The sequence below is a fragment of the Hyla sarda genome, chromosome 7 (assembly GCF_029499605.1).
Source record: "Hyla sarda isolate aHylSar1 chromosome 7, aHylSar1.hap1, whole genome shotgun sequence".
Lineage (NCBI taxonomy): Eukaryota > Metazoa > Chordata > Amphibia > Anura > Hylidae > Hyla > Hyla sarda.
The window spans coordinates 75,194,141-75,327,200 of NC_079195.1; the positions used below are offsets into that span (position 1 = coordinate 75,194,141).

A 133,060-nucleotide genomic window follows, 5' to 3' on the forward strand; every position below is an offset into this window, starting at 1 on the left:
ACCACTTTTAAAAGTACAATAATAAAAAAAGCTATATAATTTGGGTATCACTTTAATCTACAGAATGAAAAAAAGTGTCATGTTTACCATAAAGTGCACTTTCTAAACAAACAATCCCCCCAAAAGTTTCCTTATCAATTTCCCCCCACAAATAATAATTTTTTGATTACATTATAAATGTTATGGTAAAATGAAGGGCATTATTCTATAGTAGGATTGGTCACACATAAAACAAGCCCTCATATGGGTCTGTGGATGTAAAACCAAAAGAATTATGGCTCTACGCAGGTGAGGAGAAAAAAACAAAAATGCCAAGGCCAAAATAGGCTGTGTCCTTAAGTGGTTAATGTGTACCTGTATGTTCAGCAAACTTCTGACATGTCATTGAGACCTAGAAGGCAAATTCCACAACCAATCCACAAAACAGACACAAAATCCGTAGACTTATGATGACTTAAAGTTTTATACAATTTTCATCATGAACAATGAATCCGATCATGTCTTCCGGGTGAAGTCAACAGATATTCATGTGCGGCACATTACAGATTCCTTCACTCCCCACGGAGCCTTATAGTTCCAGCCGTCTAGTTTGCAGATCACTGAGAACTGAGTGTAAACGTTCGGCAACATTTCTGGAGCCACCGCCCCATTAGTACACCCATCATGGTATTACATAGACAAACAAGTATCTCTCACTCAGAGTCTGGGGTTAATTGGAGCCTCCAGCTGACACATTGTTATCCAACACCCATGGTGAGAGACTTCTTTCTCCCGTCTCAGACAATGGCCTTCATTTACTAAGAGTAAAGTGTAGTTTTCTTTGTGTTTTTTTTCCCCAACAGACATTTTTCTACAGTATTTACTAAGGTTTCCCTACATTTTGCACTTTTCCCATTCGTGTTTTTTTTATTTTTTATTTTTTTTAACAGCTGCTTTGAGCTGTAGGGTTTTCCAGAGCTCAAATCCACCTCATTTTGGTGAAAACATTAGTAAATATGTTGGGATTTTTTTAATGGGAACACGCCCCCTTTTCGACAGCCCTTTTCCAGAGGCCACACATGTTTTTCAGGTTTTCTAAGTAAAATAGAGAGTTGGTTGCTTTTTTTTTATTTTTTTGGGTGCAAATTCTGGTGCAGAAACAATTTGTGGTGCAATGCGACACAATTTGACGCACAACCCGACAAAACAGGTCAGGTTACAATAGTAAATCAGGGCCATTGTCTTGTTTCTTAGAATTATATTTTCTCCAAGAGAAGTGGAGAGTTCAAGTAGAATTTTGACAAAAAAATATAAAATGTCCTTTGAAGCCATTTTGATAACTACAAAGTCGCAGATTTGTTTGCTTTCTCAGAGACGGTGATCGGAGCAATATTTTACAGGTGGCAGGGACGTCAGATCTGAACTTGAGCGAAACATCTAGGTGAATTGTGCAAGGAAGCCAAATAAGCTGATGAAAAAAGAGGCCAGCATAGTCCTGCACGCTTCAACTCTTATAGAATATTTAAAAGTTCAGAGGATCCCACAAGGATTGAGAAGTCAGGTCTTACCTGTTCTATTGCAGAACAACACCGATTATCTGCAAAAATGGGAGGCATTATGTAAAGGACACTCACTGGATGTGATGTATCTTACGGTAACACTGGCAAGTGGCTGTAAAGGATATAAAGAAAGAGACTGCCATACGCAATGAGGATAAAAAAAAAAAAAAAAAAACAAGAACCGCAGAGGCTGTTGAAACAACGCCCCAAGAATTGAGGGTTAACATAGAGAAACTGCACACATCCATCTTGCAGGTCAAACTTTCTAAAGGGACACTAAGGACTATCTCCTGGATGGTGTCTACTCATGGACAGATGAAAGGAGACAGATCCGTCACAAGCGGAGAGAACAATGAGTTTGATGCCTTGGAGTACGCTTCTGCTGACCCTGAAAGAAGCCGTAATGTAAAGGTGTCTGAAAGATCTAGTCAGGATTTTTTGGAGACACGTCCAAAGAATCCCAAAAAGAAAAAAGTAACAAAGTAAATCGAGAAGAGGGAGCGCAGACCAGAGCATGAGGACGTGACAAGCATCAAAAGCTGGTGAGTTGTTACTCAGTATCTCCTCTGTTGAACTCTCTGACATACATAGGAAGGTGATTGATAAAGGATTAGGTTTTGTGCCAACGTTAGAGTTTGATACATTTGACATTACAGTGGACTTTTACAAACTTTATGTTAGATTGAAAACATTTTTTTATTATATTAATTGGAGTAAAAAAGTTAATGTGAGGAGTATTCCTGCCAGATTAAGGAAGAAGAGTAATTTTGATCCTTGTGGGAACAGTGCCCTATTGGATAGCTTCCAGCAAGTGGTAATAAGGGAAGTCACTAATGAATGGGAGAATAGGAAGTACAGAATGAGATCTAAAATACATAAAACTGAAAGAGAGGCCTTAAAAGAGCTAAAGAATGATGAGAGAATCATTATAAAAAAAAAAGGCAGATAAGGGTAGGGCTACTGTTGTTCTTGGTATAGAGATGTATGTAAATGAAGCCTATAGTGAATTGGAGGATTTCAATGTATATCAAATTAAAAGGTGATCCCACACATGAAATAAAAAGGTTAATTGATTTAATGTTAGAAGAAGCTTACACAGAGGGGATTATTGAAATAGATGAGAAGATAACACTTACCAGTGACAATCCTCGGGTGCCAGTGATGTACTTTGGCAATATATGTGGATAGCTACTTACAGAAAATAGTGGCTAGTCTTCCCAATTGCCTTAGAGACACTAATGAGTTTTTAGATCCTATAGCAGACATTGAAACCACTGAGGAATCATTATTATGTACTTTGGATATCAAAAGCCTGTATACCAACATCTCCACACAAGAGGGGAGTATAAAAAAAAGGTTTAGGTTTGCTGATGAGTATGCTAGAATATGTGCTGTCCAAAAGTTATTTCAGATTTAAGGAGGAATTTTTCTTACAGACGCAGAGGACTTCCATGGGGTCCCATGTAGCCCCAAATCTTGCAAACATTTTCATGATCAATTGTAATGGTAAATTCATCCATACTGATCCATTGAGTGAAAATTGGGGCTATGGGTCTGTTATGTGGATGATGTGTGTGTCCACTGGACAGGTACACAGCCACAATTAATGGAATTTGTTAAAGGGGTACTCCAGTGGAAAATGTTAGTTTTTTTTTTCAAATCAGCTGGTTCCAGAAAGTTAAACAGATTTGTAAATTACTTCTATTAAAAAAATCGTATTACTTTCAGAACATATAAGCTGCTGTATGCTCCAGAGGAAGTTTAGTTCTTGGTTGTTGTTCTTTTCAGTCTGACCACAGTGCTCTCTGATGACACCTCTGTCCATGTCAGAACTGTCCAATGTAGTAGAGGTTTCCTATGGAGATTTGCTCCTTCTTTGGACAGTTCCTATCATTGACAGAGGAGTCAGCAGAGAGCATTGTGGTCAGACTGAAAAGAACAACTCAACTTCCTCTGGAGCATACAGCAGCTGATAAGTACTGGAAGGATCAAGATGTTTTTTTAAATAGAAGTAATTTACAAATCTGTTTAACTTTCTGGCACCAGTTGATTTGGAAAATTTTTTTTTTTTCCTCCGAAGTAACCCTTCAAGAATCTTCATGATTGTCATCCCCTAATCGAATTAACCTGCGAGTTTGATAAACAGAGTACACTTTACCTTGATGTACAGGTTCCAAAACACAAGAATGGTCACTTAGATACCACACTTTATGTCAAACAGACAGATGAATATAATATGCTGTTAAGAAGTAGTAGACATGCCCCTCAGGTGTTTAGAGGTATCCCAAAAGGGCAGCTTGTAAGAGCTAAGAGAATTTGTAATACTGATGAAGAATACCATAAAAATAAATATATGCTAGTGCAAAAATGCATGAAAAAAAGGTACGACAAAAAGATATTGAAGAAATAGCAAAGGGTGTTAATAAAATACTAAGTGAAGATCTTAGGAATAGAAAAAAGAAAAAGAAGAATAGAGAGGAGGGATTTTATTTCTTCTCGACGTATGATGCTCATTCCAGGTTGATAAGAAAGACTGTTAACAAATATTGGAATATATTAAAATCTGATGAGAAATATAGCTAACTTTTTCAGCAGCATCCAAGATATGTATACCGGAAGGGGAAATCAATTGGCAATTATTTAGTTAGGACTGACATGAAAAAGATAAATAGACAAACTTTTTAAAAGGAACGCAAGTGTGTTTCCTATAAAAGGGTGGTTCACCTGTGATAGCAAACAAATGGTTTACCTTCTAAAATGCCCCTGCAGCAAGGTATATGTGGGACAGACAGCGAGAGCCATAAAAATCAGATTAAATGAACGTAAGAGCGCTATTAGGACATATGAAAGGAGAAAATTGGAAGGAAAAATGGAGGGACTAGAGGACAGGTTTGGTGAAATTGGTCTAGTGAGGCACTTTATTGAGAATAGGTACCAGATTAATAAACTAAGGTGGATGATACTAGAGGAGATTCAAGGCAGCAATACAGCACAGTTAAAGAATAGACTCCTACAATGGAGGGTCTTTTTGTGCCTAACTCTATACACCCTCATGGCAGCATAGGGGTAACTATTACAGATGTTACTTGTCAAGGATACCAAGGAAAATTGTTTGCCAAAGGAGTATTATCAAGAAGAAATTTACTGTTATACTGGTCACAGATTGCAGCATTTGCCTGTGTTTTGTCTTACTTAGTAACACAATAAATCATCATTTGGGAAAATGTTCTTCTTGATTTTACACCCTCATGGTATAAATAAATCATGTAATTTCAATGTATTTTTATAAGACTGTACTGCTCTATAGTACTGTTAGGTTTTATACTAATTCTATACAAATTTTTATTACAGACGTGAGATCTTACGATACTTGTTTGTTTATTTAATATGGTGTTGGGTGCACTAATGCCATGCTTGACAATGGGGGCGGTGGCTCCAGAAATGTTGCCGAACACTCAGTCCACAGTGATCTGCAAACTAGACGGCTGGATCTAGGAGGCTCCGTGCAGAGTAAAGGAATCCGTGATGTGACTTCACCTGGGTCATTCTTTGTTTATGTACAAGACATGATTGGATTTATTGTTCATGATGAAAATTGAATAAAACGTTGTCATCATCAGCCTACAGATTTTGTGTCTGTTTTGTGGACGTATTACTGCCTGGGGTTAATTGGAGCATCCAGCTTACACAATGTTATCCTACACCTATACTGAGAGACTTCTTTTTCTTGTCTCACACATTGTCTTGGTTCTGAAAATTCCATTATCAGGGAATGGATGCACGGATTAAATCAGACTGACTCACTTCCAGCAGATTCAGTAGAAAAAGTGTGGTACCACGGGTGGTGTAGGGAAATATGTTATCACATCGTGTCGCCAGGACATCGTTAGCCTATATACGATCCGAGGTTGAAGACAGCTTCTCCTGGGCCTGGTGAGTGACCGGCGGCGCGTAATCTTCAGTGTTCCGGTCACCGCTCCTCCGGTCCCGGCACCTACAGCTATTGTTCATAGGCCATAGCAGTAGATTGTGACACTGGGCCAGAGGAGCGGTGACCGGAACACTGTGGGGGCAGCACACAGACATAAAGCCTCCAGCCATACACTGTATATGGCTGGAAGCTGTATGTCTGTGGGGGGGAGCTGCCTACCATTGTGGGGGAAGTATACTGCCAACTATTGTGGGGGGGAACTGCCTACCATTGTGGGGGAACTATACTGCCAACTATTGTGGGGGAACCATACTGCCAACCATTGTGTGTGTGTGTGTGTGGGGGGGGGAGCTGCCTACCATTGTGGGGGAACTATACTGCCAACTATTGTGGGGGAACTATACTGCCAACCATTGTGGGGGGGGGAGCTGCCTACCATTGTGGGGGAACTATACTGCCAACTATTGTGGGGGTGAGCTGACTACCATTGTGGGGGAACTATACTGCCAACTAATGTGGGGGAACTATACTGCCAACCATTGTGGGTGGGGGGGTGCCTACCATTGTGGGGGAACTATACTGCCAACTATTGTGGGGGAACTATACTGCCAACCATTGTGGTGGTGGGGGGGGGGAAGCTGCCTACCATTGTGGGGGAACTATACTGCCAACTATTGTGGGGGAACTACACTGCCAACCATTGTGGGGGGGGGGGAGCTGCCTACCATTGTGAGGGAACTATACTGCCAACTACTGTGGGGGAACTATACTGCCAACCATTGTGGTGGGGGGAAGCTGCCTACCATTGTGGGGGAACTATACTGCCAACTATTGTGGGGGAACTATACTGATATAAAATATTTTATTACAGTATTTGGTTCTGAATCTTTTTTTTTCTAGATTTTCCTCCTTTAAAATTGGGTGCGTCTTATATGCTGGAGCGTCTTATATGGCGAAAAATACGGTAGGTGCCCTACTGTGGTAGATGTATACAGTAACATATGACTGACCCTCAAACTGATGTTAAAATTGAGACATTAGCCAGTATATCCTTATATGAAGGACATACCTGAGTCCGCACACCAACGCCAAGGTTTCTCAAGTTGCACAGGACCTAACACTAAACCTACCTATGCCGTATGGGCAATACCAGGGGCCAGTGGGCAATTACAGCGGCATTAGGACTGACACAGCCTGTTCCCAGTTCACTCCAGTGTGGCTAAGCACACATACAATGGGAGGAGGGAGAAAGCTGATATGTTGTCGGCCTCACATGTGCACCTAAAGACTGCCTATAATAGTGATTAGAGATGAGCGAATCGAAGTTGACGAACCCGAATTCGTTACGAATTTCATGAAAAATGCCACTCTCCTCTAGTCTGCTGTGACCTCTGCCTGCGCCTGATGAATTTAGGCCTCTGTCACTCCTCTGTGCACGTCCTGGCAATTCTCTGCCTGACATACATAGTGCATATATGAGGGGAGTACAATCCGCTTCACTATGCTTAAAACAGTATTTGTCTAGAGCAGGTGTGTATTTTTGGCTGTCCTTTCACAGTATCTAGGCCAGGGATAGGCAACCTTTTGGTAGTGCTGTGCCCAAATTTTTTTCGAAGTCGCTTGTTGTGCCGGCAACATGTGTGTGACTTGTTGTGGGTGTGGCTTGTGGGGGTGTGGCTTGTCACAAGGTGGGTTTTTTTACAGAATTGTCCCTATATATTGTTCTCTCTGCAAGGACCTTACAGTGAGAACAACCATTTTAACTCAGACCTGTGTACTACAAACCCCAGAATCACCACCACCACAATACAGACCCCAGAATCACCACCCACCATAATACAGACCCCAGAATCAGACCCCACCATAATACAGACCCCAGAATCACCACCCACCATAATACAGACCCCAGAATCACCACCCACCATAATACAGACCTCAGAATCACCACCCACCATAATACAGACCCCAGAATCACCACCCACCGTAAAACAGACCCCAGAATCACCACCCACCATAATACAGACCCCAGAATCAGACCCCACCATAATTCAGACCCCAGAATCACCATCCACCATAATTCAGACCCCAGAAACACCACCCACCATAATACTGACCCCAGAATCACCACCCTCCATAATACAGACCCCAGAATCACCACCCTCCATAATACAGACCCCAGAATCACCACCCACCATAATACAGACCACAGAATCACCACCCACCATAATACAGACCCCAGAATCAGACCCCACCATAATACAGACCCCAGAATCACAACCCACTATAATACAGACCCCAGAATCACCACCCACCATAATACAGACCACAGAATCACCACCCACCATAATACAGACCCCAGAATCAGACCCCACCATAATACAGACCCCAGAATCACAACCCACTATAATACAGACCCCAGAATCACCACCCACCATAATACAGACCTCAGAATCACCACCCACCATAATACAGACCCCAGAATCACCACCCACCGTAATACAGACCCCAGAATCACCACCCACCATAATACAGACCCCAGAATCAGACCCCACCATAATTCAGACCCCAGAAACACCACCCACCATAATACAGACCTCAGAATCACCACCCACCATAATACAGACCCCAGAATCCCCATCCACCATAATGCAGACCCCAGAATCACCACCCACCATAATACAGACCCCAGAAGCAGACTCCACCATAATATAGACCCCAGAATTAGGCCCCACCACAATAAAGATCCTCCCCCCTTTACATAATAGAGACCCCAGGGTCAGACCACAGTCGTGTTGTGCAATAATATACATATAGTTACATTAACTGACTCACAATTCACATCTTTTACGGTCAGCGTCGTCCTCTTTCCTTCTGTTCTCCTTCTGGCTCAGACCACCATGACGACTTCTTAGAGCCAAAACCCATCACTGCAGCATCTGCAAGACAAACATCTTAGTTTCTACATTCTTCTAGTGTAGTCCCCAGAGGTGCCGAATTCGATGCAGTTTATTCCATTCCAAACAGCGTTATAGAACAAACTACGTTTTAGCGACCTGTCTTTGCCTTTGTCAAGCATGAAACGTAGCCTGCTCTGTAACACTGTTTGAAATGGAATAAACTACACTGAATTCTGCACTTTATACTTTGGTGAGCTACAATTTTCCTTGGATATAAGTAAGTAGGTAGCTATGCAGGTAGGTAAGTAGATATGGAGGTAAGTTCATAGGTAGGTAGCAAGGTATGTAAATGGGTAGCTATGTATGTAGGTAGGTAGGTAGGTACCTGGGTAGATTGGTAGGTAGCAAGTAGGTAGTTAGGTAATTAGGTTGCTATGTAGGTAGGTAGCCAGAGGCTAAGTAGGTGCACTCCTATCATTGTGTAAGTAGCCAGGTAGGGAAGTAGCCAGTTCTCCTTCACATTTAAATTATCATCCCCCTCACTGTCAACTGCGCCCTCCTCCCCTGCACCCCCCTCCTTGTCACCTGCACCCCCTTTCCCCCATCACTTGCACCACCCATCATCACTTGCACCCCATCATCATCACTTGCACCCCACCGTCCCATCATCACTTGCACCCCCCCATCCCATCATCACTTTCACCCCCCATCCCATCATCACTTGCACCCCCCCATCCCATCATCACTTGCCCCCCCATCCCATCATCACTTGCACCTCCCCATCCCCTCATCACTTGCACCCCCCATCCCATCATCACTTGCACCCCCCATCCCATCATCACTTGCACCCCCCATACCATCATCACTTGCACCCCATCATCATCACTTGCACCCCTGTCCCATCATCACTTGCACCCCCCATCTCATCATCACTTGCACCCCCCATCCCATCATCACTTGCGCCCCCCATCCCATCATCACTTGCGCCCCCATCCCATCATCACTTGCACCCCCCCCCATCCCATCATCACTTGCACCCCCCCATCCCATCATCACTTGCACCCCCATCCCATCATCACTTGCACCCCCCATCCCATCATCACTTGCACCCCCCAATCCCATCATCACTTGCACCCCACCATCCCATCATCATTTGCACCCCCCATTCCATCATCACTTGCACCCCACCATCCCATCATCACTTGCACCCCCAATCCCATCATCACTTGCACCCCCCATCCCATCATCACTTGCACCTCCTACCCTATCAAGAAAAAAACAGAAAATTTTACTCACTTATACGCAGGCAGGGATCTCCTCAGCAGCACAGGCTGGCTGCGTTCTTCTCCCACTACAGTGCAGGCGCCGATGAGTGACGTCATCGGCGCCTGCGCTGCGTGGGGGCAGAGGTCACAGGTCTCCTCTCAGTGAAGCCGCAGGTCCCGCAGCTCACACTGAGAGGAAGCTTTAGCTGTGTGTGCGTGTGCGCACATAGCTTAGAGCGGCGCTCGCTCACCTGGGGATCTGGGAGAAGAGTCCTGCATCCCCATTAGCGGAGTGAGCGCATCTCGAGCCCGAGCCCCGCGTGCCACCCAAAAGCACCCCGCGTGCCATGAGTGGCATGTGTGCCAGGGGTTGCTGACCCCTGATCTAGGCCCTTGACAGATTAAAAGGTACAAAATAGTACACTACTTGGATGGAAGTATGTGGTATGCACTTATGAAGGCAGAAAAATGCGCTACAGTACGCTTAAAGAAGTAGTGGAGTAAAACACCAGCTGGTGATTACTTTTGTCTGGACTTTCACAGTATCTAGGCCCTTGACAGATTAACAGGTACAAAATTGTACACTACTTAGATGTAGGTATGTGGTATGCACTTATGAGGGCAGAAAAATGCGCTACAGTACGCTTAACCCCTTAACGATGCAGGACGTATATTTACGTCCTGCGCCGGCTCCCGCCATATGAAGCGGGGTCGCGCTGCGACCCCGCATCACATGGTGTTGGTCCCGGCGCTCATCAATGGCCGGGACCCGCGGCTAATACCACACCTCGCCGATCACGGCAATGTGCAGTATTAACCCTTTAGAAGCGCCGCTTCTAAAGTGAAAGTGAAACTATCCCGGCTAGTCAGTCGGGCTGTAAGGGACCGCCGCGGTGAAATTGCGGCGTCCCGAACAGCTTACAGGACACCGGCAGGGCCCTTACCTGCCTTCTCGGTGTCCGATCGAGGAATGACTGCTCCGTGCCTGAGATCCAGGCAGGAGCAGTCAAGCGCCGATAACACTGATCACAGGCGTGTTAATACACGCCAGTGATCTGTGTAAGAGATCAGTGTGTGCAGTGTTATAGGTCTCTATGGGACCTATAACACTACAAAAATAAACGTAAAAAAAAAAGTGTTAATAAAGGTCATTTAACCCCTTCCCTAATAAAAGTTTGAATCACCCCCCTTTTTCCATAACAAAAAAATAAAACATTGTAAATAAAAATAAACATATGTGGTATCGCCGCGTGCGTAAATGTACAAACTATAAAAAATATATCGTTAATTAAACCGCATGGTCAATGGCGTACACTGAAAAAAATTCCAAATTCCAAAAAAAGCTTATTTTGGTCACTTTTTATACCATTAAAAAATTTATAAAAAGTGGTCAAAAAGTCTGATCAAAACAAAAATCATACCGATAAAAACTTCAGATCACGGCACAAAAAATGAGTCCTCATTCCGCCTTGTACGTGGAAAAATAAAAAAGTTATAGGGGTCAGAAGATTACATTTTTAAACGTATACATTTTCCTGCATGTAGTTATGATTTTTTCCAGAAGTATGACAAAATCAAACCTATATAAGTAGGGTATCATTTTAACTATATGGACCTACAGAATAATGATAAGGTGTCATTTTTACCAAAATATGCACTGCGTAGAAACGGAAGCCCCCGTTTCCGTTTCACCTTGGATTTTTGGGTAAAATGACTAATGTCACTGCAAAGTAGAATTGGTGACGCAAAAAATAAGCCATAATATGGATTTTTTGGTGGAAAATTGAAAGGGTTATGATTTTTAAAAGGTAAGGAGGAAAAAACGAAAGTGCAAAAACTGAAAAACCATGAGTCCTTAAGGGATTAAAAAAGTATCTGAGTACAACATCAGCCGGTGTGTACTTTTGCCTGGCCTTTCACTGTATCTAGGCCCTTGACAGGTTAACAGGTACAAAATAGGACACTACTTAGATGTACGTATGTGATAGGCACTTATGAGGGCAGAAAAATGCGCTACAGTACACTTAAAAAAGTATCTGAGTACAACACCAGCCGGTGAGTACTTTTGCCTGGACTTTCACAGTATCTAGGCCATTGACATATTAACAGGTACAAAATAGTACACTACTTAGATGTAGGTATGTGGTATGCACTTATGAGGGAAGAAAAATGCGCTACAGTACAGTTAAAAAAGTATCTGAGTACCAGCTGGTGATTACTTTTGGCTGTCCTTTCACAGTATGTAGGCCCTTGACAGATTAACAGGTACGAAATAGTACACTTCTTAGATGTAGGTATGTGGTATGCACTTATGAGGGCAGAAAAATGTGCTACAGTATGCTTAAAAATACGTATTTTTGCACAACACTAGCAGTACACAACAGTGCTGCAGCACACAGTCGCTGTGTACTAAACCCATAATTGCACTCTCTCACAGACTATTAGGAATGGACTGCTTAGTTTGTATTATACTGTCTACAGACTAGTATAACCAGCAGACCAGTAATACAGAAATAGCGTTCGGCACAGCACTACATAAATGTGGCTCTATGGCAAGTTCATATACACCGGTGTTGAGGATGGCAACTGCAGTGAATCCAGACTGGGGTGCTCAATTCTTGGAAGACAGTCTATATGAATGCAGAAATGAAGAAGGTAAATGGCACACACCAGTTTCGTGATGTAACAAACGAGTTTATTCCATAAAGTGCAACATAGTTAAAGGCAAGGCAAGGGAGGACTCGGACGCCGTCCACGTAGCGGTGAGAGCTATTTCGTGCGCAAAGCGCACTTCCTCAGACCACTCCCCTACTACCGCTGGAACCCAGATTAAATACCTGAGCTCCGGTGCAGGTGGGCGTATCTCTTAACTTACAACTGTGCAAAGGGACATAGAAAAAAACCAAAGTGAAACACAGACAAGTTAAAAACAATTACAACTATGCAGAGAGGCAGAAGGAGATGCAGGTATAACCTTTTAGATAAAATTTGCTAGGTCTACCTTATCATTCAATCCTAAAGTGCCTTGTGCCTTAGTGCGCAAAATCCATCTTGTCTCGCTCCATTTGTTGTGGAACAGCAGACCATTTGTTGTGGAACAAAGAGGGTAGAAAAATGCGCTACAGTAAGCTTAAAAAGACCTATTGGAGTAAAACACCAGCCGGTGATCACTTTTGCCTGTACTTTCACAGTATCTAGGCCCTTGACAGATTAACAGCTACAAAATAGTACACTACTTAGATGTAGGTATGTGGTATGCACTTATGCGGGCAGAAAAATGCGTTACAGTACGGTTAAAAAAACATATTTTTGCACAAAACCAGCAGTACACAGCAGCGCTGGAGCACACAAAAGCTGTGTTCTAAACCCAAAATTGCGCTCTGTCAAAGACTATTAAGAGTGGACTACTGGGTATAATCAGCAGATGATTTGTTGGGGAACAAAAACACAGAATTGTGCTGAAAAATTATTCCTGCCTCCTCTGCTAAGGTTTATGAAGTTGAGGCAGCTTATTGAAATGTATGAGGCAGCACATAGCTCTCTGTCTCTCTTTTAATACAATGCTGTAGAAAGTGACTCGGAAGTTGATCACTGTAGGAAACATTCTTTTGTGTGAAAAATGCACTGCTCTCTTTCCACCAGAACACTGATGAGACTATGAGGTGAAACGCTGCTGTAAAAAGCTTTTCTGTGTAACACACACCGCTGTCTTTTCTTTCTGCAGTGAAATCAAAACCGAAAGACCAGGGAGTCAGGAGTTTGTCTGGCGCAGAGAGGAACCATCAGGCAGCCAAGTAAAATCAATGGATTTATTAGATGCAACGCGTTTCGCTGCCTGATGAAGCTGCGCATGCGCAGCGAAACGCGTTGCATCTAATAAATCCATTGATTTTACTTCGCTGCCTGATGGTTCCTCTCTGCGCCAGACAAACTCCTGACTCCCTGGTCTTTCGGTTCTGATTTTACTCTTACTCAGGAGGGCTGCAGTGGACCTTCTTCTTTACTTCTTCTGCACTTTACCTTGTTGTGTGTGGGTGCACAACCAACTTTGGTAAGCGGCTTGGGAATTACCGTCCCCTACCCCCACCAACAAGATCTACTGATCCCGCACATGAGGCGCCTTCCTCCCTCCTTCTGCAGTGAAAGGATGAAGTGACTATCCGGAATATGGCTGCCGATTATATAGGGCTGTGACATCAGGGGTGACTAGCTGCTGATAGGCTGCATTCTGCATGTGATTCAGGGTCATCCCGCCTACCCTCGTTCCCGCCTTCCCAGAATTCCTTGCCCCATGTCCTCACAAGTGGATCCGCATTTTAGATGCTCTGGACCGCACTAAATGGAGTTTTATGAAGCTATTTGCGCAATAGAATTGCAGTGATATTCGCATTCATTGCAAATTGAATTTTTCATGAAATTCGTAACTAATTTGGATTTGTCAGCTTCGATTCGCTCATCTCTAATCCCGAATAATAAATGCCATAAACATTAAGAAAAAAAAACCAGAAACATCAAGAACTTTACAAAAAGTAATCAAAAAGTTCAATTTAAACAAATATGGTACCAATAAAGATATCTACAGATCATGGAACAAAAAATGAGCCCTCGAACAGCCCTGTATGCAAAAAAAAAAAAAAAAAGTTATACAGGTCAAAATAGGGCAATTTTAAGAATACTTATTTTGCTAAATGTTTTTTTTTAAAGTAGAATAATAATATAAAAGCTATGTAGATATTGTTATAGTTTTAATCCTATTGACCCAAAGAATAAAGAAAAATGTTGAGCGAGCCGAGTCCGGTGAACCTGGATTCTACCCGAACTTCAGGTTTTGCTCGGCTCGCCAAACTTTTGAACTTTTACTGATTTGGCTTGCGTGAACTGGTAAAAGCATGAAATAATCATTGAACACATGACGTTTTGACACCCAGAGGAAGCAGGAAGCGCAGGCGGCAGTGAAATGACGCCAGGGTGACCAGCTTATCACATGATAATCCAGGCTATCATATGATTTGCTGGTTTAAGTGTCAATCAGCTCAAATTCCCATAGGAGACAGCAAGAGGGGGGGGGGGGGTAAGGACATTTACACAGTTTAACCCCACCAGGACCAAGGGCGTACAGGCTAATGCTGGACACTGCCAATCCGGCCGATGCCTGGCACTAACCCTAAAATGTGGGGTTAATGGTGCCGGTAGCTCAGTGGAGCTGATCGGGACATCCGCGGTGACATTGCGGGTTCTAATCAGCTGAGTGAATGGCGGGAGTGTCCTCACTTGCCTTCTCGCTCTCTGATCGGTCATCAGGCTAGAGCAGCAGAGCGCTGATAACACTGATCAATGCTATGCTATGCAAAAATTGAGAAACTAACATTTTTAAACCTCCCGTTGTATGCTGGCTAATACTAGTCCTTCTACTTCTGCTGTACGATGGCTACCACTAAGAAGACTCCTTTTGCTATGGGGATTTGCTCCTGCTAGGGACAGTACCTAGAATAGAAAGACAAGCGCTCCATAGGGTAATATTGTTAAGCCCCAGTGTGAGGTAGAAATCGAATGACTGCTCACCCTGGGTGGTTGTGTAGCTTCATACACAACAATGATGATAATAATAATAATAATTTTATTTATATAGCGCCTACAGATTCTGCAGTGTTTACAATTATGGGGTACAAACAAAGACAAGTATCAGACATAATATTACACAATAACTATTCAAACAAGAGGTGCGGGGATATGTTGAGGATATGTTGAGGCCAATTAAAGAATGTTATAGGCCTGTCTGAAGAGATGTGTTTTCAGGCCATGTTTGAAACTATGGATGTTGTTGTTGAGTCTGAGGGATTGAGGGATAGCATTCCAGAGAATCGGTGCAGCACGAGTGAAGTCTTGGAGACGGGAGTGAGAAGTTCGTATTATAGAAGATGTTAGTGTGAGATCATTAGCAGATCGGAGAGAACGTGTAGGATGGTAGACTGAGATGAGAGAGGAGATGTAGGGAGGGGCAGCATTGTGGAGGGCTTTGTGTGTGAGACTGAGGATTTTGTACTGTATTCTGGACTGAATTGGTAACCAGTGTAGTAACTGGCACAGGGAGGAGGCGTCGGTGTAGCGGCTGGAGAGGAAGATGAGTCTGCGGCATTAAGGATGAACTGGAGAGGAGAGAGTTTGGAGAAAGGAAGGCCTATTAGTAAAGAGTTACAGTGATAGCTTACAAATAGTAGGTCGTCTGCTGCCCTCCGGTCACTGGTATATGCTATGGCCAGGGATGGCTTTGAGGAGGGACCCGGCTAAAAGAGGATTTTATTAACCAAGATGTAATGCGTTTCACTGTGCTTGCGCAGCTTCCTCAGGCATGACAAAGGAGGTACAACAGCATAATTATCAAAAACGAATTAACCATTAATCCTATGGAATTTTTAAGCTTGCTACATTGACCCACCAGGGGCTCAATGAATCAACAGAGAATGTTCCTTGATTATTGTTAACTGCACATTGCGATTTGCCACAGGATTCGCATTATGCGATTGCCCATGGCAACTCGCAATGTGGGTAATATTAGACACACAGGGGGTTAATTTCTCTTGTTGTCTTGTGTCTGGTTCCTGCCTTGTTAAAGAAGGGGTTAATTCTTACCTTTATAAATGTTACGCCGAGCGCTCTGGGTCCCCGCTCCTCCCCGGAGCGCTCGCTACACTCTCGCTCCCGCAGCGCCCCGGTCAGATCCACTGACCGGGTGCGCTGCGATACCGCCTCCAGCCGGGATGCGATTCGCGATGCGGGTGGCGCCCGCTCGCGATGCGCACCCCGGCTCCCGTACCTGACTCGCTCTCCGTCGGTCCTGTCCCGGCGCGCGCGGCCCCGCTCCCTAGGGCGCGCGCGCGCCGGGTCTCTGCGATTTAAATGGCCACTGCGCCGCTGATTGGCGCAGTGGTTCTAATCAGTGTGTTCACCTGTGCACTCCCTATGTATACCTCACTTCCCCTGCACTCCCTCGCCGGATCTTGTTGCCATTGTGCCAGTGAAAGCGTTCCCTTGTGTGTTCCTAGCCTGTGTTCCAGACCTCCTGCCGTTGCCCCTGACTACGATCCTTGCTGCCTGCCCCGACCTTCTGCTACGTCCGACCTTGCTTCTGTCTACTCCCTTGTACCGCGCCTATCTTCAGCAGTCAGAGAGGTTGAGCCGTTGCTAGTGGATACGACCTGGTCACTACCGCCGCAGCAAGACCATCCCGCTTTGCGGCGGGCTCTGGTGAATACCAGTAGTGACTTAGAACCGGTCCACTAGCACGGTCCACGCCAATCCCTCTCTGGCACAGAGGATCCACCTCCTGCCAGCCGGCATCGTGACAGTAGATCCGGCCATGGATCCCGCTGAAGTTCCTCTGCCAGTTGTCGCCGACCTCACCACGGTGGTCGCCCAGCAGTCACAACAGATAGCGCAACAAGGCCACCAGCTGTCTCAACTGACCGTGATGCTACAGCAGCTACTACCACAGCTTCAGCAATCATCTACTCCGCCAGCTCCTGCACCTCCTCCGCAGCGAGTGGCCGCCTCAGGCCTACGACTATCCTTGCCGGATAAATTTGATGGGGACTCTAAGTTTTGCCGTGGCTTTCTTTCACAATGTTCCCTGCACTTGGAGATGATGTCGGACCAGTTTCCTACTGAAAGGTCTAAGGTGGCTTTCGTAGTCAGCCTTCTGTCTGGAAAAGCTCTGTCATGGGCCACACCGCTCTGGGACCGCAATGACCCCGTCACTGCCTCTGTACACTCCTTCTTCTCGGAAATTCGAAGTGTCTTTGAGGAACCTGCCCGAGCCTCTTCTGCTGAGACTGCCCTGCTGAACCTGGTCCAGGGTAATTCTTCCGTTGGCGAGTACGCCGTGCAATTCCGTACTCTTGCTTCAGAACTTTCCTGGAATAATGAGGCCCTCTGCGCGACCTTTAAAAAAGGCCTATCCAGCAACATTAAAGATGTTCTGGCCGCACGAGAAATTCCTGCTAACCTACATGAACTCATTTATCTAGCCACTCGCATTGACATGCGTTTTTCCGAAAGGCGTCAGGAGCTCCGCCAGGATATGGACTTTGTTCGCACGAGGCGTTTTTTCTCCCCGGCTCCTCTCTCCTCTGGTCCTCTGCAATCCGTTCCTGTGCCTCCCGCCGTGGAGGCTATGCAAGTTGACCGGTCTCGCCTGACACCTCAAGAGAGGACACGACGCCGCATGGAGAATCTCTGCCTGTACTGTGCCGGTACCGAACACTTCCTGAAGGATTGTCCTATCCGTCCTCCCCGCCTGGAAAGACGTACGCTGACTCCGCACAAAGGTGAAACAGTCCTTGATGTCAACTCTGCTTCTCCACGTCTTACTGTGCCTGTGCGGATATCTGCCTCTACCTTCTCCTTCTCCACTAAGGCCTTCTTGGACTCCGGATCTGCAGGAAACTTTATTTTGGCCTCTCTCATCAACAGGTTCAACATCCCAGTGACCAGTCTCGCCAGACCTCTCTACATCAATTGCGTTAACAATGAAAGATTGGACTGTGCCGTGCGTTACCGCACGGAACCCCTCCTAATGTGCATCGGACCTCACCACGAAAAAATTGAGTTTTTGGTCCTCTCCAATTGCACTTCCGAAATTCTCCTTGGACTACCCTGGCTTCAACACCATTCCCCAACCCTGGATTGGTCCACAGGGGAGATCAAGAGTTGGGGTCCCTCTTGTTTCAAGGACTGCCTTAAACCGGTTACCAGTACTCCTTGCCGTGACCCTGTGGTTCCCCCTGTAACCGGTCTCCCTAAGGCCTATATGGACTTTGCGGATGTTTTTTGCAAAAAACAAGCTGAGACTCTACCTCCTCACAGGCCTTATGACTGTCCTATTGATCTCCTCCCGGGCACTACTCCACCCCGGGGCAGAATTTATCCTCTCTCTGCCCCAGAGACTCTTGCTATGTCTGAGTACATCCAGGAAAATTTAAAAAAGGGCTTTATCCGCAAATCCTCCTCTCCTGCCGGAGCCGGATTTTTCTTTGTGTCCAAAAAAGATGGCTCCCTACGTCCTTGCATTGACTACCGCGGTCTTAATAAAATCACGGTAAAGAACCGCTACCCTCTACCTCTCATCTCTGAACTCTTTGATCGCCTCCAAGGTGCCCACATCTTTACCAAACTGGACTTAAGAGGTGCTTATAATCTCATCCGCATCAGAGAGGGGGATGAATGGAAAACGGCATTTAACACTAGAGATGGACACTTTGAGTATCTGGTCATGCCCTTTGGCCTGTGCAACGCCCCTGCCATCTTCCAAGACTTTGTTAATGAAATTTTTCGTGATCTCTTATATTCCTGTGTTGTTGTGTATCTGGACGATATCCTGATTTTTTCTGCCAACCTAGAAGAACACCGCCAGCATGTCCGCATGGTTCTTCAGAGACTTCGTGACAATCAACTTTATGCCAAAATGGAGAAATGTCTGTTTGAATGTCAATCTCTTCCTTTCCTAGGATACTTGGTCTCTGGCCAGGGACTACAAATGGATCCAGACAAACTCTCTGCCGTCTTAGATTGGCCACGCCCCTCCGGACTCCGTGCTATCCAACGTTTTTTGGGGTTCGCCAATTATTACAGACAATTTATTCCACATTTTTCCACCATTGTGGCTCCTATCGTGGCTTTAACCAAAAAGAATGCCAATCCTAAGTCATGGCCTCCTCAAGCGGAAGACGCCTTTAAACAGCTCAAGTCTGCCTTTTCTTCAGCTCCCGTGCTCTCCAGACCTGACCCATCTAAACCCTTCCTATTGGAGGTTGATGCCTCCTCAGTAGGAGCTGGAGCGGTCCTTCTACAAAAAAATTCTTCCGGGCATGCTGTTACTTGTGGTTTTTTTTCTAAGATCTTCTCTCCGGCGGAGAGGAACTACTCCATCGGGGATCGAGAGCTACTAGCCATTAAATTAGCACTTGAGGAATGGAGACATCTGCTGGAGGGATCAAGATTTCCAGTTATTATTTACACCGATCACAAGAACCTCTCCTATCTCCAGTCTGCCCAACGGCTGAATCCTCGCCAGGCCAGGTGGTCTCTGTTCTTTGCCCGATTTAATTTTGAAATTCACTTTCGGCCTGCCGATAAGAACATTAGGGCCGATGCTCTCTCTCGTTCCTCGGATGCCTCGGAAGTAGAGCTCTCTCCGCAACACATCATTCCTCCTGACTGCCTGATCTCCACATCTCCAGCCTCCATCAGGCAAACTCCTCCAGGGAAGACCTTCGTCTCTCCACGCCAACGCCTCGGAATCCTCAAATGGGGTCACTCCTCCCATCTCGCAGGTCATGCGGGCATCAAGAAATCCGTGCAACTCATCTCTCGTTTCTATTGGTGGCCGACTCTGGAGACGGATGTTGTGGATTTTGTGCGAGCCTGCACTGTCTGTGCCCGGGATAAGACTCCTCGCCAGAAGCCCGCTGGTCTTCTTCATCCTCTGCCTCTTCCCGAACAGCCTTGGTCTCTGATTGGTATGGACTTTATTACAGACTTACCCTCATCCCGTGGCAACACTGTTGTTTGGGTGGTCGTTGATCGATTCTCCAAGATGGCACATTTCATCCCTCTTCCTGGTCTTCCTTCTGCGCCTCAGTTGGCAAAACAATTTTTTGTACACATTTTTCGTCTTCACGGGTTGCCCACGCAGATCGTCTCGGATAGAGGCGTCCAATTCGTGTCTAAATTCTGGAGGGCTCTCTGTAAACAACTCAAGATTAAATTAAACTTTTCTTCTGCTTATCATCCTCAATCCAATGGGCAAGTAGAAAGAATTAACCAGGTCCTGGGTGATTATTTACGGCATTTTGTTTCCTCCCGCCAGGATGACTGGGCAGATCTTCTACCATGGGCCGAATTCTCGTATAACTTCAGAGTTTCTGAATCTTCTTCCAAATCCCCATTTTTCGTGGTGTACGGCCGTCACCCTCTTCCCCCCTCCCTACTCCCTTGCCCTCTGGTGTACCCGCTGTGGATGAAATAACTCGTGATCTTTCCACCATATGGAAAGAGACCCAAAATTCTCTCTTACAGGCTTCATCACGCATGAAGAAGTTTGCTGATAAGAAAAGAAGAGCTCCCCCCATTTTTTCTCCCGGAGACAAGGTATGGCTCTCCGCTAAATATGTCCGCTTCCGTGTTCCCAGCTACAAATTGGGACCACGCTATCTTGGTCCTTTCAAAATTTTGTGCCAGATTAATCCTGTCTCTTATAAACTTCTTCTCCCTCCTTCTCTTCGTATTCCTAATGCCTTTCACGTTTCTCTTCTTAAACCACTCATCATCAACCGTTTCTCTCCTAAACTTATCTCTCCCACTCCTGTCTCCGGTTCTTCAGACATCTTTCCTGTAAAGGAGATACTGGCCTCCAAAAAGGTCAGAGGAAAAACCTTCTTTTTGGTTGACTGGGAGGGCTGTGGTCCTGAAGAGAGATCCTGGGAACCTGAGGACAATATCCTAGATAAAAATCTGGTCCTCAGGTTCTCAGGCTCCAAGAAGAGGGGGAGACCCAAGGGGGGGGGTACTGTTACGCCGAGCGCTCCGGGTCCCCGCTCCTCCCCGGAGCGCTCGCTACACTCTCGCTCCCGGGTGCGCTGCGATACCGCCTCCAGCCGGGATGCGATTCGCGATGCGGGTGGCGCCCGCTCGCGATGCGCACCCCGGCTCCCGTACCTGACTCGCTCTCCGTCGGTCCTGTCCCGGCGCGCGTGGCCCCGCTCCCTAGGGCGCGCACGCGCCGGATTTCTGCGATTTAAAGGGCCACTGCGCCGCTGATTGGCGCAGTGGTTCTAATCAGTGTGTTCACCTGTGCACTCCCTATGTATACCTCACTTCCCCTGCACTCCCTCGCCGGATCTTGTTGCCATTGTGCCAGTGAAAGCGTTCCCTTGTGTGTTCCTAGCCTGTGTTCCAGACCTCCTGCCGTTGCCCCTGACTACGATCCTTGCTGCCTGCCCCGACCTTCTGCTACGTCCGACCTTGCTTCTGTCTACTCCCTTGTACCGCGCCTATCTTCAGCAGTCAGAGAGGTTGAGCCGTTGCTAGTGGATACGACCTGGTCACTACCGCCGCAGCAAGACCATCCCGCTTTGCGGCGGGCTCTGGTGAATACCAGTAGTGACTTAGAACCGGTCCACTAGCACGGTCCACGCCAATCCCTCTCTGGCACAGAGGATCCACCTCCTGCCAGCCGGCATCGTGACAATAAACATGCTGTTGTACCTCCTTTGTCATGCCTGAGAAGGCTGCGCAAGCGCAGTGAAACGCGTTGCATTTTGGTCCATAAAATCCTTTTATTCTCCATAACTTGTCGTGGTCAGTCAGCGCCGTTTGGTCCCTTCTCAAAGTCATCCCTGTCCAATGGACAGTACCTGACATGGACAGAGGTGTCAGCAGAGAGCACTGTGGTCAGACAAAAAAGAAATTCAAAAAGAAAAGAGTATACTCTGTAGTATACAGCAGCTGATAAGTACTGGAAGGATTAAGACTGGAAGGATTAAGACTTTTAAATAGAAGTAATGTATAAATCTGTTTAACTTTCTGGCACCAGTTAGTTAAAAAAAAATGTTTCCCACTGAAGTACTCCTTTAATGCCACTTTATTTTAGTGCAACTAAGCCTAAAAAATCCTGTAGTGCATTGAAGGGGTACTCCACCAGCCTTATGTCACGCCCCCTCCCATAGACTTACATTGAGTGGGTGTGGCCTGACGTCAAGAGTGGGGGGTGGCCGACCCCCGCAGCGCATGCACAGCGTTCAGAAGTAAATGTTCCGAATGCAGCAGGAAGGCTGGCCAGTGGAGTACCCCTTTAACCCCTTAGGGACTCAGCCTATTTTCACCTTAAGGACAAATTTTCGTTTTTGCACTTTCACTTTTTCCTCCTTCCTTTCTAAAAATCATAATGCTTTCAATTTTGCACCTACAGATCCATATAAGGGCTTGTTCTTTGCGTCACCAATTGTACTTTCCACTTACATCATTTATTTTAGAATATAACCCGCGCAGAACCAAAAAATAAATAAATTGTGGGGTGAAATAAAAAAAACGCCATTTTGTAACTTTTGGGGGCTCCCGTTTCTACGCAGTGCAATATTTGGTAAAAATTATCTTTATTCTGTAGGTCCATATGGTTACAAGGATACCCAATTTATATAGGTTTTATTTTATTTTAATACTACATGCACCAAAATTAGAATACAGAAATTGGGGCTCAGAGTCGTGAATATTAGGATAACGTATGTTTATTTCAGTATATAATGTATAAAGTTAGTATACTTGTGAACTGTGAATCACAGGGCCCTTGTGAATCAACAGAAACACAAAATGGTTGTTCAATGGTTAATACAATAAAATTAAAATCATGGCAAATAAAAAGGGTTATTACAATAAAATATGGCTTTTAAAACACATAAAATAATCCTTTAAATAAGTGTCCACACATCTATAGGAATGAAAGCAATGGTTTGGCGATTTGTAAAAATGCTGTGATTTCTCTGATAGTCTTGGTTCGCTATTTCCACAATTATTTTGTATTCAGTTAGAATAAATAGTAAATGTCTTGAATAAAGAATGCAGCGATTTGTGCAAAGTTAGTTAGTGGCAATTGTATCAATTGACTTTAGAATGTAACAAATCTGGATCCTCTATGCAGAGGGCTCGCTGTTGGAGACACAGCCGTCTCCCAATTGTGCAGCGGCAGTGTTAAGTTCAATAAGAACAGCGCTACACAAAGTGTAGTCAGAATGGATACCTTCTATAGATTGCGCTGATCGCCAGACGAGTCCCTGTCCCTGGGCAGAGGGTGCGCTGCTAGAGACTCGGCCGCCTCAGATGTGCAGCGGCAGCAGTGGGCTCAGTCTGTGGATACTGCAGCGGTTCTCCGTTGAATTTTTGTGGAAAAGGTTGATGTGGCATGCACCAAAATTAGTATGTTTAAAATTGGCATCTTATGACCTCTATAACTTTTTTATTTTTCCGTGTACGGCGTGGTACGAGGGCTCATTTTTTGCGCCATCATCTGTAGTTTTCATAGGTACCTTTTTTGTTTTGATAGGAGTTTTTGATCACTTTTTATAAATATTTTTATGATATATGAAGTGACCAAAAATGCACAATTTTTTTTATGTGTACGCCATCAACCGCGTGGTTTAGATAACCTAATATTTTAATAGTTCGGACATTTACGCACGTGGTGGTACCACATATGATTATTTTTATTCTTTATTTCATAATTTTATTTTAAAAAATGGGAAAAGGGGGGTGATTTAAACAGGGAAGGGAAGCGGTTAATGAATTTTAATTTTAAAAAAATGTACACTTTTTTTGGCGAGGGGGGGCTACAACATGCAATCTTCTGATTGCATACACTAATCAGTACTTTGCCATTGCAAAGCACTGATCAGTGTAATCGGTGATCTACTGCTCTAGCCTGCTGAGCAGGCATGGAGCAGTAGATCGCCGATCGGACAACGGAGAGAGGCAGGTGAGGACCCCCCGTCATCCGGTAAGCTGATCGGGACATCGCAATTTTGTCGCAATAGTCCCGATCAGCACCGCTGAGCTGCCGGGATTATTTTACTTTCGTTTTAGACACCGTGCTCAACTTTAATCGCGGTGTCTAAATGGTTAATGTTGGGCATCGGCTGCCCGTAGCAACTGAGACCCACCGGGTTTAACCTGTTCTCTGCTGGTGAAAATGGTTTAAACCCGGTAAACGGGACCAGGGATTACAGGTACGCCCTGAGTCCTTAAGGATCGGGATGCAGGGCGTATGTATATGCCCTGCATCCCCAAGACATTAAAATAGTTATTTACCATAGATTACCGCATGTTGCCATAACTGAGCCATAAAAACACTTTAAAACTACTTGAATACATTCCAAGCAGGGCTTTATAGCTGTTAGGCAGTGTTATGTGTTATAAAGTGTTTAGAGGCTTATTTCATTGCTGATTCGCATCAAACAGAGCCAAACAGTTCACTCATGTCCATTTATAAGAAAATGAGGAGGAAAAAGCAAATATGCAAACTTTTTTATTCTTTGTGTCCTCCAGACAGCATTTCCCAACCAGGGTGTCTCTAGCTGTTGCAAAACTACAATTCACAGCATATTCGGACAGCCAAAGGCTGTCCATCCATGCTGGGTGTTGTGGTTTTGCAACAGCTGGAGGCACACTGGTTGGAAAACACTGTCTTAAGGGTCTAAACTCCAAAACATACCTTATTCTATGGAAAAACTGAGCTAGGCCAAGAGCGGGGCCACAATGTCCGTGAGCAAACTGTGAATGAGTGTGCAACTTGCAGATCCCAGTGTCTGCTTGTACTGGAAGATTGCTATTACGAGCACACAGCGCAGAACACATGGGAACAGCAGGAGGCACACTCTAAGGACCATCAAATGCGCTGCGAATGCGCTACATGTGACCCTACCCTAAAAGTTACCTGTTTTTAAATTCCCAGCACATCTCTACCCCAACCTCTCACCCCTTCATGTGTTTTGATGATTTACCATTTGGTGATGTTTATCTGTGTAAAATGCAGAATTCCCACTGGCTAAATTTCTCCTATAGTACAATGTACTGTACCATCCTATTTATATATGTGTATATATATCCACTTAAGGACGAAGGACCCACATGTACATCCTGCACCCACTCCAGCGATATGTCAGATGCGCCCCGGTGGGTTCCGGTTGCCATCAGTAAATTGCCACATGGGCTGATGTCTGTCATTAACCCCTAACTTTGATTGCGGCGTCTAAAACTGGAGAAATGACATGCCGGTAGCTTAGTGCAGGGCTCTTACCTGCCTCCTCGCCATCTAATCGGTGCTCCAAGAAGCCATGGAAGCCATGGCAGTCTGGAGTCATGGAGAGCCGATAACACTGCTCAATGCTGTTCAATGGAGCAGCACTGTTCAGTGTTTGAAATTTTATGAATTCTTGTAATAGTCCCCTATGGGGACTAAAAAATAGTTAAAACATTTGTTTTAAAAAGTTAAATATTAATTTACCCCTTCCCTAATAAAAGTTAAAATCACCCCCCTTTCCCCTTTTTTTAAATAAAATAATCAAAAATAAACATACGTGGCGTAAGTGTCCGTACTATTAAAATATAACATTAATTAAACTGCACGGTCAATGGTATAAAGCTAAAGAAAAATACCAGAATTGAAGTTTTTTAGTCACTTCATATATTTTATAGAAAATCCAGACTCCAACGGCACACAAAGCTTGATGAAAAAAAAAGTGGTTGTTTATTGCATCACCACATGACAGAAGCAACGTTTCCGCGGCCTCTCGCCGCCATTTTCAAGCTTTCATATATTTTATATCTATATATAGAAAAATCAGTGTGTTTATGTGTGTATGTATGTTCCAGCATCACGTCCAAACGGCTAAAGATATTAACATGAAACTTGGCACACATGTTACTTATATGTCAACAACAAACATAGGATAGGGAACTTAACCCTTACTCACCCCCATTTGCCAGGGTCAGGGTTTTTATTTAAAGTCCTATACAAGTCTATGGGAAATATGTGTTACTGTATAACTTCCAAACAGCTGAAGATATTTCGATAATACTTGGTCACATGTTACTTATATGTCCACTTAAAATATAGGATAGTTAATTTAACACTTAACTACCCCCATTTGTGAGGGTCAGGGTTTTGTTTAAAGACCCATGCAAATAAATGGGAAGTTTTCCCACATAACTTCCGTACGACTGGAGACATTTCAATAATACATGGTACACATATTACGGGTCGGGATAGGAGGTCGAGATATGAGGTCGGGATATGAGAACAGGATATGAGGACGGGATATGAGGATGGGATATGAGGACGGGATATGAGGACGGGATATGAGGATGGGATATGAGGTCGGGATATGAGGACAGGATATGAGGTCGGGATATGAGGACGGGATATAATGTCGAGATAGGAGGATGGGAAATGAGGTCAAGATAGGAGGTCGGAATATGAGGACGGGATATGAGGATAGGAGAGGAGGTCAGGTTATGGGGACTGGATAGGAGGTCTGGATAGGAGGTCGGGATTAGAGGTCAGGATATGAGGACGGGATATGAGGACAGGATATGGGGTTGAGATAGGAGGATGGGATAGGAGGTCGGAATAGGAGGACGGGATATGAGGTCGAGATAGGAGGTCGGGATATGAGTACAGGATAGAAGGATGGGATAGGAGGTTGAGATATGAGGACGGGATAGGAGGTCAGGATAGGAGGTCGAGATATGATAAAGGGTTATGAAGACGGGATATGAGGTAGGGATATGAGGACCGGATATGAGGTTGAGATATGACAACAATATATAAGGACGAGATATGAAGTCAGGTACTCAGCTAGTAAATATATATATATATATATATATATATATATATATATGTATATACAAAATAGAAAATAATTGTAGCACTCTTAAAAAAATTGCAACTGTGGTGCCAGCACCCAAACCTGATTAAAGTCCATTCAGATAGAAAAAACGCCAAGGATGCAGCACTCAAAAAAATATAAAATGGTTTATTTTCTCATCATCAGTGAAGCAACGTTTCTGCTCCTATGGAGCCATTTTCAAGCTTGAAAATGGCTCCATAGGAGCAGAAACGTTGCTTCACTGAAGATGAGAAAACAAACCACTTTATATTTTTTGGAGTGCTGCATCCTTGGCGTTTTATATATATATATATATATATATATATATATATATATATATATATATACATATAATAGTAATAATAAAAAGTGATCAAATAGTCCTATCAAAATAAAAATAGTACCAATAAAAACTACAAATCACTGTGCAAAAAAACTGAGCCCTGTATATTAAAAAGAATTGTGTTTTAGGGGTCAGATGCGGTCAATTTTAAGCACATAAAAAGTTATTGTTTTTAAAAAGTAGTCAAATAAAAAAAAAACTATAAAAGTTAGGTATCTTTTTAATTGTATGGACCTACAGAATAAAGATAATGTGTCATTTCTACTGCTGGAAGCCCCCAAAAGGTGCAAAATATATATATATATATTTTTATTAAATTTTGCCCCACAAATTATAATAATTTTTTTTTGTTTATTGTAGATTTGGTGGTAAAATAGTGATGTAATTACAAAGTACTATTGGTGCTACAAAAAACAAGCCTTATATGGGTCTGTAGGTGGAAAATTTAAAGCGTTATGATAAGGAGGAAAAAGCTAAAGTAAAAAAAAATGAAAAAATCCCTGTGTCCTCAAGAGGATATATGCACACTCATATATACATATATAAACATATACTCACACACCCACACCCACATATATAAACATATACTCGAACACACGCACACACACACATATACTTATACACTGAATTTGATAGGCTGCTGGTCTTCCTCTAAGCACAACATTCTAAACTCTTACGACATCACATGACATCACATAAAAGCTTTGTAAGGCTTCCAACTGGCATTCAGCTCTTCAAAACTGGAGTTGGATTTGGTAAGTTAAGTACATTTGTCTTCATCTCCTGTTCTGTCCTTATTATTTCCCATCTTCTACCTCCTGTATATGCTTCACCCTCCTTATTATTTCCCATCTTCCACCTCCTGTATATTCTTCACCCTCCATATTATTTCCCATCGTCTTCCTCCTGTGTATTCTTCGCCCTCCCTATTATTTCCCATCTTCCACCTCCTGTATATTCTTCACCCTCCTTATTATTTCCCATCTTCCACCTCCTGTATATTCTTCACCCTCCTTATTATTTCCCATCTTCCACCTCCTGTATATGCTTCACCCTCCTTATTATTTCCCATCTTCCACCTCCTGTATATGCTTCACCCTCCTTATTATTTCCCATCTTCCACCTCCTGTATATTCTTCACCCTCCATATTATTTCCCATCGTCTTCCTCCTGTGTATTCTTCGCCCTCCCTATTATTTCCCATCTTCCACCTCCTGTATATTCTTCACCCTCCTTATTATTTCCCATCTTCCACCTCCTGTATATGCTTCACCCTCCCTATTATTTCCCATCTTCCACCTCCTGTATATTCTTCACCCTCCTTATTATTTCCCATCTTCCACCTCCTGTATATGCTTCACCCTCCTTATTATTTCCCATCTTCCACCTCCTGTATATGCTTCACCCTCCTTATTATTTCCCATCTTCCACCTCCTGTATATTCTTCACCCTCCTTATTATTTCCCATCTTCCACCTCCTGTATATTCTTCACCCTCCTTATTATTTCCCATCTTCCACTTCCTGTATATTCTTCACCCTCCTTATTATTTCCCATATTCCACCTCCTGTATATGCTTCACCCTCCTTATTATTTCCCATCTTCCACTTCCTGTATATTCTTCACCCTCCTTATTATTTCCCATCTTCCACCTCCTGTATATGCTTCACCCTCCTTATTATTTCCCATCTTCCACCTCCTGTATATGCTTCACCCTCCTTATTATTTCCCATCTTCCACCTCCTGTATATGCTTCACCCTCCTTATTATTTCCCATCTTCCACCTCCTGTATATGCTTCACCCTCCTTATTATTTCCCATCTTCCACTTCCTGTATATTCTTCACCCTCCTTATTATTTCCCATCTTCCACCTCCTGTATATGCTTCACCCTCCTTATTATTTCCCATCTTCTACCTCCTGTATAATCTTCACCCTCCTTATTATTTCCCATCTTCCACCTCCTGTATATTCTTCACCCTCCTTATTATTTCCCATCTTCCACCTCCTGTGTATTCTTCACCCTCCTTATTATTTCCCATCTTCCACCTCCTGAATATTCTTCACCCTCCTTATTATTTCCCATCTTCCACCTCCTGTATATGCTTCACCCTCCTTATGACAAGCTCTCTGTACTCTGTATTCTGATATCCCCCATATCTGAGCCCGCCATCTTAATATGAGTTTTTGATAAAATAGAAGAGTACATAAGGCCCATTGTAAAAACGGTTTTCTATTCTTCAGTTCTACAGATTTTTCTGAAAAAAGAAAAAAAAAATGAATTCTCAAGTTTCCGAGGAGGTAAGTCAGAATTAAAGTTATGAATTACTGTATATATGCTGAATGGGGGTAAAGTAGTATAAATGCATTATAAAAACGCTATACTGTACAGTGACATAGAAACCACACTAGAGAAAACATTTCTTCCTACTTTTTTAGTGTCCTATATTCTGGGAATATTTATATACTGGGGATACTGATGTAAGGCTTCACTCACACTTGTAGTATCTGTTTGTACATTAGAATAGGAACCGCTCTGTGTTATATTTGTGCAGATTTATGAATGGGGAGAAGGTATTAGATTATATTTTATATCCAGGTTACCATAGTGATCACTCAGTTATAGAATTGTTCACGGCAGAGCTTTATCACAACATGTGCAGAGGAAAATTCAACCAGTTGCCCATAGCAACCAATCAGATCTCTTCTTTCATTTTTCATTTTTTTTTTTCAAAGAAAGAAGCAATCTGGTCAACTTTTCCTCTGCACGGGTTTTGATAAATCTCCCCCTATATGTTTAATCCTCAATACTTTATATAATAATATATTAGTAGATCACTTTGTAATCCATTATAATCCACAAGTAGATTTGTATAATAATCTTATTCTGATGGCCACAGGACAGGACAGGATACTGAAATCAATCACAATGTAAAACACTAGACTGTAGAATAACAAAAAAGCCACAATAAAGACATTTCTTGTTATTTTTTTTTTAGCTTCAAGCCTGCATAAACAAAATGAGGGAAATAATGGAGTATGCGGAGGTAAGGCCTTATTCACACTTACAATATATACTTGTGTCCATTTAAATCCATAGGTAAAAACACAAACCACATGTGTAGGCTTCAATCCATATAGTCCTCATAGATTTCTGCCTTCCCTTTGGATCAGAGTTTATAGGATTGTCTGTAGACTGTGATCGCCAGAGAAAAGCAAGATGGCTCCCCCGCCCCCCCCCCCCCCCCCCCATCCCAACAGTCCCAACTGTCTCTGTCCATTGGTTCAGTCTCTACCTCCAATAGTGGACCAATCCAATGCACAGTTTTTACCTACAATAGTGGAACGATACAATGCACAGTTTTTACAAATTTCAGTTTTGCCTTTTAAGAGTCATACACAGACACATATGAGGGCTTTTTTTTGGGGGAATTTTTTTTTTGCCACTTTTCATTTTACCATAAAAGGTATTTTAGGTTTTTGCCCAGTGCACATTTTGGTAAAACTGACAAGTAATCTTTATTATTTGGGTCAATATAAATAAAACGATTCCCGTCTCCCCGGTGCGGCGGCACAATGAGAGGACTGGTCGTGGTGCGGCCCGTTCCCAGGCTGCTGACGGAGTGAGGAGGCGGGCCCGGCGGAGCTTGACTGCGGCTGCAGCTGCCCCCGTCTCCCGGTGGGGAGGACGGCAGGACTCGGGCCTGGTGGGTGGAACACAGGCATTGTGTGGGGATGACGTCATGGCGGCTGCTGGACGTCGCAGCCGGCTAATGGAGGAGCGTTCTCAGCAGTGCGAGGGGGGGTTCCCTTAGCCCCACCTCCAGCTTTCCGGGCAATGATTTAGATGATGATGTGGTGGGGGTGGTGCTGCCCCTGGCTTCTGCTGCTGTTGCTACTGTTGAGGATGTCGTTAGGGGTTCCGGGCACTGCAAGGATGCCCCTGCTCCGGCTGCTGTGAGAGGGGGCGTCTGGCCCTGGCGAGGAGGTGCTGATCGGGAGAGGGCGGTCGGCCCTGCTTCTAGTTCTGCTGCTGCTGCTGCTACTGCTTCTGTGGGCGGGGGTGCCCCTGGTCCAGTTCCTGCTGGAGTGACGGCCGCTGGTGGAGCCATGCCAGAATGGTCCGGTGAGTCCACTCCTACTTTTGGGTCCTTGGGGGGGGGGGAGGAATTTACCTAGTCTGGTGGGTTTGCAATTGTTATGGCAGGGGATGCAGGCCCTTCTGCAGGGTGGGGGGTTGGTGGGTCCCCGGTGTCAGTATGGGGTGCGCAGGCTGTAGGGGTTCCTCTGGGTTCAGCATGCCTGGTGGTCAGGGGGTGGGGGGGACTGTGGCGGTCCATGGCACTGCGGAAGGTTTGGTAGCTGGGTCAGGTTGGTGGACGCCGTGAAAGGGGAAGTATATGTGTGCTTTGAAAGGCCGCTGGAGGCTCATTTGAAGGCAGGGGTCCATGAAAAGATTTGGAAAGGGAAATATGTAGAGATTTTTTCTTTCTTGCCCCTTGAGAAGTTTAATTTGGATTGGGAGAAGCCGGAGGATTCAAAGCGTAAGAGGAGGAGGAATGGCGGCGGTACCGATTGATACTTCTTCAGGTGTTTCAGTTTTCCAACTGGCTTCAGGCGTTTCCGATACTGGCCAGTGGGATTGGGGAAAAGGCGCCGAAGCATTGTTCCAGTCTCTTTTGTTATCTCGACTCAGTGGGGGAGGTGTATAGAGTGTACGGCCGGACGGCTGCGCTATGATGAGCAGTTTCGGCAGCGCATGGCGGTCATGCCGTTGCTGCAGTGGGATCACAAAGACATCAGTCTTTGGATGAAGCTTATTGCGGCGCCGCGGGGTGGGCAGCAGCCCTTTCGGGAGGGCGTCGAGGGTTCCGGCGCGGGATCTGGGCGATCAGCAGGGGGAGCTAAATTACTGTGTTGGAAGTTTAACGAGGGGTCCTGTAAGTTTGGAACGGAGTGCTGTATCAAACACGAGTGTTCCGGGTGCGGGGGAGCTCATGGGCTTGCCCAGTGCTTCAAAAAGGGTTGGGGAAAGGGCGAGGATTCTGACCAAAATGGGGGTGACCCTGGTCATGGTGGAAAATATGGCGCCTTTCCTCTCCAGGTACCCAAATAGGGAGGTGGCGGCGCTCTTGGGGGAAGGGTTTTCCTGGGGTTTTAGGATTCCGAGTGTTACGGCGGGGCCGGTTGAAGGGTGGGTTCGCAACTTTGTTTCAGGACAGGCTCAGCCTGGGCTGGTGCTGGAAAAGCTGGGTAAGGAGGTAGCGTTGGGGCGAATGGCAGGTCTGTTTGACTCTCCTCCTTTGCCTGGCTTGCGGGTTTCCCCTTTGGGCCTTGTGCCAAAGAAAGAGCCGAACAAATTTTGCCTGATTCATCACCTGTCCTACCCAGAAGGGGGTCGGTGAATGATGGAATTGACCCAGAGCTTTGTTCCGTGTCTTACACTTCCTTTGATCAGGCGCTGGTTTGGGTGCGGCGGTATGGCCGGGGAGCGCTGTTAACGAAAACGGACATTGAGGCCGCGTTTCGGTTGCTGCTAGTTTATCCGGACAGTTTTCCGCTGTTGGGTTGTTCTTGTGAGGGTTGTTTTTTTGTTGACCTTTGTTTGCCCATGGGGTTTTCCATTTCTTGCGCATATTTTGAACACTTCAGCACATTTTTGGAATGGGTGGTGCGCTAGGAGGCCCAGGTTCATTCTGTGCTCCACTATCTGGACGATTTTTTGTTTTAAGGTCCAGTGGGGTCGAGGGTGTGTGCAATTTTGTTGCAAGTTATGGAACGCATAGCTCGGTGGTTCGGGGTCCCCTTGGCTCCGGAAAAAACAGATGGGCTGGCAACGACGTTTAGTTTTTTGGAGATTGTTATCAACACGGTAGCCATGTGTCGGCTGCCTGCCGATAAGCTCAAGGCTTTGAAAGGTGAGGTTGACCAGGAATGGAAAGTGCACAAGCTGAGGCTACGGGAGGGCCAGTCTTTGTTGGGCCATCTTAACTTTGCTTGTCACATCATGCCTATGGGGAGGGTGTTCTGTCGACGTCTGGCGGCTGCTACTGGAGGCATGCGCAGGCCACACCAGCTGAGTTGCGGAAAAATTTGGGGGTTTGGAAGGACTTCTTGGGCAGGTTCAACGGGAGTTTGGTGGTGTTTGAACATCCGATCTCCAGTGGAGACTTGGAGCTGTACACCGATGCGGCTGGGAGCTGTGGTTTGGGGCATACTTCCGGGGGCAGTGGTGTGCGGGGGCATGGCCTGAGGAGTGGAAGGCAGCTGGCGATCCTGGAACTGTTCGCCATAGTGGTTGCTGTTGAGGTATCCCCATACCCAACTGGCGGGTGTGCTTTCAATGTGATAATTTGGGGGGGCTGCAGGCCATTAATGCACAGACAGCTAGCTCCCCTCTGGTGGTCATGTGGTTGGAGTTGAATGCTCATTTTGTGGCGCAGCATGTGCCAGGGGTTCAGAACTCTGCCGCTGATGCTATTTCTCATTTCCAGTGGGACAGGCTTCGAGAGTTGGCCCCAGAGGTGGAGGACCGATGGCTCCCTTGTCCAGAGTGGATGTGGGGGCTGGTGTGACCTTGACGATGAGTTTGGTACAGCGGTCTTTGAGTGGGGCTACTTGGGCGGCGTAGGGTCGTTGGTGGGTGGATTGGGAGGCTATGCTGCGTCAGTTGTCAGGTGTTAGGGAGGAACGGGATTGTGAGGTGGCAGTGTTATATTATGCGGGGCGGGCATTTGGTGAGAGCGTCAAGCCCTCGGGCATTAGCCGCCGGATGGTGGCTCTTGCTTTTTGGTTCAAGTTTTGGAGTTTGAGTGATGTTACAAAATCCTTTTTGTTCAGGCAGGCGTTGCAGGGTTTTCGCAAAGGGGCAGTGTTCTGGGACTCGAGGCCGGTGTTTTTTTTCCCTGCTGGTGCGGTTGGGGGTGTTCTGGGATCGGTGTGTTTTTCGGGGTATGAGGTGCAGTTGTTTCAGCTGGCTTTTGCGCTAGCCTTTTTTGGGGCTTTTTGGGTCTCTGAATTGGTGGCGCCTAGTCACTCGGTGTCAGGGGGTTTGTTACAGGCTGATATACGGCTGGAGGCGGGGGTGTTGGAATGTTGGGTGCGCAGGTCTAAGACGGATCAGCTGGGTAGGGGGGTGCTGGTGTGGCTGGCAGAGCATGGGGCTTCAGCTATGTGCCCAGTAGCGTGCTTTAAGGATTTTATGTTGGTGCGTCCTGGGGTTTAGGGTCCTATGCTGCTGCATGAGGATGGGAGTTTCCTTTCCCATTTCCAGTTTGTGGGGGTGTTTTGGAAGTGCTTGAGGGAGGTGAGTTGTGAGGCAAGTACCTTTAGCTTGCATTCCTTCTGTATTGAGGCGGCTACGGAAGCGTCATGGTGGAGTCTGATCTTGAGGCCATTAGACGTATTGGGCGGTGGAAGTCTGAACATTTTAGGCTGTATGTTCATCCGTAATTGTTGTAAACTCTTTTGTTGCTATTTTTCTGTTCTTCTTCTGTTACAGGTGCGGGATCATTTTTAAACTGTATTGTGGGCCATCCCTATGTGGTTCAGGGTGGGGTTTGTGCTGCTGTTTGGCCAAATGGGTGGCAGCTGGGGTTCTCCTGAGCTGAGGCGCAGGTACGGTGGTTAGGGAAAGGGGGGATGTTGTGGACGGGGATCTTGCCCCACATCCACTCTGCTTAGACAGGGCCCCAGATGTCCTGGTGCTTCACGTAGGGGGTAATGACCTGGGGTTGAGGAGGTACAGGGATGTTATGCGGGATGTGAAACTGGACATGTTACGGCTGTGGTCTACTTTCCCTGGCATTATTCTGATATGGCCGGACATTGTGGTCAGCCATAAGTGGTGGCAGGCTCGGTCTGTGGCGTCCTTGAATAGGGCACGGGCTAAGGTGAACTGGCATGTCAGCAAGTTCGTAGCTAGGAATGGGGTTGGTAGTGAGGCACTGGGATTTGGAAGGGGGTCGTCAGAGTTCATGGATTTAGACGAGGTTCATCTGAATGCCATGGATATGGACTATGGACTCTGGCAATTCATGAGGCAGTGGAACAGGCAGTGGTTTTGTGGCGGAGCGGCGGGGTGTAAGGGGTCACACCCGTCGTCTGTGGCGGGAGTAGGGGGAAGGCTTGGAGGCACATTTGGAGACTTATGATGGACGAAGTGATTGGTTGGGTGGGTGGCGGCACCCAGCTTGGTGATTTCCTTGCTCGCATGGGGCCCCAATGAGGGGTGCGGACTCCGAAATTGGTGCCCCTACGGCCAGGGGTAAAGTAGGAGGTCCCTTTCAAGTGGATTGAGGATGGAGAGAGTGGTTGAGGTGCCTCCAGGTCTTTCCCCTAGTTCTGGTTTAAGGATGGGTTATACCTGTTATGCTGTTATGTTATGTATGATGTTCATACGGTTATTTATGGTTATAATTTGTTAATGTTTAATAAATGTTGGTCTGCTGTGGCCGTTTTACACCAACAGTGTTATTGGGGGGGGTGGGTGAAGGGTAATAAGGGTGGTGTAAGGGTCAGCAGCATCTAGACAATCCCTGAGTCAAGAAAGCCCTGGACAGGAAAGAATTGTATGGGAGGGGCTCATGACAAGGGGTGTCTGAGCAGCAGGAAAGGGTTAATAGGAGAAGGGGTTAAGTGCAGGTCAGGAAGAGGTCAGGGAGAGGTCAGGGGAGGAGTAGACAGGGGGTTAAAAGGCTGAGGGGCAGAAGAGGAGGGGACAGTCTGCAGGACAGAGCCACAGAAGAACGTTACCACCCGTCTGCCCTGTATTTTGTTTTGTATAATTTGTCACGGCAGCGGGAGTGGGGTGGGGAAGGCTTGGAGGCACATTTGGAGACTTATGATGGATGAAGTGATTGGTTGGCTGGGTGGCGGCACCCAGCTTGGTGATTTCCTTGCGGGCATGGGGCCCCAAGGAGGGGTACAGACTCTGAAATTGGTGCCCCGGGGTCCGGCGACCTGTGGCCTGGGGTAAAGAAGGAAGAAGGAGGTCCCTTTCAGGTGGGTTGACGATGGAGAGAGTGGGCGAGGTGCCTCAAGGTCTTTCCCCTAGTTCTGGTTTAAGGATAGGTTATACCTGTTATGCTGTTATGTTATGTATGATGTTCGTACGGTTATTTATGGTTATAATTTGTTAATGTTTAATAAAAGTTGGTCTGCTGTGGCCGTTTTACACCAACAGTGTCTCAGAGTGTTGTGGGGGGGGGGGGGGGGGGTGAAGGGTGAAGGGTAATAAGGGTGTTGTAAGGGTCAGCAGCATCCAGACAATCCCTGAGTTATGTGTATACAGTTTTGAGGGCTATTTTTTTGCACCATCATCTGTAGTTTTTATCACTGTATATATGTATGGCTGATAATGTCTTATTCTATTTTTTTCTGGGGTGTGATATGACCAAAAATCAGCAATTTTGGACTTTTTGGATATTGTTACATTCATGCTTTTCACCATAAAGTGTTATTAACATTATAGTTAATAGTTCTGACTTTTCCACACGCTAGCGATACCAAAAGTGTTTTTTTATTAATTTTTTTTATTTTTTTTTACATTTTTTTGTTAGTAAAACGGGAAAAGGGGGGGTGATTCGAATTATTATTGAGGGAGGGGCTTATTTATATTTTTTTTAAGTTTTATTTTTTTACTAATTGTTTCATATTTTCTAAGTCACCACAGTGGACTGTTGAAAGCGATCTTTCTATTGCTATTACTGATCAGTGTTATGCAGTGGCATAACACTGATCAGTTATATCGGCAATGTATATGGACACCCCATGTGCTGGTAAACTATACAGGAGGATCCCCGAAGAGCTGCACTGAGAAGGGTAAGTGACCTCCGGCCACCACCTTCACTTATCGGTCCACCCGCAGCATGATTACAGAGAGTCACATGATTGAAGATGGCAACCGGAGGTCTCTTACCCTCCTCTGTGCTGCTCTCCAAAGCCCCGCAATTGCATTTGATGCCATGATGAGCACTGATCATGGCATCCAAAGGGAAGTTAACTTGCTCAGTGATGTCCTTCAATCGTGGTGAGGTCCCGTCTGCTACCCGCCATCTATGAAATGAGCGCAACATGTGCATGACGTAAATGGTGCGCTAAGTACACTTACTTCCTGTGTCCTCTAGGGGTTAAAAACCATTCATTTAAAAAGTAAAGTACAATGGAGGCCTTTAAATTATAGACAATGTACAATCTGAAATCTTTCCATTACGTTATATACTTCTCTGCTTAAACCTTTTTCTTTTCTTTACTATTACAGACTCTAGAGAAAATGATGGCTTGTAAGTACTGATATTCTATGATACATTTGTCTCATTTTGTGACTATAATACTGTGATATATCTGTATTGGAGGCTTATGGTTTTCTGCATATTCGGCAAACAAAAAATGTGCTGAGTAAAATAGATGACAGATGCCATAATGGGAACCAACAGACCCCATTATTTGTCCATGAGATTTGTCAGGTGGCGATGATGTCCAGAGTAGGGCTTACACAGCTCAAGGACTGCCCCCCCTCCCGTGCCCAACAACAAGTCTGCCCCTAGTGCCTGCCCTCTATCTCACCCATTGTCTATGAAACAAATATCTTAATAACACAGGCAGGGGCGGACTGACACCACTCAGGGCCCCCGGACCAAATAAAGCAAGTGTTACGCCGAGCGCTCCGGGTCCCCGTTCCTCCCCGGAGCGCTCGCCTCATCCCCGTTGCTGCAGCGCCCCGGTCAGATCCACTGACCGGGTGCGCTGCGGTCCCGCCTCCTGCCGGGGTGCGATTCGCGATGCGGGTGGCGCCCGCTCGCGATGCGCACCCCGGTCCCCGTACCTGACTCGCTCTCCGTCGGTCCTGTCCCGGCGCGCGCGGCCCCGCTTCCTAGGGCGCGCGCGCGCCGGGTCTCTGCAATTTAAAGGGCCAGTGCACCAATGTTGGTGCCTGGCCCAATCTTCCAATTACCTATTAGTGTGATCACCTGTGCACTTCCCTATATTACCTCACTTCCCCTGCACTCCCTTGCCGGATCTTGTTGCCTCAGTGCCTAGTGAAAGCGTTCCCTTGTCTGTTCCTAGCCCGTGTTCCTGACCTCCTGCCGTTGCCCCTGACTACGATCCTTGCTGCCTGCCTCGACCTTCTGCTACGTCCGACCTTGCTTCTGCCTACTCCCTTGTACCTCGCCTTTCTTCAGCATCATCAGCATCTTCAGCAGCCAGAGAGGTGAGCCGTTGCTAGTGGTTACGACCTGGTCACTACCGCCGCAGCAAGACCATCCCGCTTTGCGGCGGGCTCTGGTGAAAACCAGTAGTGTCTTAGAACCGGTCCACTAGCACGGTCCTCGCTATCCCTCTCTGGCACAGAGGATCCACTACCTGCCAGCCGGCATCGTGACAGTAGATCCGGCCATGGATCCCGCTGAAGTTCCTCTGCCAGTTGTCGCTGACCTCCCTACGCTGGTCGCCCAGCAAGCTCGTCAGATCGCCCAGCAGTCGCAACAGATAGCGCAACGAGATCAACAGCTGGCATACTTGACCTCCGAGGCACTGCGTATTCAGTCACAGATACAGCAGCTGCAGCCGCAGATACAGCAACAGCTACAGCTGCAACTACCTTCTCCGCCGCCGGCTCCTGCAACTCCTCCGCAGCAACCGGCCGTTCCTAACCCCTGCTTGTCCCTGCCGGACAAATTTGGCGGAAAGATCGCCCAACGAGATCAACAGCTGTCATACTTGATCTCCGAGACACAGCGTCTTCACTCACAGTTACAGCAGCTGCTGCCGCAGATACAGCAACTTCAGTCACAGCAGCTGCTGCCGCAGATACAGCAACTTCAGTCACAGCTACAGCTGCAACAACCATCTCCTCCGCCGGCTCCTGCAACTCCTCCGCAGCAACCGGCCGTTCCTAACCCCTGCTTGTCCCTGCCGGACAAGTTTGATGGGGACCGCAATGATTCTGCCACAGCCACAGTCCAGTCCTTCTTCGCTGAGGTCCGTGGTGTCTTCGAGGAGCCTGCCCGAGCTTCTTCTGCCGAGATTGCCCTACTGAACCTGGAACAGGGTGTTTCTTCCATTGGCGAGTACGCCATTCAGTTCCGTGCTCTTGCTTACGAGTTGTCCTGGAATAGTGAGGTTCTCTGCGCGACCTTTAAAAAAGGCCTATCCAGCAACATTAAAGATGTTCTGGCCGCACGAGAGACTCCTGCTGACCTACATGAACTCATTCATCTTGCCACTCGCATTGACATGCGTTCTTCCGGATGGCGTCTGGAGCTCCGCCTGGATATGGACTTTGTTCGCACGAAGCGTTTTTTCTCCCCGGCTCCTCTCTCCTCTGGTCCTCTGCAATCCGTTCCTGTGCTTCCCGCCGCGGAGGCTATGCAAGTTGACCGGTCTCGCTTGACACCTCAAGAGAGGACACGACGCCGCATGGAGAATCTTTGCCTGTACTATGCCAGTACCGAACACTTCCTGAAGGATTGTCCTATCCGTCCTCCCCGCCTGGAAAGACGTACGCTGACTCCGCACAAAGGTGACACAGTTCTTGATGTCAACTCTGCTTCTCCACGCCTTACTGTGTCTGTGCGGATATCTGCCTCTACCTTCTCCTTCTCTACTATGGTCCCCTTGGATTCCGGATCTGCAGGAAAATTTTTTTTGGCCTCTCTTATCAACAGGTTCTACGTCCCTGTGACCAGTCTCATGCGTTTCCGCACAGAACCCCTCCTAATGTGCATCGGACCTCTTCACGGAAAAATTGACTTTTTTTTCCTCAGGTTCTTTGGCCCCAAGAAGAGGGGGAGACCCAAGGGGGGGGGTACTGTTACGCCGAGCGCTCCGGGTCCCCGTTCCTCCCCGGAGCGCTCGCCTCATCCCCGTTGCTGCAGCGCCCCGGTCAGATCCACTGACCGGGTGCGCTGCGGTCCCGCCTCCTGCCGGGGTGCGATTCGCGATGCGGGTGGCGCCCGCTCGCGATGCGCACCCCGGTCCCCGTACCTGACTCGCTCTCCGTCGGTCCTGTCCCGGCGCGCGCGGCCCCGCTTCCTAGGGCGCGCGCGCGCCGGGTCTCTGCAATTTAAAGGGCCAGTGCACCAATGTTGGTGCCTGGCCCAATCTTCCAATTACCTATTAGTGTGATCACCTGTGCACTTCCCTATATTACCTCACTTCCCCTGCACTCCCTTGCCGGATCTTGTTGCCTCAGTGCCTAGTGAAAGCGTTCCCTTGTCTGTTCCTAGCCCGTGTTCCTGACCTCCTGCCGTTGCCCCTGACTACGATCCTTGCTGCCTGCCTCGACCTTCTGCTACGTCCGACCTTGCTTCTGCCTACTCCCTTGTACCTCGCCTTTCTTCAGCATCATCAGCATCTTCAGCAGCCAGAGAGGTGAGCCGTTGCTAGTGGTTACGACCTGGTCACTACCGCCGCAGCAAGACCATCCCGCTTTGCGGCGGGCTCTGGTGAAAACCAGTAGTGTCTTAGAACCGGTCCACTAGCACGGTCCTCGCTATCCCTCTCTGGCACAGAGGATCCACTACCTGCCAGCCGGCATCGTGACAGCAAGGGCCCCCAGCGAGACTCCAGCCCTGGCCCCACCTCTGCCCTGCCCCTATTTCCACCCAGTATGTCTATGAATATTTGCCATAGAATAGGGGGTGCAGTGCGCTTGAGGCTATGGTGTTCTTTGAGGGATAGCAATGCCAATCACCTTAACTACACCAAGCGCTTAAAAACACTAAACTATCCTTCTTTTTATGCCAACTTGGGATCTCTGTCTGTGATACCCAGTCCAACTTGGCTCCAGCCTCCACTCACCTTAAAGGGGTACTCTTAAGAGGTGATTTTTTTTTAATCAACTGGTGCCAAAAAGTTAAACAGATTTGTAAATTACTTCTATTAAAAAATCTTAATCCTTCCAGTACTTATTAGCGGCTGCATACTACAGAGAAAATTATTTTCTTTTTGGATTTCTTTTCTGTCACGACCAAAGTGCTCTCTGCTGACTCCTCTGTCCATTTTAGGAAATGTCCAGAGCAGCATATGTTTGCTATGGGGATTTTCTCCTGCTTTGGACAGTTCCTGACATAGACAGGGGTGTCAGTAGAGAGCACCGTGGTCGTGACAGAAGAGAAATCCAAAAAGAAAAGAATTTCCTCTGTAGTATACGGCCGCTAATAAGTACTGGAAGGTTTAAGGTTTTTAATAGTAATTTACAAAGTAATTTAACTTTCTAGCATCAGATGATTTAAAAAAAGAAAAAAAAAGTTTTTCACAGGAGTACCTGCCTTTCACTTTTCACTACATGATGGCACAGTCAGATATATAACTCATGTCTGACTGTGCCATCATATAGTAAGCGGTGAAAGGCAGGTAAAAAATAGCAACTGGTCCATTTACAAGCCACACACTTTACCTCCTGCTTTTTTGCCCCCTGCTTGGGGGAGGCTGAGGCCTCTTAGATTTATTAAAGAAATAGCACAGCAGCACAGAGTATTTCTGGAGGGAACTGTAGTGAGGCAGACTGTCTTCTTCACTACAGTTCCTGCTAGAAATACTCTGTGCTGCTGGGAAGCCTACTCCATCTTCTCCCTGCCTTTCACCGCCCCCTACAGGACGGCACATTCAGAGATATAAGTTATATTTCACATATAACTTATTAGTCCGTATAACAAAATGAAAAGATAACACCAGCACTGAATAGATACAACAGGTGGATCTCGGCTAAAACCACAAAAAAAGGAGCTGTATACAATATATATAAATATGTATCTGCGCTCTAATAATAAAAACTACAAAATAGTGATAGAAGCTCACTTACTAAAATCCTGATGGGGAGTGTACTCAGAATCTCTGCCCAGAGGGAAGTTCTTGTCTCCACTTAAAGATCCTGCAAAGCTGTAAGTCCGTGTCCTTGATAGTATGGAGCTTGTCCCGTTGTACTTGCTTTTTTGTGCTTGGAGTAGTTTTCAGAAGTGGTTCCAGTCAGCCTACTAGCCGGGAGATCTGCCCCGGCCGTTGGCGTCTCACCGGCTTGCTGTACTGTTGGTAGATTACAGAGTGCTGTGACCTAGCGTTGTGAGTGACGTCACTACTACAGTGAGAGCGCGAGGCCAAAATGCATCTATTGCATTTCGGAAAGTAACGCTTTCCTTCATCAGAAATACATACAACTATACAATTCATAAGCCACCCACCTGGCCAGGCTACCCTGTTTTGGGTCCATGCAGCTGTCGACTGAGAAGGCCGGCAGAGAGATCAGGACACTTCTTCGGGAAGGCTCTGTACACCGAGGACAAGCAGGGCTCCGAACACTGAGGACAAGCAGGGCTCTGTACACTGAGGACAAGCTGGGCTCTGTACACTGAGGACAAGCAGGGCTCTGAACACTGAGGACAAGCAGAGCTCTGTACACTGAGGACAAGCAGGACTCTGTACACTGAGGACAAGCAGGGCCCTGTACACTGAGGACAAGCAGGGCTCCGTACACAGAGGACATGCAGGGCCCTGTACACTGAGGACAAGCAGGGCTCTGTACACTGAGGACAAGCAGGGTTCTGTACCTCAGTATACAGAGCGGACAGCGGGCCCTCTTCCTGGCCAGGCCTTCGGACGATGGTCGAATGGACCGGCCGGTCAGTCCGCCCCTGAACACAGGACAAGAGTAACAAGAGCCTTTTAGTTTTAAGAGGAAGTAAGTAGGAAATATTATTATACATATTACCGCCATACTGTTACTGACCAAATCCAGTATACTGAGACCAAAATACCATATATACTCGAGTATAAGCCGAGTTTTTCAGCACGATTTTTCGTGCTGAAAACACCCCCCTCGGCTTATACTCGAGTGAACTCTCCGCCCTCAGTGGTCTTCAACCTGCGGACCTCCAGATGTTTCAAGACTACAACTCCCAGCCAGCCCGGACAGCCATCGCCTGTCCCGGCATGCTGGGAGTTGTAGTTTTGAAACATCTATAGATGATGAAGGCCCGGGCAGTGGTCTTCAACCTGCGGACCTCCAGATGTTTCAAAACTACAACTCCCAGCATGCCCAGACATGCTGGGAGTTGTAGTTTTGGAACATCTGGAGGTCCGCAGGTTGAAGACCACTGATAAATCAGACATTGACAAGCGGTGATGATGAAGGGGGTGGTGTGGGATCATGACAGGGTAATGATGAAGGGGGGATGATGAAGGGGGGGATGATGAAGGGGGGATGATGAAAGGGGGGGATGATGAGGGGGGATGATGACAAGGTAATGATGAAGGGGGGGATGATGACAGGGTAATGATGAAGGGGGGATGATGAAGGGGGATGATGACAGGGTAATGATGAAGGGGGGATGATGAAGGGGGGGATGATGAAGGGGGGATGATGAGGGGGGGATGATGACAGGATAATGATGAAGGGGGGATGATGACAGGGTAATGATGAAGGTGGGGGATGATGACAGGTGATGATGATGATGAGGGTGTTAATGACGGGGGTCTGGATGATGACAGGGGGGATGATGTATTTCCCACCCTAGGCTTATAGTCGAGTTAATAACTTCTCCTGGGTTTTTGGGGTGAAATTAGGGGCCTTGGCTATTCGGGTCGGCTTATACTCGAGTATATGCGGTACCAATAAAACCAGTACACAAGGAGGAATTTTATGACATACATATTACCATTATACTTTTACTGACCAAATCCTGTATACTGAGACAAGTAAAAAAAAAAAGTGAGAAAACTACCACCATACCATTACCATTACCACCATTATCACACAGTGATTGAAATTAAACCACTGTACATAGACCATTATCTCCCATACAAAGCCCATATAGTGATGACCCCGACTCTACACAGGCTCTGCATACCCTATGAGTGATTACAGTGCAGTTACATCTACTTACTCACGGTTGGTGTCTTCTTGGAGTCGTTCTCTTTCCTTTTCTTTTCTAGCTGTTTCAGACTGTTATCAAGTCTTCTTACTAACATAATTGGTCTTCACAGAATCTGCCAGACAACAAACATATTAGGCTCTGCACTTTTTCAGAACATTTCGCCGCCTGTTCCCTATCCTAAGTGCCCCAAAAAATGCCCCCTTTGGTGCCCTGAATAGTATAAGGAAGTAGCTAAATGTGTTTGGGGGAAAGGGTAGGGGGATAGGGTGGTGGTGGGCAGGTTATTCCCCCTCTCCTATCATGTAGTGGCCCAAGTAGGTAGGTATGTAGACCCCCCCCCCCCCCTAGAAGGTGGATAATTCCCCTAGTAGGTAATGCCCACAGTAATGCTTGAAGGTAGGTATTGTCCTAGTAGGTAGGCACTAGGTCATGCCCCCAGTAGGTATGTAATAGGTAATGCCCCCAGATAGGTTATGCCCCTAGTAGGTAGTACCATCAGTAGGTAGTGCCCCTAGTAAATAGTGCCCCCAATACATAGTGCCCCCAGGTAAGTCATGCCTCCAATAGGAAGTTCTCCCAGGTAGGTAATGCTCCCAGTAAATAGTGCCCTCCAGGTAGGTTATGCCCCTAGTAGGTAGTACAATCAGTAGGTAGTTCCCCCAGTATATAGTGTCCTCAATACATAGTGCCACCAGGTAAGTCATGCCTCCAATAGGAAGTTCTCCCACGTAGGTAATGCCCACAGGTAGGTATTGCCTCCAGTAGATAGTAGCCCCTGTGCTGATTGTAAAGGTCCCACATCCCTTCCCAGCATCAAATGAGTAGGGGCACGAAGAGGGGTGTTATGTGGGAGACCAGGGGTAAGGGGCTGGCAGCAAGATAGATAATGAGAAAGATAGATGATAGATAAATCGATAGAAAAGTGTCTCCCAAATAGGGTGCCTCCAGCTGTTGCAAAACTACAACTCCCTGCATGACCACACAGCCAAAGGCAACCTGGAAGTTGCAGTTTTGCAACAGCTGGAGCCACCCTGGTTGAGAAACAATGAGATTAAGGTAAAAAGGCACTGTCTCATTGTTTCTCAACCAGGGTGCCTCCAGCTGTTGCATGAGATAGTGCCTATTTACCTCCCACTAATCCCTAAATTGTAACCTGCCCCCCCCCCCCCCCTTCCCCCCAGAAAGGTACTTACTTTGATGGGCAGGATCCAGCTGTGGGCATGGGAAGTCTTCCTCTCTGCTCTTCTTCTCTGCTCTCCTCCCAGATAGTCAACGCGGCCACATCCCCTGTGCTCATTTTACAGGTCCTGCATGTCGCAGGTTTAAAGAAAAAATGTCGCTGGCAGTGGTGGGCCCCTTCTAAGGGTTCTGCAGTGCCCGACCGTCATTCCGCCCCTGGGAGCAGGAGACCACTTTAAAGCGCAACTGTTACCACCGTACAGGTACGGAGGTGCAGTTACCATTGCATAGAGAAGAATGTGCAGTAAATGCGGGTGCTTTTACTCACATTTGCCGCGGTATGTAAAGGAGAATTCTTACTTTATTCTGATGCCGGGCCACAGTATGATGGGCCGGCTGACTCCCGCAGCGGCATGCCCCCTCTCCACCTCCTCTCTACTCTTAGCATGGAGCACTGCACATCAATCTTGCTGATTCTGCATGATTGACGTGCAGTGCACCATGCTAAGAGCAGAGAGGAGGTGGAGAGGGGGCGTGCCGCTGCGGGAGTCGGCCGGCCCGTCCGACTGTGGCCCTGCATCAGAATAAAGTAAGAATTCTCCTTTACAGACCACAGCGAATGTGAGTAAAAGCACCCGCATTTACTGCACATTCTTCTCTATGCAATGGTAACTGCACCTCCGTACCTGCACGGTGGTGACAGTTGCGCTTTAAACAACGTTCTCCTGCTTCTGTGCTTGGGCTACTGCAGGAAGGTACACTGGCCCCTTACTGGGGTACTGGCTGTACCCCCCTGACGGCGGCCTTGGTCTAGAGAACAGAGCCTAAAATTTGTAGAGACTTGAGATCAAACATTCATTGTATTGTACCTTGAGGCATTGTTGATATAATGTATCCATCAGAAATGATTGCACAGTTGGGTCTGAATAATTCTGTAAACTATGTCTATGAGAAGAGGAGATGGACTGAACCATCAGAACTAAAATCACTCATCAAAACCCTCCGGATAACTGATGTGAAGACTAAAGTAAATGAGAATAAAGCGTCCATTTCCTATATAGTTCCTGCTATATTATCTGCCTGTGTATAAGATCCCTTAGTCTTCCTCAGCAGTATGATTCTACAGCAAACATGATGAATGGATTATTTATTTTTTCCGGTAAATATATCAGCAAATCTCATTTATGGTTATTTTTTATTTGTATTTTTAGGTCCAGAAGGAGAAGTCAGGTAAATAAATCTATTTTCTCTTCGTATAACCTGTCTGAAAACCCCATTGTTATACCAAAAACATCCAGACATTAGCTAGTTAATACCCAAAATATGGCAGCAGCTCATTAAAAACAAATAATTGTCATCTATTATATCTTCCACTGCTCCAGCGCCAATGTCTTACATATGAGGCAGCAGTGATGTCCTGACTGGCAAAATCCCTGCTTCCATGTAAGCAGCCTGGAGCGGTGGAGGAGTCAGCAGGTATGGCGGCCTCTCTGCTCCCTCCTCCATGCTGCCCCCACTTGATGTGGCTGAATAGGAGGTCCCTTGTTTGTATTGCGTGTCATACTGGCAAAAACTTAAAATTGGGTTATCTTATTTATCCACCTACAGAGCCGTACAAGGGATTGTGTTTTGTGAGGCTAATTGTACTTTGTAATAACACCTTTCATTTTACTATAAAATCCACAGCAAAACCAAATAATTATTTGTAGATTTCTATTTGTAAATTAAAAAGAAAATTTTGCAACTTTTTGGGGGCTTTGGTTTTTATGTAGTGCCTTTTGGTAAAACAGACATGTTCTCTTTATTTTGTGGGTCAATATGATTGAAATGATAACTAAATGATGGTTTTTCTATTCTTGCACTACCGTACTTTAACCCGTTCAGGACCCATGACGTAACGTTACGTCCCGACACCCTGGGTCTTAAGGACAGTTACGTCATGGGCAGTTCTGGTCCCCGCCGTGCGCCGGGCGGAGATCGGACCGGGATGCCTGCTGAAATCATTCAGCAGGCATCCCGTGCAAATGCCCAGGGGGGTCATCAGACCCCCCCTTGTCGGCGATCGCAGCAAATCGCAAGTGAATTCACACTTGCGATTTGCGCGATTCCGGGTCATTACTGGTCTATAGTGACCCGGAATGTAAGAGGGATCGCGGGTGTCTAAGACACCCAGGATCCCCCTGAAGCGATAGGATTGAGGTGGCACGGGTGCCACTTCTTCTATCCCTGCTATTGGTGGTCTAGACGCGACTACCAATAGCAGATCGGGGGGGGGGGGGGGGGGGTTAACTTTCGTTTTCCCCATCCTGCCCTCCCACAATAGGCGGGGCAGGACGGGGAAACGACAGGGACCAGCGCCGAAGATCCACTAACCGATCCGGGCGGGCGACGGAGATTGGAAGGGCGGCGATGACGTGCGGCTGGATCCGACGGAAACCGGTGAGTTGCCTAGCAACATCTGGAGGGTACAGTTTAAGACCATTATACAGTGGTCTCTAACTGTAGCCCTCCAGATGTTGCAAAACTACAACTCCCAGCATGCCCAGACAGCTGTTTGGGCATGCTGGAATATGTAGTTTTGCAACAGCTGGAGGGCTACAGCTGGAGGGCTACAGTTTGAGACCTATATAGTGGTCCCTAAACTGTAGCCCTCCAGATCTTGCAAAACTACAACTCCTAGCATGCCCAAACAACTGTTTGCTGTCAGGGCATGCTGGGAATTGTAGTTTTGCAACAGCTGGAGGACCACAGTTTGGAGATCACTTTGCAGTGTTCTCTAAAACTGTAGCCCTCCAGATGTTGCAAAACTGCAAATCCCAGCATGTCCAAACAGCAATCAGCTGTCTCGGCATGCTGGGAGTTGTAGTTGCGTACCTCCAGCTATTGCATAACTACATCTCCCAGCATGCCCTTTGGCGATCAGGAAAATACTGAGTTAGGTAACAGAACCTAACTGAGGTTTTTCCAACCAGTGTGCCTCCAGCTGTTGCAAAACTACAACTCCCAGCATGCACGGTCTGTCAGTACATGCTGGGAGTTGTAGTTTTGAAACAGCTGGAGGTTTGCCCCCCCCCCCCCCCCTTGTGAACGTACAGGGTACATTCACACGGGCAGGTTTACAGTAAGTTTCCTGCTTCATATTTGGGCTGCGGCAATTTTTTTGCCGCAGCGCAAACTCCTAGCGGGAAACTCACAGTAACACGCCAGTGCGAATGTACCCTGAAAACACTACACTAACACATAATAAAGAGTAAAACACTACATATACACCCCTTACACTGCCCCCCCCCCCAATAAAAATTAAAACCGTATTGTATGGCAGTGTTTCCAAAACGGAGCCTCCAGCTGTTGCAAAACAACAACTCCCAGCATTTCCGGACAGCCACTGACTGTCCAGGCATGCTGGGAATTTAGCAACAGCTGGAGACACCCTGTTTGGGAATCACTGGCGTAGAATACCTCTATGTCCACCCTATGCGATCCCTAATTTACATACATAAAATAAAGTAGACATATTGTATATGTGAATCAAAAACATTTTTTATTTGGAATATCCATTTTCCTTACAAGCAGAGAGCTTCAAAGTTAGAAAAATGCTAAATTTTCAAATTTTTCATCAAATTTTGGGATTTTTCACCAAGAAAGGATGCAAGTTATCACAAAATGTTACCACTATGTTAAAGTAGAATATGTCACGAAAAAACTATCTCGAAATCAGAATGAAAGGTAAAAGCATTCCAGAGTTATTAATGTTTAAAGTGACAGTGGTCAGATGTGCAAAAAATGGCCGGGTCCTACAGTGAAAATTGGCTGGGTCCTTAAAGGGTTAAAAAATGTAAATTTTTTATTTAATTTAACAAAAAATTTATTATATTTTCATGTAAATGGAGATGTACGAGGGATCATTTTTTGTGCCATGAACAGAAGTTTTTATTGGATCAATTTTTCTGAAACCTAATGTGGCCAAAAATCTGCGTTTCCGGCACTTTGTATTTTTAAACATTTACACTGTTCATCGTCCGGGATCATAAACATTACATTTTAATACTTCAGATAATTCTGCATACGGCGATACCAAATGTGTTAATGTTTTTTTTTTTTTTTTTTTTATGAAAATAGCAGGGTGATGTCAATTTTGATTGGGGAAGAGGGTTTTATATAATTTAAAAAAACATTTTTTGTATTTTTTATTTTACACTTTTTAGGTCTCCACTGTAAATGTAATTATAATATTGAATTTACTGTACAATGCTCTGCCTATTGCATAGCACTGTACAGTGTGATCTGAGCTCCACTGATGCACTGGAGTGACGAGGAGGATGGCCAATAGGTTGCATCGTCAGACAACCCGTTTACTTTATCTACAAAAGGTTGCATTTGTGGTAGAGAGTGATTAAAGACAATTTTACCGTCTTTCATTGGCTCCAATGCCCTTGGAAACCCTCCATGTAGAACGCTAATAACTTCTGGCATTCATATATTTGTTAGATAATATGTGTTTCATGTACAATAGGGAGGAGACACCAGAAGAGGAAGAGGAGAAAGAGGAGATGGGGTGGATGGAAACGTAAGTAAAGAGATTCAGTATGTAAATATAAAGATTACAGATCACACAATGATGGAAAAGCCTCATTATCCCTGATGACTAGAAATGAAGATAGAAATAATGATATAACCAGTCTGCACATACTATATATCTGCCCTCATAGATGCCTTTCAGTGGGCGCCACCCATGTGGTATCATTTACTATAGAGAAATGGCATAATGGTGTTTTATGGGATACATGAGAGGAAGGGACTTTTTAAAGAGTCCCAGGAAAAATGAATACAAATGGTAGGTTTGTATTATGGAAAATTTAGAATGATATGATCTATTATTATTATTATTATTATTATGTTTACTTCCTGTAGGGATGTGTTCACAGGGACCTCAGATATAGTGCATACAAAATAGTTGCTAACAACAAACGTTCAGACACCTTTTTAAAATATTTTTGGCCTGTACTACGAACAGACACTAATGTTAGATCTATTGGATCCCATTCACTGGGATAAGCTGCAGTACAAGGCTCATCCATTACTATGAATAGATAAACTAAATATGTGCCAGAGGTACCTATTTTACCATGTATTTTATGAGACATCTATACAGAGTTAGGCTGGGTCCACACTACGTTTTGTCCCATACGGGAGCGCATACGGCAGGAGGGAGCTAAAACCTCGCGCTCCCGTATGTGACCGTATGCGCTCCCGTATGCCATTCACTTCAATGAGCCGACCGGAGTGAAACGTTCGGTCCGGTAGGCTCATTTTTGCGCCGTATGCGCTTTTACAACCGGACCTAAAACCGTGGTTGACCACGGTTTTAGGTCCGGTTGTAAAAGCGCATACGGCGCAAAAATGAGCCGACCGGACCGAACGTTTCACTCCGGTCGGCTCATTGAAGTGAATGACATACGGGAGCGCATACGGTCACATACGGGAGCGCAAGGTTTTAGCTCCCTCCTGCCGTATGCGCTCCCGTATGGGACAAAACGTAGTGTGGACCCAGCCTTAATTATGCATTTCAACTTTGTATCCCTGAAGTATGTTTGTTGACGTGAGCTTGTTTCTTTTTTCTTTTTTGTAATCTTTAGGATAACATCTTTCTTCTGTTGCTGTTTCTATTACAAATAGTGAGTATACGATATTCATTCTGATAAATGTCCCCTTTACTTCAATTAACCCCTTAAGGACTCAGCCCCTTTTGGCCTTAACCCCTTAAGGACCGGAGGTTTTTCCGTTTTTGCATTTTCGTTTTTTGCTCCTTGCCTTTAAAAAATCATAACTCTTTCAAATTTACACCTAAAAATCCATATGATGGCTTATTTTTTGCACCACCAATTCTACTTTGTAATGACGTCAGTCATTTTGCCCAAAAATCTATAGTGAAGCGGGAAAAAAAATCATTGTGCGACAAAATTGAAAAAAAAAACGCTGTTTTGTAACTTTTGGGGGCTTCCGTTTCTACGTAGTACATTTTTCGGTAAAAATGACACCTGATATGTATTCTGTAGGTCCATACGATTAAAATGATACCCTACTTATATAGGTTTGATTTTGTCGGACTTTTGGAAAAAATCATAACTACATGCAGGAAAATTAATACGTTTAAAATTGTCATCTTCTGACCCCTATAACTTTTTTATTTTTCCGTGTATGGGGCGGTATGGGGGCTAATTTTTTGCGCCGTGATCTGAAGTTTTTAACGGTACCATTTTTGCATTGATAGGACTTATTGATCACTTTTTATTCATTTTTAAATGATATAAAAAGTGACCAAAAATGCACTATTTTGGACTTTGGAATTTTTTTGCGCGCACGCCATTGACCGAGCGGTTTAATTAATGATATATTTTTATAATTCGGACATTTCCGCACGCGGTGATACCACATATGTTTATTTTTATTTTTATTTACACTGTGTTTTTTTTTTTATTGGAAAAGGGGGGTGATTCAAACTTTTAATAGGGGAGGAGTTAAATGATCTTTATTCACTTTTTTTTTTCACTTTTTTTTTGCAGTGTTATAGGTCCCATAGGGACCTATAACACTGCACACACTGATCTTCTATGTTGATCACTGGTTTCTCATAAGAAACCAGTGATCAACGATTCTGCCGCATGACTGCTCATGCCTGGATCTCAGGCACTGAGCAGTCATTCGGCGATCGGACAGCGAGGAGGCAGGAAGGGGCCCTCCCGCTGTCCTGTCAGCTGTTCGGGATGCCGCGATTAGCCGCGGCTATCCCGAACAGCCCGACTGAGCTAGCCGGGAACTTTCACTTTCACTTTTAGCCGCGCGGCTCAGCTTTGAGCGCGCGGCTAAAGGGTTAATAGCGCGCGGCGCCGCGATCGGCGCTGCGCGCTATTAGAGGCGGGTCCCGGCTTCACTATGACGCCGGGCCCGCCATGATATGACGCGGGGTTACTGTGTAACCCCGCGTTATATCAGAAGAGCAGGACCAATGACGTACCGGTACGTCATTGGTCCTTAAGGGGTTAAGGACAATTACATTTTTATGTTTTCATTTTTTCCTCCTCGCCTTCTAAAAATCATAACTCTTTTATATTTTCATCGCCAGACTAGTATGTGGGCTTGTTTTTTGCACGACCAGTTGTCCTTTGTAATGACATAATTCATTATATCATAAAATGTATGGCGCAACCAAAAAACACTATTTTTGTGGGGAAATTAAAAAGAAAAACGCAATTTTGCTAATTTTGGAAGGTTTCGTTTTCACGCCGTACAATTTATGGTAAAAATGACATGTGTTCTTTATTCTGAGGGTCAATACGATTAAAATGATACCCATTATTACATACTTTTCTATTATTGTTGTGCTTAAAAAAAATCACAAACTTTTTAACCAAATTAGTACGTTTATAATCCCTTTATTTTGATGACCTCTAACTTTTTTATTTTTCCGCATAAGCGGCGGTATGAGGGCTCATTTTTTGCGCCATGATCTGTACTTTTTTTTAATACCACATTTGGATATAAAAAAACTTTTAATAAATTTTTTATAATTTTTTTAAATAAAATGTATTAAAAAAGTTGCAATTTTGGACAATTTTTGTTCACGCCGTTCACTGTACGGGATCATTAACATTTTATTTTAATAGTTCGGACATTTACGCACGCGGCAATACCAAATGTGTCTATAAAATTTCTTTTTTACGCTTTTTGGGGGTAAAATAGGAAAAAACGGATGTTTTACTTTTTTATTGGGGGAGGGGATTTTTCACTTTTTTTTTACTTTTACATTTTTAAAAAAATTTTTTTACACTTGAATAGTCCCCTTAGGGGACTATTCATAGCAATACCATAATTGCTAATACTGATCTGTTCTATGTATAGGACATTGAACAGATCAGTGTTATCGGCGATCTTCTGCTCTGGTCTGCTCGATCTCAGACCAGAGCAGGAGACGCCGGGAGCCTGACGGAGGAAGGTGACGGGACCTCCGTGCGGCGTTCTGAATGATCGGATCCCCGCAGCAGTGCAGCGGGCGATCCGATCATTCATTGAAATCGCGTACTGCCGCAGATGCCGGGATCTGCATTGATCCCGGCACCTGAGGGGTTAATGGCGGACGCCCACGAGACCGCGGGCGTCGGCCATTGCCGGCGGGTCCCTGGCAACGATCAGCAGCCGGGATCAGCCGTGCATGACACGGGCATCGCTCCGATGCCCGCGGTTATGCACAGGACGTAAATGTACGTCCTGGTGCGTTAAGTACCACCGAGCCAGGACGTACATTTACGTCCTGCGTCCTTAAGGGGTTAAAGGGGTACTCCCGTGGAAACTTTTTTTTTTTAAATCAACTGATGCCAGAAAGTTAAGCAGATTTATAAATCACTTCTATTAACAAATCTTAATCCTTCCAGTACTTTTTAGGGGCTGTATACTAAAGAGAAATCAAAAAAAGAAATGCATTTCCTGTGATGTCCTGACCACAGTGCTCTCTGCTGACCTCTCCATTTTAGGAACTGCCCAGAGCAGCATATATTTGCTATGGGGATTTTCTCCTGTTCTGGACAGTTCCTAAAATGGACAACAGAGGTCAACAGACAGCACTGTGGTCAGGACATCACAGGAAATGCATTTCTTTTTTGGATTTCTCTTTAGTATACAGCCCCTAAAAAGTACTGGAATGATTAAGATTTTTTTATAGAAGTGATTTAAAAATCTGTTTAACTTTCTGGCACCGGTTGATTTAAAAAAAAAAAAAGGTGTCCACGGGAGTACCCCTTTAACCTCTTAACCACCAGGCCCATTTTGGCCTTAAAGGGGTTTCCCAGGCAAAAACTTTTTTTTATATATATCAACTGGCTCTGGAAAGCTAAACAGATTTGTAAATTACTTCTATTAAAAAATCTTAATCCTTCCAATAGTTATTAGCTTCTGAAGTTTTCTGTCTAACTGCTCAATGATGATGTCACGTGCCGGGAGCTGTGCATGATGGGAGAATATCTCCATAGGAGCTGGACAGCTCCCGGGACGTGAGTCATCAGAAAGCAGTTAGACAGAAAACAGCAACTCAATCCTTCCAATAGTTAATAGTTTCTGAAGTTAAGATTTTTTAATAGAAATAATTTACAAATCTGTTTAACTTTCCAGAGTCAGTTGATATATAAAAAATTAGGTTTGACCTGGAATACCCCTTTAACCCCCTTAAGGACTCAGGGTTTTTCCGTTTTTGCACTTTCGTTTTTTCCTCCTTACCTTTTAAAAATCACAACCCTTTCAATTTTCCACCTAAAAATCCATATTATGGCTTATTTTTTGCGTCGCCAATTCTACTTTGCAGTGACATTAGTCATTTTACCCAAAAATGCACGGCAAAATGAAAAAAAAAATCATTGTGCGACAAAATCGAAGAAAAAACGCCATTTTGTAACTTTTGGGGGCTTCCGTTTCTACGCAGTGCATATGTCAGTAAAAATTATACCTTATCATTATTCTGTAGGTCCATACGGTTAAAATGATACCCTACTTATATAGGTTTGATTTTGTCGCACTTCTGGAAAAAATCATAACTACATGCAGGAAAATTTATATGTTTAAAAATGTCATCTTCTGACCCCTATAACTTTTTTATTTTTCCACGTACAGGGTGGTATGAGGACTCATTTTTTGCGCTGTGATCTGAAGTTTTTATCGGTATGATATTTGTTTTGATCGGACTTTTTGATCACTTTTTATTTATTTTTTAATGGTATAAAAAGTGACCAAAATAAGCTTTTTTGGACTTTGGAATTTTTTATGCGTACGCCATTGACCGTGCGGTTTAATTAATGATATATTTTTATAGTTCGGACATTTACGCACGCGGCGATACCACATATGTTTATTTATTTATTTTTTTACACTATTTTATTTTTTTATGGGAAAAGGGGGGTGATTCAAACTTTTATTAGGGAAGGGATTAAATGACCTTTATTAACACTTTAAAAATTTTTTTTTTTTGCAGTGTTATAGGTCCCATAGGGACCTATAACACTGCACACACTGATCTTTTACACAGATCACAGGCATGTATTAACACGCCTGTGATCAGTGTTATCGGCGCTTGACTGCTCCTGCCTGGATCTCAGGCACGGAGCAGTCATTCGCCGATCGGACACCGAGGAGGCAGGTAAGGGCCCTCCCGGTGTCCGGTCAGCTGTTCGGGATGCAGCGATTTCACCGCGGCGGTCCCGAACAGCCCGACTGAGCAGCCGGGTCACTTTCGCTTTAGAAGTGGAGGTCAGCTTTGACCGCCGCTTCTAAAGGGTTAATACCGCACATCGCCGCAATCGGAGATGTGTGATATTAGCCGTGGGTCCCGGCCGTTGATGAGCGCCGGGACCGACGCGATATGATGCGAGATCGCGGCGCGATCCCGCTTCATATCGCGGGAGCCGGCGCAGGACGTTAATATACATCCTGCGTCGTTAAGGGGTTAAGGACCAGACCAATTTTATTTTTGCATTTTCGTTTTTTTGTCCTCGCTTTCTAAAAATCATAACTCTCTTATATTTCCATCCACAGACCCATTTGAGGGCTTGTTTTTTGCCTCACCAATTGTACTTTGTAATTACATCACTTATTTTACCATACAATGTATGGCGCAACCAAACAAATATTATTTATGTGGGAAATTGAAAAGAAAACCGCAATTTAGCAAATTTTGGAAGGTTTTGTTTCCACACTGTACACTTTCCGGTAAAAATTACATGTTTTCTTTAGTCTGTGGGTCAATACGATTAAAATGATACCCATGATTATATTCTTTTCTATAATTGTACCGCTTAAAAAAAATCTCAAACCATTTTAACAAAATTAGTATGTTTGAAATTGCCCTATTTTGACTACCTATAACTTTAAAATGTTTCCGTATATGGGGCGATATGAGGGCTCATTTTTTGCGCCATGATCTGTAGTTTTTATCAGTATCACTTTTGCTTAGGTTTGACTTTTTATTAATTTTTTATTAATTTTTTTTGGAATAAAATGTGACAAAAAAGCAGCAATTTTGGCCTTTTTAAAATTTTATTACGCTTACACCGTTCACCGTACGGGATGATCAACAATATATTTTAATATTTCCGACTTTTACTCACTCAGCGATACCGAATATGTGTATTAATTTTTTTTAACGCTTTTTTGGGGGTAAAATGGGAAAACGGACGTTTAACTTTTTTATTGGGGGAGGGGATTTTTCAAATTTTTTTACTTTTTTATTGAAAAATTTTTTCCTTTTTTTTTTTTTTTTACACTTTTTATGTCCCCATAGGGGAAATCAGTTGATTGCTAATACTCTGCAGTGCTATGTATAGGACACAGCACTGCTCAGTATTATCGGTGATCTTCTGCTCTGGTCTGCTCGATCTCAGACCAGGATGGTGGATGTCCGCCATTACCGGCGGGTCCCTGGCTGCTGATATCAGCCGGGACCTGCCGGGCATGACACGAGCACCGCTCCGGTGCTCACCATCATGTCGGCGCGTAAATGTAAGTCATGGTGCGTTAAGTACCACATCACCATGACGTACATTTACGTCCATTGTTGTTACGGGGTTAAGGACCAAGAATGTACCGGTACGTCCTGAGTCCTCTTCCTTACTATAACGCAGGGGCCATGGCGTGGCCCCGCGTCATAACGGGTCGAGCCTGGCCTCTAACAACGGCCGGGACCCATGGCTAACAGCGCGCGGCACCCGACCCGCTATGATGTGGGGCCAGGCCGTCTAAAGTGAAAGTAAACCAATGACGGTTAGCTCAGGAAGCTGTTCGAGATCGCCGCTGCAACCCGAACAGCTGTAGGAAAGCAGGAGCGTCCCTTTACCTGCCTCCTGTTGTCCGATCGCCAAATGAATGCTCAGTGCCTGAGATCCTGACATGAGCATTCAAGCGGCAGAATCATTGATCAATGGTTTCCTATGAGAAACCATTAATCAATGTAAAAGATCAGTGTGTGCAGTGTTATAGTCCCCTATGGGAGCTATAACATTGCAAAAAAAAAAAAAAAAAAAGGAAAAAATAAAAAGGGAATAAAGATCATTTAACCCCTTCTTTAATAAAAGTTTTAATCACCCCCCCCCTTTTCCCATTAAAATAAAAACAGTGTAAATAAAAATAAAAACATATATGGTATCGCCGCGTGTGGAAATGTCCAAATTATAAAAATATATAATTAATTAAACCGCACGGTCAATGGCGTACGTGCAAAAAAATTGGTCACACATATGGGTCTGTGGATGTAAAACCAAAAGAGTTATGGCTCTACGCAGGTGAGGAGAAAAAAACAAAAATGCCAAGGCCAAAATGGGCTGTGTCCTTAAGTGGCTAATGTGTACCTGTATGTTCAGCAAACTTCTGCCATGTCATAGAGACCTAGAAGGCAAATTCCACAATCAGTCCACAAAACAGACACAAAATCCGTAGACTTATGATGACTTAAAGTTTTATACAATTTTCATCATGAACAATGAATCCGATCATGTCTTCCAGGTGAAGTCAGCAGATATTCATGTGCGGCACATTACAGATTCCTTCACTCCACACGGAGCCTTATAGTTCCAGCCGTCTAGTTTGCAGATCACTGAGAACTGAGTGTAAACATTCAGCAACATTTCTGGAGCCACCGCCCCATTAGTGCACCCACCACAGTATTACATAGATAAACAAGTATCGCAAGATCTCGGGTCTGTACTAATAATTTGTATAGAGTTAGTATAAAATCTAACAGTACTATACAAACAACAATCAGAGCAGTATAGTCTTATAGTAATACATTAAAATGACATGATTCATTTATACCATGAGGGTATAGAGAGTTAAAGGGGTACTCCGGCGCTAAGACATCTTATCCCCTATCCAAAGAATAGGGGATAAGATGCCTGATCGCTAGAGTCCTGCCACTGAGGACCCCCGTGATCTTGCACCCCGGTATAATCAGTCCCCGAAGCATGTTCGCTCCGGGTCTGATTACTGGCGATCACGGGGGGCCGGAGCAATGTGACGTCACGGCCCCGCCCCGGTGTAATGTCTAGACGGCTGGATCTATGAGGCTCCGTATGGAGTGAAGGAATCCGTGATGTGCCGCACATGAATATCTGCCGACTTCACCCGGGTGATTCTTTACTTATGTACAAGACATGATTGGATTTATTGTTCATGATGAAAATTGTATAAAATGAAAATTGTCATCATAAGCCTACGGATTTTGTGTCTATTTTGTGGACGTATTTGCTTTAAATGTTCACCTGAAGAATGGTGGTGCTCATTCTTCAGGTCGATCTACTCGTCGATCACATTGCAGACTATTGGGGCTACAATGTCCGCGTGGTCCTAGCGCCGACTGATTCAGTTGGTGCTGGCCGCACTCAGAGTCTGGGGTTAATTGGAGCCTCCAGCTGACACATTGTTATCCAACACCCATGGTGAGAGACTTCTTTCTCCCGTCTCAGACATTGGCCTTCATTTACTAAGAGTAAAGTGTAGTTTTCTTTGTGTTTTTTTCCCCAACAGATATTATTTTTTTTTTTACAGCTGCTTTGAGCTGTAGGGTTTTCCAGAACTCAAATCCACCTAATTTTGGTAAAATCATTAGTAAATATGTTGGGATTTTTTTTAATGGGAACACGCCCCCTTTTCGACAGCCACGGCCCTTTTCCAGAGGCCACACATGTTTTTCAGGTTTTCGAAGTAAAATAGAGAGTTGGTTGCTTTTTTTTTTTTTTTTTGGTGCAAATTCTGGTGCAGAAACAATTTGTGGTGCAATGCAACACAATTTGAAGCACAACCCGACCAAACAGGTCAGGTTAAAATAGTAAATCAGGACCATTGTCTTGTTTCTTAGAATTATATTTTCTCCAAGAGAAGTGGAGAGTTCAAGTAGAATTTTGACAAAAAAAATATAAAATGTCCTTTGAAGCCATTTTGATAACTACAAAGTCGCAGATTTGTTTGCTTTCTCAGAGACGGTGATCGGAGCAGTATTTTACAGGTGGCAGGGACGTCAGATCTGAACTTGAGCGAAACATCCAGGTGAATTGTGCAAGGAAAACAAATCAGCTGATGAAAAAAGAGGCCAGCATAGTCCTGCACGCTTCGACTCTTATAGAATATTTAAAAGTTCAGAGGATCCCACAAGGATTGAGAAGTCAGGTCTTACCTGTTCTATTGCAGAACAACACTGATTATCTGCAAAAATGGGAGGCATTATGTAAAGGACACTCACTGGATGTGATGTATCTTACGGTAACACTGGCAAGTGGCTGTAAAGGATATAAAGAAAGAGATTGCCATACGTAATGAGGATAAAAAAAAAAACAGGAACCGCAGAGGCTGTTGAAAAAACGCCCCAAGAATTAAGGGTTAACATAGAGAAACTGCGCACATCCATCTTGCAGGTCAAACTTTCTAAAGGGACACTAAGGACTATCTCCTGGATGGTGTCTACTCATGGACAGATGAAAGGAGACAGATCCGTCACAAGCGGAGAGAACAATGAGTTTGATGCCTTGGAGTACGCTTCTGCTGACCCTGAAAGGAGCCGTAAAGTAAAGGTGTCTTAAAGACCTAATCAGGATTTTTTGGAGACACGTCCAAAGAATCCCAAAAAGAAAAAAGAAACAAAGTAAATGGAGAAGAGGGAGCGCAGACCAGAGCATGAGGACGTGACAAGCATCAAAAGCTGGTGAGTTGTTACTCAGTATCTCCTCTGTTGAACTCTCTGACATACATAGGAAGGTGATTGATAAAGGATTAAGTTTTGTGCCATCGTGAGAGTTTGATTCTTTTTTTCAAATCAGCTGGTTAAAGAAAGTTAACCTCTTAAGGACGCAGGGCGTATGGATACGCCCTGCATCCCGAGTCCTTAAGGACGCAGGGTGTATCCATACGCCCGTGGGAATTCCGGTCCCCACCGCTAGCCGGTTGGGGACCGGAGCCGGATGCCTGCTGAAATCGTTCAGCAGGCATCCCGGCATATCGCCCAGGGGGGTCATTATGCCCCCCCATGTCGGCGATCGCCGCAGATCGCTGGATAATTCAGTCCAGCGATCTGCGGCGATTCCGGGTCAATCGGGTCTCCAGTGACCCGGTGACCCGGAATTATTGGCTGTTCGGGGCCGTCTCTGACGGCCCCGAACAGCCAGAGCCTGCAGGGGTGAGGTGGCACTGGTGCCACCTCACAATCGCCCTGATTCAGGGCGCCTGCTGCGGGTGTCACTCCCGCACCCGCTCCGCCCCTCTTCCGGAGGGCGTGAGCGGGTGCGGGAAGACGACCCCGGGTGCTGGGGACCCCGATCCCCAGCGTCAATTTTGGGATCGGGGCCCCAGGAGCGACGGCGGCGGCGAGGGACAGTCCTGTGATGAAGCAGGAGGTGAGTTACAGCCTCCTGCTGTTGCTTAGCAACAGCTCCCAGCATGCAAAAAGGGCATGCTGGGAGCTGTAGTTATGCAACAGCAGGAGGCAGACCACCACAACTCCCAGCATTCCCTTATGGGCATGCTGGGACTTATGGTTTTGCAACAGCTGCAGGCACATTTTTTCTATGGAAAAGTGTACCTTCAGCTGTTGTATAACTACAACTCCCAGCTTGCACAAACAGCTAAAGTGCATGCTGGGAGTTGTAGTGGTGCATCTGCTGGTTGCATAACTACAACTCCCAGCATGCCCGTTGGCTGTCGGTGACTGCTGAGAGTTGTAGTTTTGCAACAGCTGAAGGCACACTGGTTGTGAAACTTAGAGTTTTTTTTTTACCTAACTCAGTGTTTCACGACCGGTGTGCCTCCAGCTGTTGCAAACTACAACTCCCAGCAGTCACCTTACACCATGCACCGTACATGCTGGGAGTTGTAGTTTTGCAACAGCTGGAGGCACACTGGTTTTGAAACACTGAGTAAGGTCACAAATTCCGTGATACATAACCAGTGTGCCTACAGCTGTTGCAAAACTAAAACTCTCAGCATGTACAGTCTGTCAGCGCATGCTGGGAGTTGTAGTTTTGCAACAGCTGGATGTCCCCCCCAATGTGAATGTACAGGGTACACTCACATGGGCGGAGGCTTACAGTAAGTATCGGGCTGCAAGTTTGAGCTGCAGCAAATTTTCTGCAACAGCTCAAACTGCCAGCGAGAAACTACTGTGAACCCCCGCCCGTGCGACTGTACCCTAAAAACACTACACTACACTAACACACAATAAAATAAAAAGTAAAAAACACTACATATACACTTACCCCTACACAGCCCCCCTCCCCTCCCCAATAAATATTAAAGCGTCTGGTACGCCACTGTTTCCAAAACGGAGCCTCCAGCTGTTGCAAAACAACAACTCCCAGTATTGTCGGACAGCCGTTGACTGTCCAGGCATGCTGGGAGTTTTGCAACAGCTGGAGGCACCCTGTTTGGGAATCACTGGCGTAGAATACCCCTATGTCCACCCCCTATGCAATCCCTAATTTAGGCCTCAAATGCGCATGGCGCTCTCACTTTGGAGCCCTGTCGTATTTCAAGGCAACAGTTAAGGGTCACATATGGGGTATCACCGTACTCGGGAGAAATTGGGCTTCAAATTTTGGGGGGTATTTTCTGCTTTTACCCTTTTTAAAAATGTAAAGTTTTTGGGAAAAGAAGCATTTTAGGTAAATTTTTTTTATTTTTTTTACATATGCAATAGTCGTGAAACGCCTGTGGGGTATTAAGGTTCACTTAACCCCTTGTTACATTCCCCGAGGGCTCTAGTTTCCAAAATGGTATGCCATGTGGGCTTTTTTTGCGGTCCTGGCACCATAGGGGCTTCCTAAATGCGGCATGCCCCCAGAGCAAAATTTGCTTTCAAAAAGCCAAATGTGACTCCTTCTCTTCTGAGACCTGTAGTGCGTCAGCAGAGCACTTTTCACCCCCATATGGGGTGTTTTCTGAATCGGGAGAAATTGGGCTTCAAATTTTGGGGGGTATTTTCTGCTTTAACCCTTTGTATAAATGTAAATTTTTTGGGAAACCAAGCATTTTAGGTATATTTTTTTTATTTTTTTTTACATATGCAAAAGTCGTGAAACACCTGTAGGGTATTAAGGTTCACTTTACCCCTTGTTACGTTCCCTGAGGGGTCTAGTTTCCAAAATGGTATGCCATGTGTTTTTTTTTTGCTGTCCTGGCACCATAGGGGCTTCCTAAATGCGGCATGCCCCCAGAGCAAAATGTCCTTCAAAAAAGCCAAATGTGACTCCTTCTCTTCTGAGACCTGTAGTGCGCCAGCAGAGCACTTTTCACCCCCATATGGGGTGTTTTCTGAATCGGGAGAAATTGGGCTTCAAATTTTGGGGGGTATTTTCTGCTATTACCCTTTTTAAAAATGTAAAACTTTAGGGAAACCAAGCATTTTAGGTAAAAAATATTTTTTTTTTTTTTACATATGCAAAAGTCGTGAATCACCTGTGGGGTATTAAGGTTCACATTACCCCTTGTTACGTTCCCCGAGGGGTCTAGTTTCCAAAATGGTATGCCATGTGGGGTTTTTTGCTGTTCTGGCACCATAGGGGCTTCCTAAAGGTGACATGCCCCCCATAAACCATTTGACGCTCCTTCCCTTCTGAGCCCTCTACTGCGCCCGCCAAACACTTTACATAGACATATGAGGTATGTGCTTACTCGAGAGAAATTGGGTTTCAAATACAAGTAAAAATGTTCTCCTTTTTACCCCTTGCAAAAATTCAAAAATTAGGTCTACAAGAACATGCGAGTGTAAAAAATGAAGATTGTGAATTTTCTCCTTCACTTTGCTGCTATTCCTGTGAAACCCGTAAAGGGTTAAAACGCTTACTGAATGTCATTTTGAATACTTTCGGGGGTGCAGTTTTTATAATGGGGTCATTTATGGGGTATTTCTAATATGAAGACCCTTCAAATCCACTTCAAACCTGAACTGTTCCCTGAAAAAAAGCGAGTTTCAAAATTTTGTGAAAAATTGGACAAGTGCTGCGGAAATTTGAAGCCCTCTGGTGTCTTCCAAAAGTAAAAACTCATTAATTTTATGAAGCAAATATAAAGTAGACATATTGTATATGTGAATAAAAAAAAATTATTTTGAATATCCATTTTCCTTACAAGCAGAGAGCTTCAAAGTTAGAAAAATGCAAAATGTTCAAATTTTTCATCAAATTTTGGGATTTTTCACCAAGAAAGGATGCAAGTTACCAAAAAATTTTACCACTACGTTAAAGTAGAATATGTCACGAAAAAACTATCTCGGAATCAGAATGATAACTAAAAGCATTCCAGATTTATTAATGTTTAAAGTGACAGTGGTCAGAATTGCAACAAATGGCCGAGTCCTTAAGGTGAAAAAGGGCTCAGTCCTTAAGGGGTTAAACAGATTTGTAAATTACTTCTATTAAAAAAATCGTATTACTTTCAGAACATATAAGCTGCTGTATGCTCCAGAGGAAGTTTAGTTCTTGGTTGTTGTTCTTTTCAGTCTGACCACAGTGCTCTCTGATGACACCTCTGTCCATGTCAGAACTGTCCAATGTAGTAGAGGTTTCCTATGGAGATTTGCTCCTTCTTTGGACAGTTCCTATCATTGACAGAGGAGTCAGCAGAGAGCATTGTGGTCAGACTGAAAAGAACAACTCAACTTCCTCTGGAGCATACAGCAGCTGATAAGTACTGGAAGGATTAATATTTTTTTTTAAATAGAAGTAATTTACAAATCTGTTTAACTTTCTGGCACCAGTTGATTTGAAAAAAAATAAATAAATAATAATTCCTCCGAAGTACCCCTTTAAGAATCTTCATGATTGTCATCCCCTAATCGAATTAACCTGCGAGTTTGATAAACAGAGTACACTTTACCTTGATGTACAGGTTCCAAAACACAAGAATGGTCACTTAGATACCACACTTTAGGTCAAACAGACAGATGAAAATAATATGCTGTTAAGAAGTAGTAGACATGCCCCTCCGGTGTTTAGAGGTATCCCAAAAGGGCAGCTTGTAAGAGCTAAGAGAATTTGTAATACCGATGAAGAATACCATAAAAATAAATATATGCTAGTGCAAAAATGCATGAAAAAAAGATACGACAAAAAGATATTGAAGAAATAGCAAAGGGTGTTAATAAAATACCAAGTGAAGATCTTATGAATAGAAAAAAGAAAAAGAAGAATAGAGAGGAGGGATTTTATTTCTTCTCGACGTATGATGGTCATTCCAGGTTGATAAGAAAGACTGTTAACAAATATTGGAATATATTAAAATCTGATGAGAAATATAGCTAACTGTTACGCCTAGCGCTCCGGGTCCCCGCTCCTCCCCGGAGCGCGTACGGCGTCTCTCTCTCCGCAGCGCCCCGGTCGGTCCCGCTGACCGGGAGCGCTGCACTGTCATGGCCGTCGGGGATGCGATTCGCACAGCGGGACGCGCCCGCTCGCGAATCGCATCCCAGGTCACTTACCCGTTCCCGTCCCCTGCTGTCATGTGCTGGCGCGCGCGGCTCCGCTCTCTAGGGCGCGCGCGCGCCAGCTCCCTGAGACTTAAAGGGCCAGTGCACCAATGATTGGTGCCTGGCCCAATTAGCTTATTGGCTTCCACCTGGTCCCTGACTATATCTGACCTCCTCCCATGCACTCCCTTGCCGGATCTTGTTGCCCTTGTGCCTAGTGAAAGCGTTTTGTGTGTCCTAAGCCTGTGTACCAGAACTTCTGCTATCCATCCTGACTACGAACCTTGCTGCCTGCCCCGACCTTCTGCTACGTCCGACCTTGCTTCTGTCTACTCCCTTGTACCGCGCCTATCTTCAGCAGCCAGAGAGGTAGAGCCGTTGCTAGTGGATACGACCTAGTCACTACCGCCGCAGCAAGACCATCCCGCTTTGCGGCGGGCTCTGGTGAAAACCTGTAGTGACTTAGAACCGGTCCACTAGCACGGTCCGCGCCAATCCCTCTCTGGCACAGAGGATCCACCTCCTGCCAGCCGGCATCGTGACACTAACTTTCATCCAAGATATGTATACCGGAAGGGGAAATCAATTGCCAATTATTTAGTTAGGACTGACATGAAAAAGATAAATAGACAAACTTTTTAAAAGGAACGCAAGTGTGTTTCCTATAAAAGGGTGGTTCACCTGTGATAGCAAACAAATGGTTCACCTTCTAAAATGCCCCTGCAGCAAGGTATATGTGGGACAGACAGCGAGAGACATAAAAATGGAAGGAAAAATGGAGGGACTAGAGGACAGGTTTGGTGAAATTAGTCTAGTGAGGCACTTTATTGAGAATAGGTACCAGATTAATAAACTAAGGTGGATGATACTAGAGGAGATTCAAGGCAGCAATACAGCACAGTTAAAGAATAGACTCCTACAATGGGAGGTCTTTTTGTGCCTAACTCTATACACCCTCATGGCAGCATAGGGGTAACTATTACAGATGTTACTTGTCAAGGATACCAAGGAAAATTGTTTGCCAAAGGAGTATTATCAAGAAGAAATTTACTGTTATACTGGTCACAGATTGCAGCATTTGCCTGTGTTTTGTCTTACTTAGTAACACAATAAATCATCATTTGGGAAAATGTTCTTCTTGATTTTACACCCTCATGGTATAAATAAATCATGTAATTTCAATGTATTTTTATAAGACTGTACTGCTCTATAGTACTGTTAGGTTTTATACTAATTCTATACAAATTTTTATTACAGACGTGAGATCTTACGATACTTGTTTGTTTATTTAATATGGTGTTGGGTGCACTAATGCCATGCTTGACAATGGGGGCGGTGGCTCCAGAAATGTTGCCGAACACTCAGTCCACAGTGATCTGCAAACTAGACGGCTGGATCTAGGAGGCTCCGTGCAGAGTAAAGGAATCCGTGATGTGACTTCACCTGGGTCATTCTTTGTTTATGTACAAGACATGATTGGATTTATTGTTCATGATGAAAATTGAATAAAACGTTGTCATCATCATCCTACAGATTTTGTGTCTGTTTTGTGGACGTATTACTGCCTGGGGTTAATTGGAGCATCCAGCTTACACAATGTTATCCTACACCTATACTGAGAGAATTCTTTTTCTTGTCTCACACATTGTCTTGGTTCTGAAAATTCCATTATCAGGGAATGGATGCACGGATTAAATCAGACTGACTCACTTCCAGCAGATTCAGTAGAAAAAGTGTGGTACTACGGGTGGTGTAGGGAAATATGTTATCACATAGTGTCGCCAGGACATCGTTAGCCTATATACGATCCGAGGTTGAAGACAGCTTCTCCTGGGCCTGGTGAGTGACCGGCGGCGCGTAATCTTCAGTGTTCCGGTCACCGCTCCTCCGGTCCCGGCACCTACAGCTATGGTTCATAGGCCATAGCAGTAGATTGTGACACTGGGCCAGAGGAGCGGTGACCGGAACACTGTGGGGGCAGCACACAGACATAAAGCCTCCAGCCGTACACTGTATATGGCTGGAAGCTGTATGTCTGTGGGGGGGAGCTGCCTACCATTGTGGGGGAAGTATACTGCCAACTATTGTGGGGGGGAACTGCCTACCATTGTGGGGGAACTATACTGCCAACTATTGTGGGGGAACCATACTGCCAACCATTGTGTGTGTGTGGGGGGGGGGGGGGGAGCTGCCTACCATTGTGGGGGAACTATACTGCCAACTATTGTGGGGGTGAGCTGACTACCATTGTGGGGGAACTATACTGCCAACTAATGTGGGGGAACTATACTGCCAACCATTGTGGGTGGGGGGGGGGGGGTGCCTACCATTGTGGGGGAACTATACTGCCAACTATTGTGGGGGAACTATACTGCCAACCATTGTGGTGGTGGTGGGGGGGGGGGGGAAGCTGCCTACCATTGTGGGGGAACTATACTGCCAACTATTGTGGGGGAACTACACTGCCAACCATTGTGGGGGGGGGGAGCTGCCTACCATTGTGAGGGAACTATACTGCCAACTACTGTGGGGGAACTATACTGCCAACCTTTGTGGTGGGGGGAAGCTGCCTACCATTGTGGGGGAACTATACTGCCAACTAATGTGGGGGAACTATACTGCCAACCATTGTGGGTGGGGGGGGGGTGCCTACCATTGTGGGGGAACTATACTGCCAACTATTGTGGGGGAACTATACTGCCAACCATTGTTGTGGTGGTGGGGGGGGGGGGGGGAAGCTGCCTAAATGTGCACCTAAAGACTGCCTATAATAGTGATTAGAGATGAGCGAATCGAAGTTGACGAACCCGAATTCGTTACGAATTTCATGAAAAATGCCACTCTCCTCTAGTCTGCTGTGACCTCTGCCTGCGCCTGATGAATTTAGGCCTCTGTCACTCCTCTGTGCACGTCCTGGCAATTCTCTGCCTGACATACATAGTGCATATATGAGGGGAGTACAATCCGCTTCACTATGCTTAAAACAGTATTTGTCTAGAGCAGGTGTGTATTTTTGGCTGTCCTTTCACAGTATCTAGGCCAGGGATAGGCAACCTTTTGGTAGTGCTGTGCCCAAATTTTTTTCGAAGTTGCTTGTTGTGCCGGCAACATGTGTGTGGCTTGTTGTGGGTGTGGCTTGTGGGGGTGTGGCTTGTCACAAGGTGGGTTTTTTACAGAATTGTCCCTATATATTGTTCTCTCTGCAAGGACCTTACAGTGAGAACAACCATTTTAACTCAGACCTGTGTACTACAAACCCCAGAATCACCACCACCACAATACAGACCCCAGAATCACCACCCACCATAATACAGACCCCAGAATCAGACCCCACCATAATACAGACCCCAGAATCACCACCCACCATAATACAGACCCCAGAATCACCACCCACCATAATACAGACCTCAGAATCACCACCCACCATAATACAGGCCCCAGAATCACCACGCACCGTAAAACAGACCCCAGAATCACCACCCACCATAATACAGACCCCAGAATCAGACCCCACCATAATTCAGACCCCAGAATCACCATCCACCATAATTCAGACCCCAGAAACACCACCCACTATAATACTGACCCCAGAATCACCACCCTCCATAATACAGACCCCAGAATCACCACCCTCCATAATACAGACCCCAGAATCACCACCCACCATAATACAGACCACAGAATCACCACCCACCATAATACAGACCCCAGAATCAGACCCCACCATAATACAGACCCCAGAATCACAACCCACTATAATACAGACCCCAGAATCACCACCCACCATAATACAGACCTCAGAATCACCACCCACCATAATACAGACCCCAGAATCACCACCCACCGTAATACAGACCCCAGAATCACCACCCACCATAATACAGACCCCAGAATCAGATCCCACCATAATTCAGACCCCAGAAACACCACCCACCATAATACAGACCTCAGAATCACCACCCACCATAATACAGACCCCAGAATCCCCATCCACCATAATGCAGACCCCAGAATCACCACCCACCATAATACAGACCCCAGAATCAGACTCCACCATAATACAGACCCCAGAATTAGGCCCCACCACAATAAAGATCCTCCCCCCTTTACATAATAGAGACCCCAGGGTCAGACCACAGTCGTGTTGTGCAATAATATACATATAGTTACATTAACTGACTCACAATTCACATCTTTTACGGTCAGCGTCGTCCTCTTTCCTTCTGTTCTCCTTCTGGCTCAGACCACCATGACGACTTCTTAGAGCCAAAACCCATCACTGCAGCATCTGCAAGACAAACATCTTAGTTTCTACATTCTTCTAGTGTAGTCCCCAGAGGTGCCGAATTCGATGCAGTTTATTCCATTCCAAACAGCGTTATAGAACAAACTACGTTTTAGCGACCTGTCTTTGCCTTTGTCAAGCATGAAACGTAGCCTGCTCTGTAACACTGTTTGAAATGGAATAAACTACACTGAATTCTGCACTTTATACTTTGGTGAGCTACGATTTTCCTTGGATATAAGTAAGTAGGTAGCTATGCAGGTAGGTAAGTAGATATGGAGGTAAGTTCATAGGTAGGTAGCAAGGTATGTAACTGGGTAGCTATGTATGTAGGTAGGTAGGTACCTGGGTAGATTGGTAGGTAGCAAGTAGGTAGTTAGGTAATTAGGTTGCTATGTAGGTAGGTAGCCAGAGGCTAAGTAGGTGCACTCCTATCATTGTGTAAGTAGCCAGGTAGGGAAGTAGCCAGTTCTCCTTCACATTTAAATTATCATCCCCCTCACTGTCAACTGCGCCCTCCTCCCCTGCACCCCCCTCCTTGTCACCTGCACCCCCTTTCCCCCATCACTTGCACCACCCATCATCACTTGCACCCCATCATCATCACTTGCACCCCACCGTCCCATCATCACTTGCACCCCCCCATCCCATCATCACTTTCACCCCCCATCCCATCATCACTTGCACCCGCCCATCCCATCATCACTTGCACCCCCCCATCCCATCATCACTTGCACCTCCCCATCCCCTCATCACTTGCACCCCCCATCCCATCATCACTTGCACCCCCCATCCCATCATCACTTGCACCCCCCATACCATCATCACTTGCACCCCATCATCATCACTTGCACCCCTGTCCCATCATCACTTGCACCCCCCATCTCATCATCACTTGCACCCCCCATCCCATCATCACTTGCGCCCCCCATCCCATCATCACTTGCACCCCCCCATCCCATCATCACTTGCACCCCCCCATCCCATCATCACTTGCACCCCCATCCCATCATCACTTGCACCCCCCATCCCATCATCACTTGCACCCCCCAATCCCATCATCACTTGCACCCCACCATCCCATCATCATTTGCACCCCCCATTCCATCATCACTTGCACCCCACCATCCCATCATCACTTGCACCCCCAATCCCATCATCACTTGCACCCCCCATCCCATCATCACTTGCACCTCCTACCCTATCAAGAAAAAAAAAGAAAATTTTACTCACTTATACGCAGGCAGGGATCTCCTCAGCAGCACAGGCTGGCTGCGTTCTTCTCCCACTACAGTGCAGGCGCCGATGAGTGACGTCATCGGCGCCTGCGCTGCGTGGGGGCAGAGGTCACAGGTCTCCTCTGCTCACACTGAGAGGAAGCTTTAGCTGTGTGTGCGTGTGCGCACATAGCTTAGAGCGGCGCTCGCTCACCTGGGGATCTGGGAGAAGAGTCCTGCATCCCCATTAGCAGAGTGAGCGCATCTCGAGCCGGAGCCCCGTGTGCCACCCAAAAAGCACCCCGCGTGCCATGAGTGGCATGTGTGCCAGGGGTTGCTGACCCCTGATCTAGGCCCTTGACAGATTAAAAGGTACAAAATAGTACACTACTTGGATGGAAGTATGTGGTATGCACTTATGAAGGCAGAAAAATGCGCTACAGTACGCTTAAAGAAGTAGTGGAGTAAAACACCAGCTGGTGATTACTTTTGTCTGGACTTTCACAGTATCTAGGCCCTTGACAGATTAACAGGTACAAAATTGTACACTACTTAGATGTAGGTATGTGGTATGCACTTATGAGGGCAGAAAAATGCGCTACAGTACGCTTAACCCCTTAACGATGCAGGACGTATATTTACGTCCTGCGCCGGCTCCCGCCATATGAAGCGGGATCGCGCTGCGACCCCGCATCACATCGTGTCGGTCCCGGCGCTCATCAATGGCCGGGACCCGCGGCTAATACCACACATCGACGATCACGGCAATGTGCGGTATTAACCCTTTAGAAGCGCCGCTTCTAAAGTGAAAGTGAAACTATCCCGGCTAGTCAGTCGGGCTGTAAGGGACTGCCGCGGTGAAATTGCGGCGTCCCGAACAGCTTACAGGACACCGGCAGGGCCCTTACCTGCCTCCTCGGTGTCCGATCGAGGAATGACTGCTCCGTGCCTGAGATCCAGGCAGGAGCAGTCAAGCGCCGATAACACTGATCACAGGCGTGTTAATACACGCCAGTGATCTGTGTAAGAGATCAGTGTGTGCAGTGTTATAGGTCTCTATGGGACCTATAACACTACAAAAATAAACGTAAAAAAAAAAGTGTTAATAAAGGTCATTTAACCCCTTCCCTAATAAAAGTTTGAATCACCCCCCTTTTTCCATAACAAAAAAATAAAACATTGTAAATAAAAATAAACATATGTGGTATCGCCGCGTGCGTAAATGTACAAACTATAAAAAATATATCGTTAATTAAACCGCATGGTCAATGGCGTACACTGAAAAAAATTCCAAATTCCAAAAAAAGCTTATTTTGGTCACTTTTTATACCATTAAAAAATTTATAAAAAGTGGTCAAAAAGTCTGATCAAAACAAAAATCATACCGATAAAAACTTCAGATCACGGCACAAAAAATGAGTCCTCATACCGCCTTGTTCGTGGAAAAATAAAAAAGTTATAGGGGTCAGAAGATTACATTTTTAAACGTATACATTTTCCTGCATGTAGTTATGATTTTTTCCAGAAGTATGACAAAATCAAACCTATATAAGTAGGGTATCATTTTAACTATATGGACCTACAGAATAATGATAAGGTGTCATTTTTACCAAAATATGCACTGCGTAGAAACGGAAGCCCCCGTTTCCGTTTCACCTTGGATTTTTGGGTAAAATGACTAATGTCACTGCAAAGTAGAATTGGTGACGCAAAAAATAAGCCATAATATGGATTTTTTGGTGGAAAATTGAAAGGGTTATGATTTTTAAAAGGTAAGGAGGAAGAAACGAAAGTGCAAAAACTGAAAAACCATGAGTCCTTAAGGGATTAAAAAAGTATCTGAGTACAACATCAGCCGGTGAGTACTTTTGCCTGGCCTTTCACTGTATCTAGGCCCTTGACAGGTTAACAGGTACAAAATAGGACACTACTTAGATGTACGTATGTGATAGGCACTTATGAGGGCAGAAAAATGCGCTACAGTACACTTAAAAAAGTATCTGAGTACAACACCAGCCGGTGAGTACTTTTGCCTGGACTTTCACAGTATCTAGGCCATTGACATATTAACAGGTACAAAATAGTACACTACTTAGATGTAGGTATGTGGTATGCACTTATGAGGGAAGAAAATGCGCTACAGTACAGTTAAAAAAGTATCTGAGTACCAGCTGGTGATTACTTTTGGCTGTCCTTTCACAGTATGTAGGCCCTTGACAGATTAACAGGTACGAAATAGTACACTTCTTAGATGTAGGTATGTGGTATGCACTTATGAGGGCAGAAAAATGTGCTACAGTATGCTTAAAAATACGTATTTTTGCACAACACTAGCAGTACACAACAGTGCTGCAGCACACTGTCGCTGTGTACTAAACCCATAATTGCACTCTCTCACAGACTATTAGGAATGGACTGCTTAGTTTGTATTATACTGTCTACAGACTAGTATAACCAGCAGACCAGTAATACAGAAATAGCGTTCGGCACAGCACTACATAAATGTGGCTCTATGGCAAGTTCATATACACCGGTGTTGAGAATGGCAACTGCAGTGAATCCAGACTGGGGTGCTCAATTCTTGGAAGACAGTCTATATGAATGCAGAAATGAAGAAGGTATATGGCACACACCAGTTTCGTGATGTAACAAACGTGTTTATTCCATAAAGTGCAACATAGTTAAAGGCAAGGCAAGGGAGGACTCGGACGCCGTCCACGTAGCGGTGAGAGCTATTTCGTGCGCAAAGCGCACTTCCTCAGACCACTCCCCTACTACCGCTGGAACCCAGATTAAATACCTGAGCTCCGGTGCAGGTGGGCGTATCTCTTAACTTACAACTGTGCAAAGGGACATAGAAAAAAACCAAAGTGAAACACAGACAAGTTAAAAACAATTACAACTATGCAGAGAGGCAGAAGGAGATGCAGGTATAACCTTTTAGATAAAATTTGCTAGGTCTACCTTATCATTCAATCCTAAAGTGCCTTGTGCCTTAGTGCGCAAAATCCATCTTGTCTCGCTCCATTTGTTGTGGAACAGCAGACCATTTGTTGTGGAACAAAGAGGGTAGAAAAATGCGCTACAGTAAGCTTAAAAAGACCTATTGGAGTAAAACACCAGCCGGTGATCACTTTTGCCTGAACTTTCACAGTATCTAGGCCCTTGACAGATTAACAGCTACAAAATAGTACACTACTTAGATGTAGGTATGTGGTATGCACTTATGCGGGCAGAAAAATGCGTTACAGTACGGTTAAAAAAACATATTTTTGCACAAAACCAGCAGTACACAGCAGCGCTGGAGCACACAAAAGCTGTGTTCTAAACCCAAAATTGCGCTCTGTCAAAGACTATTAAGAGTGGACTACTGGGTATAATCAGCAGATGATTTGTTGGGGAACAAAAACACAGAATTGTGCTGAAAAATTATTCCTGCCTCCTCTGCTAAGGTTTATGAAGTTGAGGCAGCTTATTGAAATGTATGAGGCAGCACACAGCTCTCTGTCTCTCTTTTAATACAATGCTGTAGAAAGTGAATCGGAAGTTGATCACTGTAGGAAACATTCTTTTGTGTGAAAAATGCACTGCTCTCTGTCCACCAGAACACTGATGAGACTATGAGGTGAAACGCTGCTGTAAAAAGCTTTTCTGTGTAACACACACCGTTGTCTTTTCTTTCTGCAGTGAAATCAAAACCGAAAGACCAGGGAGTCAGGAGTTTGTCTGGCGCAGAGAGGAACCATCAGGCAGCCAAGTAAAATCAATGGATTTATTAGATGCAACGCGTTTCGCTGCCTGATGAAGCTGCGCATGCGCAGCGAAATGCGTTGCATCTAATAAATCCATTGATTTTACTTGGCTGCCTGATGGTTCCTCTCTGCGCCAGACAAACTCCTGACTCCCTGGTCTTTCGGTTTTGATTTTACTCTTACTCAGGAGGGCTGCAGTGGACCTTCTTCTTTACTTCTTCTGCACTTTACCTTGTTGTGTGTGGGCGCACAACCAACTTTGGTAAGCGGCTTGGGAATTACCGTCCCCCACCCCCACCAAAAGATCTACTGATCCCGCACATGAGGCGCCTTCCTCCCTCCTTCTGCAGTGAAAGGATGAAGTGACTATCCGGAATATGGCTGCCGATTATATAGGGCTGTGACATCAGGGGTGACTAGCTGCTGATAGGCTGCATTCTGCATGTGATTCAGGGTCATCCCGCCTACCCTCGTTCCCGCCTTCCCAGAGTTCCTTGCCCCATGTCCTCACAAGTGGATCCGCATTTTAGATGCTCTGGACCGCACTAAATGGAGTTTTATGAAGCTATTTGCGCAATAGAATCGCAGTGATATTCGCATTCATTGTAAATTTAATTTTTCATGAAATTCGTAACGAATTTGGATTTGTCAGCTTCGATTCGCTCATCTCTAATCCCGAATAATAAATGCCATAAACATTAAGAAAAAAAAACAGAAACATCAAGAACTTTACAAAAAGTAATCAAAAAGTTCAATTTAAACAAATATGGTACCAATAAAGATATCTACAGATCATGGAACAAAAAATGAGCCCTCGAACAGCCCTGTATGCAAAAAAAAAAAAAAAAAGTTATACAGGTCAAAATAGGGCAATTTTAAGAATACTTATTTTGCTAAATGTTTTTTTTTTAAAGTAGAATAATAATATAAAAGCTATGTAGATATTGTTATAGTTTTAATCCTATTGACCCAAAGAATAAAGAAAAATATTGAGCGAGCCGAGTCCGGTGAACCTGGATTCTACCCGAACTTCAGGTTTTGCTCGGCTCGCCAAACTAGAACTTTTACTGATTTGGCTTGCGAGAACTGGTAAAAGCATGAAATAATCATTGAACACATGACGTTTTGACACCCAGAGGAAGCAGGAAGCGCAGGCGGCAGTGAAATGACGCCAGGGTGACCAGCTTATCACATGATAATCCAGGCTATCATATGATTTGCTGGTTTAAGTGTCAATCAGCTCAAATTCCCATAGGAGACAGCAAGAGGGGGGGGGGGGGGGGGGTAAGGACATTTACACAGTTTAACCCCACCAGGACCAAGGGCGTACAGGCTAATGCTGGACACTGCCAATCCGGCCGATGCCTGGCACTAACCCTAAAATGTGGGGTTAATGGTGCCGGTAGCTCAGTGGAGCTGATCGGGACATCCGCGGTGACATTGCGGGTTCTAATCAGCTGAGTGAATGGCGGGAGGGTCCTCACTTGCCTTCTCGCTCTCTGATCGGTCATCAGGCTAGAGCAGCAGAGCGCTGATAACACTGATCAATGCTATGCTATGCAAAAATTGAGAAACTAACATTTTTAAACCTCCCGTTGTATGCTGGCTAATACTAGTCCTTCTACTTCTGCTGTACGATGGCTACCACTAAGAAGACTCCTTTTGCTATGGGGATTTGCTCCTGCTAGGGACAGTACCTAGAATAGAAAGACAAGCGCTCCATAGGGTAATATTGTTAAGCCCCAGTGTGAGGTAGAAATCGAATGACTGCTCACCCTGGGTGGTTGTGTAGCTTCATACACAACAATGATGATAATAATAATAATAATAATAATAATTTTATTTATATAGCGCCTACAGATTCTGCAGTGTTTACAATTATGGGGTACAAACAAAGACAAGTATCAGACATAATATTACACAATAACTATTCAAACAAGAGGTGCGGGGATATGTTGAGGATATGTTGAGGCCAATTAAAGAATGTTATAGGCCTGTCTGAAGAGATGTGTTTTCAGGCCATGTTTGAAACTATGGATGTTGTTGTTGAGTCTGAGGGATTGAGGGATAGCATTCCAGAGAATCGGTGCAGCACGAGTGAAGTCTTGGAGACGGGAGTGAGAAGTTCGTATTATAGAAGATGTTAGTGTGAGATCATTAGCAGATCGGAGAGAACGTGTAGGATGGTAGACTGAGATGAGAGAGGAGATGTAGGGAGGGGCAGCATTGTGGAGGGCTTTGTGTGTGAGACTGAGGATTTTGTACTGTATTCTGGACTGAATTGGTAACCAGTGTAGTAACTGGCACAGGGAGGAGGCGTCGGTGTAGCGGCTGGAGAGGAAGATGAGTCTGCGGCATTAAGGATGGATTGGAGAGGAGAGAGTTTGGAGAAAGGAAGGCCTATTAGTAAAGAGTTACAGTGATAGCTTACAAATAGTAGGTCGTCTGCTGCCCTCCGGTCACTGGTATATGCTATGGCCAGGGATGGCTTTGAGGAGGGGGGGTCCCGGCTAAAAGAGGATTTTATTAACCAAGATGTAATGCGTTTCACTGTGCTTGCGCAGCTTCCTCAGGCATGACAAAGGAGGTACAACAGCATAATTATCAAAAACGAATTAACCATTAATCCTATGGGATTTTTAAGCTTTCTACATTGACCCACCAGGGGCTCAATGAATCAACAGAGAATGTTCCTTGATTATTGTTAACTGCACATTGCGATTTGCCACAGGATTCGCATTATGCGATTGCCCATGGCAACTCGCAATGTGGGTAATATTAGACACACAGGGGGTTAATTTCTCTTGTTGTCTTGTGTCTGGTTCCTGCCTTGTTAAAGAAGGGGTTAATTCTTACCTTTATAAACATGCTGTTGTACCTCCTTTGTCATGCCTGAGAAGGCTGCGCAAGCGCAGTGAAACGCGTTGCATTTTGGTCCATAAAATCCTTTTATTCTCCATAACTTGTCGTGGTCAGTCAGCGCCGTTTGGTCCCTCCTCAAAGCCATCCCTGTCCAATGGACAGTACCTGACATGGACAGAGGTGTCAGCAGAGAGCACTGTGGTCAGACAGAAAAGAAATTCAAAAAGAAAAGAGTATACTCTGTAGTATACAGCAGCTGATAAGTACTGGAAGGATTAAGACTGGAAGGATTAAGACTTTTAAATAGAAGTAATGTATAAATCTGTTTAACTTTCTGGCACCAGTTAGTTAAAAAAAAATGTTTCCCACTGAAGTACTCCTTTAATGCCACTTTATTTTAGTGCAACTAAGCCTAAAAAAATCCTTTAGTGCATTGAAGGGGTACTCCACCAGCCTTATGTCACGCCCCCTCCCATAGACTTACATTGAGTGGGTGTGGCCTGATGTCAAGAGTGGGGGGTGGCCGACCCCCGCAGCGCATGCACAGCGTTCAGAAGTAAATGTTCCGAATGCAGCAGGAAGGCTGGCCAGTGGAGTACCCCTTTAACCCCTTAGGGACTCAGCCTATTTTCACCTTAAGGACAAATTTTCGTTTTTGCACTTTCACTTTTTCCTCCTTCCTTTCTAAAAATCATAATGCTTTCAATTTTGCACCTACAGATCCATATAAGGGCTTGTTATTTGCGTCACCAATTGTACTTTCCACTTACATCATTTATTTTAGAATATAACCCGCGCAGAACCAAAAAATAAATAAATTGTGGGGTGAAATAAAAAAAACGCCATTTTGTAACTTTTGGTGGCTCCCGTTTCTACGCAGTGCAATATTTGGTAAAAATTATCTTTATTCTGTAGGTCCATATGGTTACAAGGATACCCAATGTATATAGGTTTTATTTTATTTTAATACTACATGCACCAAAATTAGAATACAGAAATTGGGGCTCAGAGTCGTGAATATTAGGATAACGTATGTTTATTTCAGTATATAATGTATAAAGTTAGTATACTTGTGAACTGTGAATCACAGGGCCCTTGTGAATCAACAGAAACACAAAATGGTTGTTCAATGGTTAATACAATAAAATTAAAATCATGGCAAATAAAAAGGGTTATTACAATAAAATATGGCTTTTAAAACACATAAAATAATCCTTTAAATAAGTGTCCACACATCTATAGGAATGAAAGCAATAGTTTAGCGATTTGAAAAAATGCAGTGATTTCTCTGATAGTCTTGGTTCGCTATTTCCACAATTATTTTGTATTCAGTTAGAATAAATAGTAAATGTCTTGAATAAAGAATGCAGCGATTTGTGCAAAGTTAGTTAGTGGCAATTGTATCAATTGACTTTAGAATGTAACAAATCTGGATCCTCTATGCAGAGGGCTCGCTGTTGGAGACACAGCCGTCTCCCAATTGTGCAGCCGCAGTGTTAAGTTCAATAAGAACAGCGCTACACAAAGTGTAGTCAGAATGGATACCTTCTATAGATTGCGCTGATCGCCAGACGAGTCCCAGTCCCTGGGCAGAGGGTGCGCTGCTAAAGACTCGGCCGTGGCAGATGTGCAGCGGCAGCAGTGGGCTCAGTCTGTGGATACTGCAGCGGTTCTCCGTTGAATTTTTGTGGAAAAGGTTGATGTGGCATGCACCAAAATTAGTATGTTTAAAATTGGCATCTCATGACCTCTATAACTTTTTTATTTTTCCGTGTACGGCGTGGTACGAGGGCTCATTTTTTGCGCCATCATCTGTAGTTTTTATAGGTACCTTTTTTGTTTTGATAGGACTTTTTGATCACTTTTTATAAATATTTTTATGATATATGAAGTGACCAAAAATGCACAATTTTTTTTATGTGTACGCCATCAACCGCGTGGTTTAGATAACCTAATATTTTAATAGTTCGGACATTTACGCACGTGGTGGTACCACATATGATTATTTTTATTCTTTATTTCATAATTTTATTTTTAAAAATGGGAAAAGGGGGGTGAATTAAACAGAGAAGGGAAGCGGTTAATGAATTTTAATTTTAAAAAAATGTACACTTTTTTTGGCGAGGGGGGGCTACAACATGCAATCTTCTGATTGCATACACTAATCAGTACTTTGCCATTGCAAAGCACTGATCAGTGTAATCGGTGATCTACTGCTCTAGCCTGCTGAGCAGGCATGGAGCAGTAGATCGCCGATCGGACAACGGAGAGAGGCAGGTGAGGACCCCCCGTCATCCGGTAAGCTGATCGGGACATCGCAATTTTGTCGCAATAGTCCCGATCAGCACCGCTGAGCTGCCGGGATTATTTTACTTTCGTTTTAGACACCGTGCTCAACTTTAATCGCGGTGTCTAAATGGTTAATGTTGGGCATCGGCTGCCCGTAGCAACTGAGACCCACCGGGTTTAACCTGTTCTCTGCTGGTGAAAATGGTTTAAACCCGGTAAACGGGACCAGAGATTACAGGTACGCCCTGAGTCCTTAAGGATCGGGATGCAGGGCGTATGTATATGCCCTGCATCCCCAAGACATTAAAAAAGTTATTTACCATAGATTACCGCATGTTGCCATAACTGAGCCATAAAAACACTTTAAAACTACATGAATACATTCCAAGCAGGGCTTTATAGCTGTTAGGCAGTGTTATGTGTTATAAAGTGTTTAGAGGCTTATTTCATTGCTGATTCGCATCAAACAGAGCCAAACAGTTCACTCATGTCCATTTATAAGAAAATGAGGAGGAAAAAGCAAATATGCAAACTTTTTTATTCTTTGTGTCCTCCAGACAGCATTTCCCAACCAGGGTGTCTCTAGCTGTTGCAAAACTACAATTCACAGCATATTCGGACAGCCAAAGGCTGTCCATGCATGCTGGGTGTTGTGGTTTTGCAACAGCTGGAGGCACACTGGTTGGAAAACACTGTCTTAAGGGTCTAAACTCCAAAACATACCTTATTCTATGGAAAAACTGAGCTAGGCCAAGAGCGGGGCCACAATGTCCGTGAGCAAACTGTGAATGAGTGTGCAACTTGCAGATCCCAGTGTCTGCTTGTACTGGAAGATTGCTATTACGAGCACACAGCGCAGAACACATGGGAACAGCAGGAGGCACACTCTAAGGACAGTCAAATACGCTGCGAATGCGCTACATGTGACCCTACCCTAAAAGTTACCTGTTTTTAAATTCCCAGCACATCTCTACCCCAACCTCTCACCCCTTCAAGTGTTTTGATGATTTACCATTTGGTGATGTTTATCTGTGTAAAATGCAGAATTCCCACTGGCTAAATTTCTCCTATAGTACAATGTACTGTACCATCCTATTTATATATGTGTATATATATCCACTTAAGGACGAAGGACCCACATGTACGTCCTGCACCCACTCCAGCGATATGTCAGATGCGCCCCGGTGGGTTCCGGTTGCCATCAGTAAATTGCCACATGGGCTGATGTCTGTCATTAACCCCTAACTTTTATTGCGGCGTCTAAAACTGGAGAAATGACATGCCGGTAGCTTAGTGCAGGGCTCTTACCTGCCTCCTCGCCATCTAATCGGTGCTCCAAGAAGCCATGGAAGCCATGGCAGTCTGGAATAATGGAGAGCCGATAACACTGCTCAATGCTGTTCAATGGAGCAGCACTGTTCAGTGTTTGAAATTTTATGAATTCTTGTAATAGTCCCCTATGGGGACTAAAAAATAGTTAAAACATTTGTTTTAAAAAGTTAAATATTAATTTACCTCTTCCCTAATAAAAGTTAAAATCACCCCCCTTTCCCCTTTTTTTAAATAAAATAATCAAAAATAAACATACATGGCGTAAGTGTCCGTACTATTAAAATATAACATTAATTAAACTGCACGGTCAATGGTATAAAGCTAAAGAAAAATACCAGAATTGAAGTTTTTTAGTCACTTCATATATTTTATAGAAAATCCAGACTCCAACGGCACACAAAGCTTGATGAAAAAAAAAGTGGTTGTTTATTGCATCACCACATGACAGAAGCATCGTTTCCGCGGCCTCTCGCCGCCATTTTCAAGCTTTCATATATTTTATATCTATATATAGAAAAATCAGTGTGTTTATGTGTGTATGTATGTATGTATGTGTGTATGTTCCAGCATCACATCCAAACGGCTAAAGATATTAACATGAAACTTGGCACACATGTTACTTATATGTCAACAACAAACATAGGATAGGGAACTTAACCCTTACTCACCCCCATTTGCCAGGGTCAGGGTTTTTATTTAAAGTCCTATACAAGTCTATGGGAAATATGTGTTACTGTATAACTTCCAAACAGCTGAAGATATTTCGATAATACTTGGTCACATGTTACTTATATGTCCACTTAAAATATAGGATAGTTAATTTAACACTTAACTACCCCCATTTGTGAGGGTCAGGGTTTTGTTTAAAGACCCATGCAAATAAATGGGAAGTTTTCCCACATAACTTCCGTACGACTGGAGACATTTCAATAATACATGGTACACATATTACGAGTCGGGATAGGAGGTCGAGATATGAGGTCGGGATATGAGAACAGGATATGAGGACGGGATATGAGGATGGGATATGAGGACGGGATATGAGGACGGGATATGAGGATGGGATATGAGGTCGGGATATGAGGACAGGATATGAGGTCGGGATATGAGGACGGGATATAATGTCGAGATAGGAGGATGGGAAATGAGGTCAAGATAGGAGGTCGGAATATGAGGACGGGATATGAGGATGGGAGAGGAGGTCAGGTTATGGGGACTGGATAGGAGGTCTGGATAGGAGGTCGGGATTAGAGGTCAGGATATGAGGACGGGATATGAGGACAGGATATGGGGTTGAGATAGGAGGATGGGATAGGAGGTCGGAATAGGAGGACGGGATATGAGGTCGAGATAGGAGGTCGGGATATGAGTACAGGATAGAAGGATGGGATAGGAGGTTGAGATATGAGGACGGGATAGGAGGTCAGGATAGGAGGTCGAGATATGATAAAGGGTTATGAAGACGGGATATGAGGTAGGGATATGAGGACCGGATATGAGGTTGAGATATGACAACAATATATAAGGACGAGATATGAAGTCAGGTACTCAGCTAGTAAATATATATATATATATATATATATATATATATATATATATATATATATATATATGTATGTATATATGTATGTATATACAAAATAGAAAATAATTGTAGCACTCTTAAAAAAATTGCAACTGTGGTGCCAGCACCCAAACCTGATTATAGTCCATTCAGATAGAAAAAACGCCAAGGATGCAGCACTCCAAAAAATATAAAGTGGTTTATTTTCTCATCATCAGTGAAGCAACGTTTCTGCTCCTATGGAGCCATTTTCAAGCTTGAAAATGGCTCCATAGGAGCAGAAACGTTGCTTCACTGAAGATGAGAAAACAAACCACTTTATATTTTTTGGAGTGCTGCATCCTTGGCGTTTTATATATATATATATATATATATATATATATATATATATATATATATACACACATATAATAGTAATAATAAAAAGTGATCAAATAGTCCTATCAAAATCAAAATAGTACCAATAAAAACTACAAATCACTGTGCAAAAAAACTGAGCCCTGTATATTAAAAAGAATTGTGTTTTAGGGGTCAGATGCGGTCAATTTTAAGCACATAAAAAGTTATTGTTTTTAAAAAGTAGTCAAATAAAAAAAAAACTATAAAAGTTAGGTATCTTTTTAATTGTATGGACCTACAGAATAAAGATAATGTGTCATTTCTACTGCTGGAAGCCCCCAAAAGGTGCAAAATATATATATATATTTTTATTACATTTTGCCCCACAAATTATAATAATTTTTTTTTGTTTATTGTAGATTTGGTGGTAAAATAGTGATGTAATTACAAAGTACTATTGGTGCTACAAAAAACAAGCCTTATATGGGTCTGTAGGTGGAAAATTTAAAGCGTTATGATAAGGAGGAAAAAGCTAAAGTAAAAAAAAATGAAAAAATCCCTGTGTCCTCAAGAGGATATATACACACTCATATATACATATATAAACATATACTCACACACCCACACCCACATATATAAACATATACTCGAACACACGCACACACACACACACACACACACATATACTTATACACTGAATTTGATAGGCTGCTGGTCTTCCTCTAAGCACAACATTCTAAACTCTTACGACATCACATGACATCACATAAAAGCTTTGTAAGGCTTCCAACTGGCATTCAGCTCTTCAAAACTGGAGTTGGATTTGGTAAGTTAAGTACATTTGTCTTCATCTCCTGTTCTGTCCTTATTATTTCCCATCTTCTACCTCCTGTATATGCTTCACCCTCCTTATTATTTCCCATCTTCCACCTCCTGTATATTCTTCACCCTCCTTATTATTTCCCATCGTCTTCCTCCTGTATATTCTTCACCCTCCCTATTATTTCCCATCTTCCACCTCCTGTATATTCTTCACCCTCCTTATTATTTCCCATCTTCCACCTCCTGTATATTCTTCACCCTCCATATTATTTCCCATCGTCTTCCTCCTGTGTATTCTTCACCCTCCCTATTATTTCCCATCTTCCACCTCCTGTATATTCTTCACCCTCCTTATTATTTCCCATCTTCCACCTCCTGTATATTCTTCACCCTCCTTATTATTTCCCATCTTCCACCTCCTGTATATGCTTCATCCTCCTTATTATTTCCCATCTTCCACCTCCTGTATATGCTTCACCCTCCTTATTATTTCCCATCTTCCACCTCCTGTATATTCTTCACCCTCCTTATTATTTCCCATCTTCCACCTCCTGTATATGCTTCACCCTCCTTATTATTTCCCATCTTCCACCTCCTGTATATGCTTCACCCTCCTTATTATTTCCCATCTTCCACTTCCTGTATATTCTTCACCCTCCTTATTATTTCCCATCTTCCACCTCCTGTATATGCTTCACCCTCCTTATTATTTCCCATCTTCCACCTCCTGTATATTCTTCACCTTCCTTATTATTTCCCATCTTCCACCTCCTGTATATTCTTCACCCTCCTTATTATTTCCCATCTTCTACCTCCTGTATAATCTTCACCCTCCTTATTATTTCCCATCTTCCACCTCCTGTATATTCTTCACCCTCCTTATTATTTCCCATCCTCTTCCTCCTGTATATGCTTCACCCTCCTTATTATTTCCCATCCTCTTCCTCCTGTATATGCTTCACCCTCCATATTATTTCCCATCGTCTTCCTCCTGTGTATTCTTCACCCTCCCTATTATTTCCCATCTTCCACCTCCTGTATATTCTTCACCCTCCTTATTATTTCCCATCTTCCACCTCCTGTATATGCTTCACCCTCCTTATTATTTCCCATCTTCCACCTCCTGTATATGCTTCACCCTCCTTATTATTTCCCATCTTCCACCTCCTGTATATTCTTCACCCTCCTTATTATTTCCCATCTTCCACCTCCTGTATATGCTTCACCCTCCTTATTATTTCCCATCTTCCACCTCCTGTATATGCTTCACCCTCCTTATTATTTCCCATCTTCCACTTCCTGTATATTCTTCACCCTCCTTATTATTTCCCATCTTCCACCTCCTGTATATGCTTCACCCTCCTTATTATTTCCCATCTTCCACCTCCTGTATATTCTTCACCCTCCTTATTATTTCCCATCTTCCACCTCCTGTATATGCTTCACCCTCCTTATTATTTCCCATCTTCCACTTCCTGTATATTCTTCACCCTCCTTATTATTTCCCATCTTCCACCTCCTGTATATGCTTCACCCTCCTTATTATTTCCCATCTTCCACCTCCTGTATATTCTTCACCTTCCTTATTATTTCCCATCTTCCACCTCCTGTATATTCTTCACCCTCCTTATTATTTCCCATCTTATACCTCCTGTATAATCTTCACCCTCCTTATTATTTCCCATCTTCCACCTCCTGTATATTCTTCACCCTCCTTATTATTTCCCATCCTCTTCCTCCTGTATATGCTTCACCCTCCTTATTATTTCCCATCCTCTTCCTCCTGTATATGCTTCACCCTCCTTATTATTTCCCATCCTCTTCCTCCTGTATATGCTTCACCCTCCTTATGACAAGCTCTCTGTACTCTGTATTCTGATATCCCCCATATCTGAGCCCGCCATCTTAATATGAGTTTTTGAAAAAATAGAAGAGTACATAAGGCCCATTGTAAAAACGGTTTTCTGTTCTTCAGTTCTACAGATTTTTCTGAAAAAAGAAAAAAAAATGAATTCTCAAGTTTCCGAGGAGGTAACTCAGAATTAAAGTTATGAATTACTGTATATATGCTGAATGGGGGTAAAGTAGTATAAATGCATTATAAAAACGCTATACTGTACAATGACATAGAAACCACACTAGAGAAAACATTTCTTCCTACTTTTTTAGTGTCCTATATTCTGGGAATATTTATATACTGGGGATACTGATGTAAGGCTTCACTCACACTTGTAGTATCTGTTTGTACATTAGAATAGGAACCGCTCTGTGTTATATTTGTGCAGATTTATGAATGGGGAGAAGGTATTAGATTATATTTTATATCCAGGTAACCATAGTGATCACTCAGTTATAGAATTGTTCACGGCAGAGCTTTATCACAACATGTGCAGAGGAAAATTCAACCAGTTGCCCATAGCAACCAATCAGATCTCTTCTTTCATTTTTCATTTTTTTTTTCAAAGAAAGAAGCAATCTGGTCAACTTTTCCTCTGCACGGGTTTTGATAAATCTCCCCCTATATGTTTAATCCTCAATACTTTATATAATAATATATTAGTAGATCACTTTGTAATCCATTATAATCCACAAGTAGATTTGTATAATAATCTTATTCTGATGGCCACAGGACAGGACAGGATACTGAAATCAATCACAATGTAAAACACTAGACTGTAGAATAACAAAAAAACCACAATAAAGACATTTCTTGTTATTTTTTTTTTAGCTTCAAGCCTGCATAAACAAAATGAGGGAAATAATGGAGTATGCGGAGGTAAGGCCTTATTCACACTTACAATATATACTTGTGTCCATTTAAATCCATAGGTAAAAACACAAACCACATGTGTAGGCTTCAATCCATATAGTCCTCATAGATTTCTGCCTTCCCTTTGGATCATAGTTTATAGGATTGTCTGTAGACTGTGATCGCCAGAGAAAAGCAAGACGGCTCCCCCGCCCCCCCCCCCCCCCATCCCAACAGTCCCAACTGTCTCTGTCCATTGGTTCAGTCTCTACCTCCAATAGTGGACCAATCCAATGCACAGTTTTTACCTACAATAGTGGAACGATACAATGCACAGTTTTTACAAATTTCAGTTTTGCCTTTTAAGAGTCATACACAGACACATATGAGGGCTTTTTTTGGGGGGAATTTTTTTTTTGCCACTTTTCATTTTACCATAAAAGGTATTTTAGGTTTTTGCCCAGTGCACATTTTGGTAAAACTGACAAGTAATCTTTATTATTTGGGTCAATATAAATAAAACGATTCCCGTCTCCCCGTTGCGGCGGCACAATGAGAGGACTGGTCGTGGTGCGGCCCGCTCCCAGGCTGCTGACGGAGTGAGGAGGCGGGCCCGGCGGAGCTTGACTGCGGCTGCAGCTGCCCCCGTCTCCCGGTGGGGAGGACGGCAGGACTCGGGCCTGGTGTGTGGAACACAGGCATTGTGTGGGGATGACGTCATGGCGGCTGCTGGACGTCGCAGCCGGCTAATGGAGGAGCGTTCTCAGCAGTGCGAGGGGGGGTTCCCTTAGCCCCACCTCCAGCTTTCCGGGCAATGATTTAGATGATGATGTGGTGGGGGTGGTGCTGCCCCTGGCTTCTGCTGCTGTTGCTACTGTTGAGGATGTCGTTAGGGGTTCCGGGCACTGCAAGGATGCCCCTGCTCCGGCTGCTGTGAGAGGGGGCGTCTGGCCCTGGCGAGGAGGTGCTGATCGGGAGAGGGCGGTCGGCCCTGCTTCTAGTTCTGCTGCTGCTGCTGCTACTGCTTCTGTGGGCGGGGCTGCCCCTGGTCCAGTTCCTGCTGGAGTGACGGCCGCTGGTGGAGCCATGCCAGAAGGGTCTGGTGAGTCCACTCCTACTTTTGGGTCCTTGGGGGGGGGGGGGGAATTTATCTAGTCTGTCGGGTTTGCAATTGTTATGGCAGGGGATGCAGGCCCTTCTGCAGGGTGGGGGGTTGGTGGGTCCCCGGTGTCAGTATGGGGTGCGCAGGCTGTAGGGGTTCCTCTGGGTTCAGCATGCCTGGTGGTCAGGGGGTGGGGGGGACTGTGGCGGTCCATGGCACTGCGGAAGGTTTGGTAGCTGGGTCAGGTTGGTGGACGCCGTGTGCTTTGAAAGGCCGCTGGAGGCTCATTTGAAGGCAGGGGTCCATGAAAAGATTTGGAAAGGGAAATATGTAGAGATTTTTTCTTTCTTGCCTCTTGAGAAGTTTAATTTGGATTGGGAGAAGCCGGAGGATTCAAAGCGTAAGAGGAGGAGGAATGGCGGCGGTACCGATTGATATTTCTTCAGGTGTTTCAGTTTTCCAACTGGCTTCAGGCGTTTCCGATACTGGCCAGTGGGATTGGGGAAAAGGCGCCAAAGCATTGTTCCAGTCTCTTTTGTTATCTCGACTCAGTGGGGGAGGTGTATAGAGTGTACGGCCGGACGGCTGCGCTATGATGAGCAGTTTCGGCAGCGCATGGCGGTCATGCCGTTTCTGCAGTGGGATCACAAAGACATCAGTCTTTGGATGAAGCTTATTGCGGCGCCGCGGGGTGGGCAGCAGCCCTTTCGGGAGGGCGTCGAGGGTTCCGGCGCGGGATCTGGGCGATCAGCAGGGGGAGCTAAATTACTGTGTTGGAAGTTTAACGAGGGGTCCTGTAAGTTTGGAACGGAGTGCTGTATCAAACACGAGTGTTCCGGGTGCGGGGGAGCTCATGGGCTTGCCCAGTGCTTCAAAAAGGGTTGGGGAAAGGGCGAGGATTCTGACCAAAATGGGGGTGACCCTGGTCATGGTGGAAAATATGGCGCCTTTCCTCTCCAGGTACCCAAATAGGGAGGTGGCGGCGCTCTTGGGGGAAGGGTTTTCCTGGGGTTTTAGGATTCCGAGTATTACGGCGGGGCCGGTTGAAGGGTGGGTTCGCAACTTTGTTTTAGGACAGGCTCAGCCTGGGCTGGTGCTGGAAAAGCTGGGTAAGGAGGTAGCGTTGGGGCGAATGGCAGGTCCGTTTGACTCTCCTCCTTTGCCTGGCTTGCGGGTTTCCCCTTTGGGCCTTGTGCCAAAGAAAGAGCCGAACAAATTTTGCCTGATTCATCACCTGTCCTACCCAGAAGGGGGTCGGTGAATGATGGAATTGACCCAGAGCTTTGTTCCGTGTCTTACACTTCCTTTGATCAGGTGCTGGTTTGGGTGCGGCGGTATGGCCGGGGAGCGCTGTTAACGAAAACGGACATTGAGGCCGCGTTTCGGTTGCTGCTAGTTTATCCGGACAGTTTTCCGCTGTTGGGTTGTTCTTGTGAGGGTTGTTTTTTTGTTGACCTTTGTTTGCCCATGGGGGTTTTCCATTTCTTGCGCATATTTTGAACACTTCAGCACGTTTTTGGAATGGGTGGTGCGCTAGGAGGCCCAGGTTCATTCTGTGCTCCACTATCTGGACGATTTTTTGTTTTAAGGTCCAGTGGGGTCGAGGGTGTGTGCAATTTTGTTGCAAGTTATGGAACGCATAGCTCGGTGGTTCGGGGTCCCCTTGGCTCCGGAAAAAACAGATGGGCTGGCAACGACGTTTAGTTTTTTGGAGATTGTTATCAACACGGTAGCCATGGAGTGTCGGCTGCCTGCCGATAAGCTCAAGGCTTTGAAAGGTGAAGTTGACCAGGAATGGAAAGTGCACAAGCTCAGGCTACGGGAGGGCCAGTCTTTGTTGGGCCATCTTAACTTTGCTTGTCACATCATGCCTATGGGGAGGGTGTTCTGTCGACTTCTGGCGGCTGCTACTGGAGGCATGCGCAGGCCACACCAGCTGAGTTGCGGAAAGATTTGGGGGTTTGGAAGGACTTCTTGGGCAGGTTCAACGGGAGTTTGGTGGTGTTTGAACATCCGATCTCCAGTGGAGACTTGGAGCTGTACACCGATGCGGCTGGGAGCTGTGGTTTGGGGCATACTTCCGGGGGCAGTGGTGTGCGGGGGCATGGCCTGAGGAGTGGAAGGCAGCTGGCGATCCTGGAACTGTTCGCCATAGTGGTTGCTGTTGAGGTATCCCCATACCCAACCGGCGGGTGTGCTTTCAATGTGATAATTTGGGGGGGCTGCAGGCCATTAATGCACAGACAGCTAGCTCCCCTCTGGTGGTCATGTGGTTGGAATTGAATGCTCATTTTGTGGCGCAGCATGTGCCAGGGGTTCAGAACTCTGCCGCTGATGCTATTTCTCATTTCCAGTGGGACAGGCTTCGAGAGTTGGCCCCAGAGGTGGAAGACCGAGGGCTCCCTTGTCCAGAGTGGATGTGGGGGCTGGTGTGACCTTGACGATGAGTTTGGTACAGCGGTCTTTGAGTGGGGCTACTTGGGCGGCGTAGGGTCGTTGGTGGGTGGATTGGGAGGCTATGCTGCGTCAGTTGTCAGGTGTTAGGGAGGAACGGGATTGTGAGGTGGCAGTGTTATATTATGCGGGGCGGGCATTTGGTGAGAGCGTCAAGCCCTCGGGCATTAGCCGCCGGATGGTGGCTCTTGCTTTTTGGTTCAAGTTTTGGGATTTGAGTGATGTTACAAAATCCTTTTTGTTCAGGCAGGCGTTGCAGGGTTTTCGCAAAGGGGCAGTGTTCTGGGACTCGAGGCCGGTGTTTTTCTTCCCTGCTGGTGCGGTTGGGGGTGTTCTGGGATCGGTGTGTTTTTCGGGGTATGAGGTGCGGTTGTTTCAGCTGGCTTTTGCGCTAGCCTTTTTTGGGGCTTTTGGGTCTCTGAATTGGTGGCGCCTAGTCACTCGGTGTCAGGGGGTTTGTTACAGGCTGATATACGGCTGGAGGCGGGGGTGTTGGAATGTTGGGTGCGCAGGTCTAAGACGGATCAGCTGGGTAGGGGGGTGCTGGTGTGGCTGGCAGAGCATGGGGCTTCAGCTATGTCCCCAGTAGCGTGCTTTAAGGATTTTATGTTGGTGCGTCCTGGGGTTTAGGGTCCTATGCTGCTGCATGAGGATGGGAGTTTCCTTTCCCATTTCCAGTTTGTGGGGGTGTTTTGGAAGTGCTTGAGGGAGGTGAGTTGTGAGGCAAGTACCTTTAGCTTGCATTCCTTCTGTATTGAGGCGGCTACGGAAGCGTCATGGTGGAGTCTGATCTTGAGGCCATTAGACGTATTGGGCGGTGGAAGTCTGAACATTTTAGGCTGTATGTTCATCCGTAATTGTTGTAAACTCTTTTGTTGCTATTTTTCTGTTCTTCTTCTGTTACAGGTGCGGGATCATTTTTAAACTGTATTGTGGGCCATCCCTATGTGGTTCAGGGTGGGGTTTGTGCTGCTGTTTGGCCAAATGGGTGGCAGCTGGGGTTCTCCTGAGCTGAGGCGCAGGTACGGTGGTTAGGGAAAGGGGGGATGTTGTGGACGGGGATCTTGCCCCACATCCACTCTGCTTAGACAGGGCCCCAGATGTCCTGGTGCTTCACGTAGGGGGTAATGACCTGGGGTTGAGGAGGTACAGGGATGTTATGCGGGATGTGAAACTGGACATGTTACGGCTGTGGTCTACTTTCCCTGGCATTATTCTGATATGGCCGGACATTGTGGTCAGCCATAAGTGGTGGCAGGCTCGGTCTGTGGCGTCCTTGAATAGGGCACGGGCTAAGGTGAACTGGCATGTCAGCAAGTTCGTAGCTAGGAATGGGGTTGGTAGTGAGGCACTGGGATTTGGAAGGGGGTCGTCAGAGTTCATGGATTTAGACGAGGTTCATCTGAATGCCATGGATATGGACTATGGACTCTGGCAATTCATGAGGCAGTGGAACAGGCAGTGGTTTTGTGGCGGAGCGGCGGGGTGTAAGGGGTCACACCCGTCGTCTGTGGCGGGAGTAGGGGGAAGGCTTGGAGGCACATTTGGAGACTTATGATGGACGAAGTGATTGGTTGGGTGGGTGGCGGCACCCAGCTTGGTGATTTCCTTGCTCGCATGGGGCCCCAATGAGGGGTGCGGACTCCGAAATTGGTGCCCCTACGGCCAGGGGTAAAGTAGGAGGTCCCTTTCAAGTGGATTGAGGATGGAGAGAGTGGTTGAGGTGCCTCCAGGTCTTTCCCCTAGTTCTGGTTTAAGGATGGGTTATACCTGTTATGCTGTTATGTTATGTATGATGTTCATACGGTTATTTATGGTTATAATTTGTTAATGTTTAATAAATGTTGGTCTGCTGTGGCCGTTTTACACCAACAGTGTTATTGGGGGGGGTGGGTGAAGGGTAATAAGGGTGGTGTAAGGGTCAGCAGCATCTAGACAATCCCTGAGTCAAGAAAGCCCTGGACAGGAAAGAATTGTATGGGAGGGGCTCATGACAAGGGGTGTCTGAGCAGCAGGAAAGGGTTAATAGGAGAAGGGGTTAAGTGCAGGTCAGGAAGAGGTCAGGGAGAGGTCAGGGGAGGAGTAGACAGGGGGTTAAAAGGCTGAGGGGCAGAAGAGGAGGGGACAGTCTGCAGGACAGAGCCACAGAAGAACGTTACCACCCGTCTGCCCTGTATTTTGTTTTGTATAATTTGTCACGGCAGCGGGAGTGGGGTGGGGAAGGCTTGGAGGCACATTTGGAGACTTATGATGGATGAAGTGATTGGTTGGCTGGGTGGCGGCACCCAGCTTGGTGATTTCCTTGTGGGCATGGGGCCCCAAGGAGGGGTACAGACTCTGAAATTGGTGGCCCGGGGTCCGGCGACCTGTGGCCTGGGGTAAAGAAGGAAGAAGGAGGTCCCTTTCAGGTGGGTTGACGATGGAGAGAGTGGGCGAGGTGCCTCAAGGTCTTTCCCCTAGTTCTGGTTTAAGGATAGGTTATACCTGTTATGCTGTTATGTTATGTATGATGTTCGTACGGTTATTTATGGTTATAATTTGTTAATGTTTAATAAAAGTTGGTCTGCTGTGGCCGTTTTACACCAACAGTGTCTCAGAGTGTTGTGGGGGGGGGGGGGGGGTGAAGGGTGAAGGGTAATAAGGGTGTTGTAAGGGTCAGCAGCATCCAGACAATCCCTGAGTTATGTGTATACAGTTTTGAGGGCTATTTTTTTGCACCATCATCTGTAGTTTTTATCACTGTATATATGTATGGCTGATAATGTCTTATTCTATTTTTTTCTGGGGTGTGATATGACCAAAAATCAGCAATTTTGGACTTTTTGGATATTGTTACATTCATGCTTTTCACCATAAAGTGTTATTAACATTATAGTTAATAGTTCTGACTTTTCCACACGCTAGCGATACCAAAAGTGTTTTTTTATTAATTTTTTTTAATTTTTTTTACATTTTTTGTTAGTAAAACGGGAAAAGGGGGGGTGATTCGAATTATTATTGAGGGAGGGGCTTATTTATATTTTTTTTAAGTTTTTTTTTTTACTAATTGTTTCATATTTTCTAAGTCACCACAGTGGACTGTTGAAAGCGATCTTTCTATTGCTATTACTGATCAGTGTTATGCAGTGGCATAACACTGATCAGTAATATCGGCAATGTATATGGACACCCCGTGTGCTGGTAAACTATACAGGAGGATCCCCGAAGAGCTGCACTGAGAAGGGTAAGTGACCTCCGGCCACCACCTTCACTTATCGGTCCACCCGCAGCATGATTACAGAGAGTCACATGATTGAAGATGGCAACCGGAGGTCTCTTACCCTCCTCTGTGCTGCTCTCCAAAGCCCCGCAATTGCATTTGATGCCATGATGAGCACTGATCATGGCATCCAAAGGGAAGTTAACTTGCTCAGTGATGTCCTTCAATCGTGGTGAGGTCCCGTCTGCTACCCGCCATCTATGAAATGAGCGCAACATGTGCATGACGTAAATGGTGCGCTAAGTACACTTACTTCCTGTGTCCTCTAGGGGTTAAAAACCATTCATTTAAAAAGTAAAGTACAATGGAGGCCTTTAAATTATAGACAATGTACAATCTGAAATCTTTCCATTACGTTATATACTTCTCTGCTTAAACCTTTTTCTTTTCTTTACTATTACAGACTCTAGAGAAAATGATGGCTTGTAAGTACTGATATTCTATGATACATTTGTCTCATTTTGTGACTATAATACTGTGATATATCTGTATTGGAGGCTTATGGTTTTCTGCATATTCGGCAAACAAAAAATGTGCTGAGTAAAATAGATGACAGATGCCATAATGGGAACCAACAGACCCCATTATTTGTCCATGAGATTTGTCAGGTGGCGATGATGTCCAGAGTAGGGCTTACACAGCTCAAGGACTGCCCCCCCTCCCGTGCCCAACAACAAGTCTGCCCCTAGTGCCTGCCCTCTATCTCACCCATTGTCTATGAAACAAATATCTTAATAACACAGGCAGGGGCGGACTGACACCACTCAGGGCCCCCGGACCAAATAAAGCAAGGGCCCCCAGCGAGACTCCACCCCTGGCCCCACCTCTGCCCTGCCCCTATTTCCACCCAGTATGTCTATGAATATTTGCCATAGAATAGGGGGTGCAGTGCGCTTGAGGCTATGGTGTACTTTGAGGGATAGCAATGCCAATCACCTTAACTACACCAAGCGCTTAAAAACACTAAACTATCCTTCTTTTTATGCCAACTTGGGATCTCTGTCTGTGATACCCAGTCCAACTTGGCTCCAGCCTCCACTCACCTTAAAGGGGTACTCTTAAGAGGTGATTTTTTTTTAATCAACTGGTGCCAAAAAGTTAAACAGATTTGTAAATTACTTCTATTAAAAAATCTTAATCCTTCCAGTACTTATTAGCGGCTGCATACTACAGAGAAAATTATTTTCTTTTTGGATTTCTTTTCTGTCACGACCAAAGTGCTCTCTGCTGACTCCTCTGTCCATTTTAGGAAATGTCCAGAGCAGCATATGTTTGCTATGGGGATTTTCTCCTGCTTTGGACAGTTCCTGACATAGACAGGGGTGTCAGTAGAGAGCACCGTGGTCGTGACAGAAGAGAAATCCAAAAAGAAAAGAATTTCCTCTGTAGTATACGGCCGCTAATAAGTACTGGAAGGTTTAAGGTTTTTAATAGTAATTTACAAAGTAATTTAACTTTCTAGCATCAGATGATTTAAAAAAAGAAAAAAAAAGTTTTTCACAGGAGTACCTGCCTTTCACTTTTCACTACATGATGGCACAGTCAGATATATAACTCATGTCTGACTGTGCCATCATATAGTAAGCGGTGAAAGGCAGGTAAAAAATAGCAACTGGTCCATTTACAAGCCACACACTTTACCTCCTGCTTTTTTGCCCCCTGCTTGGGGGAGGCTGAGGCCTCTTAGATTTATTAAAGAAATAGCACAGCAGCACAGAGTATTTCTGGAGGGAACTGTAGTGAGGCAGACTGTCTTCTTCACTACAGTTCCTGCTAGAAATACTCTGTGCTGCAGGGAAGCCTACTCCATCTTCTCCCTGCCTTTCACCGCCCCCTACAGGACGGCACATTCAGAGATATAAGTTATATTTCACATATAACTTATTAGTCCGTATAACAAAATGAAAAGATAACACCAGCACTGAATAGATACAACAGGTGGATCTCGGCTAAAACCACAAAAAAAGGAGCTGTATACAATATATATAAATATGTATCTGCGCTCTAATAATAAAAACTACAAAATAGTGATAGAAGCTCACTTACTAAAATCCTGATGGGGAGTGTACTCAGAATCTCTGCCCAGAGGGAAGTTCTTGTCTCCACTTAAAGATCCTGCAAAGCTGTAAGTCCGTGTCCTTGATAGTATGGAGCTTGTCCCGTTGTACTTGCTTTTTTGTGCTTGGAGTAGTTTTCAGAAGTGGTTCCAGTCAGCCTACTAGCCGGGAGATCTGCCCCGGCCGTTGGCGTCTCACCGGCTTGCTGTACTGTTGGTAGATTACAGAGTGCTGTGACCTAGCGTTGTGAGTGACGTCACTACTACAGTGAGAGCGCGAGGCCAAAATGCATCTATTGCATTTCGGAAAGTAACGCTTTCCTTCATCAGAAATACATACAACTATACAATTCATAAGCCACCCACCTGGCCAGGCTACCCTGTTTTGGGTCCATGCAGCTGTCGACTGAGAAGGCCGGCAGAGAGATCAGGACACTTCTTCGGGAAGGCTCTGTACACCGAGGACAAGCAGGGCTCCGAACACTGAGGACAAGCAGGGCTCTGTACACTGAGGACAAGCTGGGCTCTGTACACTGAGGACAAGCAGGGCTCTGAACACTGAGGACAAGCAGAGCTCTGTACACTGAGGACAAGCAGGACTCTGTACACTGAGGACAAGCAGGGCCCTGTACACTGAGGACAAGCAGGGCTCCGTACACAGAGGACATGCAGGGCCCTGTACACTGAGGACAAGCAGGGCTCTGTACACTGAGGACAAGCAGGGTTCTGTACCTCAGTATACAGAGCGGACAGCGGGCCCTCTTCCTGGCCAGGCCTTCGGACGATGGTCGAATGGACCGGCCGGTCAGCCGCCCCTGAACACAGGACAAGAGTAACAAGAGCCTTTTAGTTTTAAGAGGAAGTAAGTAGGAAATATTATTATACATATTACCGCCATACTGTTACTGACCAAATCCAGTATACTGAGACCAATAGTACCATATATACTCGAGTATAAGCCGAGTTTTTCAGCACGATTTTTCGTGCTGAAAACACCCCCCTCGGCTTATACTCGAGTGAACTCTCCGCCCTCAGTGGTCTTCAAGCTGCGGACCTCCAGATGTTTCAAGACTACAACTCCCAGCCAGCCCGGACAGCCATCGCCTGTCCCGGCATGCTGGGAGTTGTAGTTTTGAAACATCTATAGATGATGAAGGCCCGGGCAGTGGTCTTCAACCTGCGGACCTCCAGATGTTTCAAAACTACAACTCCCAGCATGCCCAGACATGCTGGGAGTTGTAGTTTTGGAACATCTGGAGGTCCGCAGGTTGAAGACCACTGATAAATCAGACATTGACAAGCGGTGATGATGAAGGGGGTGGTGTGGGATCATGACAGGGTAATGATGAAGGGGGGGATGATGAAGGGGGGGATGATGAAGGGGGGATGATGAAGGGGGGGGATGATGAGGGGGGATGATGACAAGGTAATGATGAAGGGGGGGATGATGACAGGGTAATGATGAAGGGGGGATGATGAAGGGGGATGATGACAGGGTAATGATGAAGGGGGGATGATGAAGGGGGGGATGATGAAGGGGGGATGATGAGGGGGGGATGATGACAGGATAATGATGAAGGGGGGATGATGACAGGGTAATGATGAAGGTGGGGGATGATGACAGGTGATGATGATGATGAGGGTGTTAATGACGGGGGTCTGGATGATGACAGGGGGGATGATGTATTTCCCACCCTAGGCTTATAGTCGAGTTAATAACTTCTCCTGGGTTTTTGGGGTGAAATTAGGGGCCTTGGCTATTCGGGTCGGCTTATACTCGAGTATATGCGGTACCAATAAAACCAGTACACAAGGAGGAATTTTATGACATACATATTACCATTATACTTTTACTGACCAAATCCTGTATACTGAGACAAGTAAAAAAAAAAAGTGAGAAAACTACCACCATACCATTACCATTACCACCATTATCACACAGTGATTGAAATTAAACCACTGTACATAGACCATTATCCCCCATACAAAGCCCATATAGTGATGACCTCGACTCTACACAGGCTCTGCATACCCTATGAGTGATTACAGTGCAGTTACATCTACTTACTCACGGTTGGTGTCTTCTTGGAGTCGTTCTCTTTCCTTTTCTTTTCTAGCTGTTTCAGACTGTTATCAAGTCTTCTTACTAACATAATTGGTCTTCACAGAATCTGCCAGACAACAAACATATTAGGCTCTGCACTTTTTCAGAACATTTCGCCGCCTGTTCCCTATCCTAAGTGCCCCAAAAAATGCCCCCTTTGGTGCCCTGAATAGTATAAGGAAGTAGCTAAATGTGTTTGGGGGAAAGGGTAGGGGGATAGGGTGGTGGTGGGCAGGTTATTCCCCCTCTCCTATCATGTAGTGGCCCAAGTAGGTAGGTATGTAGACCCCCCCCCCCTAGAAGGTGGATAATTCCCCTAGTAGGTAATGCCCACAGTAATGCTTGAAGGTAGGTATTGTCCTAGTAGGTAGGCACTAGGTCATGCCCCCAGTAGGTATGTAATAGGTAATGCCCCCAGATAGGTTATGCCCCTAGTAGGTAGTACCATCAGTAGGTAGTGCCCCTAGTAAATAGTGCCCCCAATACATAGTGCCCCCAGGTAAGTCATGCCTCCAATAGGAAGTTCTCCCAGGTAGGTAATGCTCCCAGTAAATAGTGCCCTCCAGGAAGGTTATGCCCCTAGTAGGTAGTACAATCAGTAGGTAGTTCCCCCAGTATATAGTGTCCTCAATACATAGTGCCACCAGGTAAGTCATGCCTCCAATAGGAAGTTCTCCCACGTAGGTAATGCCCACAGGTAGGTATTGCCTCCAGTAGATAGTAGCCCCTGTGCTGATTGTAAAGGTCCCACATCCCTTCCCAGCATCAAATGAGTAGGGGCACGGGGAGGGGTGTTATGTGGGAGACCAGGGGTAAGGGGCTGGCAGCAAGATAGATAATGAGAAAGATAGATGATAGATAAATCGATAGAAAAGTGTCTCCCAAATAGGGTGCCTCCAGCTGTTGCAAAACTACAACTCCATGCATGACCACACAGCCAAAGGCAACCTGGAAGTTGCAGTTTTGCAACAGCTGGAGCCACCCTGGTTGAGAAACAATGAGATTAAGGTAAAAAGGCACTGTCTCATTGTTTCTCAACCAGGGTGCCTCCAGCTGTTGCATGAGATAGTGCCTATTTACCTCCCACTAATCCCTAAATTGTAACCTGCCCCCCCCCCTTCCCCCCAGAAAGGTACTTACTTTGATGGGCAGGATCCAGCTGTGGGCATGGGAAGTCTTCCTCTCTGCTCTTCTTCTCTGCTCTCCTCCCAGATAGTCAACGCGGCCACATCCCCTGTGCTCATTTTACAGGTCCTGCATGTCGCAGGTTTAAAGAAAAAATGTCGCTGGCAGTGGTGGGCCCCTTCTAAGGGTTCTGCAGTGCCCGACCGTCATTCCGCCCCTGGGAGCAGGAGACCACTTTAAAGCGCAACTGTTACCACCGTACAGGTACGGAGGTGCAGTTACCATTGCATAGAGAAGAATGTGCAGTAAATGCGGGTGCTTTTACTCACATTTGCCGCGGTATGTAAAGGAGAATTCTTACTTCATTCTGATGCCGGGCCACAGTATGATGGGCCGGCTGACTCCCGCAGCGGCACGCCCCCTCTCCACCTCCTCTCTACTCTTAGCATGGAGCACTGCACATCAATCTTGCTGATTCTGCATGATTGACGTGCAGTGCACCATGCTAAGAGCAGAGAGGAGGTGGAGAGGGGGCGTGCCGCTGCGAGAGTCGGCCGGCCCGTCCGACTGTGGCCCTGCATCAGAATAAAGTAAGAATTCTCCTTTACAGACCACAGCGAATGTGAGTAAAAGCACCCGCATTTACTGCACATTCTTCTCTATGAAATGGTAACTGCACCTCCGTACCTGCACGGTGGTGACAGTTGCGCTTTAAACAACGTTCTCCTGCTTCTGTGCTTGGGCTACTGCAGGAAGGTACACTGGCCCCTTACTGGGGTACTGGCTGTACCCCCCTGACGGCGGCCTTGGTCTAGAGAACAGAGCCTAAAATGTGTAGAGATTTGAGATAAAACATTCATTGTATTGTACCTTGAGGCATTGTTGATATAATGTATCCATCAGAAATGATAGCACAGTTGGGTCTGAATAATTCTGTAAACTATGTCTATGAGAGGAGGAGATGGACTGAACCATCAGAACTAAAATTACTCATCCAAACTCTTCGGATAACTGAGGTGAAGACTAAAGTAAATGAGAATAAAGCGTCCATTTCCTATATAGTTCCTCCTATATTATCTGCCTGTGTATAAGATCCCTTAGTCTTCCTCAGCAGTATGATTCTACAGCAAACATGATGAATGGATTATTTATTTTTTCCGGTAAATATTTCAGCAAATCTCATTTATGGTTATTTTTTATTTGTATTTTTAGGTCCAGAAGGAGAAGTCAGGTAAATAAATCTATTTTCTATTCGTATAACCTGTCTGAAAACCCCATTGTTATACCAAAAACATCCAGACATTAGCTAGTTAATACCCAAAATATGGCAGCAGCTCATTAAAAACAAATAATTGTCATCTATTATATCTTCCACTGCTCCAGCGCCAATGTCTTACATATGAGGCAGCAGTGATGTCCTGACTGGCAAAATCCCTGCTTCCATGTAAGCAGCCTGGAGCGGTGGAGGAGTCAGCAGGTATGGCGGCCTCTCTGCTCCCTCCTCCATGCTGCCCCCACTTGATGTGGCTGAATAGGAGGTCCCTTGTTTGTATTGCGTGTCATACTGGCAAAAACTTAAAAACATAAAATTGGGTTTATCTTATTTATCCACCTACAGAGCCGTACAAGGGATTGTGTTTTGTGAGGCTAATTGTACTTTGTAATAACACCTTTCATTTTACTATAAAATCCACAGCAAAACCAAATAATTATTTGTAGATTTCTATTTGTAAATTAAAAAGAAAATTTTGCAACTTTTTGGGGGCTTTGGTTTTTATGTAGTGCCTTTTGGTAAAACGGACATGTTCTCTTTATTTTGTGGGTCAATATGATTGAAATGATAACTAAATGATGGTTTTTCTATTCTTGCACTACCGTACTTTAACCCGTTCAGGACCCATGACGTAACGTTACGTCCCGACACCCTGGGTCTTAAGGACAGTTACGTCATGGGCAGTTCCGGTCCCCGCCGTGCGCCGGGCGGAGATCGGACCGGGATGCCTGCTGTAATCATTCAGCAGGCATCCCGTGCAAATGCCCAGGGGGGTCATCAGACCCCCCCTTGTCGGCGATCGCAGCAAATCGCAAGTGAATTCACACTTGCGATTTGCGCGATTCCGGGTCATTACGGGTCTATAGTGACCCGGAATGTAAGAGGGATCGCGGGTGTCTAAGACACCCAGGATCCCCCTGAAGCGATAGGATTGAGGTGGCACGGGTGCCACTTCTTCTATCCCTGCTATTGGTGGTCTAGACGCGACTACCAATAGCAGATCGGGGGCGGGGGGGTTAACTTTCGTTTTCCCCGTCCTGCCCTCCCACAATAGGCGGGGCAGGACGGGGAAACGACGGGGACCAGCGCCGAAGATCCACTAACCGATCCGGGCGGGCGACGGAGATTGGAAGGGCGGCGATGACGTGCGGCTGGATCCGACGGAAGCCGGTGAGTTGCCTAGCAACATCTGGAGGGTACATTTTAAGACCATAATACAGTGGTCTCTAACTGTAGCCCTCCAGATGTTGCAAAACTACAACTCCCAGCATGCCCAGACAGCTGTTTGGGCATGCTGGAATATGTAGTTTTGCAACAGCTGGAGGGCTACAGCTGGAGGGCTACAGTTTGAGACCTATATAGTGGTCCCTAAACTGTAGCCCTCCAGATCTTGCAAAACTACAACTCCTAGCATGCCCAAACAACTGTTTGCTGTCAGGGCATGCTGGGAATTGTAGTTTTGCAACAGCTGGAGGACCACAGTTTGGAGATCACTTTGCAGTGTTCTCTAAAACTGTAGCCCTCCAGATGTTGCAAAACTGCAAATCCCAGCATGTCCAAACAGCAATCAGCTGTCTCGGCATGCTGGGAGTTGTAGTTGCGTACCTCCAGCTATTGCATAACTACATCTCCCAGCATGCCCTTTGGCGATCAGGAAAATACTGAGTTAGGTAACAGAACCTAACTGAGGTTTTTCCAACCAGTGTGCCTCCAGCTGTTGCAAAACTACAACTCCCAGCATGCACGGTCTGTCAGTACATGCTGGGAGTTGTAGTTTTGAAACAGCTGGAGGTTTGCCCCCCCCCTTGTGAACGTACAGGGTACATTCACACGGGCAGGTTTACAGTAAGTTTCCTGCTTCAAATTTGGGCTGCGGCAAATTTTTCGCCGCAGCGCAAACTCCTAGCGGGAAACTCACCGTAACACGCCAGTGCGAATGTAACCTGAAAACACTACACTAACACATAATAAAGAGTAAAATACTACATATACACCCCTTACACTGCCCCCCCACAATAAAAATTAAAACCGTATTGTATGGCAGTGTTTCCAAAACGGAGCCTCCAGCTGTTGCAAAACAACAACTCCCAGCATTTCCGGACAGCCACTGACTGTCCAGGCATGCTGGGAATTTAGCAACAGCTGGAGGCACCCTGTTTGGGAATCACTGGCGTAGAATACCTCTATGTCCACCCTATGCGATCCCTAATTTACATACATAAAATAAAGTAGACATATTGTATATGTGAATCAAAAACATTTTTTATTTGGAATATCCATTTTCCTTACAAGCAGAGAGCTTCAAAGTTAGAAAAATGCAAAATTTTCAAATTTTTCATAAAATTTTGGGATTTTTCACCAAGAAAGGATGCAAGTTATCACAAAATGTTACCACTATGTTAAAGTAGAATATGTCACGAAAAAACTATCTCGAAATCAGAATGAAAGGTAAAAGCATTCCAGAGTTATTAATGTTTAAAGTGACAGTGGTCAGATGTGCAAAAAATGGCCGGGTCCTACAGTGAAAATTGGCTGGGTCCTTAAAGAGTTAAAAAATGTACATTTTTTATTTAATTTAACAAAAAAATTATTATATTTTCATGTAAATGGGGATGTACGAGGGATCATTTTTTGTGCCATGAACAGAAGTTTTTATTGGATCAATTTTTCTGAAACCTAATGTGGCCAAAAATCTGCGTTTCCGGCACTTTGTATTTTTAAACTTTTACACTGTTCATCGTCCGGGATCATAAACATTACATTTTAATACTTCAGATCATTCTGCATACGGCGATACCAAATGTGTTAATGTTTATTTTTTTATTTTTTTAATGAAAATAGCAGGGTGATGTCAATTTTGATTGGGGAAGAGGGTTTTATATAATTAAAAAAAACATTTTTTGTATTTTTTATTTTACACTTTTTAGGTCTCCACTGTAAATGTAATTATAATATTGAATTTACTGTACAATGCTATGCCCATTGCATAGCACTGTACAGTGTGATCTGAGCTCCACTGATGCACTGGAGTGACGAGGAGGATGGCCAATAGGTTGCATCATCAGACAACCCGTTTACTTTATCTACAAAAGGTTACATTTGTGGTAGAGAGTGATTGAAGACAATTTTACCGTCTTTCATTGGCTCCAATGCCCTTGGAAACCCTCCATGTAGAACGCTAATAACTTCTGGCATTCATATATTTGTTAGATAATATGTGTTTCATGTACAATAGGGAGGAGACACCAGAAGAGGAAGAGGAGAAAGAGGAGATGGGGTGGATGGAAACGTAAGTAAAGAGATTCAGTATGTAAATATAAAGATTACAGATCACACAATGATGGAAAAGCCTCATTATCCCTGATGACTAGAAATGAAGATAGAAATAATGATATAACCAGTCTGCACATACTATATATCTGCCCTCATAGATGCCTTTCAGTGGGCGCCACCCATGTGGTATCATTTACTATAGAGAAATGGCATAATGGTGTTTTATGGGATACATGAGAGGAAGGGACTTTTTAAAGAGTCCCAGGAAAAAAGAATACAAATGGTAGGTTTGTATTATGGAAAATTTAGAATGATATGATCTATTATTATTATTATTATTATGTTTACTTCCTGTAAGGATGTGTTCACAGGGATCTCAGATATAGTGCATACAAAATAGTTGCTAACAACAAACGTTCAGACACCTTTTTAAAATATTTTTGGCCTGTACTACGAACAGACACTAATGTTAGATCTATTGGATCCCATTCACTGGGATAAGCTGCAGTACAAGGCTCATCCATTCCTATGAATAGATAAACTAAATATGTGCCAGAGGTACCTACTTTACCTTGTATTTTATGAGACATCTATACAGAGTTAATTATGCATTTCAACTTTGTATCCCTGAAGTATGTTTGTTGATGTGAGCTTGTTTCTTTTTTTTTTGTAATCTTTAGGATAACATCTTTCTTCTGTTGCTGTTTCTATTACAAATAGTGAGTATACGATATTCATTCTGATAAATGTCCCCTTTACTTCCCTTAAAGGGGTACTCCCGTGGAAACTTTTTTTTTTAAATCAACTGATGCCAGAAAGCTTAACAGATTTATAAATCACTTCTATTAACTAATCTTAATCCTTCCAGTACTTTTTAGGGGCTATATACTAAAGAGAAATCCAAAAAAGAAATGCATTTCCTGTGATGTCCTGACCACAGTGCTCTCTGCTGACCTCTGCTGTCCATTTTAGGAACTGCCCAGAGCAGCATATGTTTGCTATGGGGGTTTTATCCTGTTCTGGGCAGTTCCTAAAATGGACAGCAGAGGTCAGCAGAGAGCACTGTGGTCAGGACATCACAGGAAATGCATTTCTTTTTTGGATTTCTCTTTAGTATACAGCCCCTAAAAAGTGATTTACAAATCTGTTTAACTTTCTGACACAAGTTGATTTAAAAAAAAAAAAAAAAAGGTTTCCACGGGAGTACCCCTTTAACCCCTTAACCCCTTAAGGACCAGGCCCATTTTGGCCTTAAAGGGGTATCCCAGGCAAAAACTTTTTTTTATATATCAACTGGCTCCGGAAAGATAAACAGATTTGTAAATTACTTCTATTAAAAAATCTTAATCCTTCCAATAGTTATTAGCTTCTGAAGTTTTCTGTCTAACTGCTCAATGATGATGTCACGTCCCGGGAGCTGTGCATGATGGGAGAATATCCCCATAGGAGACATGAGTCATCAGAAAGCAGTTAGACAGAAAACAGCAACTCAATCCTTCCAATAGTTATTAGCTTCTGAAGTTAAGATTTTTTAATAGAAGTAATTTACAAATCTGTTTAACTTTCCGGAGCCAGTTGATATATAAAAAAAAAGGTTTGGCCTGGAATACCCCTTTAAGGACCAGACCAATTTTATTTTAGCATTTTCGTTTTTTCGTCCTCGCTTTCACATAACTCTCTTATATTTCAATCCACAGACCCATATGATGGCTTGTTTTTTGCCTCACCAATTGTACTTTGTAATTACATCACTTATTTTACCATAAAATGTATGGCGCAACCAAACAAATATTATTTAAGTGGGAAATTGAAAAGAAAACCGTAATTTAGCAAATTTTGGAAGGTTTTGTTTCCACGCTGTACACTTTCCGGTAAAAATTACATGTTTTCTTTATTCTGCGGGTCAATACGATTAAAATGATACCCATGATTATATTCTTTTCTATAATTGTACCGCTTAAAAAAAATCTCAAACCATTTTAACAAAATTAGTATGTTTGAAATTGCCCTATTTTGACTACCTATAACTTTCAAATTTTTCCGTATATGGGGCGATATGAGGGCTCATTTTTTGCGCCACAATCTGTAGTTTTTATCAGTGTCACTTTTGCATAGGTTTTACGTTTTATAAATTCTTTATTAATTTTTTTTGGAATAAAATGTGACAAAAAAGCAGCAATTTTGGACTTTTTTTTATTATTTAACGTTTACACCGTTCACCGTACGGGATGATTAACAATATATTTTAATATTTCAGACTTTTAGTCACTCAGCGATACCGAATATGTGTATTATAAATTTTTTTTTACGCTTTCTTGGGAGTAAAATTTTTTTACTTTTTTTTTTTTTTACACTTTTTGTGTCCCCATATAGGAAATCAGTTGATTGCTAATACTGCGCAGTGCTATGTATAGGACACAGCACTGCTCAGTATTATCGGTGATCTTCTGCTCTGGTCTGCTCGAGCTCAGACCAGAGCAGAAGACCCCGGGAGACGGCCGGAGCCAGGTGAGGGGACCTCCGGCCGCCATGCTGGATGATTGGATCCCCGCGGCAGCGCCACAGGCGATCCGATCATCCATTCAAAGTACCGCACTGCCACAGATGCCGTGATCTGTAATGATCACGGCATCTGAGGGGTTAATGGCGTACATCCGCACGATCGCGGATGTCTGCCATTATCGGCGGGTCCCTGGCTGCTGATAGAAGTCGGGACCTGCCGGGCATGTCACGAGCACCGCTCCGGTGCTCACCATCATGTCGGCGTGTAACTGTACGTCATGGTGCATTAGGTACTAGTGTTGAGTGGCATAGGCCATATTCGAACTCGCGAATATATGGACGAATATTTGTCATATATTCGCGAATATTCGCATATTCGTAATATTCTCATTTTATTTTCGCATATGCGGAAATTCGCATATGCGAAAGTTCGCGTATGCGAAAATTAACATATACAAAAATTAGCATAAACAAAAATACGCATATGCAAAAATTACCATATGCTAATTTTTGCATATGCGAAATTTGCACACCAGTCTCACACAGTAGTATTAGAGCCTTCTTTACACCACACAAGCTGGAAGCAGAGAGGGATGATCACTGTGATGTGTACTGTGAAAAAAAAAAAAAAAAAAAAAAAACGAATATTCTTAATTACGAATATATAGCGCTATATTCGCGAATATTCGCGAATTCGCGAATAAAATTCGTATTGCGAATATTCGCGAGCAACACTATTAGGTACCCCATCACCATGACGTACATTTACGTCCATTGTCGTTAAGGGGTTAAGGACCAAGGATGTACCGGTACGTCCTGAGTCCTCTCCTTTACTATAACACAGGGGCCATGGCGTGGCCCCGCGTCATAGCGGGTCGGGCCTGGCCTTTAACAACGGCCGGGACCCGTGGCTAACAACGCGCGGCACAGCGATCAGCTATGATGCGGGGCCAGGCCGTCTAAGGTGAAAGTCTAAAGTGAAAGTAAACCAATGACGGTTAGCTCAGGAAGCTGTTCAAGATTGCCGCGGCATCCCGAACAGCTGTAGGACAGCAGGAGGGTCCCTTTACCTGCCTCCTGTTGTCCGATCGCCGAATGACTGCTCAGTGCCTGAGATCCTGACATGAGCATTCAAGCGGCAGAATCATTGATCAATGGTTTCCTATGAGAAACCATTAATCAATGTAAAAGATCAGTGTGTGCAGTGTTAGAGGTCCCTATGGGAGCTATAACATTGCAAAAAAAAAAAAGGTAAAAAAAAGGGAATAAAGATCATTTAACCCCTTCCCTAATAAAAGTTTAACCCCCCCCTCCCTTTTTCCCATTAAAATAAAAACAGTGTAAATAAAAATAAACATATATGGTATCGCCGGGTGTGGAAATGTCCAAATTATAAAAATATATAATTAATTAAACCGCACGGTCTATGGCGTACGTGCAAAAAAATTCCAAAGTCCAAAATAGCGTATTTTTGGTCACTTTTTATATAATGAAAAAATGAATAAAAAGCGATCAAAAAGTCCGATCAATGCAAAAATGGTACCGCTAAAAACTTCAGATCATGGCGCAAAAAATGAGCCCTCATACCACCCCGTACGGGAAAAAAATTAAAAAGTTATAGGGGTCAGAAGATGACAATTGTAATCAAATACATTTTCCTGCATGCAGTTATGATTTTTTCCAGAAGAACGACAAAGTCAAACCTATATAAGTAGGGTATCATTTTAATCGTGTGGACCTATAGAATAAAGATAAGGTGTCATTTTTACTGAAAAATGTACTGCATAGAACCGGAAGCCCCCAAAATTTACAAAATTGTGTTATTTCTTCAATTTTGTCGCACAATGATTTTTTTTTACATTTCCTCATAGATTTTTGGTTAAAATGACTGATACAATTACAAAGTAGAATTGGTGGCGCAAAAAATAAGCCATCATATGGATTTTTAGGTGGAAAATTGAAAGAGTTATGATTTTTTACAGGTAAGGAATGAAAAAATGAAAGTGCAAAAATGGAAAAAACCCTGGTCCTTAAGGGGTTAAAGGGAAAAGATCCAATTACCTTAACCTATATGGGACATAGGGTGCACAGGTATGCCCTTGCTGCCTGGGCCTTAAAGAGTACCTGTCACCAAACTAAACTTTTAATATATTGTTCCTTGCTGTAAAAATTCTCAACTTTTATATATTTTTTATGTGATTGATAAAAATGGCCACTAGGTGGCTCTGTGCTGTTCCCTGACGCAAGTCAAACAGTTAGTTTGCTTTTCTCCCGGCCTGGTAGTGCGTGTGGGACATGGCGAGGCAAAGCTCTCGCAGGCTTCAGTGAGGTTGCGCAATTTTAGGAAAATTTTAGGCATACTACTACTACTGTACCACTTTTAAAAGTACAATAATAAAAAAAGCTATATAATTTGGGTATCACTTTAATCTACAGAATGAAAAAAAGTGTCATGTTTACCATAAAGTGCACTTTCTAAACAAACAATCCCCCGAAAAGTTTCCTTATCAATTTCCCCCCACAAATAATAATTTTTTGATTACATTATAAATGTTATGGTAAAATGAAGGGCGTTATTCTATAGTAGGATTGGTCGCACATAAAACAAGCCCTCATATGGGTCTGTGGATGTAAAACCAAAAGAGTTATGGCTCTACGCAGGTGAGGAGAAAAAAACAAAAATGCCAAGGCTAAAATGGGCTGTGTCCTTATGAGCTGTGGTTAATGTGTACCTGTATGTTCAGCAAACTTCTGACATGTCATAGAGACCTAGAAGGCAAATTCCACAATCAGTCCACAAAACAGACACAAAATCCGTAGACTTATGATGACTTAAAGTTTTATACAATTTTCATCATGAACAATGAATCCGATCATGTCTTCCGGGTGAAGTCAACAGATATTCATGTGCGGCACATTACAGATTCCTTCACTCCCCACGGAGCCTTATAGTCCCAGCCGTCTAGTTTGCAGATCTCTGAGAACTGAGTGTAAATGTTCGGTAACATTTCTGGAGCCACCACCCCATTAGTGCACCCATCATGGTATTACATAGACAAACAAGTATCGCAAGATCTCGGGTCTGTACTAATAATTTGTATAGAGTTAGTATAAAATCTAACAGTACTATACAAAAAAACAATCAGAGCAGTGTAGTCTTATAGTAATACATTAAAATGCCATGATTCATTTATACAATGAGTGTATAGAGAGTTAAAGGGGTACTCCGGCGCTAAGACATCTTATCCCCTATCCAAAGAATAGGGGATAAGATGCCTGATCGCTGTGGTCCTGCCGCTGGGGACCCCAGAAATCTTGCACGCAGCACCCCATTATAATCAGTCCCCGGAGCATGTTCGCTCCGGGTCTGATTACTGGTGATCACGGGGGCCGGAGCAATGTGACGTCACGGCCCCACCCCCGTGTGAAATTTTGTAACTAGACAGCTGGATTTATGAGTCTCCGTGCGGAGTGAAGGAATCCGTGATGTGCCACACTTGAATATCTGCCGACTTCACCCGGGTGATTCTTTACTTATGTACAAGACATGATTGGATTTATTGTTCATGATGAAAATTGTATAAAATGAAAATTGTCATCATAAGCCTACGGATTTTGTGTCTTTTTTGTGGACGTATTTGCTTTAAATGTTCACCTGAAGAATAGTGGTGCATTCTTCAGGTCGATCTACTCGCCGAACACATTGCAGTCTATTGGGGCTACAATGTCCGCGTGGTCCTAGCACCAACTGATTCAGTTGGTGCTGGCCGCACTCAGAGTCTCTAGATGGATTTTTCCGTATGGAGATTCCGCAGTGTGAACCTAGCCTAAGTCATCATAAGCCTATGGATTTTGTGTCTGTTTTGTGGACGTACTACTGTCTGGGGTTAATTGAAGCCTCCAGCTGACACATTGTTATCCACCACCCATGGTGAGAGACTTCTTTCTCCCGTCTCAGACATTGGCCTTCATTTACTAAGAGTGAAGTGTAGTTTTCTTTGTGCGTTTTTTTCCCCAACAGATGTTTTTCTGCAGTATTTACTAAGGTTTCCCTACATTTAGCACTTTTCCCTACATTTTGCACTTTTCCCATTTGTGTTTTTTTTTTTTACAACTGCTTTGAGCTGTAGGGTTTTCCAGAGCTCAAATCCACCTCATTTTGGTGAAAACATTAGTAAATATGTTGGGATTTTTTTTTAATGGGAACACGCCCGCTTTTCAACAGCCACGGCCCTTTTCCAAAGGCCACACATGTTTTTCAGGTTTTCTAAGTAAAATAGAGAGTTGGTTGCTTTTTTTATTTTTTTTGGTGCAAATTCTGGTGCAGAAACAATTTGTGGTGCAATGCGACACAATTTGATGCACAACCCAACAAAACAGGTCAGGTTACAATAGTAAATCAGGGCCATTGTCTTGGTTCTGAGAATTATAGTGGAAGTGGAGAGTTCAAGTAGAATTTGGACAAAAAATATATAAAATGTTCTTTGAAGCCATTTTGATAACTACAAAGTTGCAGATTTGTTTTCTTTCTCAGAGACGGTGATCGGAGCAGTATTTTACAGGTGGCAGGGACGTCAGATCTGAACTTGAGCGAAACATCCAGATGAATTGCGCAAGGAAACCAAATAAGCTGATGAAAAAAGAGGCCAGCATAGTCCTGCACGCTTCGACTCTTATAGAATATTTAAAAGTTCAGAGGATCCCACAAGGATTTAGAAGTTAGGTCTTACCTGTTCTATTGCAGAACAACACCGATTATCTGCAAAAATGGGAGGCATTATGTAAAGGACACTCACTGGATGTGATGTATCTTACGGTAACACTGGCAAGTGGCTGTAAAGGATATAAAGAAAGAGATTGCCATACGCAATGAGGATTAAAAAAAAAACACAGAAACCGCAGAGGCTGTTGAAACAACGCCCCAAGAATTGAGGGTTAACATAGAGAAACTGCGCACATCCATCTTGCAGGTCAAACTTTCTAAAGGGACACTAAGGACTATCTCCTGGATGGTGTCTACTCATGGACAGATGAAAGGAGACAGATCCGTCACAAGCGGAGAGAACAATGAGTTTGATGCCTTGGAGTACGCTTCTGCTGACCCTGAAAGGAGCCGTAATGTAAAGGTGTCTGAAAGATCTAGTCAGGATTTTTTGGATACACGTCCAATGAATCCCAAAAAGAAAAAAGAAACAAAGTAAGTGGAGAAGAGGGAGCGCAGACCAGAGGACGTGACAAGCATCAAAAGCTGGTGAGTTGTTACTCAGTATCTCCTCTGTTGAACTCTCTGACATACATAGGAAGGTGATTGATAAAGGATTAGGTTTTGTGCCAACGTTAGAGTTTGATACATTTGACTTTACAGTGGACTTTTACAAACTTTATGTTAGATTGAAAATGTATTTTTACTATATTAATTGGAGTAAAAAAGTTAATGTGAGGAGTATTGCTGCCAGATTAAGGAAGAAGAGTAATTTTGATCCTTGTGGGAACAGTGCCCTATTGGATAGCTTCCAGCAAGTGGTAATAAGGGAAGTCACTAATGAATGGGAGAATAGGAAGTACAGAATGAGATCTAAAATACAGAAAACTGAAAGAGAGGCCTTAAAAGAGCTAAAGAATGATGAGAGAATCATTATAAAAAAAAGGCAGATAAGGGTAGGGCTACTGTTGTTCTTGGTATAGAGATGTATGTGCATGAAGCCTATAGTGAATTGGAGGATTTCAATGTATATCAAATTAAAAGGTGATCCCACACATGAAATAAAAAGGTTAATTGATTTAATGTTAGAAGAAGCTTACACAGAGGGGATTATTGAAATAAATGAGAAGATAGCACTTACCAGTGACAATCCTCGGGTCCCAGTGATGTACTTTGGCAATATATGTGGATAGCTACTTACAGAAAATAGTGGCTAGTCTTCCCAATTGCCTTAGAGGCACTAATGAGTTTTTAGATCCTATAGCAGACATTGAAACCACTGAGGAATCATTGTTATGTACTTTGGATATCAAAAGCCTGTATACCAACATCTCCACACAAGAGGGGAGTATAAAAAAAAGGTTTAGGTTTACTGATGAGTATGCTAGAATATGTGCTGTCCTAATGTTATTTCAGATTTAAGGAGGAATTTTTCTTACAGACGCAGAGGACTTCCATGGGGTTCCATGTAGCCCCAAATCTTGCAAACATTATCATGATCAATTGTAATGGTAAATTCATCCATACTGATCCATTGAGTGAAAATTGGGGCTATGGGTCTGTTATGTGGATGATGTGTGTGTCCACTGGACAGATACACAGCCACAATTAATGGAATTTGTTAAAGGGGTACTCCAGTGGAAAATGTTAGTTTTTCTTTTTTTCAAATCAGCTGGTTCCAGAAAGTTAAACAGATTTGTAAATTACTTCTATAAAAAAAATCTTATTACTTTCAGAACATATAAGCTGCTGTATGCTCCAGAGGAAGTTCAGTTCTTGGTTGTTGTTCTTTTCAGTCTGACCACAGTGCTTTCTGCTGACACCTCTGTCCATGTCAGAACTGTCCAATGTAGTAGAGGTTTCCTATGGAGATTTGCTCCTTCTTTGGACAGTTCCTATCATTGACAGAGGAGTCAGCAGAGAGCATTGTGGTCAGACTGAAAAGAACAACTCAACTTCCTCTGGAGCATACAGCAGCTGATAAGTACTGGAAGGATTAAGATGTTTTTTTAAATAGAAGTAATTTACAAATCTGTTTAACTTTCTGGCACCAGTTGATTTAAAAAAAAGTACCCCTTTAAGAATCTTCATGATTGTCATCCCCTAATCGAATTAACCTGCGAGTTTGATAAACAGAGTATACATTACCTTGATGTGCAGGTTCCAAAACACAAGAATGGTCACTTAGATACCACACTTTATGTCAAACAGACAGATGAAAATAATATGCTGTTAAGAAGTAGTAGACATGCCCCTCCGGTGTTTAGAGGTATCCCAAAAGGGCAGCTTGTAAGAGCTAAGAGAATTTGTAATACTGATGAAGAATACCATAAAAATAAATATATGCTACTGCAGAAATGTATGAAAAGAAGGTATGACAAAAAGATATTGAAGAAATAGCAAAGGGGGTTAATAAAATACCAAGTGAAGATCTTAGGAATAGAAAAAAGAAAAAGAAGAATAGAGAGGAGGGATTTTATTTCTTCTCGACGTATGATGGTCATTCCAGGTTGATCAGAAAGACTGTTAACAAATATTGGAATATATTAAAATCTGATGAGAAATATAGCTAACTTTTTCAGCAGCATCCAAGATATGTATACCGGAAGGGGAAATCAATTGCCAATTATTTAGTTAGAACTGATATGAAAAAGATAAAAAGACAAACTTTTTTAAAGGAACGCAAGTGTGTTTCCTATAAAAGGGTGGTTCACCTGTGATAGCAAACAAATAGTTCACCTTCTAAAATGCCCCTGCAGCAAGGTATATGTGGGACAGACAGCGAGAGCCATAAAAATAAGATTAAATGAACGTAAGAGCGATATTAGGACATATGAAAGGAGAAAATTGGAAGGAAAAATGGAGGGACTAGAGGACAGGTTTGGTGAAATTGGTCTAGTGAGGCACTTTATTGAGAATAGGTACCAGATTAATAAACTAAGGTGGATGATACTAGAGGAGATTCAAGGCAGCAATACAGCACAGTTAAAGAATAGACTCCTACAATGGGAGGTCTTTTTGTGCCTAACTCTATACACCCTCATGGCAGCATAGGGGTAACTATTACAGATGTTACTTGTCAAGGATACCAAGGAAAATTGTTTGCCAAAGGAGTATTATCAAGAAGAAATTTACTGTTATACTGGTCACAGATTGCAGCATTTGCCTGTGTTTTGTCTTACTTAGTAACACAATAAATCATCATTTGGGAAAATGTTCTTCTTGATATTACACCCTCATGGTATAAATAAATCATGTAATTTCAATGTATTTTTATAAGACTATACTGCTCTATAGTACTGTTAGGTTTTATACTAATTCTATACAATTTTTTATTACAGACGTGAGATCTTACGATACTTGTTTGTTTATTTAATATGGTGTTGGGTGCACTAATGCCATGCTTGACAATGGGGGCGGTGGCTCCAGAAATGTTGCCGAACACTCAGTCCACGGTGATCTGCAAACTAGACGGCTGGATCTAGGAGGCTCCGTGCAGAGTAAAGGAATCCGTGATGTGACTTCACCTGGGTCATTCTTGGTTTATGTACAAGACATGATTGGATTTATTGTTCATGATGAAAATTGAATAAAACTCTGTCATCATCAGCCTACAGATTTTGTGTCTGTTTTGTGGACGTATTACTGCCTGGGGTTAATTGGAGCATCCAGCTTACACAATGTTATCTTACACCTATACTGAGAGACTTCTTTTTCTTGTCTCACACATTGTCTTGGTTCTGAAAATTCCATTATCAGGGAATGGATACACGGATTAAATCAGACTGACTCACTTCCAGCAGATTCAGTAGAAAAAGTGTGGTACCACGGGTGGTGTAGGGAAATATATTATCACATCGTGTCGCCAGGACATCGTTAGCCTATATACGATCCGAGGTTGAAGACAGCTTCTCCTGGGCTTGGTGAGTGACCGGCAGCGCGTAATCTTCAGTGTTCCGGTCACCGCTCCTCCGGTCCCGGCACCTACAGCTATGGTCCATAGGCCATAGCAGTAGATTGTGACACTGGGCCAGAGGAGCGGTGACCGGAACACTGTGGGGGAAACACGCAAACATAAAGCCTCCAGCCGTACACTGTATATGGCTGGAAGCTGTATGTCTGTGGGGGGGAGTTGCCTACCATTGTGGGGGAAGTATACTGCCAACTATTGTGGGGGGGGAACTGCCTACCATTGTGGGGGAACTATACTGCCAACTATTGTGGGGGAACCATACTGCCAACCATTGTGTGTGTGTGGGGGGGGGGGAGCTGCCTACCATTGTGGGGGAACTATACTGCCAACTATTGTGGGGGAACTATACTGCCAACCATTGTGGGGGGGGGAGCTGCCTACCATTGTGGGGGAACTATACTGCCAACTATTGTGGGGGTGAGCTGCCTACCATTGTGGGGGAACTATACTGCCAACTATTGTGGGGGAACTATACTGCCAACCATTGTGGGTGGGGGGGTGCCTACCATTGTGGGGGAACTATACTGCCAACTATTGTGGGGGAACTATACTGCCAACCATTGTGGTGGTGGGGGGGGAGCTGCCTACCATTGTGGGGGAACTACACTGCCAACTATTGTGGGGGAACTATACTGCCAACCATTGTGGTGGGGGGGGGGGAGCTGCCTACCATTGTGAGGGAACTATACTGCCAACTATTGTGGGGGAACTATACTGCCAACCATTGTGGTGGGGGGAAGCTGCCTACCATTGTGGGGGAACTATACTGCCAACCATTGTGGTGGGGGGAAGCTGCCTACCATTGTGGGGGAACTTTACTGCCAACTATTGTGGGGGAACTATACTGATATAAAATATTTTACTACAGTATTTGGTTCTGAATCTTTTTTTTTCTAGATTTTCCTCCTTTAAAATTGGGTGCGTCTTATATGCCGGAGTGCCTTATATGGCGAAAAATACGGTAGGTGCACTACTGTGGTAGATGTATACAGTGACATATGACTGACCCTCAAACTGATGTTAAAATTGAGACATTAGCCAGTATATCCTTATATGAGTCCACACACCAACGCCAAGGTTTCTCAAGTTGCACAGGACCTAACACTAAACCTACCTATGCCGTATGGGCAATACCAGGGGCCAGTGGGCAATTACAGCGGCATTAGGACTGACACAGCCTGTTCCCAGTTCACTCCAGTGTGGCTAAGCACACATACAATGGGAGGAGGGAGAAAGCTGATATGTTGTCGGCCTCACATGTGCACCTAAAGACTGCCTATAATAGTGATTAGAGATGAGCGAATCGAAGTTGACGAACCCGAATTCGTTACGAATTTCATGAAAAATGCCACTCGCCTCTAGTCTGCTGTGACCTCTGCCTGCGCCTGATGAATTTAGGCCTCTGTCACTCCTCTGTGCACGTCCTGGCAATTCTCTGCCTGACATGCATAGTGTGTATATGAGGGGAGTACAATCCGCTTCACGATGCTTAAAACAGTATTTGTCTAGAGCAGGTGTGTATTTTTGGCTGTCCTTTCACAGTATCTAGGCCAGGGGTAGGCAACCTTTTGGTAGTGCTGTGCCCAAATTTTTTGTGGGTGTGGCTTGTGGGTGTGTGGCTTGTGGGGGTGTGGCTTGTCACAAGGTGGGTTTTTTACAGAATTGTCCCTATATATTGTTCTCCCTGCAAGGACCTTACAGTGAGAACAACCATTTTAACTCAGACCTGTGTAATACAAACCCCAGAATCACCACCACCACAATACAGACCCCAGAATCACCACCCACCATAATACAGACCCCAGAATCAGACCCCACCATAATACAGACCCCAGAATCACCACCCACCATAATACAGACCCCAGAATCACCACCCACCATAATACAGACCTCAGAATCACCACCCACCATAATACAGACCTCAGAATCACCACCCACCGTAATACAGACCCCAGAATCACCACCACCACAATACAGACCCCAGAATCACCACCCACCATAATACAGACCCCAGAATCAGACCCCACCATAATACAGACCCCAGAATCACCACCCACCATAATACAGACCCCAGAATCACCACCCACCATAATACAGACCTCAGAATCACCACCCACCATAATACAGACCCCAGAATCACCACCCACCGTAATACAGACCCCAGAATCACCATCCACCATAATACAGACCCCAGAATCAGACCCCACCATAATACAGACCCCAGAATCAGACACCACCATAATACAGACCCCAGAATCACCACCCACCATAATACAGACCACAGAATCACCACCCACCATAATACAGACCCCAGAATCAGACCCCACCATAATACAGACCCCAGAAACACCACCCACCATAATACTGACCCCAGAATCACCACCCACCATAATACAGACCCCAGAATCCCCACCCACCATAATACAGACCCCAGAATCACCACCCACTATAATACAGACCCCAGAATCACCACCCACCATAATACAGACCCATAGGCGTGCGCAGCCTATTGCATTAGGGTGTGCACCCTAAAGCACAAACTCACTCAGCGCACGCGTGTGTGTGTTTATGTGTGTATATATATATATATATATATATATATATATATATATATATACATAGACACACACACACACTCCTGCTTGCATAGTATAGGAGGATTGGATCCAGGGCCAGTTTTAGGCTTAGCATGGCCCTGGGCAAAATCAGAAGTGGGGTCCCAAAAGTCGCACTAATAGTGCACTAATCAGATTATCACATTTTCGGTCACTTCAAATAGGATAGGATAGGATCCTAAGGATAGGGGATAAGTTTGAGATCGCGGGGGGTCCGACCGCTGGGGCCCCCTGCGATCTCTCTGTACGGGGCCCCGGCTCTCCGCCCAGATAGCGGGTGTCGACCCCCGCACGAAGCGGCAGCCGACACGCCCCCTCAATACATCTGAATGGCAGAGCCGGAGATTGCCGAAGGCAGCGCTTCGGCTCTGCCATAGAGTTGTATTGAGGGGGCGTGTCGGCCGCCGCCTCGTGCGGAGGTCGACACGCCCCCTTCCCGCGGGCTGTCGGGGCTCCGTACAGGAGATCGCAGGGGGCCCCAGCGGTCGGACCCCCCGCGATCTGCAACTTATCCCCTATTCTTAGGATAGGGGATAAGTTGCTCACCACTGAGTCACCACTGGACTACTCCTTTAATACTGGGGTGACACACTGTAACAAACCTCCTCCTCATGTAATCTCCTTACTACTGTGGTGACACACTGTAACAAACCTCCTCCTCATGTAATCTCCTTACTACTGGGGAAACACACTGTAACAAACCTCCTACTTATGTAATCTCCTTACTACTGGGGTGACACACTGTAACAAACCTCCTACTCATGTAATCTCCTTACTACTGGGGTGACACACTGTAACAAACCTCCTCCTCATATAATCTCCTTACTACTGGGGTGACACACTGTAACAAACCTCATTTTCATGTAATCTCCTTACTACTGGGGTGACACACTGTAACAAACCTCCTCCTCATGTAATCTCCTTACTACTGGGGTGACACACTGTAACAAACCTCCTCCTCATGTAATCTTCTTACTACTGGGGTGACACACTGTAACAAACCTCCTCCTCATGTAATCTCCTTACTACTGGGGTGACACACTGTAACAAACCTCCTCCTCATGTAATCTCCTTACTACTGGGGTGACACACTGTAACAAACCTCCTCCTCATGTAATCTTCTTACTACTGGGGTGACACACTGTAACAAACCTCCTCCTCATGTAATCTCCTTACTACTGGGGTGACACACTGTTTAGCAGACAGTGTAACAGTATTAGATAGAGACAGTATCACACATTATAGGATTAGATACAGGGGCTCAGCAACCAGTATCAGACATAGGGGGATTAGATACACAGCTCAGCAGACAATATCAAACATAAAGGGATTAAATACACAGCTCAAATCACACATGGGGATTAGATACAGGGGCTCAGCAAACAGTATCACACCTGGGAGGATTAGATACACAGCTCATCAGACAGATCACACATGGGGGAATTAGATATAGGGGCTCAACAAACAGTATCACACATGGGAGGATTAGATACACAGCTCATCAGACAGATCCCACAAGGGGGATTAGATACACAGCTCAAACAGTATCACTTATGGGGGGTTTAGATACACAGTTTAGCAGACAGATCACACATGGGGGGTTAGATACACAGCTCAGCAAACAGTATCACACATGGGGGGTTTAGATACACAGCTCATTAGACAGATCACACACTGGGGGATTAGATACATATTTTATCAGACAGATCACACATGGGGGATTAGATACACATTTTAGCAGACAGATCACACATGGGGGGATTAGATACACAGCTCATCAGACAGATCACACATGGGGGGTTAGATACACAGCTCAGCAAACAGTATCACACATGGGGAGTTTAGAAACACAGCTCATTAGACAGATCACACACTGGGGGATTAGATACACATTTTAGCAGACAGATCACACACTGGGGGATTAGATACACATTTTAGCAGACAGATCATACATGAAAGGAGCCTCACCAGGTCAGTGCCTCTTCCCTGTCTCTGAGGACAGGAATGGCCGATATTTGTAACTGACCTTTTCACCCTGATTTGGAGACACTGTCAGCTGAGGCAGAGAGAGGCACTTCGGGGGAGGAAGCAGCGCTCCTCATCAGGATGAAGTAAGCAAGAAAGCAGCCTCAACGTGGTTGGGGGGGGGGGGGGGGGGTACTGGATCTCACAGTGCTTCTCCAGCAACATGAGGGGTGGGGTGGGGGGTGTTGTGGTCTTGCAGCTCCTCCAGCAAGACGAGGCTGAGGGGAGGGCGTGTATGTTGTCAAGCTAGGTTTGCTGTGACGGGGGGGGGGGGGGGGGATTTCGGGCTGGTGATGTCGGGGATGTCCGTTGGGCTGGGGTTTAGTAGTGAGAAAAAGGAAAAAAAAAGTCCTGGCAGCGGGCCGCGGTGATTAGGGTGTGCCTGTGCACACCCGGCACACCCCCTGCGCACGCCTATGTACAGACCCCAGAATCACCACCCACCAGAATGCAGACCCCAGAATCACCACCCACCATAATACAGACCCCAGAATCAGACTCCACCATAATACAGACCCCAGAATCAGACCCCACTATAATAAAGACCCCACTATAATACAGACCCCAGAATTAGGCCCCACCACAATAAAGATCCTCCCCCTTTACATAATAGAGACCCCAGGGTCAGACCCCAGTCGTGTTGTGCAATAATATACATACAGTTACATTAACTGACTCACAATTCACATCTTTTACGGTCAGCGTCGTCCTCTTTCCTTCTGTTCTCCTTCTGGCTCAGACCACCATGACGACTTCTTACAGCCAAAACCTATCACTGCAGCATCTGCAAGACAAACATCTTAGTTTCTACATTTTTATAGTGTAGTCCCCAGAGGTGCCGAATTCGATGCAGTTTATTCCATTCCAAACAGCGTTATAGAACAAACTACGTTTTAGCGACCTGTCTTTGCCTTTGTCAAGCATGAGCGGCGACGAAACGTAGCCTGCTCTGTAACACTGTTTGAAATGGAATAAACTACACTGAATTCTGCACTTTATACTTTGGTGAGCTACGATTTTCCTTGGATATAAGTAAGTAGGTAGCTATGCAGGTAGGTAAGTAGATATGGAGGTAAGTTCATAGGTAGGTAGCAAGGTATGTAAATGGGTAGCTATGTATGTAGGTAGGTAGGTACCTGGGTAGATTGGTAGGTAGCAAGTAGGTAGTTAGGTAATTAGGTTGCTATGTAGGTAGGTAGCCAGAGGCTAAGTAGGTGCACTCCTATCATTGTGTAAGTAGCCAGGTAGGGAAGTAGCCAGTTCTCCTTCACATTTAAATTATCATCCCCCTCACTGTCAACTGCGCCCTCCTCCCCTGCACCCCCTCCTTGTCACCTGCACCCCCTTTCCCCGTCACTTGCACCACCCATCATCACTTGCACCCCCCCATCCCATCATCACTTGCACCCCCCATCCCATCATCACTTGCACCCCCCCATCCCATCATCACTTGCACCTCCCCATCCCCTCATCACTTGCACCCCCCATCCCATCATCACTTGCACCCCCTATCCCATCATCACTTGCACCCCATCATCATCACTTGCACCCCCCATCCCATCATCACTTGCACCCCCCATCCCATCATCACTTGCACCCCCCATCCCATCATCACTTGCACCCCCCCATCCCATCATCACTTGCACCCCCCCCATCCCATCATCACTTGCACACCCCATCCCATCATCACTTGCACCCCACCATCCCATCATCACTTGCACCCCACCATCCCATCATCACTTGCACCCCCCATTCCATCATCACTTGCACCCCACCATCCCATCATCACTTGCACCCCCCATCCCATCATCACTTGCACCCCCCCATCCCATCATCACTTGCACCCCCCATCCCATCATCACTTGCACACCCCATCCCATCATCACTTGCACCCCACCATCCCATCATCACTTGCACCCCACCATCCCATCATCACTTGCACCCCCCATTCCATCATCACTTGCACCCCACCATCCCATCATCACTTGCACCCCCCCATCCCATCATCACTTGCACCCCCCATCCCATCATCACTTGCACCTCCCCATCCCCTCATCACTTGCACCCCCCATCCCATCATCACTTGCACCCCCCATCCCATCATCACTTGCACCCCATCATCATCACTTGCACCCCCCATCCCATCATCACTTGCACCCCCCATCCCATCATCACTTGCACCCCCCATCCCATCATCACTTGCACCCCCCCATCCCATCATCACTTGCACCCCCCCATCCTATCATCACTTGCACACCCCATCCCATCATCACTTGCACCCCACCATCCCATCATCACTTGCACCCCACCATCCCATCATCACTTGCACCCCCCATTCCATCATCACTTGCACCCCACCATCCCATCATCACTTGCACCCCCCATCCCATCATCACTTGCACCCCCCCATCCCATCATCACTTGCACCCCCCATCCCATCATCACTTGCACACCCCATCCCATCATCACTTGCACCCCACCATCCCATCATCACTTGCACCCCACCATCCCATCATCACTTGCACCCCCCATTCCATCATCACTTGCACCCCCCCATCCCATCATCACTTGCACCCCCCCATCCCATCATCACTTGCACCCCCCCATCCCATCATCACTTGCACACCCCATCCCATCATCACTTGCACCCCACCATCCCATCATCACTTGCACCCCACCATTCCATCATCACTTGCACCCCCCCCCCCATCCCATCATCACTTGCCCCTCCTACCCTATCAAGAAAAAAAAAGAAAATTTTACTCACTTATACGCAGGCAGGGATCTCCTCAGCAGCACAGGCTGGCTGCGTTCTTCTCCCACTACAGTGCAGGCGCCGATGAGTGACGTCATCGGCGCCTGCGCTGCGTGGGGGCAGAGGTCACAGGTCTCCTCTCAGTGAAGCCACAGGTCCCGCAGCTCACACTGAGAGGAAGCTTTAGCTGTGTGTGCGTGTGCGCACATAGCTTAGAGCGGCGCTCGCTCACCTGGGGATCGGGGAGAAGAGTCCTGCATCCCCATTAGCGGAGTGAGCGCATCTCGAGCCGGAGCCCCGCGTGTCACCCAAAAGCACCCCGCGTGCCATGAGTGGCATGTGTGCCAGGGGTTGCTGACCCCTGATCTAGGCCCTTGACAGATTAAAAGGTACAAAATAGTACACTACTTGGATGAAAGTATGTGGTATGCACTTATGAAGGCAGAAAAATGCGATACAGTACACTTAAAGAAGTAGTGGAGTAAAACACCAGCTGGTGATTACTTTTGTCTGGACTTTCACAGTATCTAGGCCCTTGACAGATTAACAGGTACAAAATTGTACACTACTTAGATGTAGGTATGTGGTATGCACTTATGAGGGCATAAAAATGCGCTACAGTACGCTTAACCCCTTAACGACGCAGGACGTATATTTACGTCCTGAGCCGGCTCCCGCCATTTGAAGCGGGGTCGCATCACATTGTGTCGGTCCCGGCGCTCATCAACGGCCGGGACCCGCGGCTAATACCACACATCGCCGATCGCGGCAATGTGCGGTATTAACCCTTTAGAAGCGGCGGTCAAAGCTGACCGCCGCTTCTAAAGTGTTAGTGAAACTATCCCGGCTAGTCAGTCGGGCTGTTCGGGACCGCCGCGGTGAAATTGTGGCGTCCCGAACAGCTTACAGGACACCGGGAGGGCCCTTACCTGCCTCCTCGGTGTCCGATCGAGGAATGACTGCTCCGTGCCTGAGATCCAGGCAGGAGCAGTCAAGCGCCGATAACACTGATCACAGGCGTGTTAATACACGCCAGTGATCTGTGTAAGAGATCAGTGTGTGCAGTGTTATAGGTCTCTATGGGACCTATAACACTACAAAAATAAAAGTAAAAAAAAAAGTGTTAATGAAGGTCATTTAACCCCTTCCCTAATAAAAGTTTGAATCATCCCCCTTTTCCCATAACAAAAAAATAAAACATTGTAAATAAAAATAAACATTTGTGGTATCGCCGCGTGCTTAAATGTACAAACTATAAAAATATATCGTTAATTAAACCGCATAGTCAGTGGCGTACACGTAAAAAAGTTGCAAATTCAAAAAAAGCTTATTTTGGTCACTTTTTATACCATTAAAAAATTAATAAAAAGTGGTCAAAAAGTCTGATCAAAACAAAAATCATACCGATAAAAACTTCAGATCACGGCGCAAAAAATGAGTCCTCATACCGCCTTGTACGTGGAAAAATAAAAAAGTTATAGGGCTCAGAAGATTACATTATTAAACTTATAAATTTTCCTGCATGTAGTTATGATTTTTTCGAGAAGTACGACAAAATCAAACCTATATAAGTAGGGTATCATTTTAACTATATGGACCTACAGAATAATGATAAGGTGTCATTTTTACCGAAATATGCACTGCGTAGAAACGGAAGCCCCCGTTTCCGTTTCACCTTGGATTTTTGGGTAAAATGACTAATGTCACTGCAAAGTAGAATTGGTGACACAAAAAATAAGCCATAATATGGATTTTTTGGTGAAAAATTTAAAGGGTTATGATTTTTAAAAGGTAAGGAGGAAAAAACGAAAGTGCAAAAACTGAAAAACCCTGAGTCCTTAAGGGGTTAAAAAAGTATCTGAGTACAACATCAGCCGGTGAATACTTTTGCCTGGCCTTTCACTGTATCTAGGCCCTTGACAGGGTAACAGGTACAAAATAGTACACTACTTAGATGTAGGTATGTGGTATGCACTTATGAGGGAAGAAAAATGCGCTACAGTACAGTTAAAAAAGTATCTGAGTACCAGCTGGTGATTACTTTTGGCTGTCCTTTCACAGTATGTAGGCCCTTGACAGATTAACAGGTACAAAATAGTACACTACTTAGATGTAGGTATGTGGTATGCACTTATGAGGGCAGAAAAATGTGCTACAGTACGCTTAAAAATACGTATTTTTGCACAACACCAGCAGTACACAACAGTGCTGCAGCACACAGTCGCTGTGTACTAAACCCATAATTGCACTCTCTCACAGACTATTAGGAATGGACTGCTTAGTTTGTATTATACTGTCTACAGACTAGTATAACCAGCAGACCAGTAATACAGAAATAGCGTTCGGCACAGCACTACATAAATGTGGCTCTATGGCAAGTTCATATACACCTGTGTTGAGAATGGCAACTGCAGTGAATCCAGACTGGGGTGCTCAATTCTTGGAAGACAGTCTATATGAATGCAGAAATGAAGAAGGTAAATGGCACACAACAGTTTCGTGATGTAACAAACGTGTTTATTCCATAAAGTGCAACATAGTTACAGGCAAGGCAAGGGAGGACTCGGACGCCGTCCACGTAGCGGTGAGAGCTATTTCGTGCGCAAAGCGCACTTCCTCAGACCACTCCCCTACTACCGCTGGAACCCAGATTAAATACCTGAGCTCCGGTGCAGGTGGGCGTATCTCTTAACTTACAACTGTGCAAAGGGACATAGAAAAAACCCAAAGTGAAACACAGACAAGTTAAAAACAATTACAACTATGCAGAGAATGGCAGAAGGAGATGCAGGTATAACCTTTTTGATAAAAATTGCTAGGTCTACCATATCATTCCATCCTAAAGTGCCTTGTGCCTTAGTGCGCAAAATCCATCTTGTCTCGCTCCATTTGTTGTGGAATAGCAGACCATTTGTTGTGGAACAAAGAGGGTAGAAAAATGCGCTACAGTAAGCTTAAAAAGACGTATTGGAGTAAAACACCAGCCGGTGATCACTTTTGCCTGAACTTTCACAGTATCTAGGCCCTTGACAGATTAACAGCTACAAAATAGTACACTACTTAGATGTAGGTATGTGGTATGCACTTATGCGGGCAGAAAAATGCGTTACAGTACGGTTAAAAAAACATATTTTTGCACAAAACCAGCAGTACACAGCAGTGCTGAAGCACACAAAAGCTGTGTTCTAAACCCAAAATTGCGCTCTGTCAAAGACTATTAGGAGTGGACTACTGGGTATAATCAGCAGATGATTTGTTGGGGAACAAAAACACAGAATTGTGCTGAAAAATTATTCCTGCCTCCTCTGCTAAGGTTTATGAAGTTGAGGCAGCTTATTGAAATGTATGAGGCAGCACACAGCTCTCTGTCCCTCTTTTAATACAATGCTGTAGAAAGTGACTCGGAAGTTGATCACTGTAGGAAACATTCTTTTGTGTGAAAAATGCACTGCTCTCTGTCCACCAGAACACTGATGAGACTATGAGGTGAAACGCTGCTGTAAAAAGCTTTTCTGTGTAACACACACCGCTGTCTTTTCTCTCTGCAGTGAAAGGATGAAGTGACTATCCGGAATATGGCTGCCGATTATATAGGGCTGTGACATCAAAGGGGTGACTAGCTGCTGATAGGCTGCATTCTGCATGTGATTCATGGTCATCCCGCCTACCCTCGTTCCCGCCTTCCCAGAGTTCCTTACCCCATGTCCTCACAAGTGGATCCGCATTTTAGATGCTCTGGACCGCACTAAATGGAGTTTTATGAAGCTATTCGCGCAATAGAATCGCAGTGATATTCGCATTCATTGCAAATTGAATTTTTCATGAAATTCGTAAAGAATTCGGATTTGTCAGCTTCGATTCGCTCATCTCTAATCCCGAATAATAAATGCCATAAACATTAAGAAAAAAAAACAGAAACATCAAGAACTTTACAAAAAGTAATCAAAAAGTTCAATTTAAACAAATATGGTACTAAAAGATATCTACAGATCATGGAACAAAAAATGAGCCCTCGAACAGCCCTGTATGCAAAAAAAAAAAAAAAGTTATACAGGTCAAAATAGGGCAATTTTAAGAATACTTATTTTGCTAAATGTTTTTTTTTAAAGTAGAATAATAATACAAAAGCTATGTAGATATTGTTATAGTTTTAATCCTATTGACCCAAAGAATAAAGAAAAATGTTGAGCGAGCCGAGTCCGGTGAACCTGGATTCTACCCGAACTTCAGGTTTTGCTTGAATCGCCAAACTTTAGAACTTTTACTGATTTGGCTTGCGAGAACTGGTAAAAGCATGAAATAATCATTGAACACATGACGTTTTGACACCCAGAGGAAGCAGGAAGCGCAGGCGGCAGTGAAATGACATCAGGGTGACCAGCTTATCACATGATAATCCAGGCTATCATATGATTTGCTGGTTTAAGTGTCAATCAGCTCAAATTCCCATAGGAGACAGCAAGAGGGGGGGGGGGGGGGGTAAGGACATTTACACAGTTTAACCCCACCAGGACCAAGGGCGTACAGGCTAATGCTGGACACTGCCAATCGGGCCGATGCCTGGCACTAACCCTAAAATGTGGGGTTAATGGTGCCGGTAGCTCAGTGGAGCTGATCGGGACATCCGCGGTGACATTGCGGGTTCCAATCAGCTGAGTGAATGGCGGGAGGGTCCTCACTTGCCTTCTCGCTCTCTGATCGGTCATCAGCTGCTCCAAGCCTGCTATGCAGGCTAGAGCAGCAGAGCGCTGATAACACTGATCAATGCTATGCTATGCAAAATTTGAGAAACTAACATTTTTAAACCTCCTGTTGTATGCTGGCTAATACTAGTCCTTCTACTTCTGCTGTACGATGGCTACCACTAAGAAGACTCCTTTTGCTATGGGGATTTGCTCCTGCTAGGGACAGTACCTAGAATAGAAAGACAAGCGCTCCATAGGGTAATATTGTTAAGCCCCAGTGTGAGGTAGAAATCGAATGACTGCTCACCCTGGGTGGTTGTGTAGCTTCATACACAACAATGATGATAATAATAGTAATAATAATTTTATTTATATAGCGCCTACAGATTCTGCAGCGCTTACAATTATGGGGTACAAACAAAGACAAGTATCAGACATAATATTACACAATAACTATTCAAACAAGAGGTGCGGGGATATGTTGAGGATATGTTGAGGCCAATTAAAGAATGTTATAGGCCTGTCTGAAGAGATGTGTTTTCAGACCACGTTTGAAACTATGGATGTTGTTGTTGAGTCTGAGGGATTGAGGGATAGCATTCCAGAGAACCGGTGCAGCACGAGTGAAGTCTTGGAGACGGGAGTGAGAAGTTCGGATTATAGAAGATGTTAGTGTGAGATCATTAGCAGATCGGAGAGAACGTGTAGGATGGTAGACTGAGATGAGAGAGGAGATGTAGGGAGGTGCAGCATTGTGGAGAGCTTTGTGTGTGAGACTGAGGATTTTGTACTATATTCTGGACTGAATTGGTAACCAGTGTAGTAACTGGCACAGGGAGGAGGCGTCGGTGTAGCGGCTGGAGAGGAAGATGAGTCTGGCTGCGGCATTAAGGATGAACTGGAGAGGAGAGAGTTTGGAGAAAGGAAGGCCTATTAGTAAAGAGTTACAGTGATAGCTTACAAATAGTAGGTCGTCTGCTGCCCTCCGGTCACTGGTATATGCTATGGCCAGGGATGGCTTTGAGGAGGGACCCGGCTAAAAGAGGATTTTATTAACCAAGATGTAATGCGTTTCACTGTGCTTGCGCAGCTTCCTCAGGCATGACAAAGGAGGTACAACAGCATAATTATCAAAAACGAATTAACCATTAATCCTATGGGATTTTTAAGCTTTCTACATTGACCCACCAGGGGCTCAATGAATCAACAGAGAATGTTCCTTGATTATTGTTAACTGCACATTGCGATTTGCCACGGGATTCGCATTATGCGATTGCCCGTGGCAACTTGCAATGTGGGTAATATTAGACACACAGGGGGTTAATTTCTCCTGTTGTTTTGTGTCTGGTTCCTGCTTTGTTAAAGAAGGGGTTAATTCTTACCTTTATAAACATGCTGTTGTACCTCCTTTGTCATGCCTGAGAAGGCTGCGCAAGCGCAGTGAAACGCGTTGCATCTTGGTCCATAAAATCCTTTTATTCTCCATACCTTGTCGTGGTCAGTCAGCGCCGTTTGGTCCCTCCTCAAAGCCATCCCTGTCCAATGGACAGTACCTGACATGGACAGAGGTGTCAGCAGAGAGCACTGTGGTCAGACAGAAAAGAAATTCAAAAAGAAAAGAGTATACTCTGTAGTATACAGCAGCTGATAAGGACTGGAAGGATTAAGACTGGAAGGATTAAGACTTTTAAATAGAAGTAATGTATAAATCTGTTTAACTTTCTGGCACCAGTTAGTTAAAAACATTTTTTTTTCCCACTGAAGTACTCCTTTAATGCCACTTTATTTTAGTGCAAATAAGCCTAAAAAATCCTTGAGTGCATTGAAGGGGTACTCCACCAGCCTTCCGTCACACCCCCTCCCATAGACTTACATTGAGTGGGTGTGGCCTGACGTCACGAGTGGGGGGTGGCCGACCCCCGCAGCGCACGCACAGCGTTCAGAAGTAAATGTTCCGAACGCAGCAGGAAGGCTGGCCAGTGGAGTACCCCTTTAACCCCTTAGGGACTTAGCCTATTTTCACCTTAAGGACAAATTTTCGTTTTTGCACTTTCACTTTTTTCTCCTTCCTTTCTAAAAATCATAATGCTTTCAATTTTGCACCTAAAGATCCATATAAAGGCTTGTTTTTTGCGTCACCAATTGTACTTTCCAATGACATCACTTATTTTAGAATAAAAACGCCATTTTGTAACTTTTGGGGGCTCCCGTTTCTACGCAGTGCAATATTTGGTAAAAATGATCTTTATTCTGTAGGTCCATATGGTTACAAGGATACCCAATTTATATAGGTTTTATTTTATTTTAATACTACATGCACCAAAATTAGAATATAGAAATTGGGGCTCAAAGTCGTGAATATTAGGCTAACGTATGATTATTTCAGTATATAATGTATAAAGTTAGTATACTTGTGAATCAACAGAAACACAAAATGGTTGTTCAATGGTTAATACAGTAAAATTAAAATCAGGGCAAATAAAAAGGGTTATTACAATAAAATATGGCTTTTAAAACACATAAAATAAATGAAAGCAATGGTTTAGCGATTTGTAAAAATGCAGTGATTTCTCTGATAGTCTTGGTTCGCTATTTCCACAATTATTTTGTATTCAGTTAGAATAAATAGTAAATGTCTTGAATAAAGAATGCAGCGATTTGTGCAAAGTTAGTTAGTGGCAATTGTACCAATTGACTTTAGAATGTAACAAATCTGGATCCTCTATGCAGAGGGCTCGCTGTTGGAGACACAGCCGTCTCCCAATTGTGCAGCGGCAGTGTTAAGTTCAATAAGAACAGCGCTACACAAAGTGTAGTCAGAATGGATACCTTCTGTAGATTGTGCTGATCGCCAGACGAGTCTCAGTCCCTGGGCAGAGGGTGCGCTGCTAGAGACTCAGCCGTCTCAGATGTGCAGCGGCAGCAGTGGGCTCAGTCTATGGATACTGCAGCTGTTTTCCGTTCCACATATGATTATTTTTATTCTTTATTTCATTATATTATTTTAAAAAATGGGAAAAGGGGGATGATTTAAACAGGGAAGGGAAGCGGTTAATTAATTTTTATTTAAAAAAAATGTACACTTTTTTTGGCGAGGGGGGGGGCTACAACATGCAATCTTCTGATTGCATACACTGATCAGTACTTTGCCATTGCAAAGCACTGATCAGTGTAATCGGTGATTTACTGCTCTAGCCTGCTGCGCAGGCATGGAGCATTAGATCGCCGATCGGACAACAGAGAGAGGCAGGTGAGGACCCTCCCGTCGTCCGGTAAGCTGATCGGGACATCACAATTTTGTCGCGATAGTCCCGATCAGCTCCGCTGAGCTGCCGGGATTCTTTTACTTTCGTTTTAGACACTGTGCTCAACTTTAATCGCGGTGTCTAAATGGTTAATGTTGGGCATCGGCTGCCCGTAGTAACTGAGACCCACCGGGTTTAACCTGTTCTCTCCGGTGAGAATGGTTTAAACCCGGTAAGCAGGACCATGGATTACAGGTACGCCCTGAGTCCTTAAGGATCGGGATGCAGGGCGTATGTATATGCCCTGGATCCCCAAGAGGTTAAAAAAGTTATTTACCATAGATTACCGCATGTTGCCATAACTGAGCCATAAAAACACTTTAAAACTACTTGAATACATTCCTAGCAGGGCTTTATAGCTGTTAGGCAGTGTTATGTGTTATAAATTGTTTAGAGGCTTATTTCATTGCTGATTTGCATCAAACAGAGCCAACTCGACTCTGTAAAAGTTCACTCATGTCCATTTATAAGAAAATGAGGAGGAAAAAGCAAATATGCAAACTTTTTTATTCATTGTGTCCTCAAGACAGCATTTCCCAACCAGGGTCTATAGCTGTTGCAAAACTACAATTCACAGCATATTCGGACAGCCAAAGGCTGTCCATGCATGCTGGGTGTTGTGGTTTTGCAACAGCAGGAGGCACACTGGTTGGAAAACACTGTCTTAAGGGTCTAAACTCCAAAACATACCTTATTCTATGGAAAAACTGAGCTAGGCCAAGAGCGGGGCCACAATGTCCGTGAGCAAACTGTGCATGAGTGTGCAACTTGCAGATCCCAGTGTCTGCTTGTAGTGGAAGATTGCTATTACGAGCACACAGCGCAGAACATATGGGAACAGCAGGAGGCTGTCACGATGCCGGTTGGCAGGAGGTGGATCCTTTGTGCCAGAGAGGGATTGGCGTGGACCGTGCTAGTGGACCGGTTCTAAGTCACTACTGGTTTTCACCAGAGCCCGCCGCAAAGCGGGATGGTCTTGCTGCGGCGGTAGTGACCAGGTCGTATCCACTAGCAACGGCTCAACCTCTCTGACTGCTGAAGATAGGCGCGGTACAAGGGAGTAGGCAGAAGCAAGGTCGGACGTAGCAGAAGGTCGGGGCAGGCAGCAAGGATCGTAGTCAGGGGCAACGGCAGGAGGTCTGGAACACAGGCTAGGAACACACAAGGAAACGCTTTCACTGGCACAATGGCAACAAGATCCGGCGAGGGAGTGCAGGGGAAGTGAGGTATACATAGGGAGTGCACAGGTGAACACACTGATTAGAACCACTTGCGCCAATCAGCGGCGCAGTGGCCCTTTAAATCGCAGAGACCCGGCGCGCGCGCGCCCTAGGGAGCGGGGCCGCGCGCGCCGGGACAGGACCGACGGAGAGCGAGTCAGGTACGGGAGCCGGGGTGCGCATCGCGAGCGGGCGCCACCCGCATCGCGAATCGCATCCCGGCTGGAGGCGGTATCGCAGCGCACCGAGTCAGTGGATCTGACCGGAGCGCTGCAGTAGCGAGAGTGTAGCGAGCGCTCCGGGGAGGAGCGGGGACCCGGAGCGCTCGGCGTAACAGAGGCACACTCTAAGGACCATCAAATGCGCTGCGAATGCGCTACATGTGACCCTACCCTAAAAGTTACCTGTTTTTAAATTCCCAGCACATCTCTACCCCAACCTCTCACCCCTTCATGTGTTTTGATGATTTACCATTTGGTGATGTTTATCTGTGTAAAATGCAGAATTCCCACTGGCTAAATTTCTCCTATAGTACAATGTACTGTACCATCCTATTTATATATGTGTATATATATCCACTTAAGGACGAAGGACCCACATGTACATCCTGCACCCACTCCAGCGATATGTCAGATGCGCCCCGGTGGGTTCCGGTTGCTATCAGTAAATTGCCACACGGGCTGATGTCTGTCATTAACCCCTAACTTTGATTGCGGCGTCTAAAACTGGAGAAATTACATGACGGTAGCTTAGTGCAGGGCTCTTACCTGCCTCCTCGCCATCTAATCGGTGCTCCAAGAAGCCATGGAAGCAATGGCAGTCTGGAGTAATGGAGAGCCGATAACACTGCTCAATGCTGTTCAATGGAGCAGCACTGTTCAGTGTTTGAAATTTTATGAATTTTTGTAATAGTCCCCTATGGGGACTAAAAAATAGTTAAAACATTTGTTTTAAAAAGTTAAATATTAATTTACCTCTTCCCTAATAAAAGTTAAAATCACCCCCCTTTCCCCTTTTTTTAAATAAAATAATCAAAAATAAACATACGTGGCGTAAGTGTCCGTACTATTAAAATATAACATTAATTAAACTGCACGGTCAATGGTATAAAGCTAAAGAAAAATACCAGAATTGAAGTTTTTTAGTCACTTCATATATTTTATAGAAAATCCAGACTCCAACGGCACACAAAGCTTGATGTAAAAAAGTGGTTGTTTATTGCATCACCACATGACAGAAGCAACGTTTCCGCGGCCTCTCGCCGCCATTTTCAAGCTTTCATATATTTTATATCTATTTATAGAAAAATCAGTGTGTGTATGTGTGTATGTATGTTCCAGCATCACGTCCAAACGGCTAAAGATATTAACATGAAACTTGGCACACATGTTACTTATATGTCAACAACAAACATAGGATAGGGAATTTAACCCTTACTAACCCCCATTTGCCAGGGTCAGGGTTTTTATTTAAAGTCCTATACAAGTTTATGGGAAATATATGTTACTGTACAACTTCCAAACAGCTGAAGATATTTCGATAATACTTGGTCACATGTTACTTATATGTCCACTTAAAATATAGGATAGGTAATTTAACACTTAACTACCCCCATTTGTGAGGGTCAGGGTTTTGTTTAAAGACCCATGCAAATAAATGGGAAGTTTTCCCACATAACTTCCGTACGGCTGGAGACATTTCAATAATACATGGTACACATATTACGGGTCGGGATAGGAGGTCGAGATATGAGGTCGGGATATGAGGTCGGGATATGAGAACAGGATATGAGGACGGGATATGAGGATGGGATATGAGGACGGGATATGAGGACGGGATATGAGGATGGGATATGAGGTCGGGATATGAGGACAGGATATGAGGTCGGGATATGAGGACAGGATATGAGGTCGAGATAGGAGGATGGGAAATGAGGTCAAGATAGGAGGTCGGAATATGAGGACGGGATATGAGGATGGGAGAGGAGGTCAGGTTATGGGGACTGGATAGGAGGTCTGGATAGGAGGTCGGGATTAGAGGTCAGGATATGAGGACGGGATATGAGGACAGGATATGGGGTTGAGATAGGAGGATGGGATAGGAGGTCGGAATAGGAGGACGGGATATGAGGTCGAGATAGGAGGTCGGGATATGAGTACAGGATAGGAGGATGGGATAGGAGGTTGAGATATGAGGACGGGATAGGAGGTCAGGATAGGAGGTCGAGATATGATAAAGGGTTATGAAGACGGGATATGAGGTAGGGATATGAGGACCGGATATGAGGTTGAGATATGACAACAATATATAAGGACGAGATATGAAGTCAGGTACTCAGCTAGTAAATATATCTATATATATATATATATATATATATATATATATATATATATACAAAATAGAAAATAATTGTAGCACTCTTAAAAAAATTGCAACTGTGGTGCCAGCACCCAAACCTGATTAAAGTCCATTCAGATAGAAAAA

General features: G+C 44.7%; 1 long non-coding RNA gene across 1 annotated transcript; it reads left to right on the forward strand.

The window, feature by feature from the left end:
* Positions 1–29,646: 29,646 nt before the first annotated feature.
* On the forward strand, positions 29,647–66,453 carry LOC130282144 (uncharacterized). Its single transcript, XR_008846256.1, has 8 exons — positions 29,647–29,705; positions 30,404–30,451; positions 37,666–37,687; positions 46,669–46,687; positions 49,971–50,024; positions 51,094–51,132; positions 59,465–60,185; positions 66,195–66,453. It is a non-coding gene; the product is annotated as an uncharacterized LOC130282144 (long non-coding RNA).
* The last annotated feature ends 66,607 nt before the right edge of the window (positions 66,454–133,060 follow it).